Below are 102,163 nucleotides of genomic sequence, written 5' to 3' on the forward strand. Positions count from 1 at the left end.
GGTGAGAATTCATTGCCCCGGTGGAGGAATACCAGGACGAGCTGGCGCTTTCCAGAAACGTGGATACCGGTGTGATAATATTTTGCGGCTGATGGTGAGGTCTCTGAGGTCCCTGTGAGTCCCAGACCGCGGGAGACTGCGGTGAATTACACGCCATCGGGTCGCTGGAGCTCGGACTGTGTTCTGGAGGCAGCTCGCCGTTTTTCATGATCTTCTTCAGTTTTGATCTCTTATTCTGGAACCAAATTTTCACCTGTGAAGAAACAAAAGGTTTTATGAGATTCTGAGGACGAATTCCTTTATAAAGCATTATGGCTGTTCCTGTTAGATTTATACTTCTTAATAAAAAATATATTTTCTAATGTCGTTAACATCGTTTATTATTTTAACAGCCTTTGAAAAACAGGCTATTAAATGTCAAACAAGCGCTTGTGTGATTCCCCACGTTGCTGCAAGCTCATATTAATATTTTAATTTAAAGTATATAGCCCCTTTATTATGAGTATTACATAAAAGACAATAGAATAAAACATTTAATAAAATATTGTCGAACCTGTGTCTGTGTGAGTCCCAGCGATGCGGCGAGCTCGGCTCGCTCTGGAAGCGCGAGGTACTGCGTGTTCTGAAACCTTCTCTGTAGAGCAGCGAGCTGGAAACTGGAGTAGATGGTGCGGGGCTTCCGGACTTTCTTGGGTTTGCCGTTGACCATCCTCACCTCGGGCTCGGCTGTTTCTTTTTCTAACGGGTGAACAAAAAAAATTGATAAATGCGTGGGGATAGAAAAGCACTCTCTCGATTGTTGTTAATTCTTGCAGTGATTTATTTCAAACGTCGCAGTGATTTCATATTGCTACTCACAATCACTAAGACTTTTGATTGTCAGAGGATAATTTCTTAAATTTTTTTAAGAAGCTCGTATTTCTACGCAATCTATTTTTTTAAATGCATGCAGTGTTTTGCATAGGCTATGTATAAATAAAACACAGTAAATCGTTACAGAACCCATTTCGAATTAGATGCAATGCTGCAACAGCTTAAAATTATGTCCAGCTTAGTTACAAAATTCAAACCTTATAATACGAAAACTGTAATACCCTGGTTTTACAATAGTTTCAACAATAATGCTCAACCATGATAATGTGTATTGTGTACAATACCTAGTAGTAGCCTAGTTGTAGTTGTTGTTGTAATAAAAATATTATTATTAATAAATAATTGAATATATTATAGACTATTATAACTGACCTTGCGGGCTCGGTTGTGACTGCACCCTGTTATATGTTCCGGCATACTGGTGATATGCTGTGGAGTAGGAGCCGTAATCAGGGTAGGATTTTGCAGAGTAATTTCCAGAAGATCCATTGACTCCATGGTATTGGTACTGATAGGCATTAAGAGGTTTCCCATACGTGCCCGAGTTCGGTGAACAATAGCCATGATGAACTCCTCCAGCAGGGCTGTAATAGCCAGAATCCGTGGCTGTCGACTCCGGCATGGTTGGAGATTCCTGAGATGGATGATGCATCGTGGAGAGCTGAAAAGGGTTTTGAAAATCTGCAGGTTTAATACTCGGAATCCTTCTGTCGAATACTCCAGTCATAGTTTGGATAAGACAACGTAAAAAGGCAGTCTAACTCTATAGGGGTCCACAGAGTCTACACTAACATTGTGTGTGCAAGCGTCAAGCGTCTCTCTTGAAGACTGCTTTAAGCCCCGCAGCAAAGACTTGGTTAAATCCTAAATTGCGCTGTTACGCACTGCAGGGAGGATCTAGTGCCATTGGCCAAGGAGCACAGCAGACAGCAGTTACTCCCCAACTCGTTCAACCAGTTTCAGAAGAACAAACAAAAAACTTAATAGAGGTATTTATGGTATGTTTACAAACAAATTGAAAGGGAAATTGATTATTATTTGATATAAGTCACTCACTGGACGAAAAGACGACGGCTGCTGATCTATTCCATGTAAAGCTACCTCTAACCATGCAACAGAAATGTCTGATTCCTTAAATACGTTTTACTTTAAATGCAGATACCATTACATATCCAGATATTGTTTTCTTTAGTTAGGAGACGTTTTGCGGATTAAACAGTTTTTTTTTTTTGTTTTGTTTTTTGTAGGCCATTCTGTTTAAATCTCAGATTTCTGTTGTGTCTGTGCTAATCTACATATTACTTTGCATAAGGTAACCAGAAAATGCGCAATTTTTCAGATTACAATAATTTACCATTCAACACTAAATCAAATAATATGATTAAATGTCCATCTCTGTCAGTAGCGGGTGCTTGAGGACAATTTATGGCAGCAATGCATATAAAGGCCTACTTACAGCACTTTAGTGTGACTGATTTTATAATGACACAAACATTGATATGTACAATATAATTTAACGACTCAAAATTTTGCTAGTTTGTACTATTATTGTTCCTTAAATGTTAATGAAAAGTCGTCCAGCAAGCGTTGAGCGAGGGAAGTCAGCAATAGTGGTGAAATGGTGCCACCAAGTGGATATAAATCATGGTGACTCCGAGTTTCTTTACATCTGTTACCCATTTTCGACAAAGACAATGCATGGCCACTGTACCAGTGCATTAATGCAGGTGTTGACTAGTCATACATGATGAGGAAAAATGTCTAACCGGTTTTACTAATGAAAACCTGGCAGTCTAGTAATAAATCAAGGTTAGTGGTTAGGTTAACGTTTAATACCCAATAGGTTTGACTGATCACACGAATAAAATATACTCCTAATGATTCTGATAATTAACCTAATTAATTACCCCCCCCCCCCCATGTTAATCCCCCCCCCCCCCCCCAAAAAAAAAGTATGACCAAAAACAGTGTATGGTACAACCAAAAGCAAATTAATCATGTTAATAACTACAATTAACACATTCACTGGTGTAAAGCAAATGTTTCCAAACTCAATATGTCTTCATAGTTAATAGAGTATACTTTATATATAAGGTCTATTTTAATAAGATAATTAAATGCTTAATCAAATGATAAAAACCCACCCTCAGGGTCAGAAAAAATGACAAATTTTGTGCCATTGTTTTGTGAAACAAATTTCCCTTATTTAAAGGAGCCGTATGTAGGATTGTGGCCTAAACTGGTACTGCAATCACTATAAAAATACTGTAGAGCGGTGTATCCCCTCCCCCTACCCCCTGACTCGACGTTGCCAGATGAGCTGCAGGATTCAGCAGAAACGTAGGCTGCTTCAATGAGCTTCCAATAGCAAGTGACGAACAGACCAACACAGTAAGTTTTTTTTTTCTGTTAATTATGTTTATGCTTCATGAGAGATATTTTGATAAGTAATTATGGACTTTAAAAAATGTACTAATTGTCATTAGTTAAATATAATCGTAAAGATTTATGCTCGTATGTGACCGTATAATCGTAAAGACGTATGCTCGTATGTGACAGTATAATCGTAAAGATTTATGCTCGTATGTGACAGTATAATCATAAAGATGTATGCTCGTATGTGACAGTATAATCGTAAAGATGTATGCTCGTATGTGACAGTATAATCGTAAAGATTTATGCTCGTACGTGACAGACAGAACGGTAACTGTTAGTCTAACTTGTAACGTTATTTATCTATCATTAATGTAAGTACAAGCACAAGCCTATGTCACTATGTGTAACCAATATCAAAGATACAGCTATTCATTTAGCTGATGCTATAAGTGAAAGTGGCCAGCTGTATTTTTTTACTTACCCTGCAGCACAGGTCCATAACGCTAAAATATGTGATGTGAAAGATTACATGACATTCTATTATTTTTGGCTGTAGAACTTGCATGAAAAAAAGTAGGCTACAAAACGTTCCAAATGGCCCAAATTTTTCACATCATAGGCTTAAGCATAGATGAATCTTCTTACCTGTCCAGGAGAAAATTAGCAACGCTGGCGTCTGTGTTCAAATTCTTCTCCGTTTTCAGCCGTCTCCATCTTTCAAAAGCATCTCCAATACAAATTCTGGTTTTATTTCGGACTTTGTCATGACGAATTTCTGAATTATAACGAGGTCTTTTTGATTTAGTAACATTAGACATTTTTATCCGACTGGAGATAGGGTAGGTTACAGCAAAGCTGGCAACACGGATCCCGAAACACTACTGACTTCGTGATTGGTAGATAGGTGGAGGGAGGCGCGTCAGCCAAAACACAAAATGACAACATCAACATCAGTGTTGGGCTGCAATTCCACTTTTTAAATGACAATATCCTGGCCGGACTACTGTTGTCAGTGATATAAGTATTTGAAATTAACATGATTTCTTAATGTCTAGTGACACATCAGGGCCATTTTATGATTAATTGAAATAGATTTCTTACATACAGCTCCTTTAAAATGTGGGAGCAAAAAAAAATAAAAAAAAATAAATCTTAGCCCAGCTTTATTAATAAAAGATGATTAATTAATAAATCCAGAAATTACATATTACAACAGAATAACACTACTGCGAGAAATAACGAAAATAAAAGATATAAAATAAATATATCCTAAACTTTTTACATTAATATATGCCTCTAAATTATTTTTTAAAACCCTCTAAACAAAGCCGGAAATGACGTATCATGACCGCCAGCGTTATTTAGACGTTGTTAAATTCAATTTAACGAATGTTGTGTTACTGCTCGTGGTAATTTTTAATAAATACATAAAATAAAGCATAAGGCGCCGCTGAGATTGCTCACGCATATGTAAATGTGTGTTTCCTTGAGCTGTGAAGCAGTGAGAGTGTGTGAAAGTCGGGTAAATAGGCGCTCGTGCTGTGGAGGGGGGATGGGATGGGGCCACTCAGAGCTCTCGTGCTTCACTAACTCAGCGCGCTCATTAATCCTAGTTTTCTCCTTTATATCGATGCTGTTTTAAATTAAACTTCATCTTTCCCGTTACCGCATGTGTTACGTGGCATCAGAAAAGCAAAAAGTATCGGTCTGCGGTTGAATTTTGGTGCAGAAAGCGTTTAAAATGTATCCTATTGGAGCAGCTGGTGGTGAGTATTATTATGATTAGCGAGCGTGCTAGCGACGAAATGCTAACTGAATAAGTGTGGTGTTTTTGATAAAGATAAAAATGTAGTTTAATGGTGCTCGGCTGTATATGACATCAATGTTCAAATAATGTTTTAGATTATAGTTCTGAAGTGGTTTTTTCCATCTCTGTCGACGGTTTGTTTTGTAGGCCCATTGTTATTGTTAGCCTGCTAGCTAAGCTTGTTGAACTGCTGGCTTTTGAATGTACAGCGGCTGGTTAAACTTCTATCCACGTCAGTTTTAAAACCTTAACATGATGTACTTTCTAACTGTTTTAGATTTGGGGATATTAGCGTAGGTTAGAGTTTTTGGTCTAATTATTTTATGTGAGTTTTAGATGTTTTAACTTTGGTGGTTAGGCACCAGTTTGACTTTCTCCAGCTAGCCAGGTACTAAAAGTTACTTACTAACGTTTTAGTTAATAAATTGTTAATTGTTCTTCTTCCTAATTTTGCACGTTTCCGGTCGAGTTGTAACTTTTTATGTATTTTTGCACAGTTGCAATGTTCAGCTTAAGTTGACTGTGTCTGTCTAAATTAATGGATACAAAATTATTATTTGAGTTTATGAGAGGTAGTTTTAGAGTATAATGCATCTTCATTACATTTCAGTAAGAAGTATCGAAATTCCAAAAAAATGCATTTCACACATTTTAAGAAGCAGTAAAACTACAGAACGTTTTGTTCAAGTCATAAACTTAGTTGGTAACACTTTACAAGAAAGTACCATTTAGTTTATTGCATTACACGTGAACTAAAAATGAACACTGCTTTTATGACACGTTGTTACTTTCAACCTGCTTATATAGTTTTAAAGTCAAAAGTTGAATTTGTTAACGTGTTATTGCACATAAAGAACTAACATAAATAACAGTTGTTTTATTAACACATTAATAAATGCTGTAAGAAATATAATTGTTAGATTATGTTAGCCAATGCTTAATGTTAACAAATGGGACCCTATTGTAAAGTGTTGACACTTTGGTTTCATGAAGTGATGAGTGTTGTATTATATGCTTTAGAGCCCTTTTGGTATTTGTGGAGCTTCTGAAATGGTGATATGAAGAAAAGCAGTTGCTGTAGTTCAATGAAAAGACATCCTGGTACTTGTGTGTGTGGGAGAGTTTGGCAGGTTATTGAGTTGCTTGTGTGGTGTTGGTGATAAGGAGGTAAAATGCCTGTCGCCCAGTGGGATGGGTTCATGTCCTTAGTATCTTCCTGCCGTGTTGTGTTTTTAGGGTTGATAAGATGGGGTGAGACAGTTCAAGGAATCTGTCAGCGAAAGACTTCAGATACCCACAGCCTCCTTGTACATCAAACCTTTTAAACACGTTTAACCAGATTGAATTAACCTGACCTGTTTTTCCCAAATCAACAAACCCTTTGAACCAATTTTATTGTATGCTAGACATTTGTAAACAACTAAATCTGATGGATATTAATGTCCAAAATCAACTGCTTTAATGTGATCTTATAATCAAAGTGTAATTTTACAGTGCTAATCTGACTTTGAACTGGAAACCTGTTTTCAATTTAAATGGCTGTATTTTCATGGTTAACATATGTTTCTGCACATGATCACTAATGTAGAGGTTTGTTTGAAATAATCCAGTTATTATGTCTTTTATAGCTGCTGAGCTGGTTCAGGGACATCAGTCTTCAGGGTCAGATGTTTCTGGTAAGCAGCCCAGACTAAGCTGGCCTGTTGACAGCCTAGCATATATTTTCAGTACTGTTTATCAAGTTGCTTGAAATGTTTAATTAAAGATGTAATCCAAAGGAATGATTATCTCTAAACTTAATTTACTTTTAAGAGGTTTGTTTTAACACGCTGTTTTTCTAAAACCTTCAGTATTGTATAGTATTTTTCATTTTTTTGCCTGCTGATTGGGTTAGTACAGTAGTAGATAAAGTGTATTACTTAAAGGTGCCATAGAATGCAAAAATCATTTTTATAAGGTGTTTGTTTGTTTGAACACAGTTGTGTGGCCGCAGTCTGTGAAAACAACCAACCTATAATGGTAAAATTCCACCCACTCATTGTTTTATAATCCCAATAAATCATAAACAGTCTCTCCATATGAGCAGTTCCAGGTTTCTCATTACTATGACAAAACTCGTTATTAGCATATACACAGCCCTGAGTGAGAAACAGCGTTCCGCCATTATTGTTTTCTTGCTGTGGCTGCTGGAGGTACAACGTCAGCGCCTAAGAGCCATTAAAAGTGTCGTGTGTTGGGATGCATCAACAAACATAGGAGTCTCCATAGACCGCTGAGGACACGGTGGTTAAATTTCATTTTTGAAGGAAATGTCCTGGTTTGTGCTAACATTTTACGCTGGACTGGCTCACAAACAAGAGTCAGTTCAGCGCTGGAGTTGTGCAAAGATTGCTTCTGAAAGAGGGATCGATACCAACGCTTCGTGCACAAACGTCCAGACAAAGTAAGCATCACGCATCATATTTTGTTTTCAAAAGAGCTTCTTGGCTCTCTGTAAGGCTAATGTTGCTAAAGCTACCATTGTCTCTGCCTGTTTTCACTAATGCTGCCTTCAGGTGCTACCAGAATGATCGTAAACAGGAATGTGGTAGTTAAAAATTGCATTTGGAAGCACTGAGGTCAGTAACACGGTCACCAACAGTTAAACCATAACACCGGTATGCCTGCGAGCATGAGCTCTTGAAGCTCTGCACTCTTCTGAAAAGGGAGGCGTGAGCATCAGCTCATTTTCATTTAAAGGGGACAAACACATAAACAGTGCGTTTTGTCTCATACCCTAAAAGTGGCAATTTCAACAAGCTATAAAAAATTATCTGTGGGGTATAATTTGAGATAAAGATTCGCATACACACTCTTGGGACATCAGAGAACAATTTAAAATATTGTATCAATGCATTCTATGGCACCTTTAAACAGTATCACGCTATAAAAAAAATAGGGCACAATTTATTAATTTGAAGAAAATTCAAATATGTAAAAATCTGTATTTATGAATTTCTGTATGTTTTTTTTTTTTTTTTTTTTTAAACCGGTGTTTTAGCTGTATTTTGAATTTTACACTTCATTGTGTTGTGTTTTAGGGTTAACAGAAATGTCTGTAAAAATTAATGGATGATCTCTTGGCAATAAATGTACTGAACATCAGCATTTTAATATTCAGTACAACAGCATGAGTGCTATAATGCTTTTCAATATAGTTAAACAAACATGAAGTTAATTGCAAGTAAGTAACTTTTCAAACTAATGTTGGCCATTTAGTTATACAAAAATAAAGGTGTAATGTAAGGTGGGGTGCTTGAGTTTATATGGCACAGCAGCGCTCTAATGTTTGTCACCTTAATGTTTGTGAGGGCCTACGTCTAATTAATAGGATTAAGTTGTTCAGAGGTCACTGAACTAAAAATGGACATTTCTAGCTTAAAATAATAGACCTGGTCAAAAAAAGGTATTGTTTCTAATTAATGTTAAAAAAAATTAACCATTTGTTTGTGTCCCATAGCTCCCCTGTCTCCTCCAGCACAAGAGTATGTCTTCAAACCACCTCAACGGCCAGACTTTGGCACAATGGGTAGGACAATCAAGCTTCAGGCCAACTTCTTTGAAATGGAAATACCCAAGTTGGAGGTGTACCATTACGACATAGATATAAAGCCCGAGAAATGCCCACGGAGAGTTAACCGGTAACATCTTTTGTCTGAAACTTGGAGTTTCAACTGATTGTTTGGAAGGACATTTATACTTACTTTTTTTTGGTAGTGAAATTGTTGAGCACATGGTCCAGCACTTTAAGACGCAGATCTTTGGAGATCGAAAGCCTGTCTATGATGGAAGGAAGAATCTCTACACTGCCATGCCTTTACCCATTGGAAGAGACAAAGTATGCACTAATAAATTCATATTAAAGTCTGTGTTGGCTTTATGATGTTTATGTTTGATAAAGCAGTTACTGAAATATGTTATGCTCTTACTCTGTACCTTCTCAAAATGCTACATCGAAGTCTTTTTACATTTTCACGTCATACTGATGTCCCGAACTGCCCTTTTAGGTGGAGCTGGAGGTCACAATTCCAGGCGAGGGGAAAGACAGAAGTTTTAAAGTAGCTATCAAATGGATGTCCTGTGTGAATCTGCAAGCTCTACATGAAGCACTGTCTGGACGGCTACCAAACATCCCTTTTGAGACCATTCAGGCTCTGGACGTTGTCATGAGACATTTGCCCTCTATGAGGTTAATGGCTGTGTTTTAACTCTGGTTTTCATAAATCACCATTAGGGGGCGTCAAACTTCACCCTTTTGCCCACTGTGCCATTTTAAAGCATATTATTGCTGTGTCTGCAGGTACACCCCAGTCGGACGTTCATTCTTCACTCCCTCTGAGGGCTGCTCCAACCCCCTCGGTGGAGGAAGAGAAGTTTGGTTTGGCTTCCATCAGTCTGTTCGACCATCCCTCTGGAAGATGATGCTCAACATTGATGGTTAGTGTGCACTGATGTCATTAATAAATGTTTCTTGAAAACTTATACTAATCTTTTTGTTTTGTTATATTTATCTTCAGTGTCTGCCACTGCATTCTACAAAGCTCAACCTGTGATTGAGTTTATGTGTGAGGTTTTGGATTTTAAAAGCATCGAAGAGCAACAGAAGCCCTTAACAGATTCCCAGAGAGTGAAGTTTACCAAGGAAATCAAAGGTGATTCATTACAGTAATTAGTGACTTCCCTAATGGTTTTTATGGAATTTACTTTTATGATTTTCTGAACACTGCTTTATTTTCACCTGTCAGGACTGAAGGTTGAAATCACTCACTGTGGACAGATGAAGAGAAAATACAGGGTGTGTAATGTGACTAGGAGACCAGCCAGCCATCAAACGTAAGCACATTTTTTAAAAATTTGATTGAGGTCTTTCTGTATGAATGCCATTACATTTTATATTCCTCCTTGTGGTGATGCAGTGTCAAAGGACAGTGTTTTAAAGATGTATTTTGCTTGCCTCCAGGTTTCCCTTGCAGCAAGAGAATGGTCAGACCATTGAATGCACTGTCGCCCAGTACTTCAAGGATAAGTACAAACTGGTGCTGCGATATCCACATCTCCCATGTTTACAAGTTGGTCAGGAGCAAAAACACACCTACCTTCCGTTGGAGGTTGGTCAAGACCACATCTCACACTTACTTTTCCCACCTATCGCACTCATTTATTTCTCTGAATGTCATTAACCTTTTTTTTTTTTTTTTTAAATCCAGGTCTGTAACATAGTAGCCGGACAGAGATGTATCAAGAAACTGACAGACAACCAGACCTCCACTATGATACGTGCCACAGCCAGGTCTGCGCCTGATCGCCAGGATGAGATCAGCAAACTGGTAGGTGCAGCTCTCTGTAAGTTTTCAGTCTTCTTAATCTCATCCACAACTCACAATGAATTTCATTTGTTTGTGACAGATGAGAAGTGCCAACTTCAACAACGATCCTTATGTGCGTGAGTTTGGAGTTATGGTAAGAGACGAGATGACTGAGGTCAATGGTCGGGTCCTTCAGGCACCTTCAATTCTCTATGGTGGAAGGGTAGGAACCTGTCCTGATCAACTTGACATTTGTCTTGCTGACCTTGTGGCTGAATCCCAATCTGGATGTGTCTTTCTAATTTGGTTGTGTCTCTCTGGCTTTTTCAGAACAAAGCAATAGCAACCCCAGTCCAGGGTGTGTGGGACATGAGGAACAAGCAATTCCACACATTAATATAAAACAAAGTGCTATCTACTGCTTTGCCCGCCCGCAGAGGCAGTGTACAGAACTTCTTCTGAAGTAAGTCAGCTTTGACCTGGATCTGAAGAAGTTGTTTGTATTTGGTGGAATTATTAAAAAAAAGTTCAGACTTTAAAGGTCTAATCCTTTGTTTGTTTTCTCTAGGGCATTTACTGACCAGCTCCGTAAGATATCACGCGATGCTGGGATGCCCATTCAGGGCCAGCCATGCTTTTGCAAATATGCCCAGGGAGCAGACAGTGTGGAGCCCATGTTCAAACACCTCAAGTACACTTACCAAGGCTTACAGTTGGTGGTGGTCATCCTGCCTGGGAAGACTCCAGTTTATGGTAATTTAGCTTCTCTCTGTTTCTTTTGTGTTTTTGTTTGTAGTGTATTTTGTAACACTCTAAACTGTCAATTCTCACAGCTGAGGTGAAGCGTGTTGGAGACACTGTTCTTGGCATGGCCACGCAGTGTGTCCAGGTGAAGAATGTACAGAAAACCACACCTCAGACCCTTTCAAACCTCTGCCTCAAGATTAATGTCAAACTGGGTGGAGTCAACAACATTCTTCTTCCACAGGGCAGGTGAGGGCAGCTTTTCCAAAAGCCTTTGACATGCAGAAAGCTTAAGGCACTTTCTGAGTCTTTGTTTGATTGTTAGTTAACGCCTGGGCTGGTTTCCCATGAAACTTGACCGGAAAGTACAGATACCTACAGTGTTTTTTGTTGTTGTTTTTTTTTGCATTGCTTTATCACTGTTTTTGTTTGTAGGCCCTTGGTGTTTCAGCAACCAGTCATCTTTCTGGGTGCAGATGTGACTCATCCACCAGCTGGAGATGGCAAGAAACCCTCAATTGCTGCTGTAAGTCTGACAAACCTCAGATATTTTAAGGCTGATTATGTTAATTGCATAGTGCCAAGTAGCACTAATACCACACGTGTGACCAATTTACATCTTGTAAATTTTTTAAGCCACATCATATAACACATCATATAACCTCAAAAGTCTCTAAGGCTTTTAACATCTCCGAGCCAAGGGACCCTCTAAATAACAATAAAAAAGCTAACTTGAATTTTTTTTTTTAATATAATATTTAGGTTGTTGGCAGTATGGATGCCCACCCAAGCCGATACTGTGCCACGGTGCGGGTGCAGCAGCACCGTCAGGACATCATTCAGGATCTAGCCACCATGGTGAGAGAGCTGCTGATCCAGTTCTACAAATCCACACGCTTTAAACCAACGCGCATCATCTACTACAGAGACGGCATCTCAGAGGGCCAGTTCAACCAGGTAGGTTGCAGGTCTGCTTTTTTTGTCAATGCTTGCTCAGTGGTGCCGATACATTTTGTTTAATCTTCATTGTACTGTTTTGTCTGTGCAGGTTCTACAGCATGAACTGCTGGCTATTCGTGAAGCCTGCATCAAGCTGGAGAAAGATTATCAACCAGGCATCACCTTTGTAGTAGTGCAGAAGAGACATCACACCAGGCTCTTCTGCACGGACAGGAATGAGCGGGTTGGTTATGGCACAGTTTTTTAGCTCTATTTAGGTGTTCCTTGAAGGAAAAGGGCTTCTAGCAAATACACACAATTTGTACGATTATAAACAGTGCCCAGTATGTTTTAAGAGAACATCCCACATAGGAAGTATCCTACATGAGAAAATGTGGTTATTGCAAACTTCTTGTAATTCAGAAAACCCTTTGCTCTTTTCATTGTTAAAGAATGATTATTCTAGAATTTATTTTAAAAGTACATGTCCTTGAGTAAATTATGTGTGTTAAATTATGATATTTTCTGACTTTCCAAAGTTTTTTTTTTTTATGTCTTTTAAATTTGCCTTACAAATTTGCTGTTTATATTCAAGGTTGGAAAGAGCGGCAACATCCCTGCTGGCACCACAGTTGACACCAAAATTACTCATCCGTCTGAGTTTGACTTTTATCTTTGCAGTCATGCCGGAATTCAGGTACCATTGAACATTTCAAATAGTTCCCCAATGAAAGGTCGATAAAGAATTAATTGACTTACTATATAAAGTGAGTGCTTATGAATGCTTTATTCTGAGCTATCAGGTACCTAAACAAGTGGAGGTTAATTGGCTTTAGTGTTGGTGATCATTATGCTTGTCTAAGTGTGTGTGATTTCAGTTCTTCATAACTGCTGAATCTCCACAGGGAACCAGCAGGCCGTCCCACTATCACGTACTGTGGGACGACAACCATTTCACCTCTGATGAGCTGCAGGTCCTCACCTACCAACTGTGCCACACATACGTGCGCTGCACCCGCTCTGTCTCCATTCCTGCACCAGCCTACTATGCCCACCTGGTGGCATTTCGTGCACGCTACCACTTGGTTGACAAAGAACATGACAGGTACTGGGTAGGGATGTCAACGATTAATCAATGATCGATTAATTGTTGATAAGAGATGCAATCGATTAAAGCAATCATGGTCGATTAACCTGTTTGATTGTGGGCTGCGTGCAGCTCATGCGCAAAACACATGCGAGCGGCTTTGAGTGATGGTATATAAACGCATCAACATTCATTCATAATGTACAAATTAAGCTTTTAATGTGATTTAAACTTTAAAAGTAAATTAAAATAGAAACAACACAAAGTTATTCAACATGGAAAGCAATAGAAATGTAGTAACGAAGTAATTTCCCCAGATAATTGTTTCATCGTGCGCTCTGCAGGGCTGCGGGACACAGGACAGAAAGGCTATCAACTTGTTAATTCATTCCGACTTATTTTTTGTGGCAACTGTCCATGTTTCATTAATTTGTTCCTTAAATAACCCATGATTTAACTGAAGTAAGGGAACAAATTAATAAATCGAACAAATTCTTAATTTGTGAAATCTTTCATTTCCCTTCCTGCATGTTTACCACAGTAAGAGATGCGAAAACAGTGATTAAAAGTGAAAGACAATAAAATAAACCTGCAAAATTAGAGGGTTAGACGGTGAGGATTTAGGAAAAGAAACAATGCCTAAATATAATTGAATTTGTGGAAATTCGTGACCAACCGGCAAACCAGAACAAAGCCGCGTAAATGTAGGCTATGGGCTGGAACGCATCCAAAAGCATGGTGCGATGTAACATTTTCCAGCTAACCAATTATTCTTCTAATAAACAAAGCTTTTATACCACACTTGTCATAATCAGAGCTTATAATTTGTCAGTAAATAAATGCTGGATTCAAAACAGCAATTAAAAGGCGCTGTGACCAACCCTGACAATACGTTTTCCCGGAGCATTCAATGATGTAACTAAACGGTGACGCCGAGCATCATTCACAAGTTTCTGCATGGACCTAACTAGCCTAGAGCACAGGTTTTCAAGCCCTGGGACAAAATGGGATGCTTTAAGGAAAATGTATAGCCTACATAAGTAATAGGCCTAACATAAAAATAACAATTTGTTTTCATAAAAAAAAATAAAAAAAAGCGAAATATATCTGACTTAATTAAGATAACAAATTTAAAACAGAAGTGTGGCAGCACTCCATAAGTTCATGTAAAAAAAAGAAGGATGACAGCACGCATTCTGTTTGTTTGCTTTATTTTACAAGAGCACAGATCTTCTGTTTTTATTGTGAGTGTGCACAAATACAAGTAAGGTCTTTTGTGGATTATATCTTACTCCAAAAAATGGGTTTTTTTTTTTTTTTTACTTTTTTTTTTTTTTTTTATGTCTCAGCTGTTTCAATCGCACTGGCACCTTGCGCGCACTTATTCTAGCAATTCCAACTTACATCGCAGTTCATTATCAAAATAAAATACAGCCAACCAAACATAAAAGGTTACACTGGTCAGTTTAAATAGACCGTAGTATACCGGTCCACTCTGCTGTTATGCCAAGGACGTTTTTTTCTTATGTGAAGAGGATTATCTTTTCCGTCTATATGCGAATGCGTGTAAAGTACAAGCCTAATTTACATTATAAATAACAGTTTCACATTTAAATACATTGCGAATATGGAAACATTTGGTTTTGTGCTGAATGAGACGTGAGCAATAACCTCCAAATACATCCAAACGCACTCGCTCGTCCTCGTATGCACGCACACATGCGCTGTCGCTATCTAATGCATTGTAAATCCTGGATTTTTAAAAACAAATAGGCCTACCGGAATGCAAAAATTCAAAATCTGACATTTTCCGGAACAGAACCAAGCAGGATCAAATTAATTACTGGTCATAATATTCGATAAAAATGTTTGCTGCAGCAGCGCCGATGGAAGTGGTTCTCTGACTGCGCAGCACAGCCACACGCACCGCAGTTAGGCCTATGTTTAGGATGATTTTATTTTAAATGCCATAAAGTCAGTTTAAAACATTGCAATTGTGTTTTAAAATACAACAACGAGCACCACGAAGCCATTTAAAGAGGCGCATTCAGCGGTGTTCGTGCCGGGATAGAAAACAGTCAATAAAATAAAATGATCTCAAACATATGGCGCGCTCTCTTCATTTTATCAAATGATCTTAATCACATCTATTCGTTTTATAATCCTGCTACTAGCATTTTATTCAGACCCCCTTTTTTTTTTTTGCTCTTACCATGTGGGTTTTGCACATCCTGTCATACCGGTGACTGCGTGCCGCTGCAATAGACGCATTTTGCAGCATTAAGGTTAACAATTAATCGATTAAATGAACGTTAATTTAAACGACGATCAATCATGGAAATGATCGAAAATTGACATCCCTAGTACTGGGTCTTAACATGATAACATGTAGAGAAGGCTATGTATGTTTGTTATACGTTTTCTATGGGCTGCAACATCCTGTCTCTGCTGTATACAGTATGCTAAAATAAGTCCTTAATGCTTATAACTTACAGATTATTCACATTTATTTCCTTACACAGCTGGATGTGACTGTTTTTTGTTTTGTTTTTTATGCAAGACCTTATTCATTGTGCTTTATTATACCAGTAGATCTGATTATGTGTGTTGTATTTGTTTGCCGGCAGTGCTGAAGGCAGTCACACGTCAGGTCAAAGTAACGGCAGAGACCAGCAAGCCCTGGCCAAAGCTGTGCAGATCCACCAGGACACACTGCGCACCATGTACTTCGCCTGAACATAGCCAGAAACAAGACTTACATCCTGAAAACAGCACGGTGTGTGTGTGTGTCTGTGTATTTTTATGTGTTTGCCTCTATTGTATAAATGAGAATCTTCAAATGGGCAAAAAACCCAAGAATCGCCATGCTGTTAGGTTTCCAATTACCCACATAGTCAATTTCCATACATACTTAATATCCATGATTTTTAGAACTGTAATATGTGAATTTATTAATTTATCTTTTTTTTCCTTTAGTTTAAGGGCATGGTTATGTGTCTCAGTTGTACATGTGTATGTCAGATTAGAGGTTAACATGTTTACATATAGTCAATCCAAAAATTCAGACTATTTTTACACTGAAAGTTACATTTGCATCCGAGTGGGCTTGATTCAATACTATTGCCAAGGTTGGTTATGGAGACTGTCCAACAGTAGTTTTTACAAACTTATCAAATGTGTTCGGGTTAGATTAGGACAACACAGATCAGGTTTAGGGGTTGTGGGGATGCAGTTTCCACAGCTAAATTATTTATCAGCAAAAGCAAGTGCACTGACCAGATGGGGACTTCAGGACAAAAGTACTTATCCTGTTTTGTTTCATTTATTTGTGCTAATATTAATTTTTTTTTTATCATGGTGTCATTTATTGTTCAGTCCAGGGCTCAGTCATCCTACTGTACCTGCCCGCCAATGACATGATCGACCGAGCACTATCATGTGCTTATATCATGAAATTTTAACACAGTATGTGCAGAATCAAGAATGCATTTGGAATTGAGAATGTAGGAATTGTTCTGACAATCAGTTTTCTGGCGCTCTGCCGCTCACATGACACTGGTTCTCACTAGTGACGCCCTCTGTTTACCTGTGCCAGGGTTCTCAGTGCGGAAACAGCTCTCGAATATGGATAATTGTCACAAAAAGTACTAATATCTTTGGGCTCTAAGCATTTAGATGAGATTATCTTGTACGTACTTTAAATTACTACTGCCATGAGCATTTCTTTAATTTGTTCGCTGTTAATAACGTAAGGTTTCAGCGGGTTGGGTGTGCGAGTTAAATTTCTAAAACATGTCAAAAACTCCCTTAAGGAAAAAATACCATCACCTTTTACTTTAAGCACATGTTCTGAAATTTTTATTATGATGTTGTCAAATCTTCCCCACATTGAAACGCAAAGCCAGTTTTGTGCTGAATATTGGGGAATCTGGAGCCCTGGGATTTGCTTGGTTCTGTGCGCGGTTTCTAATAGTGAAGTTTGACTGTACTTCGCCTGCCAGGTTTAAGCTGTCATCACACTCCAGCTGGCCATACAGGCAATCAAGACTTTTTTTATTAATTTTTTTATTTTTTATTTTTTTAAAGAGTAATACACATAAAGTTGCATTGACACAAAGTCGGAGTGAAAATGTCATACAAATTTCAAATGCACCTTAGTAGTTTTTTTTTTAAACCAAGAATCTCTAGCTTATAACATAGAGGTTTTCATGAGAATAAGACAAATTCCTTTTTTTTTTTTTTTTTTTTACATTCGAGATACATTCTTTTTAGATATATAAAACTAAATTCATTTTTTGAAATCTAGTTTTTCTTTTTGAGACTTTTTGTAGAGTAACAGGGTGGGGCCATTAGTCGAGTAGTTGTTAGTTTTTGTTGCTTAACCGCATAGAAAATATATTTAGTTTGAATCCAAACTTAGTTCAAATTGAAGCGCAATACATTGTATGTGTGTCGGTAAACTGTTTTCATGTAAACAGTCTTATCCCTTCTAAAGCATATCATTGTGATGTGTAGTGATTGAGTCTTGTTAGTGAAATAACTGTAAGATCACATCCCAAAATAATTCTTCAATTTTAACTTGAAATTCTTGAAATTTTTAACCATCTTTTTCTAACTATGCATTCTTAACAAAGAGATTTTAGTGGTATGTTTGTGTATATGAATTATAAATATAGAACATTTGTAATGTAGTCATTTTCATGCTGGGTACTTTTAGTAGTGTAAATAGTGCAGTCCTTGTACCCACTGTAGCAGTATTAGCTTACAAAATACTCTATTTTTATTATCAACAATTGGATGTTCTTTCTATGACTCTCAATTATTCCTGTTAGCCGAACAAGATTACATATGTACTTGTAGTTAATGTCCTACCATAACTGAAGCACAATAGGACATTATAATTGTAGGTGCTAGAGTTTATTCTTGAGACTACCATTTTTTTACGTATCTTGTTTAACTTCAACTTTTAAACAAGAATCACAGACTGGTCAGAGAGATTAATGGGTATGTTTGGTTTTTGATCTGGCGAAATCTATGACTTTTGACCCTGAAACCCTGACCCTTCTTTTAATAAATCCAATAGACTGTGTATAAGGGGCATTTTAATTTATGTTCAAATACTTGACTAGAGTTATGTTGTTATTTGGCGCTGATCTTGTAACTCGTGAAAGTAGATGCACTTTGAAGAGCAATGGACACAGATCCCTAGTTCCGGTGCTTATCTGGATCACGAGTGTGTTATCTGGGTGCAGTTGTGTGGAAATGTCCAGATGTCCTACCTCCTGTTACCTGTTCCTTGTATTATGGTAACATTACCGCACTGGTCATTTCCTCATAATTGCACTTATAGGGAACTTGTCTTTTCGTCCCTCTGAAAGTGAAAGGGGTAGATGTCACAGAAAATCTTGAACACTTGCTCTAAAATGGCATCTTGAATTCATATTTGTTCAGAGGCCATACCTGCTGGCATTTAGCCTAGATGATTTAGCATTGCTGTTGTCTTATGATGGTAGTTTTCAGCTATGTATTCAAAGCTACAGTTGAGTGCTACAAGTTTCAGACATGAATCCAAAAGATCATTATATGCTTTCCATGAATAAGTGGCTTGATGCTTTAAATGTGCTCAGTAAGCTATAAAAAATTCATATTTAGTGTGAATTTCAGTTTTATCATTTTCTGTCCTTTTTAAATTGCAGCGCAGTCGCTTTATCCATATACTTGTTTGAATGTGTCGCATAGGTTTGAATGATAGAAGGCTATTTATCATACAGCAACAAAAACATGAAATGAAATCATTGCTCAAACTACTACTTACAGACATTCTTTTCATCCTCATGACATGCTTTAGTTAGATGTTTTTTTTTTTTTTTTTTTTTTTAGAAGTTACTGAGTTTTAGTATTTTAACCTTTTTAAAAATTCAGCACCTTAGTCACAGGTCTACAACATATGCAATTTCTCAAGTATGAAATACGGGATGTTTTTGCACTATATCATAAGAGGTGTTACTAATTTACAGGTTATAGAGAAGAACCATCAATATTAGAATAGTCTTGGCCTTGTTTCTTTGTTCATATACAATCATATTGGCACTAATCTATTAAAAGTTAACAGACGTAAGAAGGTCTTGAGTTCTTACACTATGCAAAAACTCACTTCCATTCAGAGCCGTCATTCTGTTTATATATGGGGGTCAAATTGTCGGATTTTGTCTGTGAAATCTGTCATGCATACCAAATTGAGTTAGGGACTTTGAGTGAACGCAAGTCTCACGTGTGTGTGTGTGTGTTTTTTTTTTTTTCATTCCCTCCTTCCACAATACAATCAACTGATGTTTTTAGGAATCTGACGCAAATGCTTGATTCAAATAAATCCGTTCAAATATCCGTGAATGCAAAAGTAATGGAGGCCAAGGATTAAGGGAGGAGAATGAAGGCGCTGGTTTTGTAGAGATTGTCGTGTTAATCTATGCTGCAGCATCTCTGTTTCAGTTCTTAAGAGGCACATACAGTGTTAACTGAAAATTGAAATGGTGCCTCAATTTCCCTGGAAACTTTGAATTATTTATCATTGTTATGCCATTTACGTTGTCTCTTGAGTCGTCTTTTCTAGAGTATTGTCTTTTGCTGCTTGAGTGAAGCTTGTATATTGCTTGGCGAAGTATCTTTCCAGCTTTGTGTGGGGTTACAGTGTCCACATGCCTCTTCGCTTTACACCTTATGGTTTGAATAAAACTAGTTCGTTGTGTGTTGATTCTTAGTTGGTGCCCTGATGAGTTTTAGATTTTTTATTTTCAGAAACGTTTTTTTATTCATGCCAGACAAAAATAAATAAATGCCAGTCTCATCAACAGAATTGTGCCCCTCAGCTTGATGATCAGAGGTGGTCTTTTAACCTTAAGAAACCTATTGCTAATGTATTTGCATTAGAACTTTGCACTAAAGTGTTCCGAAGCAGAAATGTAAGCCTCTCTCATACCATTGTAGTTTTGTTACTGTACTCTTTGCTTTTTAATTCCTAAGGTGGCAAGTTTAAAATACGCTACCTTATGACCTGCTAAAACCATAAGGATACAAGCGAACAGTTTGAATGTACTTCATACGCCTGCATACTGGTTAAGAACATCCACCTTATTTTCACCTGCTCCACTTTGTTTTATGCATGCACATTTTAAGCAGCATTGAATCGTTGGGCTTTTATCCATGAACTGTATCTCACCATTCATGGTTGTGATGTACTAAATTAACATATGGGTAGTTTATTCAGAATACACACTGGCACAAAGATCCTCGTATCGCTGATGTTTGTGGTGCTGTACTGTAAAAAGTGTACATAAGGCAATGTTTTGAGCTATACTATAACACCCGTGTTCATGTATCAACCCAATAAGCCAAATTCGCTTTCACTGAAGCCCTTTTACCAGCAAACACTCTGTGGTGGTCCCATAATGGTGGTTCATTGTGTGCACAAACTAAACCTCTACTTCATTTTGTTTCGTTACAGGTCAGTTGCCATTCAGCTAGTTGTTGATTGGGTTTCAAAACACTTTTTAGGATTTTGCCCCCTCCCCCCCTTCTAAGTCCTAGACTAGTTTTAAAACTAGTCTAAAATGACCAAAATTGAAGCTTGTTGTAAGGGATAAAAATATTGCAAAGTGTCCTGTTAAAAAGCACAGTTCCATTAGTTCATTACATGCCAACATGTTATTTATTCAAATATGAGCATCCATGTAAGATGAAAATGGGGCCTTGAGACTGATTTATTGGAATAATTGAGAGCTTCATCATAACCTGGCTTTTTAAACCAACTTTGAAAACTACCTCAATAGTGTCATGGTGCTAACATTAAAATATCCCTTATATGTATATGTGCTCATGACAAAGAACAATAATTGTGACCAAACAACACAAGCCTATACTGTGTGTTAAGTGTTTAGTTTTCTTTCAAGCTTTTTTTTTTTTCCAAGCGATTTTAAAAATTTGTATGGTGGATCAACATGAGGGATGTTTCAGCATGTAACAAAATTGCAGGGGACCAAAATAAATATGATTTAAAAGCTTCCCTTTTTAAAATGTAGTGATTAAATACTCATCAGCTTTTAGAGGTTTATTAAAATCATTTTCCACTGCAGCTTTTGAGTGGAGCTGTTCTCAGATCCTCTGGTTGTATCTATGGAGAACAAATGAGAATTCAGGCCAAGATAATTGCCAAAACATGGTGGTTAAGTTGGTGTAGTTCTTTTCTGGATCTTGACTGAGTTGAGTTGATCTGGTATGTGGCAGTGTCATCCCCATGTCCGTCTCTAGCATTGTGCCATATTATGGATAACATACTGGACAAGAAACGTCCAATGACCACTGCTCTGTGTTTAAAGTATGTTCTGGGAAAACTGACAACATTTTCTTATGAAGCAGCTTGTCAGCTTGTGTCAAATGGCAATCGTTGAGCTTTACTGTCTTTGGAGTGCTAGCACTCTACTTGATTCTTCTACTTGATATATATCCAGTATTGCAATAAAGATGTTTCGCACTCATTAGACCCAGATCCGTTTGATGAAAGTTCTACGACGAGTCTGCGATAAGCTATTTGTATTTAAACGTTGTCATGTGAGACTTCGGAGTGCTATTCGTCGCAATTGACGTGTATTTACCTTGCTACATTTTATGAAGGGAATTCAATTTTGATTTGACGTCTCTCAGACTGATTAAGGATGCGTTAAGCATTCTAATACACTGGCATTTGAGTTTCTTGAGAGATCAATATTAAGGTACAAAGAAGGTTGTATGGAAATCATTCAGATTCTTGTTTTTCATCGGTGAGCTTAAAAATGTGCAGCATGTTTTGTTTTTTTGTTTTGTTTTGTTTTGTTTTTTGTCGTATGTGTGCCTTTTCAAAATCTCTCCCACCCCTGATCGAGGGACTATCCTATTAATTTGATACTCAGCACCACATTGAATAATTTGTACATTTATCATGCAACCTTGAGTGAATGCTGCATAGAATGATCAGTATTTGTATTTTGCACTTTCTAAGCAGTTTTAAAGGATGCCCTGTTGTAATTGGGCACACAGACGAAGACTATTTAAGACGAGGTATTTTCTGCTACAATAGGAATTATAAGGAACCATATGACTTGTTGGTCTTTTCGAAAAATAAAGTGTATAGATGTGAAGTACCTCATAAGCCTGATAAATGCTGCATAAACTTCATTTATTGTTGTGAACCTCATTTTAAACAATTTCCCCTATAGGGAGGTTTGATGCCCACGAGCTGTGCAAGCACCTTCTGAATTATATGATTGACTATTTAAAAGATTAGCAGTGATGCACATCAAATGCAATTCTGATAGATTCACTGACATAATACAATATTACCGAGCCTCTAGCTTGAGCGTTGCTCATTTGATCGTGACTATTAGATATGTAGTGACGTCTTGCAGTCAAAAGTTACAGTTGACTCAGGTATTGCCATTAAGGGCTGTATCTGCTATTGCCTCTCGTCCTCAATCCCCTCACCTGTGTCTTAATGTAGCCTTAGAACTGCATTTATGGATGGAACATAAAGTATATCTGGCCTTAAAATATGCACTATTTACCACAACATGCAAGTCACTACAAATCAGGCCATACGTTTTTGCCATAAAACTACCTCCTGAGAATGTAAGAGTGTCCTGGAACTGACAGATGGGTTTTTTTTTTCTCCTCCAAATTGTACTCTGTAAGTTGACAATCATCTTTTACTTTTTTTTTTTTTTTTCATGAGTAAACTACAAACAGTTGAAATTCCAGGACACTCTTTGTTGTTTTGTTTTTTTTAACCATATTCATGCTAGTGATGGAAAAGCCAAGTGACCAAAGTTTCTATTCGAAGGCTTTCTTGCACTGCATCGTGGTGTCAAACCTCCCTCTCACATCAGCAATTTATCTTTCATTTAACCTTGTGTTTGCTCCTTTATAACATGCCAAATTAAATTTGCTGTCATTCCTGTCATGAATTCTTTAATTTCTGATACATGTGTTTTGCATTCACTGCTAAGCTCCTTGTTGTTGTTTCTTGGTAAAGTATGAGCTTTTCTTTTCTTTTTATTTTTTTTAAAAAACAAAAAATTACAAAGCAAGATATGCTGTAAACCCTGCTAAGACATAATGTGAAAATGTATCATTTAATATAGCTCACTTTCGCTTGACTGTGTATTGCATCATTTAATAAACTTAATTTCCTCTGACTGCCGTGTCTTGTGTTTTCAATGTTATGCCAGATTTTTTACTTCTAGCTATGATGTTTTTGGATATGCTGGCCTCAGCTAATGTCTGCTGCTTTTGCCAGCTTTTTTCCATTCCTGTTTGCTGAGATCATATTGGCCTTTAAAATCCCTCTACACTTATGTTTTCTAGATCAGCAAACAGCCATCGGTAAGTGTCCACAGATTGTGTGGATTCTTGCAAAGCTCAAAACAATGTTGCCTGAGGCCAAAACTGCTGTTTACTCTCTCTTCTCACACTACAGTACAAAACGAAGCTTTATATTGTAGAGTTTAGCTCACATAAGTAAAAGTTAGGGTTTATTTAAGGACAATCCTTGTATCTTTAAAAAAAAATTGTGACTGCCTCAGACTCTCCTTCGCCCTTCAACATCAAAAGGAAGGAAAAAAAAATCACGGACAGGGAAACCCTCCTTAAAGTTTACAACGATCGTGTCTCAAAACCTACTGCATATCTGCACCGTGTTATAGAAAGAATGTTTTTCTGAGCCCAAATGATGTCTAAAAGGCTGTCTAGATAGACAGTACACTAGGTATTGAGACACGGCCACTCATCCAGCTGATAAAAACTCTGGAACTGGAAAAAATATCTCAGACGTCTGTTTAGTTTTGTTTTACTCCACTCTGGCAGTTTTATTTTTAAGTACAACGCCCGTTGTTTATTTAGTGTATTGTTGTGTTTGTGGAAATAAAAAGTTTTTTGCTTATCTAGACAAATATGCTGTGAGCAGCTCTGAGTTGAGCTGTGAAGAGCGAGTCAGATTTTCCAATAGCTCATTTATGAAAAGCACGCGAGCTCATTTTCTGCCTGCTGATCTATAATAGTCTGAGGTAAGTTTAAATGAGACTTTTAATAGTTTTATCATTTTAAGGTGTTAAATGCTTTTGCTTCATTTGTTAGTTGTAAGCTCAATGGCGAAAACGCCGTTTTATCAGAATTTTCCTCATAAAGCGTTTCAGTGGAAAGAACGTTTCTACGTTTCATAAACGGCGACAGAATTCGACGGAATATTAAGTCATAAGTTTATATATATATATATATTCCATTCATAAACTTAAAAACTAGTTTATTTCAGAATTTCTTCTGTGTGCGGTGTTTGTATATTTATTTCTTTTTTGTTTGTTTCCTTCAATAACACTAACTTTAGATCGGTCGTGAGTGAGAACAGTAAACTTGTCTAATAAAACGATACATGTAATGTACACATTGTTTCGATGTTACTTTCTACTGTTCCAGCATAACAGCAGAGGCAACCTAAGCAAGTTTTGTCTGATTCCTCAGAAAAGTGTATATTCTCTGGCACTAGTCAAATTGCTCTGTTTGAGCATCAGCTCAACATAATAGTAACAGTTCGACCTACCTCTTTATCTGACCAACTGTAGGAATGCTGAAGATGAAAAGCAATCGTTATTTTACAGTTTATTTCTATAATCGAAAACATAAATTATTATTCATGGGGTCCATTTTGGGTCTGTTTCTTGGTGGAAACGGTACAGTGAACTACTAAAACATCAAGAACAACACAACTGCAATATTATTCCAATAGATTTTACACCACCTGCTGCATGCAGTCATCACAAATATACTTTAATAATGTATTAAATAAAATCAATAAATTAAAAATATGACGACATTAATATTCTCTATAGCAGTGGTTCTAAACATTTTTACTCCCTTTTGAAATAGACAGTATTTGTATGGTGTCATATGTAATCTGATAGGTATTTATGAAGTGTTTTACTTCTGTTTTTAATTAAGATTGTTGAAATTACTGAACTATATAGGCCACTTGAGAACTACTTTTTTATACATACAAATAATTTTAGACTAAATGTTTCATAAACTAACAAATGACATACTTTTTAATCTGTGAAAATGCTGTTTTGAATAAATGTGCAGCCCTCTTATAATTCAGCATGCTAGAAAAAAATATTAATATAACCTTAAGAATGTAATGTAACCCCAAAATGTAGTTTTTTTTTTTTCTTCTTTTTATTTAGATACATGACAATGACACTATATGTCGGCACACTGCCCACAAGGCTTTAGGCACCAACCCCAACATGTAGGGCTAATTTATTATTTTTTCAAAGTCATCCGGTCTTTATTAAGCATTGTATTGAGATTCTTTTATAGGCATCAAATGCTTACAAAGTCAGGAATATGGGTTTGACACACTACGCTCACACAGTGCAAGGACACTTAATTCTTTCCATACTGTTTACTGTTTGTCCAGTATCACCAGTATGCTGTTGCTCCAGGACAGAATGAGAAGGACTTGTTTGTCCTGGTGCCTTTTCCTGCTGTTTGTCTGGTACCCAGCGTGCAGCATAGTGACAGAGCTTGAGGATTCGGACCAGGACTGGGACTGGGGTTCTGGATTACATGAACTCCTAAACAGCTTTCCAGCTGATAGTCCGTTTGTCAGAGAGACGCCTGGCAGGCCGGCCAACTGCACTCAGCGCTTCTGGCTTCCTCCATCCTCCCCTGTGTGCTGGGATGATATAGCAGGCCCAGAGGAGTTTGAGAAGTCCCGCCTTCTCGTGCTGCAGAACCGGGCGGCACTGCAGGCCATATCCACATCTAGTGGTCTCGAGGAAGGAGGTGCGTCCTACGATCAACAGGCCAGGGAGAACATGCAGGGCGTCCAGGCTGACCATCTCGCTGTGGCCCAGACGGCTGATACAATGCAGAAGGTGTTCATGGATTTGGATGAGAAGAGGAAGGAGGGGAAAGAGCATTATACCTTCTCAAGGTAATTGAGTAATTTTGATGTTTTCATGGAAGATACGTTTGACTGAGATTTAAAACATTCAGCAGAATTTTACTATGAAGCCGCCTTTTTACTATCTCCAACAAACCACTAACTGGAAATCATTCACTTCTGACAGCGAATAGTATGGAGCTGGGTGGAATTCTGAACATATACAGAATTTTTAGACCCATTTGAGCTTTGGGTGCATTGAAAACTGTGGACACAATGTGAGAAAGACCAATATTTTTGCTTTAAAACATTAATCTTTAAACACATTTTCTGTAAAATGGGCAATTATGAACATTTTCAACATATTGCTGATAAGTTTTATGTGGTTATATTCAAACATTCATTATTCATTCATTCTTACCATGATGGAAGGTAATGTGTCCTTCATGACCAAACTGAAAGTTTCACACAGCTGCCACTATAGGATGAAATGAAATTTGAGATTTGAAAAATCATCTGTTAGTTTTAAACCAACCAGCTATGAGTTATGAACACTACAAACTTTTTGTTTTAAAGTAAAACTTTAAAATGTTGATTACAGATATATATATATATATATATTTACCTTTATTGCAAAATGTTTATATATTCACAAATCTATAAGTAGTCTTAGAGTGTAATGAGATGTTTTTTAAGAGTAACTTTGGCTGAATTTGCATAGCGTGATTTGTGGAGATTTCCTTGCAGAAACATGGGTACTGTAATTTTGACACAAGGAATTGTGCCATTGATGTTTAAGTTGAAATAATGCAGGCTGATGGAAGGTTTATAAGTTATCGTTAAAAATCAATTTCTCTGTTGAGAAAACATACTTCCTGGAATCTGACTGTTGCACTCTATGCCAGAGATAGTGGAAAGGCGGCATATCAATTTTCTCTTTCTCTCCCTCTCAGTCTGAAGGAGCAGATTGACAACACGAAAGACTCCATTGCTAAAAAGGAGCAAGTAGCAGCTCTTCTAGAGAAACATCTTGCCAATCTGGAGAGGTCTTTGAACACTATGCGGCTTCGACTGGCTGAACTACTTCCCCAGTAATTAATTTGAGCGACACAACCTACACATGTGGAAAATACTATAGTGCATGTTTTATTATTACATTTTATCAAACAAACAAGACGTGTATGACTATGTACTGCATGCCAACAGCACCCTGTATGTCTCTTTTGGTACGTATTTTCCTCTTGTTTTCCACTCCATTAAGTAAATGGGATAAATATTAGGTAATTGCAATAAAATCTATTTTTATATCCCCAGACTATAGACTGTTCCCTACGAATGTAAGGTACAATTATATTACGCTTAATAAAAAGCAACACAACAGTTCACTTTCAAATGTTTTGCACGTCATAAATTCTGACTGACTGCCATATTAAAAATAAGATTATAATGAACACATAATCAGCAAAAGTATTTATTCAAATACAAAATTCAGACTGTTCAAGCATTTAAAAACGATACAGTACACTATATAAATCTTAAGCTGCAGTCCAGAGTCAAGTATTAATCAAACGCATTTTTATCCACAGTGGTTAAAATGTTAAAACATGGCCATGAAGTACACCTCTAAGATACATTTTACACCCTGAGAAAAACATTTTCAATTTGTAGACACATGAGCCAGGTCTGATTTCACATTGAGTGTATCGATGATTGGATCTTCCTTAAACATACAAATCATGGTGTCAAGAGGTAATAAAACACCAATGATGTATGACGAAACACCATATAACCTGTTTTCCAGTACTCAGAGTGGTTCAGCTGTGAATCTACAGTGGCTATTGAACATTTTGACACACGGCATAGTGTAAGTGGGTGCTAAAACATACAGACTACATTAAGTAAAACATGCACATTAACCTCTCTAAAACAACAGAGGTGTAAAAGTACAACTCTTTGGGTGAAATGTCCTGATTTGTAAGACAATGTCCTATGATTTTATCCAGTGTTTTAGAGAGGAAGTGGTCAGGACCAGTTCACAGTGATTTCCTCCGCCTTGCTATACATCACTACAGGTTTTCATCATCTTTTTCCATTTCTTCCAGTGACTTCAGATAGTCTCTGGCCAAGATTTTCTTAGGAAGGATATCTAAAAATAGAAGAGACAAAACTGTTTTCACACACCAGCTGATTTAGTTTGAATAGTGTTTGTCATCATCACAAAGGGCCAGGACTCACCGGTTAAAAACTGAAATGTTTCCGTCTCCTCTGCTACATTGGCCAGATCACTGTATGACAGTGTGTTTGTCTCCTTACCTGAACCATTTTTATATGAGGACAGAGCCAAGTGCTGGACAAAAAGCTCCTATGAGGAAATTATGAATATGTCACACATTAATAAAAACATAAGTCAGTGATAAACAAACACACTGTCGGTGCCTTTCCTTTGTACTCTTACCAGTGTGAGTATATATATATATATATATATATATATATATATATATATATATATATATATATATATATATATATATAGAATCAGAATCAGAATCAGAATGAACTTTATTGCCAGGTATGTTTACACATACGAGGAATTTGTTTTCGTGACAGAAGCTCCGCAGCTATTATAACTATGGGGAATGTGTATTTAAACTAAAAGCTAACTGATACCACAGATGTTTCTAGTGACTAAAACCAAAAAAGTTTTCAACTAAAGTAACTAAATAAGGCAGATAACCTGGCAACTGACCATTGATTAATAACACATTAAATTACCGTTGCTTTTGTTGTCAAGAAAAGAGCGTCCTGGTTAATACAGGACACGTCGGGAGAACTTTTCATGATTAATCGCACCCTCGACACAGGCAGAGATATATTTTTACTGTTTGTAGCTTGCTCAACTTTCTCCTCCATGTTTTTTCCAGACATGTTCTGTTCTGTTAGAGGCAGCCGCGTAACGGAAGTAAATCTACAGGCTTTCAAAGAGACGTCACTGGACGACGGTCACATGGGAATTGTAGTTTTATGACGAATCGTTTGTAGTCCTTCGAGAATTTATTATTTTTCATCAGTATTTCATTAAAGCAGCTTGAAATCGTGAATAAATAATCTGAGAAAATTATATATGAATTTAATATGAAAAATTACATATATTAAAAAAAGATAAAATATAATATCAAAAGATCAAAAATAGTGGCTTCCAACCTTTTTGACTCCATGGCTCCCAGTGTCTAAAACAATATTTGAACATTTTTGCTGTATTGCAGAGAGCATAAATTAAAATAACTGAATATTAAATTATATAATAAAATGTTAAAATTATATATATATATATATATATATATATATATATATATATATATATATATATATATATATATATATATATATATATATATATATATATAATAAAAACGTGCTTTGAGGGGGGAATTATTATAAAATTAAAATAATAAATATACTTTGTATTGTTCATGTTTTAACATTTTAATGTAACATAACTTAATAAAAAGTTTGATTTGTCCTTTCATTTATGACCTTTTTAAAATAATTGCAACTGTATGAAAGTATTCCAATACAAGTGTTTATTTATTTATTTATTTATTCATTTATTTATTTATTTATTTATTTTCAATGCGACAAAGTCAGGCGACAAAACTGCAAACAGTCCGCATTGTAGTTGTTAAAATAATTGTAAAAACTACGTTTCCCAAAATACCAGAGTTGTTTTTTTTCCTTCTCGACAGTAGTTGGGCGTGTGCGCCAACAGATAACGAATGAGCTTGGCAACGATGTTTACTACAGCCTTCAGGACTGCATTACCCACAATGCACTGCTCACCGTTGTCAGAAGTCTTGCTTTCTTGGGTCACTTATAGATCTCTGACCGTGTCAGTCAGCTTACTTTCTCTTATTTGACGGAATAATGCATTTGTCAGGCGCGGGCCTTGGGAAAACAGGGTACGGACAGGGGCCCGGAGCGGGACCGGCGCCTGGAAGCTGCAATCCGCGTAAATTCAGCGAGAAAATCGCCCTGCACAACCAGCGACAGGCTGAAGACACAGCCGCTTTCCGAGAGGTTATGATGGACATTACTTCCATCAGGGTGAGTCTAACTCAGTGGAAGACACGTCGGGCTCATTTACGACAGTTGTCATATATTTGACCTGGATTATTCCGTTATAAAGTGTTTGCAGCGGAAGGAAGTGCTTAAACTTTCAAACGTTATTTGCCTTATTAGTGTCAGTTTTATTGATTCCTGACAACTGGGCAACTTTAGGTACAGGGAAGTTCGATTACACAAAAACAAAAACAAAAAAAGTAAAAAAAAAAAAAAAAAAAAAAAAAAAAACGATTATAAATACTTAAACAGTTATGTTTGGGAACGGCTCCCTGGGTACATATTAACCCCGTTTTCTCCAGCTAAATGAGCACACGTGTATGCCTTTTTTTTTTTTTTTTAAATATTAATAACAATAAAAATGTGTATCTTATTCCTGGACAGATTTTTAACTGGATAACCAACTATGGACCAACTTGTTCCATAAGATCCAACAGAAAGTTGCAAACAATAAAATAACAATTACTTAAGGCAACTGTGCGGAAGAAGAAATAATAATCCGCAAATAAAAGCATATTTCTTTCTTCTTTTACTTGGTTTGATCTAATGTTACTTCAATCTCTGCAGTTGCATAATTTAAATCAATCAGTCACTTATTAAAATCAGGGCTCTGTTTACACGTGATCATGACTTTTATGAGATGGCAATCTTCATAATGCATAACAATAGACCCTTGAAATATTTTATGTACTAAATATGGTGGTTGTAACTGAATTATGATGTTTTATGGAGCACACAGACATCTGAATTGGCCATGTAACTCGATCAACGGCTGTTTAAAAAGCTATAAGACATGATGTGCATTCATATACGTTTTTTAGACCCTTCAAAATCAAAAGGTCATGATAAATGTGTTGGGACTAAATAGGACTTAGGAAGTATTTTACCATCTGTATATGGACTTGTGATTCAGCAGGTCCACATGGATTATGTCGATGCACAAAAATAGCTTTGCCAGTCACTCATCTGGGGTCTGTTTGACATTAGTGTTGCAGACTGAGGGATCTGTAAAACCCAGGTACAATGTCTGGTTTAAATTATGATGCAACAGGCATTTGTTCCCCTGAGGGTAAGGCAGTCTGGGAGAGAGTGAGATGAGATTTGTGTTTAACTCCGTGTTGGATGGCTATTATTGTTACTGTTATTGGGCTTCTGTTCCCTCCTCAGGTTCAGGCTGAGAGAATTCAGCAAACCGGAGACTTGGTCCCGTACTATGGAGGATCGCTACCAAATGTTAATCAGATTTCAAGATGCTCCACAGAGACCCAGGTGTGCAATTTTGATTGTTTTTTCAGTATTATTATCCTATCATTTTAAATAACGGAGAAACAAATTTAAGATTTTTTTTTTAATGTCAGGTCCTTTTGTTTGAAGGAATTTAATTTGATTTGCTTTTCTTCTATTAACAGTACCCAGGTTATCTCACCCAGCAGCTCCTAGAGGCAGATGAAGAGTACAGAGACGTCCAGCCCAGTCCTCTTGGGAAGCTGCACAGGAGACATGTATCCCCACTTTAAAAATGGCTGAAAGTCTTACAGATAGTATGAAGTAGAGTAGTGTGAAAGGAATATTGAAACTCTACAACTCTAATCTTTATAACCGTGTTGCTTTAGTCTTGTATTGTACTGATATCAGACACAACAGTAATTGTATACAATGAACAGTTATGTTTAATTATGATAAATTCTACCATAAAAAAAAAAAAAGATTTGCAGGGCAGGAAATCCACGCAAATTTCTGTTGTGATTTTTTTTTTTCTTGTTATGTTTTTCATTTAACGGCATTATAATATTTGTTCAGTAGTGAGTATGCTACTGATCAAACATTTGGGATTAGTATGATTTACATAAAGAAATTAATACTTTTGTACAACAAGGACACATTAAATTGATCTGTAAAGACATTTAGAATATTACAAAAGATTTATATTTCAAATAAATCCTGTTCTTTTAAACTTTCTATTCATCAAAGAATCCTAAAAAAAATCACCCAGTAATAATAATATTTTTTCTTGAACATCAGATCAACATATAAGAATAATTTCTGAGGATCATGTGACACATAAGACTGAAGTAATGACTGCTGAAAATGAAAAATTCATTTTAAAAGATATTAAAATAGAAAACAGTTATTTGTAATAATTGTAATAGTATTTCCACAATATTACTGTTGTATATTTTCAACAACAAAAAAATAAATTCAATAAATGTAGCCTCTGAGAGCATTAATCTTTAAAAAAAAACCATGTAATCATGAACAGTTGTAGAATTCTTAACTTAAGCCTTAACTTCATTTTACAGTTTGATAGCGCTCCCTATCTCTCTACCCACCTCTCTCCTCCTCGAGGTCCTACCTGGAGAAGGTAAGATTTGAAATAAAGTGTTCTCAAATCTATCACGCTCACCCTGTTACATTTAGATGCTAAACAATCGTGTCATTTTCACAATGAAGTCACCATCAGATGTAACTCCCTGAGCTTTTGTTTGTGCCAGTACCTTAATGAAGTGTTGCTTGTGTCCAATCAGAAACTGGTCCAGTTGTTCTGCCACCGAGAAGAGCCAGATGGTCCGTCTTCCTCTAACAGCTCTTAATAGGTAAACAGAAGTTCAGAACTCATGAGTGTTCAGACTGCTGAGTCCACATCAGCTCTTGTGCATATACAATAATTGTATAATTGTATTCGGATGAACATTTTGATTCTGGAAGATTTAGATTCCCACATCACCCTGTTTTCGCACACTCTATTCATCCTCACAGAACCAACTCTGACTCAGCCCTCCACACCAGTGTGCGAAACACCCAGCTGCATGGCCACCCGAAATCTGTCCAGATCCTGAACCCTCAATCCAGACACCATGGTGAGTTTAACTGTTGCAATGTTGCTTTTAATTAAATAGGAATGAATTACAAATGAAAATATATTAGAATAGAAATAATAATTTCATTTTAATAAATTACTTAATAATGAATAACTGAATAAAAGACTTTTCAAGTATATTAAAATAAAAAACTGTTAATTTAAATTGTAATATATTTCCTAATATTACTGTTTTTAATCAAATCAATGCCTTGGTGAGCATAACAAATTATTTGAAAAATGTTTTAAAAAAAACCAACTCCAAACCTTTGAACGGTAGTGTAAGTGCAGTCAAACAGTTTATGGACTTCAAATCAGTCAGTAAACTTCACATTAAGATAAGATTGTTCCAGATATTAATATGAAAACATGAAAATATTGGTATTTTGTTTTAAAGAACATGCTTATTTTAAATTAAACGGATTCTTTGGGTTTGTACATCCAGCACCACTGATTGAAGAAAATATTCAAGAGGAGACCCAATCTCCCAAACTAAAGAAGGTATTTATTCTGCCTCATTCATATCACACTGATGAATTGTTGTTAAAGACTTTGATAATGCAAGGCTTGTATCTTCTTTCATAGTTATCCTCAATGGGTTCATCAGGATGTGAAACACCTTTTTTTCAGTAAGTTTCTTTGTAGTCCTAGTCACTAAGCTATTTCAGTTTTTCTTATTTAAACAATGTTTGTTTGCTGTCTCTCCAGCAGCTTCCCATTGGCCGATCAGCAGATATCGTCCCTCCCTGTCCCGTCGGCCCTCAGTACGAGCGGCTCTCTTCCAGATCTCTCCAGCCTCCACCTGCCTTCTCCTCTTCCTGTAGGCCAGGATTCTGAGCCCCAAAGCGGTGCGGAGCAATTGAGCAACACTTCCACGCACCCTGACATCATGGCTGACTTTAACTTACCAGGTATGTTTCAGGATCTGGCCGTGTAATTACATTAATGCAGAGGCTTTTCACTTTTTGATGCCCCCAAATATGATAATCACTTTGCAATGGACTTTCCATTCTAAAATATAAAAGCAGCTGTGTATTTTCATGTATAAAGATTCATTTACTGTTGAAAAAATAAGCTTCTTTGTTTACTAAAGCCAAACAAATGTAAATATAAATTGAAAAAGATGTACTTTTTACTGTATTAAGAAGCTTGTTGTATAGAAACATTTTTAATTTGCAAATAATAAAATAATACTTTAGTTTGAAATGAAGAGTTTTGAAATAATACAATACATGATACATGTAGTAATTTTTTTTTAAACAATTTGGATGCAAATTTTAATATGAACTTTGACAGCCATAAAAAATTATTTTGAAAACTTTTTTTTTAACTGTCAACCATCTTGCAGTCCCTATTATTGTTAACCAAAACATTTTTGTAAATTGAAATTAAATAAAACACATTAAAATATAATTATTACATGAAAACCTTGAGCTTAAAAAACTGAAATAAAAATAAGACTAATAATAAGTACTAAAATTACTAAAACTAAAACAGAAAAAATATTATCTAAATAGAAATGTTAAAAAAACTTAAAATTACTAAAATTAAAAAATGAAAACAGAATATAAAGGTACAATTTTTTTCAAAATATTTTTATAAAAATCACTGGACTATGAAAGTTATGAATCTACAGAGACAGACAACATTTCATAGTCTAATAGTAAATTAATAATTATAATAATAAAATGACAAATAAAATAAAAACCCTAGTAATTCACCAATTTTGTATCATACAGTGTACTCCAAAAATGTCTGAGACCACATTGAAAATCAGCAATTCAAAATCTAATTTAAACTTGGAAATAAACTAGGTTTTAGCATTCCGAAAAAAAAAAAAACTATAATGCAAATTATTTAAAAATACTAAAGTTTCCACACAATTTTGTCTTTTAGGTCTGTCCTCATCTCTTCAGGCATCTTTAAGTAATCCTTTGCTCCAGTCTTCACTCAGCAATCCCAACATCCAGACCTGTCTGAGCAGCCACTCCCTGCCCAGCTCTCTCAGCTCCACTTCTTTGCGTCTGTCACTTAGTAACTCTTCCCTGCAGTCATCGCTCAGCAACCAGTCCTTGCAGTCCTCCCTCAGTAGCTCTTCACTGAGTAACCAGTCCATCCAATCATCTGCCAGCCGCTGCAGCCACAGCAGCGGAATCGGCAGCTCTCGCTCCTGCTCCTCTTCTTCTCTCTCTGGTTCTCCACGTGTAACAGGCCACACCCATGCTGCCACATCACGCAAGAGAGCCCAGCTCAGCCCACTCATTGTGCCCAGTGGTGGAGAGTCCCGCTGGCAGCATCCAAAGCAGTTCTCACCCACACTGTCTCCAACCATCTTGTCTTCTGTATCCCAGGCAAGATATGAGCATTGTTGATTATTATGTTTGCTCACAGGGTTTCTGTAGGTTTCTTAAAAAATATTACATTTTTAAGTTTTAATTTCTTAAATTCACTTATTAATTTAAGGCCATACAAAGTTTTAGTACAAAGTAATTTACTATATATTATGAGTCATGACACAACAACACCAGGCAGAAATAATATTAAATATGTAAATAATTATTTATATAAACTTGAAGTATCGTTTTTATTTTTATTTTTTTTATTTTAGATTTAGTTATATATATATATATATATATATATATATATATATATATATATATATATATATATATATATATATATATATATATATATATATATATATATATATATATATATATATATATTTCTATTTATAGCTAATTTATTTTTTCTTTCAGTTTTAGTAACTTAGTACTCATTTCAGTTATTTACCAAGGCAACATTTATCTAATATTTAATTTATTGTTCAATAAATAAATAAATATATATATATATATATATATATATATATATATATATATATATTTAGATTTTATTTTAGCTTTATTTAAATGACTAAATGTGATTTACTGTTTTAAGTTTTAGTTAATAACTGTCTTAAACACTGCAGCTCATCAATAGGATTTTTGGCAATTAAATTGGCATTAAAATGTGCATTGCATTCACTTAAATGCATTTCAAACATGCAGATACCCTGAATCAACTTTCTAAAAGAACAAATAAACTTTCATCTTCCTGGTCATAATTTTGGATTTTATTACTTGTTCAATATTATTCTGTTTCTAATGTGCATTGAATATTTCACACAGGGTGCTCTCCTCAACCCCAACAAAGTTCTGAAGGAGTCGAAGCCACCAGCGTATCCCTGCACTCAGCACCTCAGATCCGCTCCTCCACTGTCCCATCAGCCAATGCGGCAGTATTTCCAGCCAGAGGCCCAGCATCAGTCAATCCCAGAGATGGAACAATGGAGTCAAGATGAACACCAGTCACAACATCAACAAACACACAGTCAGACACAACACCAACACACTCACAAACACAGTCGGACCCTGCAGCATCATTCACAATCACACGCTAAATATCATCAACAGTTACTGTATCATTCCCAGACTCGCCAACCACACATCTCACTGCAAGCGCTTTCCCAGCAGCAGCAGCAACAACAGCATCAACTGTACACACAGTTCCAGCCTCATCAGATACCCGAGGAGCAGTACCAGTATCCGGGCCAGTGGCAGATTCCATGCCAAGAGGGCCAGTACCAAAAGCACCAGCTACATCAACCTGTAATGTTCCCTTCTCCAGGTCAGGAGAAAAACTGGAATCATGTAACAGGCCCACATGGCTTGCAACATGCACAAATGAAGCGTAGACACTGTATGCAGATGCCAGAAGAACCAAAACTCCTATCTAAGGTCGCTGTCCAGGAGACTCAAGGAAAGGGATCGAAGGTCCCTCATTATAAGGAAAGTGAAGTAAATCCAGGTTTACAGGATAAAGGTTTTGAACTGAACAAGGTGAACCCTGTTTGCATTAGAGCATGTAAGCCAGACGTTATGATTATAATTATGATAATAAACACCTTTTTTTGTTACAGGAATCATATGTTGGCTTACATCTTACCCCTAGTCAGGCAAAGGCCCTTTCCCAGCAGGTACATTGTTTGTTTCATGAATCATCAATTTAGATTGCACATGTCTTGGCCATATGGTCTGATGCTGCGCAGAGACTTTGCATTTATGACTGACTTCGAAGATGTTTATTCTCTGTGCAGCTTGGAGTGCTTCAAAAGGAGCCTCTAGATGGCAGTGGAGTGTCAGATCTTAACTGTGAACCTGCAGAAAGCAAGGAACTGCCAGCACAGAATCAAAGCTACAGTGCTGGAGAGACACAAAATATGTTCAACATCAACTTACCTGGTAAGAGCAGCCAGTTTAACCATGTAAAGCCTGACATGTGAAACAATAGTCCGAAAAGTCCAAGGTTTTTTTTTTTTCTTTTTAAGTGGAACAGTTTATTAAATCTTTAGATTTAATAAAACAGATTTGTGTATTAAATATGATACAGTAGGCTTTATATAGTTGTAGTGTGTATAGCTTGTATGTCTTAACATATTTCATTTTAGATTCTCCTTTCATTCACTTAAATTTCTCACCATGTTTCTCCACCTTTTCAGACCCGTCATCCTGGCTGGACCAGGACATATCAAGTCTGCCGGACTCTGTTCTGGAGTTTGATCTAGAAACGTTCGGTCTGGACAGTAACTTAGGTTGGCCATGAATGTATGATAAAAGTCAACCAAAATGTACATGTGTGTTGTTATGCCACATACATTTGGAAAAGTACACTATTAAGAGAATATTTTTGGCAGTGGAATTCAGATATAGTTTTAGAGTCAAATAGAAGTAAACTGTTAATTGGCTAAAAGGTTCTTTAAGGGAACAAACAGGAAATTATGTTTTAATAAATAGTTTTGCACACAGAGGTCCTAAATAGCAGGTCTATGTGCCTTAATATGCATTTTTGGTTATATTTTATTATAAATAGAATAAATAGATTGTTTGTGTACAGATACATGAGGTGAAGTCATGTATGAATTGTTTAGGAAATGTATATTTTCACATTTCATAGCATAGAATAACTGGTATAATATGGAAATGTACGAAAGTATGGCTAGTTTAGGGCCTAAATTAACTTTTTTAATTCAGCAGAATGTTGTCTTGATGGCAAAACATAGTAAACATTTTTAACGTTTTACTCTTTAACATTTAGATCAAAACTAATTATGTATAATTAGTTATGTATAGACTTAGATTTCATATCCATTTGTTTGCATGTAATAGTATTTTGTTATAGTGTGACTGGGGTCATTTTTGTGACTTCTTGTAACAGATCGTTGGCAGACACCTGCCTTTGAATTTCTGTATCATCATTTTGTTGCAGTTTCATCTTTCATAGATATTCAAAATGCAGTTTTATTATATTTTCATATTCATTTTGCTTTATCACTCTCTGGTAGAGGTCATGTTGTTTTTCAGTATTTGTCTTCAATGTGAAATCAAAAAAATATTTTCACACTGTGAATATTGGAATACATTTACATTTCTGACATAATTAATAACATAATATGAACAGAAACACCATCTGTAAATTACAGAAGTATTACAAATATAAAGTGGATTAATACCTCTAAGCGTACTTTTTCAGATATTGTTACTATAAAGGACTGATTTACCAGTTTACACCAGGCCCAGCCTCACAGTAAAGCCATATTGGTTACACTTTATTTTACAGTACGTGAACTTACATGTACTTACAGTGTACATACCTAAGAAAGTACCAGTAATATAAGGTAACTACATGGGGTAGGGTTAGTACCTAGTTATTACCTAGTTATTGTAATTACTATAATAAGTACATAGTATGTACATGAGTAACAGGACTGTAAATTTATTATGTCTTTGTGTATAATTGTGCCTATTTAATAATTAGTTAGAAAGTAATAATTTAGGAAATTCACAGTCTCCCTGGAACAAACTGAGGTTAAGTGCTTTTACCCAAAGGCACGATGGCAATTATCCCATGATGTAGTTGCTGAACCTTCCTGAAGTCCTCAGATTTCCCAGTCATTTAACTAATTGTATTCTTAGAATCAGAAAGAGCTTTATTGCCAAGTATGGTTGCACATACAAGGAATTTGTTTTAGTGTCAAAAGCTTCCAGTTCACAGAGACGACAACAACACAGAAATAAATAAAATAAGATGTGAATAAAATACACATACATAAATATAAATAAGCCACAAAAAAATAACAAACTGTATATACAGGTGTCCTATAGATAGAACAGGAATAGAATTAAAATAAATATACAAAATTAAGTTGAAGGGATGTACTAGGATGTAGGGTGATAAATAAGTATAAGGTTATTGCACATACTATTATTGCACAATGGGAGAACATTTAACTGTTCATGAGGTAGATTGCCTGGGAAAATAAAGTGTTCTTGTGCCTGGCTGTCCTGGTATTCGATGCTCTTTAGCGCCAACCAGATGGCAAAAGTTCAAAAAGGAGATGGCTTGGATGTGAGCGATCCAGAGTGATTTTCTGATCCCTTTTCCTCACTCTGGATGTATACATTTCTTGAAGGGTGGGCAGGGGAGCACCAATAATTCTTTCAGCAGTCCGAACCATTATCTGTAGTCTTCTGATGTCTGATTTTGTAGGTGATCCAAACGAGACAGTTATTGAAGTGCACAGGTCATACTCGACGGCAGAGTAGAACTGTTTCAGCAGCTCCTGTAGCAGGTTGAATTTCCTCTGCTGGCGAAGGAAGTACAAACTTTGTTGGGCCTTTTTAACAATGGAGTCGATGTGAGTGTCCCACTTCAGGTCCTGAGAGATGGTAGTTCCCAGGAATCTGAATGACTCCACTGCAGTCACAGTGCTGTCCATGATGGTGAGTGGGGGAGTGCAGGGGGGTTTCGACTGCACCAGAAAGCCAGCTCTTTTACCTCCTGTCTGTAGGCAGACTCATCACTGTCCTGTATGAGGACGATAAGTTCGATGTCATCTGCAAACTTCAGGAGCTTGACAGAGGGGTCTTTAGAGGTGCAGTCGTTGGTGTGGAGGGAGAAGAGCAGTGGGGAGAGGACGCAACCCTGAGGGGTGCCAGTGCTGGTGGTGCAGCTGTTGGATGTGAATTTACCAATTTTCACTAGCTGTTGCCTATCTGTCAAAAAGTTGGTGATCCATTGACAGATAGAGCTAGGAAAAGAGAGCTCTCTCCCATGTTGACTGCATCATCCAAGGACCTGTTTGCTCGGTATGCAAACTGCAGGGGGTCAAGTAAGGGTCCAGTGATGTCCTTCAGCTAAGCCAACACCAACCTCTCAAATGTCTTTATGACCACAGACGTTAGAGCCACAGGTCTGTAGTCATTAAGTTCTGTTATCTTGGGTTTCTTTGAGACGGGGATGATGGTGGAGCGTTTGAAACAGGCAGGGACTTCGCACAGCTCCAGTGATCTGTTGAAGATCTGTGAGAAGATGGGGGCCAGCAGAAGATGGTGCTTTTCTTCTCTTGTTCTTTCTGAAGACCTGGCACACATCATCTTCACTGATCTGAAGCGTAGGAGTGAGGGAGAGGGGGTTGCAGGAGGTTATAATAATTGAGTGGAGAGATGTTCAGAACAGGTGTGGGGTGTTAGACTGTAAGTTTCAAATCTACAATAAAACTCATTCAGGTCTTCAGCAAGTTGTTGATAGGCCACAGTGCATGGGGATGGTGTCTTGTAATGGGTAATTTCCTTAATTATATGACAACCCCTTTTTAATTGGCAGCATAAGATTGCAAGATCTGAGATTGCAAGATGGCGGGCCGCTCTAAGGTGACTGAAACCCTGTGACAGGAGGTTTTCCAGATGAAGGCCAAAGGGATTACATCACCCTTTCAGCCACTGCAAGAGATGCTGGTCATTCAAAATCTGTGATTTCTCAAATATTGCAGGTTTACAATGACACTAATTTATTCAAGGCCTCCAAAAAGGCTGGTAGTCCACGTAAGACAAATGCATGAGAAGACAGGATAATGTGGATACTCTCAATGGAGAATCGGTTCAACGCTGCAGCTGGAATTGCTTGCCAGTTCAACACTAAACAGGGTAAGGATCTGTCTTGGCATGTTTAAGAGAAGTCAGACTGAAAACGCACTCTGCAGTGTCCAAGAATCTCATCAGCAGAAAGAATCAAAAAGCTAAGCTCACCTTTGCTGAGGACCATGTTGTGTGGAGAGAGGAAAACTGGTCCAAAGTTTACATTAGTGATGAGAGCAAGTTTAATTCATTTAGATCTGATGCGAAACATTTTGTTCGGTGTCAGACTAAGGAAAGGCAGAAAGCCAAGTGTGTAAAAATGTCAGTGAAAGATGGAGGAGGAAGGGTCAAGGTTTGGGGGATGTTTTATGCAGCAGGAGTTGGCCCTCTTATACAGCTACATGGGAGGGTGAATGCAAATGTTTATCAGAACCTCCTTCAGCAACATGCACTTCCTCTCCCAATCAGCCTGTAATTTTCATGCAGGACAATGCCTCCGTCACACTGCAAAACAGGTAAAGCAGTTCCTTGAAGCTAAGAACATTGAAATAATACAATGGCCTGCCCAGAGTCCTGATCTAAACCCGATTTAAAAACTCTGGAAAGCGACAAAGTTATGGCTAAGAATCCTGATACAGTTACCAAACTATGGAAACTAATGTCCAAACTATATCAAACTAATGTCCTATTGATGTCCTGCGGCTGCAGATGTGCTGAAGTCATTAAAAGCAAGGGCCTTTACACTTCCTACTAATTCTAACCTAAACTTCAGTGGTTACTGTTCTGTAATTTTGATCACTGTTTTTCACAAAATAAATGTTTTTAGTGAAATGCCTCAAGATATTTTGTCAAAGATGTTAGTAGAACAGTGGTATACACACAGCTTATATTCCTTTAAATTTTGAGTGATGAAGATTTACAATATTTCCGAAAAACTAAATCTAGTATTTATAGATTTTTCTCTAATTTTGATCTCCACTACATACTGTAACATGTTCAGGACTGCACTGTTGATCAGTCAATGAAAACCTGTATATGACTTATGATTCTTTTCCTCTGGCTCTTTCTTCCTCCCCTGTGCATAATAGAGTTAACAACAAATAAAAGGCATGGAGAGAGCAGTGAAAGAGTTTCTAAGTGTTAGGGTGGATTATCCCTTTGCCTGTATCCATGGTTAACTGGGCAGCCATAGAGCACCTAATGGGATAAGGAGCGAGTGGAACGGTAGGTGAGGCCCGTCTGATTCATTTTCTCTGTGACACTCGCTGATCTCTTCCTCTGGCCTGAGGACAGCCAATCCTGTAACACAAAACAGATATAATGAGGTTTACAGAAACTTTTTGTTGCTCTTTTTCACAATCCTTATATAGATTTTGGTGTTTTTATCCTGTCATGGTGATAAATAACGTTTTTAGAGTCCTTGGTCCAAGTGTCTTGAACATAATTAGATTACATAGATGTGCTGAGGATTACAGTGTTACGCATATAATACGATGTAAGACATTTGCTATTTTGGCTATGCCATTAAAAAGCCTTTTCATATCAGCATATTTCTACCTATTATATTGTGTAAGAAAACATTATTCAGTTGAGGCCAAAAAGTTAAAATAGGGGTTCCAAATTGAGTTCAAACTCGGAAATAAATTGAAAATTTTAGAATTTAATAGTAAATTATAAGTAAAAACAAATATAATGTAAAATGAAAAAGAAATAAGATAATGTAAGAATTGATCCATCATTCAAATTTATGATGATAATTCTATTTAAATAAAAAAATAATTGTATTAAATGATAAAAATGCAAAGTTTCAGCATTTATCTTGTGGTCTAAAATGCTTGGACTGTATATTCAAGGAATTAGGAAGAATAGTTTTAATTGCAGCATGACTTTAATAAACAGCATGACTATAAAAATGTTAAAGTTAAATTACAAAAATACAAATGCTTTTTTTGGACAAATTCTTTTATTTTTCCTTTTTGAGGGGATTTGCAAAATGCATGTAACATTATAAAAATGCAAAAATAGTGGTCTCGCATATTTGGATTCATACTGTATATTCAGTATGTTATATTTTATATATTTTATATTTACTTAATTAACAGCATGACCTCATTCTTGTAAAATTGTTAATGTGCCATAAATAATTTTAATGGGCTCTTTCACATGCATAAAATAGATCTGCTGATTTCCATTTTAGTGAATAATTTCACTGTCTCTATATAAAACCAGAGTTTGTTATGTGACAAAGTTTGTTATGTTCTTTCATCGTGTGGCTGAACAGTCTTATAATTGGTGTTTCTCTGCTTGTTCAAATGTTTCTCTAAATACTTCCTTTCAATTAGTAGTCTATATTAGTAGTCTATAATGGGGTGGGCCCCTGGGCAGACCACTCACTTTATTTAGCAGGCAGATCCATTCATATACTGCTTCATATGCTAATCGCTGCTAATTGAATCAGTTTGTTGGGTGTTTTCCTGGATTTAATGGCGCTTTGGATCTGACCACACAGGGGGAGACTGGTTGGACTCAAAATGCAGTGCAAATAAAGAGGTTTTGTTAAGGTTAGGCTAATTTACAAGTGCAAACGCTGACCACAAAGTTCCTTTGGTTCTGTTTAATACAACAAAATAAATCTCTGACCAATTGTATTAGGTATCTTAACGTACAATAACTAGTTTTAGGACTTTTTATGATCTTAATATTTAAATTTTGAATATTTGATTAATGACAACAGCTTGGTTACGATGTTTGTGAGTGTAACCCCTTGTGGTAAATCAACAAAGAGGCATTTTTACTTAAATATATTGTTAGCCATAACGCACCTACCCAGAGGCAGCGGTTACTTAATGATTGGTTCATCACAGAGCCACCTGTCACTGACGGCGAGAGCGCGCGCGTCAACGTCAAGCGGCGACAACAATATCATGAATAATGAATGCTCGCCGCACGCGCTCGCCGCTGTGCTGTGGAGGCTGGAGCCGCTCGCGGTGTATTCTCAAAGTGGCCGTGGACGTGACCAGCAGCGCGCAGCTGGAGCGCCGTTTTTTTCTTTCACTTTTTAAACTCTTTTAACCCCAAAGAAATAGCCTACCTCTTTTCATTTTTTTTTTTTTTGAAAGGATTTACACAGAAAAATGAAGCCACGGATTTTACTGACCCTCCTGACGTTTATTGGTTCATGTGAGTATAAACTTATTTATTTTTACATCGTAAAGATAGCCCTATGATTTATTTATTTATTTATTTATGTCATTTATATTTGTCATTTTATTTAGCCATTCACCCATTTGTGTGCACTTTGCTTTCCATATTTTTATAGAAGCATAATTTGACCAGAAAGATTTGAAGATCATATTTTAAGATGTTCTGTATCAAAAGAATAACTGTTTGTAATGGAACTAAAACTATACTTCAGACTGTTTGATTTGTTTCTATTTATTAGTAGTGCTTTGAATTAAGAATGTATGACCTAAAAACTAATTCAAATATTATAATATTAATATTTATTCATATTTTACTGATTTGTCTTTAACTAGCCTACATCAAATAGCCTACTTTTGTTGTAGAGTTTCTTTACTCTGATGAAGGACAATCTATTGATGCACAAAGATGTTGAATCTTAGTGAAAAGTTCATTAAAATAGTCATTTCAGCTGTTACTATTCATCTTTTTCCAGTATTTGATAATTGCTGATTAAAGTATTTGGGTTTTAAGTCTAAAAAAAATTCAGACTCATAAAATCTAGAAGAAATTACAGAAATTATGACAAGTTAAATGCATGCTGACAAAGATGGTACTATAATATTAAAAACTTTTTATATATTGTTGATATAGAATTTTGTCAAATGTAAAATCGATTGCATTCTTTTTTTTCTTCTTTTTTTTACTGTTGATTTGTCTGATTTGATTATCATATTAATTTATTCTTCAGGCTACTTAAATGTTGAAGAACATTTAAAAAATATCCAAAGCCATATAAGTTATCAGAATAGAGTAATCATATGTCATAGACTCAAACTTCCCTGCATCAAATTATTTTTTCTTCTCAGAAATTATTTCTTTCCTTCTCAATAATTCTTATAAGAATCAAACATTTCAGTTCTGCTTGTATATTTTTATAAAGAGATTAAATGACTGGATTGGGATCAAAACCATTTGTTTTCAAACCAGATGTTATGGCCATGAGTTTGGATCATGTGTGTTCTTTAGAATAAATCTTGCGTGGAATAATAAATAAACAGTCAGAAAGTTGAACAGAAGGAGATGGTGAGTCTCAGGCAGGAGGGGGTAGAAAGAGATGACCTTATAAACAGAGGGGCTACGTTGACCTTGGGCGGTATTAACCTTTTGGGGTCCCCCTTCTGGACAGCGGGAGCGGTCCAAATCGGGTGAAGCAAAAAGAGAGCTGGGTAGACAAACATGGCCACCTCTCCCCACCCCCTTTGACCTGACCCCAACACCCTGATCTCCATAACACTGCTCCAGCCTTATTTGGAGGCAGGGGTAAATTTAAAATCGTCTTAAAGCTGTTGGAGGTTTATGAGGGTGCATGTCTGAATATGTTTATGCTTGAGTAATCCCTCCACAGACTCATCATCTGTGGAAAGTTCTCACTCCAGAAGGCACATCTGACAAGACACCATCTAGCTAATCCATAAACAGGGCACAGGCTGCAGTGGGTGCCCGATGTCTCAATCACTGCATGGATTTCCTTCCTGTTGAGAAACTTGGGATATTTGACCAAAAGCATATAGATCCTTTGGCCAACTTTAAGCTCCAGTAGATGTTATTCAGTATATCGCCACAAAAAAGTTGTGAGCAGTCATATTTGCTTGATGCTATCAGGCTATAGCCACTTCAATCTGAACATTCATTGCTCTAATTGAAGCACTAGCCATTTTCCTCACTGTAATGAAGCTGCCGTAATAACCCGTAATACAGTGTATGGGCTAATCAGCCACAAAATTACTTTGTTTATAGAGGCATTAAAATTTATAGTTTCAGTGGTTCTGTTAAAGAAAGTCATCAGGGTTCATGAAGCCAAAGAGGAACTAACAGTAGCATTAAAACTTACATGTTGCAGCAGAGGGACATTTTAACCCTTGGTTGCTCCATTAATGAGATTGGCTTAATGGAAGACCTGGACCCCCTTCTGGTCCTTATCCTAATAATTAAAGACCTGAGGCCATAGTGATGGGGTGTCCTCTCCGTGCAATTGGAGCATATTGCTTATTGATTTTACTCAAAGGTTTTATGTCTGGCAAAGACTTTTTCATAAAAAGCTGTTGACCTACAGATACGATCTAATTAATAGAAACACATATATTTTACTAAGCACTGAAAATAGCATCTTACAACATCCTTTAAAAAGTATGAGTCAGATACAGATATTTTTATGAAAAGTGGAGGATAGATCAAAAGAAGAGCACAAAGGAGCTAATTGTTGAGTGGTAATTGGTTAATGAGGAGGTGGAGTGAAACTGCAGGGGGTTGTTTCCTCTCTTAATTGGAAATGCAAGTGTGTTTGCATGACTTTGAACTTGGCATATGCCACCTAATGACAATCAGTGTTTAAACAAAAGACAACTTTGCCTCAAATGACCAACACAAAGGAGTGTTTGTGCAGGCGGCTTGTGGCTGTTGTAGTCAGGAAGAATTTAACTCCCATTATGGAGTCAAAAGAAGCCCACCCGGAACAGCATGATCCCCCCTTTCCACCCAGCTTCTTTACAATTCCTCCCCCAAGTTTGTATTCAGCTATTGTTTATGTTAGCTCTCCTGCTGCTGCTGTGGAAATAATGGGAGAAAAAGAGAGCGAGAGGAATTTGTGAATGTCCATATACATTTAGAATTTCTTTCAAAGGCTTATATCACTTTTTGTGGCAGGCCAGTTTCAGTCATGCTAAAATCTTCTCTGGACAATGGAGAGACACATATAGAAATTATAATGAGCATTAAAATTAGAATATTTAGCCTAAAGTTTAAATTCCAAATCCTTGAAGGTTTTTTTCTCTTTTTTTCCTCAAAGCTCTTTTTCTTCTCCTTAGGTAAGCAATAAAACATTGCAGATCTATATGTTCACTACCATTCATAAGTCTTTTCAAAAGTTCAAAAGACTTTTATTCAGCAAGGATGCATTACATTGATCAAAATGGACAATTAAGATATGTATAATGTTACAAAAGATTTCTAATTAAATTCTGTTTTTTTTTGTTTTGTTTTTTTACTTTCTATTCATCGAAGAAAATATTGTGGTTTGCCATCACAGGACTAAATCACATTTTAAAATATGCTAACATAGAAAACAGTTATAAATTGTAATAGTATTTCACAATGTTGCTGTTTTTCCTCTATTTTTGATCAAATACAGCCTTGCAGGCTTTATATATATATTTAAAGTAAGGTAAAGTGATCGTGGGGGTTGTTGCAAATCTTTGCTATATTGACCCTTTAGAGATGAAGGTCATTAGAATGATGTCTGGCTTCCAACAATAGTTTGTGAAGTTCAGGTCCAACATTAGACTGGGGACAATGGACCAACCTGGGGGCTGGGACTGTGTGTGTGACTGGACACAAGCTGTCTGCCTTAAGCCCCACGTTGTTCCTCCACCCTTCACCAACTCTCTCATGACCCTTTAGGGACCCAGGTCACAGCACAAGGGGTGGAGATGGGTGGGGGTCTCCTGCTGCTCAGAACACCATCCACAATCCCCCAAAACCCCATTTCTATCCACCTCTCATCTGAATGATCAGAATTATCCCCATGCTTGAGCTCTTAATTACACTTCTGTCCGGGTCTCATGCAGGTTGGAATGGGTTATTAGCATAGACTCATAATCAACATACTTGGATGTATCAGGCAAGAACTAACATTATATTTGTACATCCATATCTTTATTGCTTAGACCCATGTGTTATTCTCTGTATTTCTGAATCCAGCTTGTGTGACATAACCCCCCTTTCCCTCTGGGACCTCTGAATTTCATTAACACAACGGCCAGATTAAGCCAGGGAAGGGTCAGATGTAAGCTAGCCCTCATAAAAATGAAAAAGAAAGAGACAGACTCGTCCCATGTACATCTGCTCAGTGAGTGACCTTACCAGGAGCAAAAGGTGCATCCCAGGTATTCCCTTCATTGGAAGTCTATAGCGCTATATATTTATGGACTCCGGTACTGATATTGTTCAAGGTATATGAGTCCAAGTTATATGAAAGTGAGGCAATTTAGCTTATCTGGTCATGTTGTCATGGGTAATGTCAGATTTTGCAATAATGGTTTCCTATATGCACTTCTAATTAGAGTGAAACAGATATTTCTGGACCATATCAATATTTTTTAAAAGTTGCAAGTAAATTATTCATCACTTATTATAATGCACAGTATGATTTATTTTGACATTTGCTAAAGATAATTTTAAAAGTGTCCTTCAATTATTAGTGTTTTTTTTAAAGATTACATTTAATTGAGCATTAGATGATGATAAAAGTTGTCTAAAAGTAAAATATTGGCATAACAAAATATTATGTATAAATATGGCTAATTTCTTAAATATTGACGATAGCCAATATAGTTCAAATATATTTTGCTTCCTATATAATGCATCATACACTGTTACAGCTCTAAATGGTGTATATGAAATTTAAAATGTCAAATACTGAGCAGCTGGATGCAGACAGCAGAATTTCTTTAAATGCCTAGTCCAACCAAAACTCAAAATTCTGTCAAATTTACTCACCCTCAAGTCCAAACCTGTAAGATTTTCTTACTTTTGCTGAACACAAAAGACACAAACAGCTGCTGGAAGTCAGCGACAACAAACATTCTTCAAAATATCTTCTGCACACAAATGAAAATATTTTAAAGAAATCTTCTTTTGTGTTCCACAGAGCAAATGGTGACACAATGTTAATTTTTTGGTGAACTATCCCTTTAAGACAAGACATTTACTTATGAATTTCATGTCATGATCAAGAGCAAGTGGTGTTTGTGAACCCCAGCTGTCAGAAATTAGTATATTTTAGCTACTAGAGGAACAGAAGTGCATAGTGAAAGTGGGGTAGGTTATATATCTATACCTAACAGATGCTAAAGGTACTTCACATCTCATCTAGTGCAAGTTCAAGAGCAGACTTGTGCTCCTTAACATAACAGCTGCCTGAGACACCGGCCATCTCCAGAGGTCACATTAAGGGTGGCTTTAGGTCTGGAGTTCTCCATATGAAAAGCACAGAAGATGTATGAAATGGCCATGTAGTAAGCTGACAATGAGAGAGGACCGGGGTGAACCAGTGGCATGGGAAAGTCACCCTAGAATCAGACTGAAAGGAAAATGTGACCGCTGGGGGTTTGGAATGGTGGGGGTTTGTATAAGTGGGGGGCAGATGGTCCAGACTGAGAGGGGTGCAGAAGGCTCCTGGTGGTTGCCTGGAGTTGTTTTTGGGAAAAGTGTGTCGTCACAGGGCTATTGTCATCAAGGGTGTGTTTGCTCAAAAGAGATTCCTCTAACTTAACCCCATAACTCAACCCTAATTCTCCATCCCTTCTACTTTGGCTTTGTCACAGCCCTCTATGGTTCACTGGCTGCATTGTGTTTGTCTTTATTGTGATGACCAGGTTTGGTTTGGTGACACTGAGTAAATAAGAAGATATGCTCACAATGACATCAGTAATGAGACACAAATGCAGTTTTGTGGATATGGAAAATTTGACTTCAGAGCTTTCATTTTCAAAGGCGTTGTCTTTTTGTTCGAGTCTTGAATTAAAAGAAAACACAGACATATGCAGCAAACACAGAAACATACATGTATATCATAAACTCAAAATCCATGAAAGTTGTGGATGAGACCAAAAAGGACTTTTGGCAATTTTAAAATAAAAAAATATTTCAAGGAAAGTAGCTAAAATCATTCTTTAGCTTTAGAAGACTTAAGAAGTCAAGCCACATTTACGTATATAGTGCTTTATACACAATAGATTGTTTTAAATCAACTTCACAATAATAAATGAGAAAATAACAGTATTAATTTTGCAAGGTTATGAAATGAATACAGTTTCAGCTGTAAAGCAGCTCTAAAAGACAACAGTGTTGTTATTTAACTCAATTTAGTTCAGTGTTGAATACATTTAGTTCAGTAACAGTGTTGAAGTTGCAGAGTTCATCAATTTTGAAACAAATTCAATTCAGCTATAAAGCAGCTATACAGAAGACAATTGTCATTATCCAGTTTAGGTTTCATTCTCCTTCGATAGCATCAGTGCAGTCATATTAATAATATTGTGGAATATTAATTGTCTGTTAAACCCAATAGACTTTCATCACTATTCTTTTTATATATCATCAATGTTTCATATGCATAGTCTTTTATTATAATCTAGTTTGTAGGGTTTGTTCCAGTTGTGTTCTGACCCATTTTCCATTTCTCTCTCACTATCAGGTTTGTGTAATGGATCTGAGTTGGCTTTCCTTACTGAGCCCAGTGATGTTACCGCGGTACGGGACAGGCCGTTGATGCTGGACTGCAGGGTGGAAGGCGAGGGTCCCATTACGGTGACGTGGCATAAGAACGGAGCTCCGCTACTTTCAGGAGTAGACAGTCGGGCGAAGATCCTATCCAACGGCACGCTCCTGATTCGCAGCTTCCAGAAGAGACGGGATGGAGATGCTACCGATGCCGGAGAGTATTACTGCGCTGCACAGAACCACTACGGCATGCTGGTCAGCCGCAAGGCCCGTGTGCAACTCGCATGTGAGTGACTGAAGAGAAAGCATTTCAAACATGGGCAACAGGATGACAGTAGATAGTTTTTCATTTGGATATGAAATCATATGCTTTGCCTATGATTATCCAATTGTTTGAAAAATACAGTTATATAGTAGAGGTCCATTTACTATCTGTTACTCTGTCCTTTCCCATCTTCCTCTGGTTCTCCCTTTGGTCCAATAAAAGCAGTAGGGTGGGTGATAATCCTGTAGAATTATAGCTGTCACTACATGCTTCCCCAGAAGGTACTGTTACCATGGCAATGAACTCTCATTGGGAGCCCCTTCTTTTAACACCCCTACCTATTGATTAGATGAATGACCAGGCTATTTAGACCACAATTCTCTTGGCACCTCACCCTACATCCCAATAAAAATCACCATTTTAGATGCCAATAACAAGTTATCACAGTAAATTCACATATGGGACAGTACAAACAGTTGTTATACCACATAGAGTCATAAAAATAGATTTCTTAATAAGTATGCTTATCTTTTGTTTCTGTATCTAGAAACTATCTAGAAAACGATATAATGTTATATGCAAATATCTTAACATCCTCAAAACAAGATAAATTTACTTCACAGGCAAAATTGTATATAGAATATTTATTTGATTGAAGTTTTGATACATTTATGCTTAATGTATATTATTAAAAAGAAATCTGTTTAATATTTTTTTTCAAGGAAGTCTCATATGCTTGACCAAGCTGCATCTGTTTGATACAGTAAACAACAATAATACTGTGAACTTTTATTACAGTTTATAATAAAAGATATCTGTTTTAATAGATTTTAACATGTACTTTACACTTGTGATGGCAAAGCTGAAAAACAGCAGCCATTATTCTAGTCTTCAGTGTCACATGATCCTTTAGAAATCATTGTTATTATATTTGGTTTATAAATAACTCTCAATTGTCTTCCACAGCTCTTCCAAAATTCCACACTCACCCAGAGTCCATGTCAGTAGATGAGGGAGGTGTTGCACGTTTCCAATGTCAGGTCAATGGTATTCCTGAGGCCAACATTACTTGGGAGAAGGACTGTGTTGTGCTTGGAACATCTGATGACAGGTAACAAACAGTTCTTACTGTATTTCTTCATACTCTTCCTCACAGGATTGCTCATTCATGTTACTCTTTCTGCAGGTACACTCTTCTCCCAATGGGTATTCTGCAGATTACAGGAGTTAAGAAATCAGACGCTGGTGTCTATCGCTGTGTTGCCACTAATATCGCCAACACCCGCTACAGCCATGAGGCCTATCTGAACATAACCGGTCAGTAATCATCCTTGATCTGACAAACACCCCAGACTGCATGTCCATAACCTTAACCTTAAACTCTATGCATCCTGCATATAAACAATGTGCTGTATTATGATTTTGATTACCTCAAATGTCATGATGTCAAATGTCATCCTTATATTAGTGATTTGTAATTTATCTCCAGTTTCATCATCTCTTTATTTGCCCTTCTACTCTCAGGAGGTGTTCCTCGCACCTATAAGGAGCCAGTCATCCTGTCCGGCCCACAGAACCTCACCATCACCGTCCATCAGACCGCCATCCTGGAGTGTATCGCCACTGGAAACCCTCGCCCGATTGTATCTTGGAGTAGACTTGGTATGAATCCTTACACTTTAAACCTGTGCAAAGATAACTTTAAATTCTAGATTTCGTGTAGTTAAATTTTTCTCATAATTTTTTTCCATCAGATGGCAGATCTATCGGAGTGGAGGGGATACAAGTGCTCGGGACTGGGAATTTGATGATCTCCGATGTCTCCCTTCAGCACTCTGGGGTGTATGTGTGTGCTGCCAACCGTCCTGGTACCAGGATGAGGCGTACCGCATTGGGCAGGCTGGTAGTTCAAGGTACATTTCCTGGATTTGTATTGAAGATATTTTGGGACATGTTCTTACTGATTTTCCACTCAAATTTTAAAACATTTTCATCTAATTTCTCCTCATTTTGGCCTTTTGTCTCAGCTGAAATATCATCTTACTGGACCCAAACTTTTGAATGGTAGTGTATTGAATCAGAAAAGTAGTTATTTTAGCTTCAGTAGTTCGTGGTCCTAACCCATGTGGGAAATAATAGCTAACCCCACACTGCTTAATCCTGATTTGTTGTGACAGAAGTTCACAAAGCTGCACTATTACAGTAATTTTATTATTTGCACACTTCACTGAGCACAACAGAGCAAGCCTATTGTCTTGTGTGTGTGTATGTTTGTAGCTGTGTTTGTATTGAATGGATATAGTATTTTTTGGCTGCTATGATGACCAGACATCAGGCGGAACTGGTTTTGAACATGACCCTTGAAAGCTGACTGGTCAGCACAGCAGGAGAAGTCAATATTCAGGCCCTCCCTTCTCTCACCTTTGCCCTTCTTGGTTTTTTTCCTCACTCTGTACTGGGGCTGATGGTGTGAGATTCTGGCTACCATTATGGTAATTAAGGCCTGCTGCTGCTGTCCAGCTGGGCTTGAGAGGAATAGCTTGGGTAATGAAGTCAGCTGTTAGGAGATATCCCCCTTCAACACCCCATGACACATCTCATCCATCACCCTGCTACTGTCCGTACATACAACCTGATCATATATCCCTGAGGTATATATGCTCCTTTTATTGGCTTTCTTCAAAGTAGCTGCACACTGGGGGTCTTTAGGAAAGAACAACATGAGAGAGAACAAATGGCTAAATCATCCATGAGAGGCGTAGTACAAAAGTCATATTTAATATCACAGTTGGTAGTAGTAAGTGTGAACGACTAAGCTTCTTATTCATCTGAATTTGAGAATAATCCTAATAATGTCTTTTAACATCTTAAAGTGATGGCCAGGAGGCAGATATTTGAAATATCTGCTGTGATAATGAAGATTATCCTGTTGTCCCTTAGCTTTATGCATCTATTCATTTGTTAAATTGTTGTTGAAATTGCACCCAGGTGTGCTTTCTCTATCTTTGTCCCAAATGTCCAGCTTAAGTCTGATCAATCAATAGTCACCCCTATCAGTCTTTTTACAACAGAATTGGCAGTGAAACCATTTGGGGGAGGTAATCTTGAATGTATTGATTTATTTATTGATCTGCTTTTTGTGTAAGATGGGAACAAAGAGATTAGGTTGGGTTATTTCTCCCAAAAAAAAAAAAGAAAAAAAGAAAGCAAAAACCTTACCAAAAAAACCCTGAGAAAAGCCTCATTAAGTAATTCAGATCAGTGAAGCCAGAATCAGTGACAGAAATTAAATTCACTTTCAAGGAATTGCGCAAGAATATGTTTGATTAATAATACTTTATAATAAGGTTTAATATGTTAACATTAGTTAACATTCAGTATAATGAATTAACAGCATTACAGCATTTATTAATCTTGGTAACTGTTAATTTACGGTGTAAACATCATATTGTGTATTATTTAGTTCATATATTATAAATTATGTTCATTTATTTAACGTAAAATGTTAACATGTATCAGTATAGGCCAGGGTATGGTTATAAAGTTTGTGGTCAGTGATATTTTATGATATATTGTTTTAAAGATATTAAAACTTTTATTCAGCAAAGATGCATTAAATTATTTAAAAGTGACAGACATTGATAATGTTACAAAAGCTTTTTATTTATACACACAAAAATATTAAGCAGCACAACTGTTTTTAACATTGATGATAATACAAAATGTTTATTGAGCACCAAATAGTAGCATATTATTTCTGAAAGATTGGAAAGACTGGAGCAACGTCTGCTGAAAATTGCCATCAAAGTAATAAATTACATTTTTTAAATATATTAAATAGAAGAAGCAGTCTTAAATAATTTTAACTTGAAAGACAAGCACTGTAATTCAACAGAATAAGCTGAAAGGGAAATTGGGATATTTTACTCATGTTGTGTGAACACATTTGATAACTTAACAGTCTGTTTGCCAGTAAAAAAGGTAAAATCAGCACATCCTAGTCAAGTTCAAAGCTGAAGGCTTTGTTTATGTCAGGTTATGGTCCTCCAGACTGCTCATTGTGGATGTGAGGTCTGCACTTTCACACAGTCATGAAGGTTAGGACAGATGCTGAGCCAGGATGTGGACAATAGAGAACAAAAAGGAAGACAGACAGGCAAAGAGCAGTCTTCCTAGTGTGCATGTGTATGTTTTTGGAGGGGCGAGGTATCCCCTCTTACCTCTGCCCTCTCATTTCTCACCTTTGACATTGGCCTAGGAAGCAGAGGGGGTGGAGCCTCCTCTGACAGACAGGTGATGAAGCAGCAGAATGGATGATCCTCAAATGAGGAAGGGTGATGGGGCTTCATGATCCCTCCCCCACAGTTTCATAACATTAAGAGGGCAGTTGTTCTCATCCCAGCTGCTGGTGGGGGGGAGGTGGGGCGAGGTTGACTGTGACGTTATAACACCTTTGCGTTGAGGAAACCCCTTCCTTTATTTACACCCTGGGCTATTTTTTAATATGGAAAATGAAAGGATTTTGACATCTGGTTCAGCTGAGGGGTTTCCTTAAGTTACATTTTCTCAATCTAAAAATGTATGCCTACACATCAAAGCAGGTGCAGAAATAGCAATTCATATTAAACATGAGGCTTAGCGATATAAGTGATTATATGTGACTTGAAATCCACAAATGCATTCAAGAAGCAGTTCATTCAAGTCAGGAGGCAGCCATGTTTTTCAATAATGTTAATTGATTGCATAAGTCACACAACTGGATTAAATGAATGAAAAATAGCCACCTGATCAGACTCAAGGTCAGGATCTGAGACCCTGCTAAAAGAATAACTGATCAATACATGAGATGGATTGGGCATTGATGCTGTCAGATGATCCTGGTTGTAAAGACACAGCTGGTTAGCTGTTGGAGTGGAAAACAGACCCCAAAAGCTGATGCTGTTATTTAGTTGTACTCTGATTGCTTTCTGTTTGCAGGCAGGGGCAATTACATGTCATGAAAAAATTATAAATCCATCTGAATCAGCCACAACATGTGCATGTGTGTTTTAAGTGCGCTTGTATTTATAGCTGACTTTCACTGGGATTTTACATGTACTTAAGAAGTTCAGTTTAAGTCGGACCTAACACTTACCCCCGGTTTCACAGACAAGGCTTAAGCCTAGTCCCAGACTAAAATGTAATTCTGAGCTGTTTCAGCTGAAAGAAACTTGCACTGACTGATCTTGAAATATATCAGTGCATTTGTTTTGTCTCAAGATGCTCACCAGTAATGTTTTTTTCTTAGGCATGTTAATAAAACTTACTTAAATATCCTAATTGAACTATGGCCTAATCCTGGTTTAGTCTAAGCCCTGTCTGTGAAACTGACATTGTTTTTTTTAAATGACATATAAATGATTTTGTCTGACAGAAATAGAACCAGTGCAGTTTTGATTAGTCTTTTTAAAATAGTATTTAATGATCATTTCACATTCTAATGTGAAAAAAACAAACAACAACAACAAAAAAAAAACATTTCAATAATATTTCTAAAAGTGTGAACTGCATGTTTAATTAATCATGTTTATAAGTACATGGTACAAAGTTAATCCCATCACTTTTGGAAATCAGCTCTAATATTAAATTTCAACTGATAAAAGTTGCTATAGAAATACAGGTCAGAAGTTTGGTATAATTAAGTTTTTTTAATGTTTGAGAAAGAAGTCTCTTATGCTCACCTACTTTTTTGAAAAAAGCAGTAAAAACAGTAATATTGTGAAATATTATTACAATTTAAAATAACTGTTTTCTATTTGAATATATTTCAAAATGTAATTTACTCTTTTGGTGGTAAAGCTGAATTTTCAGCATTCCATTCAAAAGTTTGTAAAAATAAGCTTTTTTTTATAAAAAACTCATATTTTATTCAGCAAGGATGCATTAATGATTGATCAAACAAACATATCATGGTTTACACAAAAATATAAAGCAGAAAAAAAACTGATTTCAGCATTGCTAATAATATGAACCATTATTAATATTTGAGCACCAATTCATAGAGACATTTTTCAAAACCATTAAAAATTCTTACACAGATGTGTTTATCAGCCAGACAGATGCAGCATTTATCAGCTTCCTCTCAGGGTCCCTCTTCAGTTTAAAACATTTCTATTCAAGGATGTCTATTCAACAGTTCTACCCAGGTTCAAGTGTGAAGTGCTTCTTGGGAGAGAAGAGAACCACAATGATGTGGCTGATGAATGACACCCCTCCTCATGCACACACACACACACACACACACACACACACACACACACACACACACACACACACACACACACACACACACACACACTGTGTGACTGCCGTTCATTCAGACTGTGTCTGGAGGTCTGAAGTGACCTCTGTCCTATTGTACCCTGCTATAGTTTCATTATAAACACACCCCTCCAGCCCCTCCCACATTTCACTTTGACCCTAAAGCCTGAGCAGAACCCACTGAAGTGTTTTTAAAGGCTGTATATTTCATTTCAGGCCTACTTGCACATAATATGATGAATTTTGTGTTTTATAGTGGTACTTGATGTCTTGTCATGGTATTCTAACCTCAGGTTATACATACATAAGCTATATAAGGTTATACGTATAAACACACACATAAATATGCATATGTTAACTCACTTAGATTATGAATTGATTTTGAAGTAGATTTAAAAAAAATCTTTTCATTTTTAATTCTCTTTAGAGATATTATTCAAGACACAATGATGAGAAACAGAACAATCAGCTTGTGAACCCCAATTAAACAGCTTATATGCAGCTCATATTGATCTGGCAAATCTATATTTTTGTCCAAAGGTTTAAAAAAATGTGACCTCATTTGAAGGGCAGTGCTGTTTTAAAGATCTGTGCCTGCATTGATTAATAGCTGTCTATTGAAATAGGGTTCCCTTTGACCTATGACCTTCCACACCTCCGCAGACCACTTCGGACCCTCTTCCCAGGGAGAAGGGGCTCTTGTGGGGGTGTTTGGTTGTGGTGGGTGTCAGTAGATCAATGAGATGCATAGTCCTTGGGTCTGGAGAGCTCTACATATATGCATGGCCATTGTGTGGACACTGAAGGGGTGTCAAGCGGAACGGTGAACCTGCATCTGTGCTGCTGAGCCAGAGGAGGGGCTGCAGGGGTCATTTAGGAAGATACAGAGCAGGTCTAAAAAGAGTTTAAGTTCAAGATCTGATGTTAGGGTTAAGATAAATTAGTGTGTTTCAAAGAGCCATGTAATGGTAAAATATTACATCATTTTAATTTATTAAATATTAATATTGTAGGTGTCTTGCTGTTAAACAAATGTACAGTATGTCTGGTCCTCATATGACAGAAAAATTATCTTTGCCTCGCTATCATACTGTCTGTACTACATAAAACTTTAACATTTATTACTGAAATAAAAATTTGGTAACACTTTAGATTAGGAAACACTTGCAGTCAGAGTTTTCCCTCTGTAAACTACTAATTTCTGCTTATTGATAGGTAGTTGAAGTAGTAGTTACGTCTAGGTATGGGATCTAAAATATGTCATATTTTTATTTTTGTTTTAGTCATTTTGTTGTGTGCTTTTTGTAATTTTTATAAGTTTTTATATGTATATGTAGTTTTTATTCATTTTTATTTTAGTTCCGGTTCTAGTTATTTTAATACATACATAAGTTAAAGAAAAAAGTATTATTTATTTTATATTACTTATTATTTAACTATAATAACCCTGGTCTTACCCTGTTCTTCTGTTCCCCAGCTCCTCCAGAGTTCATTCAGTGGCCACAGTCTGTGTCTAAGCCAGCAGGAGGCAGTGCTGTGTTCACATGTGTGGCTCAGGGTGTTCCTGAACCTCATATCATCTGGCTGAAGAATGGAAAGATACTCACCCCAGGCGATAATGTGAAACTCACCAACAATAACAGGTATACACTTATAAGTATACACTTAAGTTATATGAGACTCAGAAGTATGGACAGGGATACACAAACTTACTGCTGAAACACACAGTCCGTAAAACCTTAAACAATACATTGGCATATATCATAAACAGACAAATTAACAAATAAAAATACAAAAAAAAAAAGTATCTAAAACTGCGTAAAATCTAAAAGTGTCTGTTTATTTGTTTATATACCTTTAGATTTTTATTATAATTTGTATTGGTGTTTTTAATTTAATTAAATGTTTATTCTGTTAATTGTTTTGTATTTATTTCTTTTTCTTTTTCTTTTAAATGTATATGTGTACAATATTTTAATTGCTTTATTTACCTGCAATAATTTGTCCGGAAGCATTACCAACTTCTGTCCACTAGATGTGAGATGTGCAATATCTGTGAATGTTAACAAGGTTACATTAAAAATCAGAATATAGATTTCAAATAATAATAATAATAATAAATGTTTTTAGCACCCTGGCCGTGACTCGCATCACATCAGAGGATGAGGCCATATATCAGTGCATCGCTGAAAACTCTGCCGGCACTAACCAGGCCAGCGCTCGTCTGGCTGTGTCCCTGGCCAAAGAGCTGCCCGATGCCCCTCAGGGCCTGAAAGCCACGGCTCTGTCTAAAACCACCCTGCAGCTCTCCTGGACCCAGCCACCAGCTGAAATCACAGACGGGATCATCGGATATGTGCTGCATATCTGCAAATATGGTGGTGAGTTTCTCTGGAATTCAGATTTTTCACTAAACTGGAACATATTTTGCTCTCTACTAGTATTTTTGAGTAATACTTCATAATTGGTGCACTTTTGTTTTAAGAGTCTGAAAGCAAAGAACTCCAGGAGGCTGTGAGTAAGACAACATTTCAGCATGACCTCACAAACCTTGAACCCGCGACCACCTACTCCATCTACCTGAAGGCTTACTCTCCACTGGGTGCTAGTGAACGGTCCAGTACTGTTGTTTCCACAACACTAGGGGGCGGTATGTAGCTGCATACAGATTAGACATGGCATGCTATTTGCTTTTTTGTTTTGCTTAGGTCACTACAATTTCAAACTCTCCCTCTCTCTCCCTCCCTAACTGTCTCTTCTCTTTCTCACATCAGCATTTTTGGCTCCCTCTGTTTGCTACATTGTCCTTTATCATTATGCTTCTCTCTGCTTTGTCACAGATGTTTAAGCATCTGTGTTTTCTTTTCTTTCTATGGCTTCTCTTTTTGCCCATACACCTTATGTTTTTTGCTTGAACAGAGTGAACTCCTGTTCCTTGTTCCTCTGAGCTCATTATAATGAGTTTTCTCTCTGCACCCTATCTAGTGCCCAGTTCACCTACATTTTTCACCAAAGCAATAAACACCACAGCAGTCCAGGTGCTATGGGAGCTGCCCAATAAGCCTGGAAAAGCTGAGGGTTTCCGACTGTCGTACCGCAGGGTCCCCCATGGAGAGATCCAGGGGCCGATTCAGTTGCCATGCCATGTTAACATTCACACCATTTCTCATCTCGGTGAGGGAAAATTGGTTTTCTTGTTTGTATGAACTATATGAAACTATTGACGCAACTATAGACTATAGATTCAGTATATCTTTGCAAATGCCAAATGGTTGGCTAATCTAATGCAGTTTAAATGTTAATACATGCAAATAAATTGATTTTATGCATATATTAAGTCATGGTTTTTCAAACTCGTTGCAGAGAATTGTATTCATTACAAAATATGTTTTAAAAATATTAAATGTGTTAGCTTATCTTAAAACGACTTTGCAATCTGAAAATGTTTCTCTTTAAGGTTTTTTTTTTTATCAAGAAAATACTTGTATTATTTTTATAATATTAATAAATATATAATATAATTAATATAAGCTTAAGTACAATTTAGCAACAACAACAAAACAAAAACAGCCATTAGATTCCATCTAGCCCTCCTTATTTTAATGTTTTATGCTGAATACTCTCTCACTTAACTATTCTGTCTACATGATCTGTTACAGCAGCTCTGAAAAAGCCATTATGTTTGTACAGTGACAGTTGAAATATTCCCTCACTCACCCGCCTTAAGAGCAGACCAGAAATAAATCATGGGCACTAGAGGACAAATGCTCCTCTAAGTATTTCCTAGTATTGTTACGTGACAAATGTGTGAATTCAGAGACCTCCGAAGAGAGTGTGAAAATGTAGATATTGTAAAATCTCAATATAAGTAAAAGAAGGACCGTAATAGCCAGGCGGTTTTACCATGACTCAGCTGATCAATAGTTCTACTGTGACTGCAAAGTCAACAAAAACAGCTCAATGGATATGTATTAGATTGTGCATGTGTGAGGCAAATGCATGAGTAACTTTGATTGATTTGCAGTGTGTGTGATACTGACGTTTTCATTTTGTTTTTCACAGACCCCGGCGCTGTGTATGAAGTCAAACTGGTGGCCTACAATGGCAATGGAGAGAGCGACTGTTCAAAGAAACTTGTTTCACTGGCTGAGGACGGGACTAGTGCTAAAACCAGAGCAGGTAAATTGCATTTGCTTTGGCACACATGATTTGGTTTATTATTTATTATAAAAGTGAATAATTTTCATTTTCTTTGCTGCAGGAGAGGAAACTCAATGTAACTGCAGGGGTGTAGAGAGCTCGGTGAGCAGCATTGTGGTTGGCATCCACATTGGCTTGGCCTGCATCATTTTCTGTGTGCTCTTCCTCATGTTTGGATATCGGCGCAGGTAATGGACCTTTTGGAGAGATTTTTATATTGATACACTTCACAAATATAAAATATAATAACATCATGCATTATAAATATACAATATACAATATAATGACAATTACAATTACATAATATACATAATATATAATGCATATGTATATGTATATGTAAATATATAATAAGATAAAGTAGTATAAGTATAATAAATACATTTCGTTTTTCTCAGTTTCCTTTGTAGGAAAGGGACTCAGGACAGCTGGTCTGTGCCACAGGGCGAAGATGGAGGGCATCCCAACGGCATCCCAAAAGCGGCACTAACACAACCTGCTCAGAGCATTGAACTGGTTCCACAAGTAAGACTCCCAGTCGAGCTTCTCAGCACATTATAACTGAGAAGAAGCTATCTATAGCTAATATAGCCCCCCCCCCCCCCCACCACCCCCACCACAACCTTCATTTTTTCTCTTGACCACAGATGCCACAAAATATCATCTCAACACAGTTAGTGAACAGATACGCTACTCTTGATTTTGTCATTTCATCTTAATATCAGTTGAATATCTTACCCCAGTAGTGTCACTGTAGCTACAGCTTGTGAAGTTGCTTTGCATGATTGTCATTTACTAATTAGTCACTGCAAAAACACTTTTCTCAGAGCCTTTAGTCCAAAATCCCTTTAGTCCAGATTCCTGGGCGCCGCAGCATAAATGGCTGCCCGCTGCTCCGGGTGTGTGTTCACTGCTGTGTGTGTGTGTTCACTGCTGTGTGTGTGCACTTTGGATGGGTTAAATGCAGAGTACGAATTCTGAGTATGGGTCACCATACTTGGCTGTATGTCACTTCACTCACTTCACTTTTTCTTGTCTGCTAACAGAGTTTATCAACAGTTGGAACTGAACTTGTGCTCTGATTGTCAGGGTTTCTTAAAAAGGTAGCTTATCATACTAATGGCTGTTTTCTCTTTTTCAGGGTCATAATATAGATCGCCAGGCCCAATGCCAGGTTCTTATTGAGCAGCACTCATCCAGTCTGCCAGGCACTGGCACAGGCACTGGCTAGCATTAGCCCTTAGCTAGCACTGCCTCAGTGATCTCTCTCCTTGTGGTTCCTCTGCCTAGCCTGCCCACCAAAATCCCTTTAGTCCATATTTATCATGCCCAGTCTGTCACCTAAACTGCTGCTACTGTTTAAAGATGTAAATGGGCCTGTTTTAACTACAAACGTTTTGCTAATTTAGCTGGTTTAACTTAGCCTGTCCCATTTGTTTCTTTTTCTCCCTCCCTTTAGAACCAAAGCTTGACTCCTTTAAGATCTTTATTTCAATGTGTCCGCACAAGAACACCAAATGATAGCCTTAGGAGATACTGTAGTCATTTTTTATGCTAGCATGCTAAGTTACAAATAGTTACTGCACTCTTTCTGAGCATAAATACACAATGGAAGCTAAACACAACAAAAATGATACCAAACCGCTTTATATTTTATTACCAAAGGGCTTTCTGCTAAAACCAAAACTTCCTTTCGCAATGCGTCCTCTGGTAATAAGATGTAGCCTTAATAATCTCAATATTTCTCTTCAGTATGTGTGATTTAGTGAACTACATGATTTACAAAACAAGCTACAATAAGCCATATTCTCAGTTGAAATGATTACAGGGAACAGAGGTTTGTTCCATTTGTTAGCCTTAGCTCAGATATACCAAGATGAATAACGTGGCCTTGCTTTTGCCTTCACTTGTGGTTGTGTGAGTTCAGATAAATTGATTGTTATATGTTTCACCGTACATGCCTCGAGGCAGGCTCTACCCCAGAGGAACCATAAAGGTGATGGATTCTTCCCACCTTTCACTATTTCCTATTCTTTATAATACCCACCAAAAGCTGTATACCTCCAAAGATAGCTACCTCAGAATGTTATGTTGGGCTGACATTAGCCCCCTGCTAATAAAGCTTGCCTACCTCAGCCAAAAAATAGCAGATACCCGCTACTCTTCCCACTGCCAGTGCCTGTTCCAGCTGCCTCCAGAACCTGCATTCAGGTGCCCATCTGGTCGACTGCCATGGAGAGTGTGACTGTGGCTGCCCCTCCTCTGGCTCCAAATATTGCCTTAGCTGACAAAAGCTGTCTGGGAACCCCTCCCTAACTCATCGTCCAAAGATCTACAGAAGCGCTTAAGCTGTGGAATACTTCAAAACACACCTTGGATCCACAGTATGTTTCGGATTTGATGATTAGGATCCTGCCAAGCCGTTCCATGGATTCCTTTCTGATGCTGCTAAACCTAAACTCCAAAGAAAAAGATGAAACAGCAGGTACAGAAGGGAATTCGTTTTGTTCGGAGAATGCGATATGAAAATTCCACATGGAATGTATGGACCCTTGAGAATTGTAATGGGATATTTTTGGGCCTTTCCATGTGGATACCACAAAAAACCTGTGAAACCAAAAGCTTTGGATATTTTGCTTTCCACCAAGGAATATGTGATGGCATTGAGAGGATGCTTATCCAAAGTGATTCTTTCCAGCCAAACCAACTGGTCTTTTCTCCAGATGCCAAATCGGTTGCCATGGGAACTTGAAGGAGCTGCGAGATGATGGTTGATTTTGGGTTTACTGAGAAGCCACTGTGTTCTCTCTTTCCCAAGTGAACAGGCATGGCAGCAGATTATCCAAAAATGTTTTTGATATGAAAACCAAGCTTTATGATATCCAAAGATGTAAAAAAAAAATGTAAGGTTTTCATTTGTCTTTATATCCATGTCCTCTTTAGATGAACCTAAGCCATTGTGTTGATGTTTTTGCAAGTTCGGGTTAAAAGGGGAAGCTGCAAAAAAATAAGACTTAATAAGAAACCTATTCACACAAATATCCGCAACAATAATATGCTTTAATAATCAAACATTTTCTGTCTTCCCTCTTTTGACATTGAACTGCCATATTTTTCTTTGAAAACATTTTAACATTTAAATAATAACCAAATGAAAATGGGATATATTTTCAAGGAGATTTTATATGTTGATACAAGAGAAGGAACATTTGTATCCTTTTTATGATAATAGAGTTGAACTTGCCAAATAGTAGAATAATAATAATAATACCAAATACCTCTTTCATATTTAACATTCATACCCTTTATCTTTTGTAACACTTCATTACCAAAGCACAGGAACACACATGAGTGTACGGTATATGTATGAGTTCATGCATAAATGTGTTTTGTGATTGGCGAACAGTAGGTCAAACCTGGAGTCAGTAGAGGTCAGAGATACCCTTTCAAAAAAAAAGTCAAGGGAACTATGTGTATACAGTAACATATGAATGGAACCAAAGAACTTGATTTTTTTTTTTTTTTTTTTTTGTGGTACATATCAAGAAAGCAAAGAGGCCTTTAAGTTTGAAGATCTAGATGAGGATATCATCCTTTAAGATTTAAAAGCAAAGAAACCTGCTTTCCTGAAGATGTTCTACACTACTCCAGGTTGACCTTTTGAACATAATGAGTGTTAAACGTTTACCCACAATCACTGCAGTTCAAACAGCCCCTCCATAGACTAAAACTCCCATCTTAGAGTTAACTTGAAAGAACTGAAAAATTTTGAGAAAGAAAAAAGGGAGGATTTTAGATTTGTAGCTGTATAGCGTGATTCGTTTAGTGGTAAACATTAGATTACTCATATTTAAACACAATATTGGGTTCTTTTTGTAGAACTTTTTTTCTATTCTCTTTCACAAAGTTGTCATGGTTCCTACCTTGGGTTGGAAAGCTGGCATTTTGATGTTCACTTTTGTAATGTTATTATTATCAATATTTTAATTATTGCTATTGCTTTTTTTTCTAGGTCCATTTTGATAAACACCTGTTTTGTTTTTCATTTCTCTGTAGCAGATGAAAGAGAATGTGAAAGTGTTTGTTAGGAACCTAAAAAGCAGTGGGTTGAATGCAGCAGGTTGGCAAAGATATGATTTGGGATTCATTATGTTTATTTGGCTTTATATTCTACAGTTCAGTTTGTGTAAATTGGCCCTATGTTAATGTGCAGATATCTAGTACACTTTTACAAAGGTTTCAAACAGTTAAATAGCACTCATAAATGAGTGAATCCCCCATCTGTTTGGATTATGACCCACTGGTTAGAAAAAAAAAAGAGAAAGAAATAGTTGAGAACTAGAGTTTGAGGGCTAGAACCAATGAGGAAAAACAATGCTTTAACATGTACTTCCTTTTGTGTTATTTGAACCTGAAAACCCAAAAGCTTTAAACACTCTGAGACTGTGATGTCTCCAACCAAAAAGATTAAAGACAGAGATTGATATCTAGTGAATGGACAATTACAGAGCACTGTAAACGAAGGGACCAAGCAATGAATGCATGATACTATATAAATGGACCATGTTTGTTGAATTGTTTTGTAAATTGGTAATGACTTAATATACAGACTGCAGTCTCTGAATTGATCTGTCAGCACAACAAAGCTTGAGATTCACATTTATCAAGTTGTAATTTCCGATCATATATAATTTCTCTAATTGTAGGTCTTGTACGTCTTTACCAGATTGCAAAACAAAAACGTCAAGATCCTTCAACATACTGCACGTTCCTTCCCGTATTGCATCATTAACTTGTGTAGTGGTTGTATTCTCAAGAATAGGCTTTGATGAATTCCTTTCCTGTTTGAAGAGAATAATGATGGGAATGTCCTAGCAACCAATGGGAATGTCTTTAGAAATACTTTAAGATTTCACTGCTGAGCTCTCTCTCGATTAAGGTGACTATTGTAATAGCACAGTCTCTGATCTCTGCTTTTCCTAATTTGTTCTAATTCCATGGCGCCTGAAACCAAATAATAAAAATAAAAAAAACAACAAGAATATTTTTGTGTGATTACTTTTCAACTGGACGTATATTGACAAGTATCCTCTCTCACAAAATCTCTCCTTTATTTTGGTCTTTGCCTAAAGCCAGCTATCACTCAGGTGTGTTGAAATGCTTTCTGTCATTCTAAATAACCTGCTTTAAATTGGCAGCACATTAGAAAACTGCCCAACCATTCACTGTGCTGTGCCTCATAAATAACAGGAAATACAGCTCTTCCTCAGCCCGTACTCTACTTATCTCCTTAAACAGGCCATAGCCAAGTATTTCAGCGATAACATTTCTATTAGCAGGATTTAAGCAAAAATAGCATTTTATTTGCTATTTTGGAAGGGTTTGTCTTGATGCATGGGTTTATATCAATACAAACATAATTTTGCAATATTTTGGTTTTGTTTTACAGAAAAATAGTTCACAACATCATTAAATCAAGATTAATTTGCTTGCAAAAGCAAAACTGTACTGCAAAATTTTATAAGATATTAAGACTTGTTTTCAGACAATATACACATCTTACTCAAAGGTATAGCAAGCTAGGGACAAGTCCCAACTAATATCCAGAATTGTCCCTAACAAATAATTTGGCTCAAACACTTAAAGTAGGTTAATTATATTATAGGCCTAAATTATATTTTATTATAAATTATATTTTAACTTTTCAACATTTACTAGCATTTTATTTTGCTTAATTTTAGGTAAACAATTAAAAAATGTAAAATTAAATTAAAAAAAATGCAAGAGTGGCTGGCATGTGTGCTAGAAAACGTTTGCGCGTGCTCGAAATCTCTACGCAAGAAAAAATTGTTTGCGTAGTCAGGTAGTAATTTCCATGTAATGTCTGTTCCCCTATGAGGTTTATAGTTTTTTCGTGTTTTGAAAAACGAAGAAACTTGGTCTGGCATGCATGTGAATGTTACTTTTTGGGCTCCGTAGCTTTATGCCTACAACAAGAAACAAAAATTTAATTTCCAACGAGGTAAGAAAATACACACTTAATCAATTCAAAGATATATATTCTTTGAAAACAAGTCTCATCACCATACATATTTTGTTACAGGCATAGATCAAGGTACGTGCCATACTGCACAGCTCTTGTGTTATATCAGAACAAATACAGAATGTTTCACTTTGTCTAGCCCTTACGAAAATTGACCATGGTTTTATTACTGTAAAAGTGTAGTAACCATGTTTTGTTTTTGTTTTGTTTTTTTGGCATATTTCCTTACCATTTGTATAAGCACAGTTTAACTACAAATACCATAAATACCATTAAACTATGGTTAGTGTAGCAAAACCATGGTTGATTTATGGTTACCATGGTTTAACTACAGTAACCATGTTTTTTTTTGTTGTTTTGTTTTTTTGTAGTAAAACCATGGTTTTCATAAGGGAGGAGCCATAAATTAATTTAGGTTCGCTTAACAATGTCCTTATGTCCTTTGATGAGAATGGTGGAGCAAGATGCAAAACCTCACCGAAATATCTCACACCCATTTATCCAAATCCCAGGACCATACACATTACAGCGAATCACCAAAGACTTGCCAAGTGCTCTAACGTGCCTCGAGAGAATACCTGAAGGACATACCTGCAGATCTTTAGGGCAGATATACTGTAGAAATCACTTACTCAGAATTAAATGGAGGCTTAAGTTATGCTTGGGGAAAAGCTAATGATCCTCAGGTCTTTGGTGCTGTTCACCTTTCTGATTTTTAGTTCACACAAGTGGGCACCGCAGAGTCAAATTCATTTTCATACTAATTTTCTCATCCATATTTCTCTTGCTTGCTCTTATATTACTGTTTTAGTCTCTTCTTTTCATGACTGAATGAACGATACATTGTCACATTCTTTTGAACCTGGCTGTACATACACACTCATTCTCACATACAAAGCCTCTCGACCCTTTTGCTGTTGCCATGGAAACCTCACCCTGCAAGCCCTTCCTGTCTTCACCCTAGAGATGTCTCTTGATGTGACACCACATGCTTTAGTCCCGCCAAAGACCTATTCGGAGAATATTTACCTCCCATAGTTTATTCTTAGGTATGTTATGAAGGGCAACAACTCATAATTTCCAAGATCTTGAATTGAAACAACAAATCATTAAATTGTTTGCTCTGTGACTCATGCATTCATAACACAATTGTGTCTGCTTTACTGCCATTATTGTATTGTGTTTTATTATTGCTTCCAGTATTTGCGCAAACCAGTGTCTATTCCGGTATACTTGTAACAGTTTGTGTGTTCTCTCCTGTCTGCCAGGTCATCGCTGTCTGTGATTGGTGTTCTGTTTTGTGGGGCATCTCAGGTCCGGCACTCTCTCCACCCTCAAGGTGACTGAGGTGTGACCCTTGAGCAAGTTACCAAACCCATAACTGCTCCCCGGGCACTGTAGCATTAGCTACATACTGCTCCGGGTGTGTGTTCACGGTGTGTGTGTATGTGTGCGTTTGTTCTCTACTCACTGCTGCGTGTGTGCGCTTGGATGGGTTAAATGCAGAGCACAAATTCCAAGTATGGGACACCACATGTCACGTCATTTCCTTTCATTTCCTTTCCTTTGTTTAGCCTTTTATAGAGCCACAACTGAATGGCAAATCTGTTCCTACAGCTGTGAGGTGTAGACGCAACGTCAAGCCAGTGAGAATCAAAAGCAAAACGTTTAGGTGTTTATAATAGGCAATTTTACATGGCCCTGATCACATGTGTAGATAAAGGGGGTTAGTTAGGGTTCACTTTGATTGATTGTGTGATGCACATGCCACCTTAGACCATTTAGAGGCTTTTGATGTTCACTCAGTGAGTCTGATTCAGAGCAATAGAGCATCTAGAGAAGATTAGATTAATGGTAATTTAACCAAGACCCAATTAACACCTTTCAGATAATTTATAGCAGCTTGTCTTCTTAAGCGCAAACTAAACAGCTCTGTGTTTTACAGAACTGCTTTTATTCTGTAAATTCAGTTTTTATCCTTTCATGTAAATATTTTTCAAAATATGTATACATTTATTATATGTAAATATGTAAAAATATATGAAGAAAATGTATATGATTTTATTTTCAAAATAAAATTATGTATTTTAATATTATACAAAAGCATATGTATTCTCTCTCTATGTACATATGTATATGTAATATATATATATATTAATATATAAAATGGCAAAATATATCAAAATATATATTTTTTCAAAATACAAATTATGCATTTTGTAATTTCACAAATTAAATGATTATAACATACTCAATACAGCAAGTCAGTGATATATATTATCACATATTTTCACATGTATTCTCTCTATTTATATATGCATGTATATATTTGTATATATCTTTACACACACACACACACACACACACACACACACACACACACACACACACACACACACACACATACATATATTGGAAGTGAAGTAGCTTTTTTAAAATCCAATTTCATCTCAAGGGTCCTATTTTCTCTGCATGCATCTAAGAGAGAGAGGCATGTTGTAGATTTTATGAAAGTGCAATCATATTTTTTAAGAACCAGCAAACCTAAACATTGCCATTGTCATCGGTAGAACTGAGGAGACCTGTATGTTTTTTTTTTTTTTCTGCAGTTTTCTGATCTCCTGAAAAGTCCATTGTAACTGCAGTGAACAAATGAGCACACCTGCATTGCATTTGCCACTGGCAGATTAATGGAGCACTGTTCCAAAACCTAGTGCAGACTTAATGCAATACTCAATTCCTGTAGCACACACAAATTAAATAAAATCATTATAAAAAAATAAAAAATTACAGGATTGCCTGTTCCATAAATGATACAAGCTGCTTAAGATGTCTGTGCAATAGCTACATTTGACTGGATTCTTATTTCCATTTCATGGTATTGTGGTGTTGAACTGATAAATGGGGCTCCTGGTCTTCGGCTCCTGATATATTGCTGGCTGTACAGTTACACTGCCCCAATCAATAACAACCTCTTTCTCCTCTTTTGCCTCCTCTTTGTTGTACCTGCATTGATTTAATACACTAAAATTGGCACTGTTGATGAACAGGATCAAGGACATTGCAACTGAGATAATTTTCCATTGGCAATTAAATGCTGCTTGCATTATATTATAAATAATTTCTATAATGTTTATTAGGTGCCATTCATTTTGCCAAATAACATAACCTGACTGTGTTACATTTGACATTTATTTTCTTTTTTTCACATTTATTTTTCAACACAGTTGTGAACGATTTCCATTGGGGTATTAATGCAGCCTGCATCATAAATTGTAAATAATTTCTATAATTATTATCATCAAGCATTTCTTTTTTTTTTGGAAATAATGAAACCTGGATGTGTTAAATAAGATAATTTTTCACATTTATTTTCTTTGCATGCTCTTTTTTTTCTTTTTCTTTTTCTTTTTTTGTTTGTTAAAAAGCTAAAAACTAGAATACTAAACCCTACCATTTCATTTCACTAGAGTGGACATCTTTGATACTTTTGTTGTATTATTATAAGGACAACCACAGATCAGAGAATTACACTCCAGCCCAATGATCCATCCGTCCTGCTTTAGCTGTCAGAATTCAAGTTTATCTCTGAGGAATAAATCAAGGATGCCATTCTATCCCTCAGTTTGAAGACCTCAAAATAAATAACAAGCAACACCACATACTTGAAACATATGAAGTGTGTGTGGGAGTGTATTGTGTGTGAAGAGGAAGGGGAGGTTTGCATATGGCATGCTACCCTCCTTCATCATCCCTTAATTTATCCCTTCATCAATGCATCTGCACTTTTCTTTTTGCATTTTATGTCTGATTATGCATGCACTTTCCCATTTAATTCTAATTTTCCTCTTCCAGACCAGCAGTGTTTGGCACAGACCTCTAGTCCTGCTGTTATGTGTCTTACCTAGGTATTATAAATCGTCCCTATTCTCTCTTTTCAGCGTCTTTGTATCTTTTGCCCTTTCACATCGTCTGTTGTCTGTTCTGTCCTTTACCGGTTGTTATCCTCATCCTCTGTCTTCATGAGACACACCTTCCTTTTTCATAATGAGTCCCTGAGCAGTAATTACATTCATGTTTAAACAAAGATCAGGCAAGTGCCAAGTGACTCTCTGTTGTTGTCTTTCCTTTGTATTATTTACAAAGTTGCTGTCTTTATTATTTTTGCATCCTATCAGCTCTCTTTCTCCATGTGATCGCTCTCTCACTGTTGTTTGCACTCGTGCTGTCTTTCACAGCACGCCGTTTCTTTCCCCTCCCCTACATTCCATCATGTGAATTGGTTATTTCTGGAAGATTGCAGCATCTCCTACTTCTGTCATCACAGTATGTCATTTTTACCTCCCATAGCACCCTTTGGTTTCACTGAGCCTCTTTCTGTTGCCTTTTGCTCAGTCATTGCAATCCTGTATAATTTAGGAAGCACTGTAAATACAGTACCAAATTTTAATTTGGTACACAAAATCTCTTCCTCTCACTTAAATCTTTCATTCATGCATATTTTGCATATTCATATTTGCATGTCACGATAAGTTACAAACAGTGACATATGGCAGTATTGACCTGGAGTGACACGTCTGGATGAGCTCATGTTTGAATATATTTTTAATATAATGAAACAAACTTGCATCTCTGGACATGTCATGCCAGATCAGTGCTGCCATTGTCATAGTAATTATTACTATCATTGTCAATATCTATTAAATTCCACTATAGTCTCTGGGTGCTGATTTATAGATATTCTGAACATAAGGGCCAGTATTGCTGTGATTGCATTAGTTTATCAGCATGTGTTTGCATTTCACCCTACATGATACGTGCACTGTGTTCTCATCAGTCAACATGCAACAACATTCACATGGGCAATGTCAACTCAAAGTCAGCATGTACTGTGAAGATCCTGTCCAAACAATGTGATGCACAAACGAGGTGTAGGTATGTCACTGTATTCCTTTAATGGGCTCACACAACTTGTGTGGCTTTGTTTTCCCCTCCTCCTTCAAAAGTTCAAAGCTACTTTATCCTTAAACATCCGTAGGTTGAAATGCAATTACTGTATTTATCTCAGGAAGACCTACCTCATGTCATAAAGCTGTTCTGTTAATGAGAACATTTTCTTCTTTAGAAAAATAGCAGCAGCTGGGTATTATAATATGTGAGGTGAAACTGTTTAAGTCCACACACCACTAAAGATACTTCCACATGCCTTCATTTGTGTTTATGGAGTTCCCTCTTGTCTTTTTTTAGTGTCTTAAATACATGAGCCAATACTTGATGCTCTCCATAGGCTCAGATTAATGCAGCAGACCCACGTTAGACTGCAGTTATACACACCTAGAGTATACACTAACAAATTAACATAAACGATTGAAATCCACAGCTTTATGTTATAGTCAAATGTAATAGCATTTAATGTTAAAATGCAGATATAGTATAGTTATACAGTACAGTATAAATATACAACGTAAAATGCTTTTCTGTTTGCACACGTTATTTTAAGTGACTCTTCATATTGCCTCATTTAGCCAATAGATGCCAACAAATGACTGTCTTTATGAACGAGACATTGACCGTTTTTATTCATACCATATTTTTTATTTATGACTTTGCCTTCATAAATTAGTTGTTGATTTTTTCATTCAGTCAATTTGTTTAAATACACTGATTCATTCAGGAGCTTACCAAGTTTATGAGTCTTTAAAAGTGAGTTGTTGGCTCTTACATCCAATCCATTCATCCTTACAGACTGATTAATACAGGAGCAAATCTTTTTTAGTGAGTCATTGAATCTTTTACTCAACCGATTAACACACTAAGTCATTTAGGAATGAAACACTACTAGTTCATTCAACTTTGATTTTTTTTTGGGAATTCTATTCATTGGCAGAGCAAAAATAGACAAAGTAACTGGCAATATTGTCTCTAATTAGGTTCTTGTGGATTGAACGTTTGTATAAAAGCAATATTAATCATGCCTTGAATATTAGTTTGTGTGCTTTACATGTGCCAGATCACAATCTGCTGATATTCACATACTCTCTTGCATGTGATATTGCTTAAAAATACATCACAAAGTTGCTTGTTTTTCGCAGCAGCAAGTTATCAGGGCAATGTTGCCTGGGTGCTTGTCTTCATACATAAAAAATAATCAGTGCTGTGACCCGTCTGCATTCATTTCAGCCATCACCTAGCCTGTATTAGGAGCTATTTATGGATCCAATTATTTGCAGATGTGTTTAGTGGCCTTAAAAATATGTATCATCTGACAGTGTAGCCAGTGCCACTGGCTGATTCATTTTCTGTCTGGCATTTTTCCCAAACTTTGAGCTCAGCAGAAATGGCAGATGATATTTCTCATCAGCTCATTAATAAATGCTCTGTTGTGTCATCAGTGCTGGTGACCTATTGCTGCAGTGGACATATTAAGGAGCCAAGATATCTGCTGAATTTCTTGCTTCAGACACCAGGATTTCTACTGTTCGAGGAAATGTCTTGCGTTAAAGTGTTATTTTGTGTTAAATCATAGTTTTGTAAAATTCTGATACATTTGTCTACCTAAAAATCTCACTGCAAGCCTCCTGCTTTCTCTACAATGGGTAAGTAAATCATAAACCACTAATTAAGCCTGCTAAATTTAGGAAATAATGATGTCTCTTAAACCCTGAGGATTGACAAGACAATTAACCTTGGTGATACTGCTGCACTGTAAAAAGGCTGTGCTATCAGCTAACCTACAAAGGTGGTTTTAAAAGCTAAAAAACTTGTTGAATATGACTAAATCACGCTGGCTCTATTAGCTACCTATCACAAACTAAAATAATTTTTAAGGATCATTATAAATACCTCCTAAGGTAACGACTTCCTGTTTTCACTTTCTACAGTGTATTCTGCTGAAAAGAAATCTGGTTCATAACTGAAAGAAGTCTTTAATGCTCACTTAGGCGACATTAGTTTGATCAAAAATACAATAAAATTACTAATATTAGGAAATATTTTTAACTGTTATTAACTATCTTTATTAGTACCTTGCCATCGGCCACTGCTTTTCATCTCGCATGATGAGATCAGCGCTATGAGCCACAGCTGCTACTGTATATATATATCACTTTTAATCATGCCAAAAGCCATGTACAGTTAATTTATTAAATGTATTTTCTAACAATACTCCATAAAACTTTTGCACTTTAGCAGTGTTAATCCATATACACTATGACTGCAATGTCCAGATAGACTGGTCTTAATTCAAGTTATTTCAGAAACATTGCTTCTAAAAAGTTGTCTCAAGCTACTGCCCCTCACTAGAGAGTGTATACTATCCTTCCAGTGTGTGATAATATGAATGTTGCTGTGCCACTTATTCACTATTTTCTTTATAGTCCCATATATTGAATGCCACAGTATAATTTAGAGAGCAGTTTTGAACACAGCTTGTTTGTACACAGGACATGTGTGGTGCGACATGGCAATGGTTGTAAAAAACTTGTATTTGCTGTAACAACTTGACTGGCCCCCAGTGGAGAACATCACCTGACTAGTGGCCCCCAATTAATTCTGAATTTGAGCCCCCGATGACTGAACTGAGCTGTTAAATAGATGACTGAATGCTGCCTAATGTCCCATGCCTCCTTGTTTTCATTAAATCATGTTTGTTAATATCCTTGGAGAACAGAATTACATTGTCACACAATCAGCTTTAGGCCAGCCAGTGTGTTTGTCAATTATGTGCATGCAAACACATTTGTGAGATACATTTCCGGGCTAAATTAATGTAATCACTTTGAAATAGCTGTAGGGCTCGATGCTACATCTCACCTGAGTTATGTGATTTGTGCAGCTTCAGCACATTTTGCTTTCAACTTTTATTCAATCAGTATTGAGATAATTATGTTACATCATACTAAAATATTTAGATCAAAATCTGTTGGTGGATAAATAGCCATTATCATCTTTTCCCTTTCCAATAGCACTATGCATTGTTACATTCATATTTAACATTTTTAGTATTCAAATGTATATTATTTTCATATTTTTCCATACATTTGGTGATATTTGTATATATTTATATTTAATCGTATTCATTTTAACATATGACACATCACTTGCTATTCTGACGTGGTTACATGTATGTTTATACGTGTCACTGGAGCATGTTTTAATGTAAAAGACTGATGCTAAAATGCTTATGTTCTTCAGCTAAACTCCAAAATAGACCTGTGAAAACAGTGTGAGGAAAACAGACTGGAGAGAGGGAAGAATTTTCTGAGGTAGGAGCAAACAAATGGTGAGAATTAATTACATGCAGAATCAATGGAGAGTGATAATCAGATCTGAATAGAAATGAAAGTGGGAAAATCACAAATCCAAATAGGATGCTGCAAACAGAATGCATTCTAGGCCCAACTGCTTTCCCGTGTAGTTTGGTTTCTGTCAATAAGGTGTGTGCAGTCCATCTTGTGCACATAAATAGTCTGTCAGTCATGTCTGAATGGGCAGCCAGAATGCAGTGCTGTAGAGTTTTTCCTCTCCTCCTCCTCACATTCCTTCGCTTTTAAAAAGCTTATATATGCCCGTGCGCATTTTACTTTCACTTTTTAAATAGCCTTGTGCTTTTCCACGTCAATTGCTTATCCGTACAATGACAAACTTACTTATGTTAAACATAGAACTTTTATTAACAAAACGTATAAAAATACACCATGCTATAGGCCTAATACAAAATAACTTACAGAAAGTTTAAATGTAAAAAACTGAAATTCAGCAAACGCTGTGAAATCAAATGAATAAGCAACTGAACATTTATTAGAAAAATGAGTGGAGCCGGTATCCTCCTGTGTTCTCACCTCAAACTGGTAGAGGCACTGAGAGGCCTCGGTTTAGTGACTGCTTGCTAAAACTGCTTCATTGTGTCCGTACTGTAGACCCTGTCGAGCCCCTCAATCCCCTCGGCAGCCAGGTCCTCACTCGATGAACCCGTGAGAACTGGTAGAGGGCTGGGTTCAATATGTAGAGACCTATGTGGATCCCATATGTGTAAAGTTCACGGTATAGCCTCAGGGCCTGTGTTTCCCCGGCAGACTTCCTGCCATTTTCCAAGAGGGTTACAATCACCTCTAATCTTCCATATGCACCTAAATGGTTGTTCATATGTGTAAGTGCTTCCAAAACCTCCTTCAGGAAGGATGGGGCTTCCACAGCGTTCCTGTTCTAAGTGGAACGGGTATGTTTTCCCAGTCTTTTCCAATCTCACTGAGTGGGTAGTGCTATGACAAAAGTGACTGGTCTTCCTGTTGCGAGCTCCGGCCTACACCAAAAAGGGGGCTCAGGAGGCTCACACAGGACACTGGAAGGGGCAGCATCCATGGCGATTTGGTAGGGAACCCAACTCGTCGGTCATTACCGACCTGACGCCGAGAGCGTCAAACTGAAAGGGAACGTCTCGGTTACGTATGTAACTCTCGTTACCTGAAGGAGGGAACGGAGACGTCACGTCCCATGGCCACGGCTGCTGTACCACTGCATAGCGGCTGGGTCACCAGCTCGGCTCCTCAGCGAAAACCTGAGTATGCGTTGCACCTGCTGCCCAGTTATACTTGCAATGCGATTAGCAGCAGCTGGATGCAATCATCGCATGCCAATGTGCATCGGCTCGTTTAGTTTACACTCGAAGTGGATTGGTCTCTCTAAGCGTGGTCCCAATACGTCTTTATTCGTCCCAATACAATAAAGATATCTGCTTTGTTCTGTTCTGTTTACCCTTGGGTTATTATTGCTGTCCTCCCTGCTCATACAGGCTGCATAGATGTGCAGGGAGTTTTTGCCCAGAACAGAAACATACAGTATATCGCCAAAACAAACTGTATGCTGGGTCCTGACAGAACTCTTGTTAAAGAACTTTTTGTATCAACATTTATTAATCTCTGTTAATATTACTTTTAAATATTAATTTAAATATAGCAATGTTAAACATTTGTATACATAACTAACACACACGCCCTTATTGTAAAGTGTTAATGTTACAAATAGATCTACTGTAATATATAAGGTGTCTTTTTCCATCGATATTTAAACAGTTTTTCTTTTTTCATGAGTTGAGTGGATATTTCCTATAAATAATATAAATAATGCACTCAAAGCAATAGCATCTTATTTTTTTTGTTTTAAGTCCACAGGATCCACAAAAAACTCCAATTAAATCACAATGTGTAGGTACTCATGCCTGCGTTGAGTAATTGCTGTTTTATAAAGTTATAGTTGGGCTCATTTAAGTTATTTGTGCCATGTTTCTTCATAGTTTCAAATAATCACTCTCGTCTGATTTTTAGACTGTAAGCAGGCGGCTGATTGAACACATTGGGATCACAAATAATGAGAGCCTCCCCAATACACTGTGACATTTGTGGTAAATGTCAGCCCACTGTTATCAGTTTAGGTGGGGAAGCCCATTGTAGAGGTGAAGTTGGACTGGAGGGGAGCTGAATAGGCACCTTTTAAAGAATAACCTTTAGGTTCATTTTAGTCTGCCTGAATAATGTCATATTGATGATTACTGACAATTTGCTTTGTTTTATAGTGTTTATTCTTTTTTTAGATTTAGAGACATTTTAAAATGAAATGCACAAAAAAACTCTACTATTACAAAGCAAACATTTTAGAAATTTAACAGATTTCTAGCAAAAACACTTAGGGAAATGTCACTCCTTTTATTTAGCACAATAACACATCATTCTTGTTTTTTTGTCACTCTGCTGATTATTCCTTTGGGGGTTTAAATTAAAATGAATGGCAGTTGTCATAGTTTACTCGTTCCTTTGTTATTTACTTTTTTATTTTCTGTGGGACACAAAGGAGGTTTTTATTGTTTTGTAGTTGTGGCTACAAAAATGACAAAAGCTCCATAAAAGTATCATACATGCAGTCAATCTTTTTCTTTTACACTCTTAAAGATTCCAAAATGGGGGTTTTAGCAGCGATGCCAAAGAAGAACCTTTTTTCGTTCCCCAAGAACCTTTCAATGAACAGTTCCTAAAAGAGCTATAATTTTCTAAGTGTGAAAAACATTTTTAAAATCTAAAGAACATTTTTCGACAGTTTTTTGCATTCATTTTTGGAATATTTTTGTGTAATGGGAAAGTTAAATTTTAAGGTTCTTAATAGATCTATAGATGCCAATAAACCTTTTTTTCTACTTCTTTTTGGTCAAGCTTTCAGATATGTGTATATTTTCAGTCTGAATTTAATAACCCACTGGATTATGTAAAGACATTCCCTCCTTTTCAGCTTTGTACACTTGACCTCTATCAGACCTCACTCTGTGTAAATGATTAGGTTTCCCTAAAGACGGCCAGTCTGAGAAAAACAACATAAGTAACAATATTCTTCTGGTCCATTCACTGCGAGTCTGACTATCTTTAGCACTCAAACTTGCTTGCTTATACCTAAATGAAAGCTTGCTTTCCGTGTTTCTCCTTCAGAAGGACCAATAAAAGGATGTCTGTTTTCAGAACCCATAGACATCAATGACCTTGCCTTTCCTTTTTTCTCAGGCCATGAGCTCTGTTTGTTTAGATCAAGACATTACATATATTCAAGGTCATATCTTGGCAAACAGGGACTAATGAACATGGTCTGCACATGCTTAAAGTGAAAGTGAGTGCAGCCGTGAACTGCAATCAGATGTAATCATACTCTGCTATACCAGACAAGCGTTAGTAAATTACTTAGTAGTTACACCTCACAGATCTTAAATCTTGCTGGTATCTAGATCTCTGCAGATCTGCTAGGAATGTGCTGGTTTTGATAATATATAAAATTTGATCATTTAAAATGTACTCATTCCATTCAGTCCCATGTAATCCATGCTGGCAATGAAAAATTCCCTGCTCAGTTTCTGTTAACACCTGTGGAAATTATTCATGTACACCCAATACAAATGGACTAAATAAACTTCTGTTTCGCATATTTAAGTAGGCTGCACACAATTAAGATGAATATTTTTGACTGAATAAATCAGGAAATCACCTTGTTTCTTCTTAGACAACTTTTCCTCCTCTTTGGGGTGAAATATGCACACAATCTTTAATTACCTACATTTGATTATGATTTTTAGTTTTTGAAAAAGTCTCTTGTGCTCATTTATTTAATCAAAATACAGTAAAAGCAGTAATATTGTGAAACATTATTACAATTTAAAATAATTGTTTTCAATTTTAATATATATTAAAATGTTGTTTTTTTTCTGTAATGGCTAAGCTGAATTTTCAGCCGTCTTTACTCTAGTCTTCAGGGTCACATGATCCTTCAGAAATTATTTTAATTATGATGATTTGGTGTCCAGGAAACATTTCATTATCATAAATATTGATTATAAATGTTGAATGTTCTCTAACAGTTATGCTGCTTGTTTATTTATTTATTTATTTATTTATTTATTTTTAAAAATTTAAATGTTAAAGTATACAGTGGATTTTGTTTTTTATGAATAGAACGTTCAAAAGAACAGCATTTATTTGAAATAGAAATTATTTGTAACAATTATAAATGCCTTTAACTGTCACTTTTGATCAATTTATTATATCCTTTCTGAATACAAGTTTTAATAATTTCTTTCATTTAAAAAATCTTACTGACCACAAACCTATGAACAACAGTGTATATGCAAACTGGTTTACCCATGCTTGTACACTCTTTTGGCACATTTACCCCCTCTTTATTATCTTAAGTGCTGAAACTTTAGTGCTTAGTCTGTTTTACTGCCAAAAATGCCTGCTCACTGTACTTTACAAAAACAGTTATGTGAGTATAAAAATAAATGTGCTGAAGTTCATTTTCTACCAATAGGGTTTTGGTTTCACTGTGCAAGATTTTTTTTCTTCAAAAACCTGCCTCACATCTGCTCACAAAACTGGATAATGACTTCTGTGCCTCATTAAAATGGAGAGATGACCAGTCAAAGTAAATTGTTCTTTGAGGTTTTGTTGCTTGCGTTAGAGCTGTTATCATGAACAGCAGTGTCATCGCCAGAGTCACTGAGACAGATTTACAGAAGAGGAGCGATGAATGATGCATTGCAGGAAGAGAAGTGAGAAGGGCAGGTGCCGCTGGGAATGACATCTCATATCCCCATAAACCAAAGGCCATTCAGTGATCATTCATTGCATGATTGGATGATCGTCACACACCGTTGATGCACAAGTCAGCATCACAGTAAGCAGAGTATTTGTTGGCTGTCAGTAACACTTGGTTGTGTGGGGTCTTTGAGGGAATGAGTCATCTTTGAGCAAGCACTGCTAGGGAAAAACAGATGTTTTTCAGTGAATCTCCTTACAAAACCTGCAGTAAAAATTTACACTATGTATAAAAATTCACATTTCACACTATGTACAAAATATAGAATGTACAGAAAATTGTAGAAAATATAGTATTTTGTTTGAATTTTTTGCATTGTGTCATTTTATTTTACCCATGTACCTGCAGTGCATTTTGTATTGTCTTTCTTTCTTTTTTTTTTTTTCCTTTTTTTTTAAATTATGATTCTTTTTATGGCAGATTCTTTTAATACTGCTTCATTTACATGTTTTACAATTTATTTTTGATCGTTGTTAATTATCATATTGTTTATTTATTGATAATTTTTTTTTTACAATTTTGCAGTAATGAAAATTCAGTGAAATTAAATAAACATAATAAAATTTTGCATATAGAATTTATGTGCATTGCATTGCATACTATGCAATGTAATGTACTCCTAAATGTCATGTAGAAACTAATTTACTGTGAAGCTGCTTTTCAACTTTTTGAATCATGAAAAGCACTATACAATTGAATTGAATTGAATTTCACTGAATTGAATTACACTAATGAGAATTGGGAGGTAAAAGGGAGGTGAAAATGTCACAATGCAAAAAAAAAAAAAAAACCCTTTGATTTTTGGGGTAAAATGTGACCTGGACATCTCTTTGTAAAATTAACCACTTTAAGTTGCTCAATCATTTTTACCTGAGAATTTTTTTTTAATTCCATTTCATCTAAAACATCTTGTACCTATTTACAGGGATGGTCCTCTGGGGCTTTAATGCCTTGCCCAAAGGCACATTGGTAATAAAACACTATTGTGACTGCGAGTGGGACTGAACCTGCAACTGTTCTATTAGTAGCCTAGATCTTAAACCATTAACCGCTACCTGCCTCCAAGTATGCATGAGAATCAATTCAAATGTAAAACTTAATTTTAATGTTGCCATCTGATTTTAAGATACCTGCATTCCTTAAAGTAATGCATTTTAGGCCACAGATAGGGATTTCAGAGCCTTCAATGAATTATTAATAGAGGCTGCAGCTTATTGTGGTGCTGTCTTTCCTTAAGCAAACTGAATTTAGCACATCTTGAGGCAAGAGTGCTATTTTTGCATGAGAGAAATGTGTTAGTGAATCTCTTGCAGCTACCTGAATTCAGATGATGGCTTAGTCAGGCATTTCAAGGGTTTATTGTCTGGATGTTGGAAATCTTTTGGATAGGAATCAGAATTTGGAGTGTTCTGTTGAAGGCTGTTTTATTGATCTTCACCCCAGATGCAGATGTGACTGAAAACATGAGGACCAAAGCTTGTCCGTTTTTAATAGCTTCGGCTAAAGCCCCACTTGACAGCTTGTTAAAGCTACAGTCTGAATTAAACAGATCAGTAATTTTGCAGAAAATAAGAACAACGTTCTTTAAAACCAGAGTGCTTAAAAATAAACCTGTCAGTAATAATTCATTAAAATGAAAATATTTTTTATGTTATTTTAACTATTCAAACAATACTCTACTACTGTTATAGAATGTTCTTCTGCTGTTGTAGGCTGTAAGGACATTTGAAATAACTAAAATCATTTTGTGGAATGATATGGACATGTATGTGGTTAAGACCTGCCTGGAACTGCTTTTGCCAATGCGTTTCCCTGAACATAATTGCACACCTTAGGACATCAGCAATCAGCAGTTATTTTTTGTGTGACAGACTGCAGAATGTCTTTGAGTTCCGAGATGGTTTGTCATTCTTGGAAAAAAACATTTTATTTCAAAACTTATTTAATCTATAAGCTATAATTGGTTAATCTGTTTTATTTATTTACATATTTATTAATTTATTTACTTTATACTAAAGGCTGAACACATACATATGTGTGCATATTGATTCAATAAGCAAAATAATAATAATAAAAATGCTGTATATGTAAATCCTCCCCGCTGGCTCACTTTAAAGTAGTTGTACTTTAAATATAAACTACTGCTGTGTCACAGCTGGTAATGTATGCTTTAAAAAAATATCTACAGTAATCAACCAGGGGTATATTGCCATATGTAGCTCATAAAGTCTTTATAACATAAGAATGCTATCATGTTGTTAGATGAGGCTGTGTCCTGTCTCAGGTGTACTTCTGATGTGATCTTCACTTTCATTAAGTGTAGTTTAAGAAATGGCCTGTGTGGGCAAGCGATTGTATCTGTTGGAGTGGGCGGTTTTATTTTGCTTGGTTCTTAAAGTTAACTAAATTCTGTCTAATCACATGGAGGAACATATGAAACCATTTTTTGTCTATCAGAGGGTCATGCCAGAGACAAAATCTGTGATGTGAGCATTGCACATGCATTGGTGTGCCCTCTCATTCTCAAAGAGACAATAGTGTGCAGAGATAAGGCTGGGATCACTGTAGTGATGTGATTAGGGTGCATTTACTACGGAGCACCTGTCAGAGCTGTCCACAGAGAGAACATATCTCACACACGGCAGCACAAGTCACGCTGATTTATATGCACACCTAAATACAGCTCTATTGCACTCCACTAAATAATGTTTGAAATTGATGCATCTCCCCTGGCAGCCCCTTCTCACTGTCAAAATGTTAAAACTGCTTAAAAATAGCAGACCTGTTTTTACTAAATTAATTTTCCCATTCCTGCTTTTTTTTTTACTTACACACTTTATCGCTGAAAACAATTTAATCAATTTGAGCTCTCTCATTATTTTTCTGCATGGATGCCAGATTTATTTAGATGATAAATGCTTAGAAGAGGTCTGGAATACTGGAATGACCTGTATCACCCTTTTTTTTTTTTGATCATTTATTATTTAATCTGTACCATTATGTAGGGACCTTGAGCATTCTATCTCCTCAAAAAAAACTCTCAATTGATCTTAATCTTTCTATAAACCTTGAAAGTGCTGTAATCAGTCTTTTTATAGTAACATGGATAAAATATGTCTACAACCTGACAAATATAGTTAAAATAGAGTAAGGAGAAATCTCACAGGTGCCTGCTACAGCCCTGAGCTGTGTAAACACCAATAAAATAAGTCTGGAGAGAATTAGCTGATTAGCATTTCCATTCATCTCAATGGCAGTTGCTCGGCTGGAAACAGGACCCCTATTAATCAACTGTATTGCTGAATGGATTACTTTGTGAATATATTACAGTAGTGTATCGTTTCTGCCGTCCAGGTGCTGTGCAACATGGATTAGGAATTAGCAGCTAATTTTTAAAGACAGGTTGAAAGGAAAATTTGAATATTGAAGATAAAGTGTTTTATGGAGGGTTTGCAGTGCAAAATGCCCTTGGCAAAGAGGGAGTTTGGATTATATTAGAATAAATACTTTTGAAAATAAAACTATGAACACATTTTAAAAATGATTTAAAAAATACAAAATCTATATAAAGACCCACATTTTTACCAGCGTTCAAATTGGTTTATTGTGCACTACCCTTAAATGACAATCAATGCTATAAGCAATGACTCCATATGCTTATATTCACCAATAAGAGCAGACTTTTAAAGATAATTGATTTAGCCAGTAAACTTATTAGGATCCCCACGCCCAACTTATCCAACTGTTTTACTTCATCTGTGATTTGTAAAGTAGGCCTTGTTCAGACTGTCAGTCCAAATCCAATTATTTATGTATCCGATTGGAATTTGATTTAAATGATTGATTGTCTACACTGTGTACTGCAGCAGTTCAAATCCAATTTGTGTGTCATCTAACCAGATATCTGCATTGGTTTCTAAATGACGTTGTGTTGGTAAGCCTATGCTAAAAACATTAGTAACAGCGAAGTTTGCAATATGTCAAGTTTTGCAATTGTCTTTCAATATGGCAACATGTTGCTGTCTGGCTGGATTATATGTAAGGAATAATGTTTAATGAGCTCTTATTGCATTGAACGAACTCTTATTGCATTATAGTCCTCCATGTCCGCTGTGTTCTCAAAACTCTGGCAATTTGATAATGCCTAGAATATCAAAATCAACTGCAGGAGGCAGATCCTTTTCCAATTTAGTGCCCAAACTCTGGAATAAACTACCTAACATTGTTCGGGAGGCAGACACACTCTGTCAGTTTAAATCTAGATTAAAGACCCATCTCTTTAACCTGGTTTACACATAACACACTGACACATTTCTAATATTCAAATCCGTTAAAGGATTGTTAGACTGCATTAATTAGGTCAACCGGAACTAGGAACACTTCCCATAACACACAATGTACTTGCTACATCATTAGAAGAATGGTATCTATGCAAATATTAGTCTATTTCTCTCTTATTCCGAGGTCACCATAGCCACCAGATTCAGTCTGTATCCAGATCAAATGGTCACTGCAGTCATCCGGATCCAGTACGTATCCAGCCCAGATGGTGGATCAGCACCTAGAGATGACAGCCTCGACAGCCCTGAATGTCCACGGAGACCCGGACGACTAGATGAGTCCCATAGACAGATCCCCAGTGAAGACCTTGTCTCAGACGACCACCGGGACAAGACCACAGGAACCAGTTGAGTCCTCTGCACAGTGTGACTTTGCTGCAGCCTGAAATTGAACTGCTGGTTTTGTCAGGCCAGAGGAGAACTGCCCCCCCGACTGAGCCTGGTTTCTCCCAAGGTTTTTTCTCCATTCTGTCACCGATGGAATTTTGGTTCTTTGCTGCTGTCGCCTCTGGCTTGCTTAGTTGGGGACACTTAATATCCAGCGATATCGTCAACTTGATTGCAAATTATTGCACAGATACTATTTAAACTGAACTGAGCTGGATGATGACATTACTGAATTCAATGATGAACTGCCTTTAACTGAAAATTGAGTGTTTACTATTATCATTTTGCATTATTGACACACCATTTTCCTATTTAATAGTGCAAAGTTGCTATGACAAAGTCTGTATTATTAAAAGCGCTATATAAATAAAGGTGACTTCACTTGACTTGACTTGACTTAATACACGGCTAGCTGTTGATTAAATGATTTTAATGCACGGTGTGGAGTCAATGAACCACTCAACACGAAGTGGCCTCCGTCGACTGCATTAAAACATTTAATGCACAACTAGTTGTGTATTATCTGGCTTATACCATGGTAATTTGCCAGCAATTTAAAGCTGTTAATGATGTTTGCAGCACAGTATTTGACCGGAAGAATAAAGATGACTTTGTAAGAGCTAGCCTTCTACCTGCTTTAAATCAGACACAAAGATGAAATAGTGCAGCAAGATCACAATTGTTTGAATGAATTATTGATAGAGAGAGACAAAATGGCCATTGCGTATGTAAATTACCTGCGTTTGTGTAATTTGTTACTTCAAAAACAAAGACTTTGCCTCTTCGTTGTTGAGAAATATAATATAGCATTTCAGTATCAAAGCTATTTTATTAACAAAAGTCACAGACAGCAACCTGTGTTGGCCCAGATTCGGCCCACATCTGGCCCGCATGGATTTCACACTGATCTGGGCCAATACTATGTTGCTGTCTGGGAGGGCAGCGTTGACAACAAGTTGCTGTGCTCCTGGACCTTTCTGTGTGTGCGCAGAGCGATCTGCGATCTCTTTATTTAGATTTTCAGTCTTTTCTATTTTAAAATAAACTTCTAAATGTCTGTTCAGTAGTCTAGTCTCTATAACAGACAACACAATTTAATAATTGTGTTGTACAAAATAAATGTTGTACAAAATAAACATACTCATCTTTGCATCAATAAAATGTGCAACACTTTATGTTTTTCTAATTATATGTAATATCTAATTGTGCCAGCAGCTGTCACTGTGCAGCTCTCGCCTGGTTGGCCATTGATGCTAAACATTGAGCCTGGTCAGTACCTGGATGTGAGACCTCCTGGGAAAATAGGTTGCTACCGGAAGAGGTGCTAGTGAGTCCAGCAGGGGTGTTTACCCTGCAGTCTGTGTGGGTCCTAGTGTCCCAGTATAGTAATGGGGACACTATACTGTGAAAAAGCACCGTCCTTCAGATGAGACGAGACTTTAAATCGAGGTCCTGAATCTTTGCGGTCATAAACATTTATCTATCTGTTAGCCTGTACAAGTTCTTTAGAAGTGTTCTTTTAGTAATCAAAAAAAAAATCAACCCTACTGGACAAGCAATCAGTTCAAACTATAACCTAATGATACTTTTTATTATGTGTACTGTAGCTTGTGCTTATTAATTGGACTAGACAGGGAGGGAAAGGCAGCTAACACGTACACAGTGTATATGCCCTTTTAAACATCACACCTTTTTAACAAGATTCCCCAGTATTACATCTCAAAACATGAAGGACACACAACATAATTGTCCAGTGAATTTCCTAGACACAGTCCAGCTCCTCAGAGAACCCTGTTTAATGAATCTCTCAAAGCACTTCTGAACAGCCATCGATGACTTCCATTTGATTTTCCTTCTCTGTTTTCTGAGTTGACCTTTTATTATGACCTCTGATTATAGGTTGATTGTCTGTCAATTAAATAAATAAATAAATACATATTTTTTCTGTGCTTATATGCACTTGACCAGCACATTGTAACAGCAATCACATGCATTCAGATCATTAAATCAATGGAGGTGTTCACCCAAAAAGGTTTTCTTATTATTTTCTTAAATTGTTTCAAAACCATATGCTGTTGTTGGAACACAAAATGAGAATATTGAAGATTCATAGCATGTTTTGAATGCAATGACAATTCAATTCTTAATTTTTAGATATAATGGATGTTTTCAGTTTTGAAGTGTGATCATAAAACGTGAAAATCAATCACTTTTCATATTATTGATGTCCATCAAAATATGGCCTGTTCCTTACACAAAGCTATTGCAAGGCTTCGGAAAATGTGGAATGCAGCATATGAAACTGTGAGCAAATAAAGCCATTTTGGAGCTTTACGGCTTGTTATTACTACAAACTTTCTTTGTCTGGAAAAGATTTGAACATTCAAATTTCTCTCTTCTTTTTTCTCAGAAAGAATAACAGCATAAAATGCAGCAATATGGGTGAGTAAATAACATTTTTATTTTTACATGAACTATCCCTTTAAGGCTGTATGGTCCATCCACATTAATTTTTCACCATAAGCACACACCACAAAGATGGCATATCATGCATATCATCATCAACACAATACACTGCAAACACAACTGGATGAATTCCACGAAGAACATTTATGGTGATTCCACGGATAAACACAGTGTGTAAGCCTGAACATTCATGACAGCATTTCATATAAATGAATGATTCATGAGCTAAGGCCATTGTAAAACATTAAGTGACATTCCTAATCAGGATGTAGAGAGGAAATGTTAGATAACCAACGTGTCAGAGAACCTTTTAGCTGGGGTTGTCACTCTGAACTCTGAGATTTAATTAGTTAGAGATCCTCATTAACTGATTCCAGACACGTAAGCTGTTATACACGAGGCACTGTATATTTATAACCCTGTTCCAGATCGGCAAATATCTCACGTTCAAGGTATTGTCTGAGGCATTGTGCTGTCATTTGGTCTTTTACATTCATAATGACCTGTAGTTGCATCTTTCTAGAAGATATCCAAGCTTGAATCCACAATGTGATACTGTTGCTTTTCCATGCTCAAGTGGATTCAAACCCAATTCAAGCAAACGGATACTTGCTCATACTAAAAATACCAAGACACCATCAGAAGCTTATACATGTAGATGTCTGGACACACAGTTAAAGTCCTGTATTTCATGTTTACAGGGAAAAATCTAGCTCATTGAGGTATCTTGACCCTCTATGCTTGTTGTCCGCCTGGCCAGCCACCTCCTACGACCTACTAATCATCTCCTCCTCCACCCCCTCTCCTTGCGGAGAGTCGGTCCAGTGATTTGGGAGAAGAGTTTTGATTCCTTCTGCTGAAGCAGCTGGCTATGTCGGCTCGGAACGAGGGTGTGAAGAAACCATAGATGACCGGATCGCAGCATGTGTTGAGGTTGCCGAAGATGAAGAGAGCGTGATGGATGTATTCTGGCATCACCTGCAGCATACGAGGCTGAAACCAGTACCAGATGCCAAGCAGGTAGTACGGTGTCCAGCACACCACAAATGACGCCACGATGATGATGGTCATCTTAAGGGTCTTCATGCGTGCTTTTGGGATTATGTCCGTTCCACTGTGTCTCAGACAAGGTTCCCCACCTACAAAACCCAATGCAAGTTAGAAGAACACTAAAAAATGGCGCTGTGTGACCTGCCTTGTCATTTTGACCCATCTTGATGCAGTCACACTGTTTATCAGAATCAGAATCAGAAGAGCTTTATTACCAAGTAAATTTACACACACAAGGAATTTGACTTGACGACAGGAGCTTCCAGTGTAGAAGAAAGTACAACATAGTGCACACATACATAGAAATAACACAGTAGGGATGTAATATAACACTAATATAAAAAAGGAATAAAAAAATTAAATAATGTACTATATATACAGAAATAGAAGTATATATATATATATATATATATATATATATATATATATATATATATATTTATATATATATATATATATATATATATATATATATATATATATATATATATATATATATATATATATATAAGATAATTGTTTAGATAAATGTACAGGTATGTTATTAGTGTGCAGATATATTATTTACAGAGTGTGCAGTTTAATATAAATATGTCGGATAACTATGTTAGCTGTGATGGACGTTGTAAGATTTATTAATGACAGGTACCATGTCAGAAGAGAGCAAAAGTCAATTACCCTTTCCTTTACCACGAGGCATCTGGCGGTTGATTTCCACAAGGATATGCGTATAGCAGAAGCTCATTACCAGCAGAGGGAACACATACAGAGTGACAAAGTGGAACATGTTATAGGCTGTTTCCTGCCAGCGCTGCTGGAAGCTTCCATGAGTTACACACTGCACAAAGTCAACTCCTTCAGCCTTAATCGCCCTGAAAATAAATAACTGAAACAATAAAGAGAAATGTATAAAGAAAATCAATAAACTTTTTTTTTTTTTGGTTATCTTGGCATTTGCCTTATTTATCCTATATGGAACACAAAATGAGATACTTTTCATTTCTCATGCAAAGCTATTGTATGGCATGTGCTTTTGTGTCCTTTATAGAAACTTGAAAGCTCCAGTCTTCATTCATTCATTCATTCATTCATTCCAATTTCTTGACAAAATTTCACCTTTTATGTTCCACTAAAAAAAGAAAGTCCTACAGGTTTGGAATGACATAAGGGTGGGTAAATGATTTTTATATTTTGAGTAGACTAACCCTTTAATCACTTTGTAATCTGCTGATCAGCTTTTTGCAGCTGTTTTGCAAAATATTCATACATCTTCTACAAATAACTACACCATGTGAAATATAAAAGAAAGTAAAAGTTTGCAAATTAGTAACAGCAAGCTAAATAGTTTTCATGTTATGAATTGAGACATGAAATAGAGCATTGTGATGACAAAATGCTCCTTGTGGTGGGTAGAAACTAAATAGATGTCATTTTGAGTACTTGTAATTAGATTACATTAAATTTTAAACTACTCGTAATCAGACTACAGTTACTTTTTTAATGATTACATGATTAATTGACGTAACTTAATGATTCTTCCTATTTCCTCTTTTTCATCTTTTAAATGTTCCTTTCTAAAATATCCTACACGACATGCAGGTAAACAAATAAAATATTACATTTTTAGTAAGTGTTTTATTTACATTGATTAATTGTACATATTTACGATTTTATTAACTACGAGCTTTTCATTAAACTCAAAACCCGCCTGCAATTCCTTGATGAACCCCAGTTTGGGAAACGTTGACACTTCATGTTGTTAATAGCAATGAATAGAATATATTTCTTTTCTTTCTCTTTGTATTTTTGTATCAAGATGTTCCTATTTAAATCAATGTGATAAGTTAGGTCAAAAGTAATCTAAAAGTAATTCAAATGTAGTCAGATTATATTACCTAAAATGTGTAATATAATAGAATTCATTACTAAGTACAATCTTTTTTTTAATAATGTAACTTGGAATCAGTAGTGGATTGCAATTTGTAAGTAATCTACCCCGCTCTGATTGTAGGTGTTCCCCTGACTTTGCAGATCTATTTTTGGGTCATTATAGAATATAGGAAGAACACATTTTGCTATCTCTTTTGATCTTCAATCAAATATTGTAAATTGTCATCATGTTATCACTTTGTGCTTTCAGATTAAAAAATAAATAATAATAATTGTTTGCTCCATGTCCACTTTATTTTTCCATTTGATATACTTTTTATATTTTCTGCTACACAATCTAACAGGTAGCACTGATGAATGTGACAGAGGAAACCCCTATTTCTTCTTCTGGGGGAGGCGCGTGCACAGAATACAGGTGTGGCGAAGTATCAAAGTATCTACAATTCATCACCCACTGTCTTCAGGATTGAATGCCTTTACCATTAGCCATGGCTGCCTAACTGACCTTGTCTCAGAAAGGCTTCTTTATCTTTCTTTTAATGATTTTAAAAGCCATGGCCACATCCACAGGCTTCTAAAAATGATATTACTGGAATTAAGTGTGTGGAGAAAAACAGTTTTATCAGAGGAAAAGAAGGCAAGACACACTGATAAGATTCAACCAGGCATTTCAAAGGTTACAGAAAATGCCCCGGGACTACTGTAGCCTGACAAATAGGATCTATAATCAATGCAGCAAGTGCTGAAGAGTCACTGACCCAGGGTCAGTAATTGCACCACTTTAAGCCACAACTAATTACTTAAATGAAATGTGCAAGCTTAGATGTCTATCAGGAAAAGCGTGTTGTAAACTGAAAGTTTTTCTAAATTAAAAAAAAAAGTTAAACTGAATTTTCAGTTTAAATATGAAACTTTGAAACTAAACTCCACTTTTTTCCCTCAGAGATAAAACGTGCCACTCATTGCCCAATTAAATTAGTGTGTTGATATGTTTATAGCTGTCTCCTCATATTAAGCTGGAATAGGATGCAGCATTTTGAAAAAGACATGCATCACCGTCAACAAGTGTTTTCTAACACCAACATTATCATCCATCTATAAATCCTCTGAGGCAGTTTTGTGCTGTTTCATAACAAGACATGTCCCACAGATGACAACTCCAATTAAAAGAACATCTCTTTCATTTACCTGTGGAGAGGCGAGCAGGATGCTGAGGATCCAGGCAGCCAAAAGCATCCTTCTGTTCCTGTGGCCGGCATCCAGAGCTTCCAGCGGGTGCAGGATTGCATGGTGCCTGTCCAGACTCACCACCACCAGGATAAACGCTGCCGAATGCATGGCAAAAAGCTTGAGGAAGCAGAGGATCTTGCACATGGCATTGCCGGCATACCACTGCACTGTGATATTCCATATAGCGTCAAGTGGCATCACCACAAATGTCATGACTAGGTCAGCGGAGGCCAGGCTGGCAATGAGGGGCCGCAGGTGGGAGGCCAGGCGGCGTCCTCGTCCCCGGGTCACGCTGATCAATACTGAGAGGTTACTGATAGCTGCGAAAACAAACAGCACCAGGGTGGCTGCCACACGGAAGCGCGCTGCCACAGTGAATGTGGGTGCCTCCCAGTCAGAAGGAAAGCGAGGAGGGGTGGTGTTTAGCACAGAGGAGTTCTCCCAAATGCTTGTCGGACTCCCTGACAGAAGAGACATGTTTCCTGACATCCTGTGAAAGGGGGAAAAAGGTGTTTGTTGCATGAGTAAGGCTTTTTCTGTTACACAAATTTATAATTATAATATTCTATGAGATTCAGTATCACTGGATATTAATTCAGAATTTAACATTAAAGAATTGGTTACTTTTCAATTCATGTATTGAAATTTGAATTAGAAGAAATTTGTTAAAAATAATTCATTTAAAATATAAGTTTGGGTTGTTAAGTCTCTTATGCTCATTAAGGTCTTATTTATTTGATAAAAAATACAATAAAAACTAATATTTTGAAACATTATTACAACTTAAAAGAACTGTTTTCTATTTTATTCTATTTTAACATTTTTATTTATTCCTGTGATGGCAAAGCTGAATTTTTAACAGTCATTACTCAAGTCTTCACTGTCACATGATCCTTCAGAAATCATTCTAATATGCTGATTTGATGTTCAAGAAACATTTCTTATTATTATCAATGTAAACCATAAAACCTTTTTTTGATGCTATTTGAATATAAAGTTCAAAAGGACAGCATTTATTTATTTGTAACATTCCAAATGTCTGTACTACCACTTAAGAACAACTGAAAATAATTTGTTTTAATAACTAAATAAATGGACCCCAAGCAAATTTAAATTAAGTAGACATTTCTGTAGGTGACATTTCAAACATATCTGTTTGTCTATAAAACCTTTAAGCTTGCAAGCACAGCTTTGTCAATAAATCATTCACAGCTTGACTTGTCTTGACAAACCTTCCTTTTCTAGCTTTTTAAATTTTCACTTATTGCACTGATTTTTATTTTGCCAGTTTCGGTTTACTTTAATTCTATTTCCTTCAAATTCAGATTGCAATTCTGCATATTCTTTGCTACCTTGAAGTTTAATTAGAGGCCAGACAGACAGATAGATGTGCACTAATGCATGAACTGAAAGAGAGCCAACTCTTCAATTTTGGTTTTTGCTCAACTGTAGATTCTTGGCATCTCATCATGCACTTTACTAAATAATAATGCATTCTAAAATTCAGCAAAATGTTCACCAAGACATGAATATTCAGATCACTTCACCCAGAAAGCCTGGTTGCCATTACATTACAGTCACCACAGAGGCATTCATCACCCTTAAGACTTTACACCCAAACATCCATCTCCTCTGCAGTGTAATATGCTCTGCATTTATAGCACCCATCTCCAAGCTCATCTTCCACAGATAAAAAAAACTCTTGCCAGGGGCATTTTTTTTTCACTCTGGGTCTCTTCTAGCAAATAGGGGGACCTTGATTAAGTGGCAGGGAGATAGATTACACTTCAGAGGTTTTTTAAAGGTCTATATCTAAACCTCTGAGACAACTATCAGGGGTTTGCGCTGAGATTCACATTAGACTGAGATCCACAATTAAGTAATTCATGCATACAGTAGTACAGATGTTCTAACTGCCTTGTTCATTATTCTTCCTGAAAAAAATAAAATAAATTTAGTGATTATGTGATAAGAGTTTACATTCTTGATAACATCATGCTGCATGCCTGGAAGACAAAAGATGTTTTAATGGATAAGGGTTCCCACTCTGGCTCTGGTTCAGATATAAATGCCCTATCATGCTGACAAATGGCTGTTGTCAGTATTTCCCTTCCCTCTCGAAGTGATATGGTCTTTTGTATAGCTGTAGTCTGACAAACAGCATGGAGGTGATAGATAGAGAGAACCCTAGTGAACACGACCGCTGCACCAGCCTCCCTTGTATCTGCACCACCCACACCAAACTGCACTTGTTCTTCATGCTTGACATGAAATATATTCTCCAAAGAGTAGCAATGTCTCGACCTGGAAGAACTTACTTTATATTTTTCAGTATGTATTTAAAAATCCATTTCATGAAAGATGCTAGTTCTTGTTGTTGTTTGTTTGATTAATCAAATGAGCCAATGTATGTATCTGCTCTATGAATTAGCATTTTACAGCTGTTATAATAGATGATGTCTTTGGCTTCACTGTCTTCCTATTTATGACAGATTGCTTGAATGATTGCTGGACATCTGCCCGCTGGAAACATGGCAGATTTGCACTGCTGCCTCTTAATGTCGGTAAACATTATGCAAATATATGCAAAGAAGAATGTAAGCCGTCATAACTCTTGTGTACTATAGCACAAGTGAGGTCATGAAGATGAAAATCTTACTAAAGTGCTGTTAGAAATCCAGAAATCACATAACTACTTGAATTTCAACTTCTTCCTTGTTTTCTTTTACACGGAATGGTTTGTTTTCTTGGTGGATTTCTCATACATTCATTCAATGCTGCTCAGAAAACCCAAAAAAAAATTCCAAGATTTTTAGGAATCACTGTCATCATAATCTCCAAAACTTTGCATGTGAATTTGTGTAATTTTATTCATATCCTTGCTCACATGACTAATGACTTGGAGCCAGCTAATTAAGATTTGAGTGATGAGAATATTAAGATTTCATGGCAAATGAATGTGTAAATGGGCTGATATTTGCCAGAGTGGGGTGACATTCACTAGAGTGGCCTGAAATAAGACTTCATAGCTTATTAATTTTTATTCTGACCCACAAGAAGTGACAGAAAATACAAGGAAATGTAATTTATAATGCCACTTCTCCAATAGATCATTTGTCTATTGGACATTTTTGCTGGGTGTTTAGTTTATAGGATGTCATATGTCATGAAGCACATATTTAATAGCAGAAAAGGAATTGTATATGCTTCATAATCGTCACCTCTGCAGGTTTAGCAGCTAATTAATTTATGCCAGATATTGTTGTAAAATAGTTAGATCTAAATTATATCAAGTATACTGTTTATCTGGTACACCTCTGAGGATTCACGTTCAGAATTAATCAGGGAAAGGTTTTTTGGGGGGTTCTTTTACATTAGTGTATTAAAACAGAAGTGATTCTGAAATCAATTCCAAACTTAGACCTTTTATTTGCATCTCAAGAACTACAGTAAACTGTCCACCTACTTACATTGAAAGCATTTCTGCGCATCATATGATTTGATGATCATAACACTGATGATCATGCATTCGATTCCAAGAAATACTTTCAATGCTGGCTGTTTATAATAGTTTCTAAGACAAACCCTTTGACTTGGTTTTATCTCCTCAGTAAGCGCATTACTGTAGTTAATGGCTCTCAAGCACAACTGGAACAGTAACAGAGACAGACTTACCTGTATACTGCAATGTGTGATTTGTAGATCAATCCATAAATATTTCACTCATTTCCACTAATATGCGGACAGTTATTTACATCTAACCATGCTGAGAAAAGAACTGCAGTTCATTTAGCAGTCCGCCATCAGATCAGAATAAGCCCAGTGTTGATCCTCCATCCCCGCACGAGCTTGACGGCACCATGGACTCCTGAAGGGAACAGTTTGCCGCAGTCAACGGTAATTCACTCATCAGGGCGGTAACGATGATTTCCCGCGGCAAAAGTTTAGTTTCTTAACGATGTAGCATGTAGGGCACTTTTAAAGAAGCTACATGTTGTTTTAATCGCACTTTTGGCCAAAAAGCGAAGGTTTAAAGGGACTCGCGGAGCTGTCCAGGTGCTGAAGAGTCTCCAGATGATGAAGCCAAGAGCTCCACTGTTACAGCAGCAGCCAGCGCTGCTTCACCCACAGACACACTCAGCAACTGCATAACAACCTCCTCAACACCACAACACAGCGAGGAAACCTCAGCGTCATCGTCACTGAAACAGGAAATTAGGTTAATTGTGATTCAGCTTACCATATACGGTGGGCTACACGACATACCTACGATTTTAGATTTTTTTGAATTTATGAATATTTTTTTAGGCTATTACTTTATATATTAGAGTGTTTTTATTCAGTTTATGCGTTATTTTAGTCTTATTATTGTTGTTGTTATTATTATTATTATTATTATTATCATTATTATATAGAATATAGTCTTGTTATTATTATTGGGTACCATTCGAGTTAACTCGAAATACACAAATGATTTCACACTGTTGTCATGTATCTGTTTGAGACTGAATATATATAGGCTATACAGAATAATGAAGTACCAACCTTACTAAGGTCTATACAGTTTATTACCAATATTACCGTATGTTACCAATGTTCAAGATAAACTAAATGAATTGAAACAGCTTGTAGTTTGCAAGTAGGCCTACTCGAACTGTTCTAATGTGTCAAGACACAATTGACTCTCTGGAGTCTAGTGTATCTAATTGCTTTAGAGACCAATTTTAATTAACTTTATTTTTTATTTTTTTAAAAGACTTCTCTTCTGGTCACCAAGCCTGCATTTATTTGATCCAAAAATGCACCAAAAGCAGTAATATTGTGAAATATTTTTTACTATTTAAAATAACTGCTTTCTATTTGAATATTTTAAAATGTATTTTTTTACTGTGATCAAAGCTAAATTTTCAGCATCAAACAATCCAACCAATTAGACAAATAAAAAAACAGAAAACATTCTAATATGCTGATTTGCTTTTCAAGAAACCATTAATAATTAATAAAAAAAAAAATCAAAACATCAGCATTTATCTGAAATAAAAATCTTTTTCAGGATTATTTGATGAATAGAAAGATCCAAAGATCAGCATTTATCTGAAATAAAAAGCTTTTGTTATACACTATACCAGTCAAAAGCTTGGTGTCAGAATATATATTTTTTTATTTGTTTGTGAAAGAAATTATAGAAATTAATACTTTTATTTAGCAAGGATGCTTTAAATTGATCGAAATTGATGATTGAGACATTTATAATGTTACAAAAGATTTCTATTTCAGATAAATGCTGTTCTTCTGTTTATTAAAAATAATCTGTTTATAAAAATAAATCTACCCAGCTGTTAAAAATAAATTATTTTTGAGCACCAAATCAGAATATTAGAATGATTTCTGAAGGATCATGTGACTGCTTTGAAATCACAGGAATAAATTAAATTAACAATTGTTTTATATAATACAGATATTTCATAAATTGTGCTGTTTTTGCAGAAGAGACTTCTCTAAAAGAAAAACATTAAAAATCTTATTGTTATAAAACATTTGACTGGTAGTGTATTTTACGGTAAGTTTGAATAGCTTATTTATATGTAAACATTTAGTGTGGGAGGTTTTTTTCAGCATGATTAATGGCATATACAATAAAACATACAGTCACTAAAATGCCACAAATTTCATAACATCATAACTACTTTAAAGAAGTTCATAGTTCATAAAGCGTATTAAAGTGAAGTTCATAAAGAAGTCCAAGAATATATATCAAAACAGGCTTTTCATTTTAAAGTTATGGGTTATTGTTAAATACAAAAAGAGAAAATGAAATATTAAATAGTCTGTAAAATAAGGTTTACCCAGTTATTCTGAAAGGGAAAAATCAACCCCCTTTTCTGTGACATAGCATAGCAACAACAGGGAGTCTCTTGCAATTTATTTCTAACATCATTGTTGGATTCTCTGTCTAAACTGGTTTAACTGCAACAGATCTGATTTTTCCTGTGTTAAATGTTATAAAGGGGTCTGTTTTCTTAAAACTCATTTGTATTCACCACCTCTTGTATTACACATATATGTTAATGGAAGCATTCAAATGCAACCGCCTTTTAAATCTGTCTGTGCAGACATTTTAATTGCAAAGAATGTGTTAATGAACATATTCCATTTGCAGTTTGATCTCTGCTGTCACATGTCTCCAAGGTTAACTGGTTCAGAGAATAAATGTCATGCAGGTTGAGAATTTCACTCCATTCTTTTTGCTCTGCTGATTAAATCAATTAAGAATGATAATTAAATAATAAAAAGACAGTTTTAGAGTGAATATAATTTGCTAATGATCCTACTGAAGGACATGGTACAAAGTTCCCACGACATTCGTTTTATTCTTTAGTCCTGCACTTAATAGACTGAACAAGGTTTCACAATTAGAAGCACATGTACATTTCAGGCATTTAGCAAGCTGCTATGCTCCACAGATAGCAAAAAATGCAGTTTATAAAGTTATGACTTATGCATAACTTGTGTAATATTCTCATATTTTGTCTATTGTCAGTCATGAGTCAGAATGAAATGAAATGTGTGAGAAAACCTTTTTGGTTATATTTATTTATTCAATCATTTATTTATTTATTCAATCATTTATTTATTTATTTGTTTATTCCTCACTTGGTTATACAACATATACGGTTTTTGTAGAGCCAGCGTTTCTCTTTTTAGGTTGTACTGCCCTCTGCTGGGAAGATTTCTTAATTTAAGCAAACAGACAGTCTCGTCATAAATTAATATTTTTCACTCCAGATTTTTATTTTTTAAGAAAATTTTAAAGAATTCACTCTATGATTGTGTGTCTGTTTATACTGTAAACAAATCAAACTATGGTATATCCAATAAAAACTGTAATTAATCTGTTAATACGTATATATATATATATATATATATATATATATATATATATATATATATATATACACACACATATATACTGTATATACATACACACACACACACACACACACACACATATATATATATATATATATATATATATATATGTGTTGTCTAGAACATAATGACCTCTTTATATAATCTCTCTTTTCACCTTAGTATGCATTACCATCCAAGTGTGTGCGTGTGTGTGTGTGTGCGTGCACTGCAGTCTTAGTTGACAGATTGCATAACATCCATGAGATTATTTAATATGCACTTTGAGTGTTTACATAACATCTCCCCTGTCTGTGAGCTTATGAACGGATTTGATGCTGTCTCCAATATTGATGTCGCATATCTGATATTGATGATACTTCTACTAATATCTTAATCCGCTCGTGTGCTGAATTTAATTCTGAATATGGATTCGGAAGTGTTTTCTATCCAAATGTTTTTTATAATCAACATGCAGACCTTTGAATGAATTGACAGCTCACACACCAGAGGAACCCCTCCTCCAGTTGTGCCTAATACTTGATGTTATTCAAACCTTACTGAGCTGTAACTCATTAACATGAAGCTTAATTACTCCCTGTCTGCTGTCTTCCTACCTCTTAATTTTGAACATTAATTAGCAATGAGAAATAATCTCAAACATTTGATCAAAGAACTATCATATATCAGTAATAATGAATCAAACATGAAGATACAACAAAAATAAATCTCTGTATGTGTTCAAATCTTAAAAGAAAAGTCATGCTATATTAAAATGAGAATGCAGAGTGTTTGGATAAAATAACATAAAATACATTTCATTCTATGAATCATTTATTGTTTACCCTAGACCAAATCAGTGCTTGAAAGATGGAAAATGCTCTTGATTTGTGTGAACTCCGATTGCTGTCTTATCTTTCAGAATTGTGCTACTTATCATGGAATTAAACATTATGACCACCAGGTGGGAGACTAGTTCCCTAAAAAGGACAATTAAATGGCATGCAGTGTATTGTATAGTATTTATAGATATCGCGAGCACAACTACTCTGTAACCAACACAGAGCCCACAGAATGTACACTGATCTATATTTAAGTAAAGCTCAACTAACAGAATTTTTTGCATAATATCACAAAAATTATTTAGACTTAAAAAAGGGAACGATTACTATAAAGCATTTACAATGAGGACAGTATCTGGAGGATTTAAAAGCAGAAATGTGAAGCAAATCATTTTATAAATCATATAATTGGTAAAATCTGATTTTAAAAAAGTAAATTCATTTACAAGTATTCTTCTGTTAAAATGAGTGTATTATAAAAGTTAAGCGTATGTGTTTAAATCGTTTTTAGCCATTTTAAGGCCTTAGGAATTACATTGTCAATAAAGTTGTAAAATTTGATATAACTTTACACAGAAAATATTTTATCACACTGATATCATGTTAACAGGAATATTGTTTGCATCTTGTTGCTATACTACAGTAAGTAATCTAATATTTACAGTTTGGCTCCAAACTGTTATGGTACCAAAATATCATCATACATCCCTGACTGAAAATCAGAAATAAACACCCTAACGCTCAAATCACATTATTATTAAAAAAAAAAAAAAAAAGTTTTTTTTTTATTTTTTTTTTTTTTACAGTTATTCCAGTTTTTATTTTGCATTAGCTGTAACTGCATTAAAAAAATGTAATGTGACTTAAGGTTGATGTTTTCCTGTTTTGTTTTTGATTTTAAATTTCATGATATATCAGTTATCAGTTTTGGGGCCAATTTATTTCCACTGTAACCCAGATTTGTGCTTTTGCGTTTAAAGAAAAAAAAAAAAAACTGCCAGCTGTGGTAGCCATAAATAATACAGTATAGGAACATTTTAGGATTTAACTTAAATTTACATTTAAAAACCATAAAACTTACACAATGTTAATATACCAACCTACTGAAGTACTGAAATTTGTTTTTGTACCTTTGTAATACACTGATAAACACCAAAAGCAGGAGGTGATGAGAAAGTCACAGGAGGAACCAAAGCTCATAAGCAGGTTTTTTTTTTTTTTACTTATATAGAAGGTGCACATGTGTCATTCACGCAAACACTAAACATCATTATGGTAACACACATGAAACTGAAAAAAATGCAATAAACATTAATTTAACAACATTAGATGTAGCAAACAACCCTAACTGATAAGAAAAAACTAAGAAGAAACAGTTGTTTCAACGAAAAAAAACATCAAATATGAAATGTAACGCAGGGAATTTAGGGATTGTCAATTTGCACTTTTTTACTGTAAATTACACATTCTTTTTCCACTTCCAAAAACTCTATACTACCATAAAAATTAAATGTAATGTCCAATACAGTTTTTCACCGTAACTTACATTAACAAGTGAATAGGTTTTTACTGTAGCATTTTTGCAGTCTTTTACCAATAAAATCATGGTCATTTCAACAGTGAAGAGAAAAAGGCAGTGGAAGTTAATGTGGTAATCAACATTATGCCAAAAGTGCTGTTGATTTAGCTCAACTTTTATTGCATATTCTTTTAAAAGCTTAAGAACCTGGTGGCATCATGGAAGTATTTGAGGTTTTTGTTTTCTCCATGATTTTTAAGTCAGAGCTTTTAATCTTGAGTTAAACCGCTTAGATGGCTTAGTTTTAGTCTTTAATGCAGACCTCCTGCTGACTTGTCCAGTTAGATTGTGGGTAAAATTTGGGACTCTCTGATGAACCACATACTGAAGCCGACTAAACCTGTTACCATCTCGTAATGTGTTTCTTCACATTTCTGATGTGGGATTACAGACAACATCACACATAACAGTGGTGCAAAAACTAAAAGTCTGGTAGTTCACACCATTTTAATGTAAACAGCACGTATAGAAAGTTTATATAATGTGTCAGTGCACACATTTCATAATCTCTGGTGTTTTGGATACCACACAATTAAATAAATACACATATAAAATGATCCTATGGCTTAGTGGTAGAGCATTGCGTTAACAGCCCAGAGGTTGTGGGTTCGATTCCCAGGGGGACAAATATTAGGTAAAAAAAAAAAAATGTTAGCTTGAATGCACTGTAATTCGCTTTGGACAAAAGCATCTGCTAAATGCATAAATGTAACATATCTAACCCGGATACTCAAGGATGACAGGTTTAAATGTGAACCTGGATTGGAAGTTACAGTACCTAACATGTGACTTTGCACTCATACACTTGCCACATGACACCATGTGACTGCAAGACCCTCATAAAGACATACAGAGAGAGAGAGAGAGACTGGAATATGTTTTTTTTTAAATCACTGAACCTAAAAAAAAATGGGTTGTTGATATTTCATAAAGTGAGTGTTGGTTTTCATTGGACTACCGGGTGATGATGCAAATGGCCAATCCGTGGAGGGAATGCTGGATTAGCCCAGAG

At 36.2% G+C, this 102,163-nt stretch overlaps 6 protein-coding genes across 7 annotated transcripts in view; 3 read left to right on the forward strand and 3 right to left on the reverse strand.

The window, feature by feature from the left end:
* Positions 1-1,723, reverse strand: part of LOC109112250 (homeobox protein Dlx5a) — a 2,082-nt gene extending 359 nt beyond the window's left edge. Inside the window, exons 1-3 of the mRNA XM_019125232.2 lie at positions 1,246-1,723; positions 554-738; positions 1-253 (exon numbers count right to left, since the gene is read on the reverse strand). The exon at positions 1-253 is cut by the window's left edge and continues 359 nt beyond it. Coding sequence (XP_018980777.2) covers positions 1-253; positions 554-738; positions 1,246-1,600 — 793 coding nt within the window. The 5' untranslated portion in view covers positions 1,601-1,723. The remainder of the gene's footprint in view (positions 254-553; positions 739-1,245) is intronic.
* Positions 1,724-4,624: 2,901 nt separating this feature from the next.
* LOC109079108 (protein argonaute-2-like) lies at positions 4,625-27,442 on the forward strand. The gene is given in 23 exon segments (XM_042745606.1): positions 4,625-5,015; positions 6,685-6,732; positions 8,556-8,736; positions 8,813-8,933; positions 9,103-9,284; positions 9,396-9,532; positions 9,613-9,747; positions 9,841-9,928; positions 10,056-10,203; positions 10,303-10,422; positions 10,502-10,624; positions 10,732-10,789; positions 10,792-10,864; positions 10,970-11,154; positions 11,235-11,394; positions 11,581-11,671; positions 11,908-12,102; positions 12,194-12,328; positions 12,680-12,781; positions 12,990-13,189; positions 15,799-24,261; positions 25,668-26,186; positions 27,089-27,442. Coding segments are annotated over 21 exon segments (2,616 nt in total). The 5' UTR covers positions 4,625-4,990; the 3' UTR covers positions 15,908-24,261; positions 25,668-26,186; positions 27,089-27,442.
* Positions 27,443-27,590: 148 nt separating this feature from the next.
* On the reverse strand, positions 27,591-29,100 carry LOC109111657 (chromatin accessibility complex protein 1-like). The gene is made up of 3 exons (XM_019124619.2): positions 28,908-29,100; positions 28,371-28,497; positions 27,591-28,281 (listed from the first exon to the last, which is right to left on the reverse strand). Exons 1-3 carry the CDS (start codon positions 29,058-29,060, stop codon positions 28,202-28,204), a joined length of 360 nt encoding a protein of 119 aa, XP_018980164.2. The 5' UTR covers positions 29,061-29,100; the 3' UTR covers positions 27,591-28,201.
* A 776-nt stretch (positions 29,101-29,876) lies between these two features.
* Positions 29,877-38,660, forward strand: crtc2 (CREB regulated transcription coactivator 2). Of its 2 annotated transcripts, none has more exons than XM_042745252.1 (14): positions 29,877-30,236; positions 31,419-31,520; positions 31,661-31,753; positions 32,552-32,613; positions 32,777-32,845; positions 33,009-33,109; positions 33,539-33,609; positions 33,694-33,737; positions 33,817-34,019; positions 35,005-35,459; positions 36,279-36,989; positions 37,070-37,126; positions 37,247-37,391; positions 37,649-38,660. In XM_042745252.1, the coding sequence occupies exons 1-14, from the start codon at positions 30,057-30,059 to the stop codon at positions 37,750-37,752; spliced, it is 2,397 nt and encodes a 798-aa protein (XP_042601186.1). In that variant the 5' UTR covers positions 29,877-30,056; the 3' UTR covers positions 37,753-38,660. The 2 variants fall into 2 exon arrangements, with proteins under 2 accessions (XP_042601186.1, XP_042601187.1); XM_042745253.1 differs by having other exon boundaries at positions 33,820-34,019.
* Positions 38,661-44,066: 5,406 nt separating this feature from the next.
* Positions 44,067-64,832, forward strand: si:ch211-57n23.4 (immunoglobulin superfamily DCC subclass member 3). The gene is made up of 14 exons (XM_042745511.1): positions 44,067-44,243; positions 50,500-50,811; positions 51,757-51,901; positions 51,977-52,107; positions 52,315-52,452; positions 52,545-52,703; positions 58,568-58,733; positions 59,221-59,471; positions 59,576-59,740; positions 60,076-60,264; positions 61,153-61,269; positions 61,352-61,478; positions 61,689-61,815; positions 62,432-64,832. Exons 1-14 carry the CDS (start codon positions 44,198-44,200, stop codon positions 62,519-62,521), a joined length of 2,163 nt encoding a protein of 720 aa, XP_042601445.1. The 5' UTR covers positions 44,067-44,197; the 3' UTR covers positions 62,522-64,832.
* A 23,596-nt stretch (positions 64,833-88,428) lies between these two features.
* On the reverse strand, positions 88,429-96,006 carry LOC109111660 (gonadotropin-releasing hormone II receptor-like). The gene is made up of 4 exons (XM_042745589.1): positions 95,497-96,006; positions 91,780-92,311; positions 89,380-89,587; positions 88,429-88,790 (listed from the first exon to the last, which is right to left on the reverse strand). Exons 2-4 carry the CDS (start codon positions 92,308-92,310, stop codon positions 88,429-88,431), a joined length of 1,101 nt encoding a protein of 366 aa, XP_042601523.1. The 5' UTR covers position 92,311; positions 95,497-96,006.
* Between the last annotated feature and the right edge of the window lie 6,157 nt (positions 96,007-102,163).

This window comes from Cyprinus carpio, chromosome B19, assembly GCF_018340385.1.
Source record: "Cyprinus carpio isolate SPL01 chromosome B19, ASM1834038v1, whole genome shotgun sequence".
NCBI classification, from domain to species: Eukaryota; Metazoa; Chordata; class Actinopteri; order Cypriniformes; family Cyprinidae; genus Cyprinus; species Cyprinus carpio.

Coding starts and splice junctions, on each gene's coding strand:
- LOC109111657 (XM_019124619.2), bottom strand. CDS start 29,060: ATGTCTGGAAAAAACATGGAGGAGAAAGTTGAGCAAGCTACAAACAGT. Junction 28,498..28,907: donor TCTTGACAACAAAAGCAACG/GTAATTTAATGT, acceptor ATTTCCTCATAG/GAGCTTTTTGTCCAGCACTT. Junction 28,282..28,370: donor AACATTTCAGTTTTTAACCG/GTGAGTCCTGGC, acceptor TTCTATTTTTAG/ATATCCTTCCTAAGAAAATC.
- crtc2 (XM_042745252.1), top strand. CDS start 30,057: ATGCATTTGTCAGGCGCGGGCCTTGGGAAAACAGGGTACGGACAGGGG. Junction 30,237..31,418: donor TGGACATTACTTCCATCAGG/GTGAGTCTAACT, acceptor TTCCCTCCTCAG/GTTCAGGCTGAGAGAATTCA. Junction 34,020..35,004: donor GGCTGACTTTAACTTACCAG/GTATGTTTCAGG, acceptor TTTGTCTTTTAG/GTCTGTCCTCATCTCTTCAG.
- si:ch211-57n23.4 (XM_042745511.1), top strand. CDS start 44,198: ATGAAGCCACGGATTTTACTGACCCTCCTGACGTTTATTGGTTCAT. Junction 61,270..61,351: donor TAGTGCTAAAACCAGAGCAG/GTAAATTGCATT, acceptor TCTTTGCTGCAG/GAGAGGAAACTCAATGTAAC. Junction 61,816..62,431: donor GCATTGAACTGGTTCCACAA/GTAAGACTCCCA, acceptor TCTCTTTTTCAG/GGTCATAATATAGATCGCCA.
- LOC109111660 (XM_042745589.1), bottom strand. CDS start 92,310: ATGTCAGGAAACATGTCTCTTCTGTCAGGGAGTCCGACAAGCATTTGG. Junction 89,588..91,779: donor TCCTGCTCGCCTCTCCACAG/GTAAATGAAAGA, acceptor TTATTGTTTCAG/TTATTTATTTTCAGGGCGAT. Junction 88,791..89,379: donor GCCTCGTGGTAAAGGAAAGG/GTAATTGACTTT, acceptor TGGGTTTTGTAG/GTGGGGAACCTTGTCTGAGA.